Here is a 120,135-nt window from a genome sequence, read left to right as displayed (position 1 = left end):
GATGTGATGTGAGTTATAAACCTGGTATGCATTTGCCTATTGCCCTCTTCCTTGTATGCAGGAGATGTGGAGCTGGTTTAGCACGCCCACACACCCTGACATGGGAAGAAAGGCAATGGAAAACTAAAAATAAGAGTTATTGAGTAGATTTGTATGTCCTTCACCTGTTGAGCAAATGTCTCTTATCTCTGCTTCAAGCTCTTTACAGAAAGAAAGTTATTCTGTGTGTCAGCCACTGTGACAAGATGTTCATCTTGAATCTAGTTGTCAGTGTCAGTACAACAAAGACAGTCATATTCTGAAACCAAAAAAATAATGACAATCTGAGCTATGCTAACTTTGTGTTATTTAAATGAAAGAGGTTTGATAGATTTAAGCACTGTGTTGGACTAGTGCACAGTAGCTACGGTGTTCATGGTCAGATTTAGGTTATGTTAAAACAGCAGATATTAATATGAATTTCAGCTGATGATGCTTAGATGCATTTACTGAATTCCACCTTTATACAAACTTGATAGGATTTAGTGTAAAGACAGTATAAACAGTATACTGTAAATGTAGGGGATGGAAATTAGCGAAGACATGAAAATCTGCTTACATCCTGTTGAATTCAGTTGTGCAAATCCACAAAGAGCAGTAAACCTCAGAGCAGCAGTAACACAGTAGATGCTGCTATAAACTACTATAAAGATCACAGTGAGTTGTGATTCTTTTTTCCCCTGCTGATTTTTCATTTCCTCACCTCCCATATCTCACTTTAGCCCAACTGAACTCAGTTTCCTGTTTAGGTGTTGAGCCAACGTCACCCTCTAGAATGTAGGCAACGAAAAAGAAAGCGTTTTTTATAACTGATTCAAGCTGAGTTCATTCATTTGAATGAAAAAAATAGACAAAAAAAAAAGAATATACTAATTTAATCTTAAGACATTAACATAGTACAGGATTCAGCCTTGCACAGAAATAGCTGGTAGAAACGTCCTCAGACTATATTCTCCCAAGTCCACAAAAACAGATGTGTCAGTTTGGTTAACTCCTGTGCAACTTCAAGTATCCCTGAGAGGCTAAAGAGCTGGTCCAGTGTAGACTGCATAATTCCTAATTCACAAAAAAAAAAGATCATTTTATAGTATGGAAAATAACAGAAAATAAAGATTTTTTTTTCAATTCTCCGTATTTTTCACTGCTCATGTTCTACATAACTGATTCAAGCTGAGTACATTAATTAGAATAAAAAATTAGACCAAAATAAAGTTTATATATACTAATTTCATTTCATTACATTAGCATAGCACACGATTCAGCCTTGCACAGAAATAGCTGGTAGAAACTTTCTCAGACTATATTCCAATCAATCAATCAATCTTTATTTATAAAGCACTTTTCATACAAAAAAAATGTAGCACAAAGTGCTTTACATAGTTAACACTAGGAGTCCCAGGCTTCTACCTTTCTACCTATAAAACCCGCCACCAGCCAAATGGCTGGTAGGCTTTTAGCTAAGCTTTAGCTTCAGCCAAGTGGAAGCTAAATTGGCTAGTCATTCATATGTATATTAGGTAGTTAAAAAGGAATTCAGGAGGGAGGGGAGTGGGGGTGTGTGGATGAGGGGGTGGGGGAGCTGCTAAAAGCTGTGAACTTCCTTTTGTGTTTCATCTTGATGCATTCTCAATCATCCAGGGAAATAAATCTCCAAAAGTCACCAACTTGGAGTGTTTCAGTTTGCCATCTTAGGGAGAAATCAACACACATGGGTGTTTGTCCTTTGTTGCTGAGATTTATTGATAAAAACAGTACAAAAAACCAACCATTTGTATACATATTTACAAATAATAATGAGAAACAAACTTACTAATAAGCTGTTGAACTGCCGGTCAAACAGATATTTCTACTGTGTCAGAGATGATGAATGTTTCCGTGTTCCTCTTTATATTTTCCATCAGTACACACACGTCATGACATTGCTCAGTCAATCAGCTGCACAATATACACAATATAGAGTTTAAATGTAAATTAAAAATATAAAAATGTAAAAAGCATTGGTCAACAGAAAGCTTGTTTGAACAGTAAAGTTTTTAACTGCTTTTTAAAAGATTCCACAGAGTCAACCAAACGTAGTTGTAGAGGTAGACTTTTCCACAGCATTGGTGCCACAGACCCCTTTCGTCTTCAGACGTGTTCTGGGAGAAACAAACAAACTCTTAGTCTGTGAGCGGAGACGGCGAGCAGTAGTGTATTTTGTGAGAAGCTTGGATAAATAATCTGGGGCTTGGCCATTTAGTGCGCTGTACGTTAAAACAATAATTTTAAAACGAATTCTAAAATCTATTGGGAGCCAATGTAAAGAACATAAAATAGGAGTGATGTGAGCTCGCTTGCTAGAGCAAGTTAGTAGTCTGGCTGCTGCGTTTTGTATAGCTTGGAGGCGAGAAAGTGATGATTTATCCAAGCTGGTAAACAGGGAATTATAATAATCTAAACGCGATGACACAAATGCATGGACAATTTTTTCCAGTTCAGCTAAGGAGACCATATGTTGCAGTTTAGAAATATTCCTTAAATGAAAGAAACAGGAACAAGACAGAGATTTTACGTGTATATGACTAGTTAGGAGTGAGAACGTGTTGATGTAGCATGTAGTGGAGGTGGAACTCCTTTCTAAAGCTTTTCTAACATCAGCTACAATCAACAAACAACAACAAAACAAACTGGATGAGCAGGATTCCAGTGAACTTACTGTGATCATGGGTAATGCTGCAAACCTTTATCACATTTTCACAGAAAAGAAACTAAATATATATCCTCCTTTAAAAAAAACACACAATGAAACACAGACATACTTATTTATGATAAGATCCACAGAGAGAGAGCCAAGCACGTACACAACATAGCATTGATGAGAAAAGAGTAAGAATATACAATCACAGGTTTACATAAGTACACAGTTGCGACTGAGGCCCTGATCAAATGTTCAAATAAACTGATCATAAAGTCTGTGTCTCTGTTTTATTTCAGGGAGTGCTGAGGAGGGTCTAACATGAAGTCACAGTCGTGCTCTCTGGACAAGATGTGGCTCATTTTCTCACATTTGTACAGCTTTTGGGATGTCAGAGTGCTGCACTCATCAATGCATTTGACTTCATCAACTTCAACTTCATCTTCAGGTGTGTGTGAGAAACCAACTCACCATAAACTGTTGAACTGCATGCCAGTGAAACAGAGACATTTTTGTTATTTGTGTGTGTCAGAGAAGATGAATGTTTCAGCGCTTCTCTTTACATTTCCCTTAAATACACAACTTTGTGTGTGTTTGTGACACTGACTCAACTGTCATCCCCTTTTCTCCTGTACAGCTAGTGCACATCTATAAAGGAGAATCAGAAAAATAAAACTTTTTTTTCTTAATGTGTCACTTACTCTCTATGGTACAGATCTGGGTCCACTCTGCAGTCATTCGACCCTCCAGTACTAACTAGAGATGGCACGATACCATGTCCGAGACGATACTGATATCATAAATTTGGATACCGATATGAATCCGATATAGTGTTTTTTCAATCAATAAAACAGTTTATTTAAAATCTTGCTGCTTTTTGTATAAAAAAATGGTAAATGGCCTGTATTTGTATAGCGCTTTACTATGGACCACAAAGCGTTTTACACTACATTTTGTCATCCACCCATTCACACACACATTCACACACTGGTGATGGCAGCTACATTGTAGCCACAGCCACCCTGGGGCGCACTGACAAAGGCGAGGCTGCCGGACACTGGTGCCACCGGGCCCTCTGACCACCACCAGTAGGCAACGGGTGAAGTGTCTTGCCCAACGACACAACGACCGAGACTGTTGGAGCCGGGACTCGAACCAGCAACCTGCTCAATCAACGTAATCAACTTTAATTTAATGCATGTATAAAAAATTGAACCGAAATCGATTATATTCCTACAATAATTAAATAGATTCAAAATCTTTCTACAACAGAACTGCAGACTGCACAGATGGCACCTTCCCAAAGGAAAAAGTACTACAGCTTACTAGGGTATATTAGACTTAATAGTTACTATATACAGTAATGGATTTCTATACATTTTACATCAGATTAAAACTTTGGTTGTAAGATTCAGATAACTATTTATTAAAAGCTAGACATTTTAAATGAAAATAAGAAAGAAAGATATTTCTTTGTGCCCCCCTTTCCCTGTTGATGCCCCACCTGCCCCCCTGGCAAAACTTTGCTAGACAAACTTGCTTTAGTTCTTGGGATAACTTTCTGGGAGATGAAATATTGGTTTGGTAGCGAGGCTCCAAATGCTCAACCCGTCTGCCGACAGGTCTCGCACGCCACAGCTGCTCTATCACGTGAGGCATACTGCTAAGGTTATGAGCTGAGTTACGCTATGGGATATTTAATGGATCGGATTACATTTTTTATTTCTCTCCGATATCCGATCCAGTAATTTAGGTCAGTATCGAACCGATACCGATACGTAATATCGGATCGGTCCATACCTAGTATTACCACGGGAGATTCAACCTGTTCGGACTCTCTCATTGGTAAGTGTGCAGGACTGTACCAGCTGTAGTTGATGGTTTTCCTTCGAGCAATTCTTTAATGTTTCCTTTTCATCAGCAATGAAGTTTTGTTGATGGTTTTCATTTGCTTTAGCAGCTTTGCCAGAAGTTAAATCTTTATTGAAATCCAGTTTTAGGTTTTTATCTGCATTGACTTTTCTCCCCTGAAGGTTCAGTTAGTTTGATGGAGTCCATAAAAGGTTTAAAGGCACTTACTGGGATTTCTAAAATATCCAGATTTTACGAATTATAGACAAAATTTATATACAGTATAATTATGATCATTTACAGTATAATTGATTGCTTTATTTATTATTTATTCATGTATTGAAATATAAGAAGCAGAACAGTGGAGGCAATCAAAACACTCGCTCACAGAGAAAGAAGGATGAGGGCTTTTACTGGATGTGACTGAACTGTTCAAAAAAAGAAATGGATCAAGAACACAAGAAGCATGATGGAGAAATCATGTCTGCTGTGGCTGCTCATAGGAACTCTGTAATGGTCCTCTCTCTCTTGTTTCTCTATATCAAACATCCGGTTTGCGTAGGAGGTAAACAAGACAGCTGTTTCCTCCTTTCTCTGCTTGAACCCCATCAGTCTGTGTCCTGGAAGTTACTGCTTTTCTCTATTGTTTTGTTAAATGTCAAACTTTGAGGTAATCTGGATGTCGTTTCTCTTTAGCTCTGACCTGTCCTCTGTACTGGGTGCAAGCCAGCACCAGCAAGGTGTTCCTAAGTAGGGCTGGGTTTCGTCACTGATTTCTAGAATCGATTCAATTCCAATTCACAAGTTCCCGAATCGATTCAATCTAGGATTCAATTCAATTCGATTTGATTTGAATCAGGAAAATTTTGCCTCAGACAGTCAGAAATATTATAATTCAGACACATTCAGTACATTTCTATATTTTTATATCTATAAATAGAAATCTGACACTTGCAAGACTTCAGCAAAGGTGTATAAGCATCACAGCAGATGCCTTTGTGTCAAAGAGGATAAAACAGAGAAAAACATGAAGGTGATTTTCCTGGCCTGGGATTTTGTAAAAATATTCTGCAGTAGATCAAAAACGAAAGAAAACCATTAATCAACATATGAACATTACCTGATGCTGCTGAAGTGAAGCAGAGCAAAGTTACAAAGGTTTTATTAGAGACACAGCTGAGCGTTTGCAATTTTGCATAATTTTAAAAAGTTTAAATTTGTTGAGAAGCCCATTGAACAGCAGAAATGGGGCTTTTTTTGGAAGTAAGTAAAAGGAAAAAAAACAGTGTCTGACAGAGCTGTAAACAACTTGTGCGTAACAAGCAAGTGAATAATGCAGAAAACAGATTTTTAGACGGGAAACTGTTCTTGGAGTATACACAGAGAGAGAGAGAGAGAGAGAGAGAGAGAAAGCTGTGCATGAAGTGATTTTTACCGTGGTGGAAGCAAAACAGCGAAACTAAGGGAATTCATGACGATGTTTATGTGAAGTGTAGTTTGGATCTTCTTTTGCTGTTGGTTCAGTCAATATTGTTTGGAGAGAGATCAAACCTGCAGCTTCATAATCACAAGAAGAGCGTAAACACAAAGCGCGGACCCGCCGACGGATCAGAATCAGTGAGTTTTCAGCCATGACCGTGTCATCGGGTGAGAAAGACGACATCTCACTGACCCATCGGCAAACATGCAACCTCCACACAGAAAGACCCCGGCCTGATGTTGGAATTGAACTCAGGACCTTCTTGCTGTGCAGCAACAGTGCTAACCACAGTGCTGCCTTGGTTACAAAACATGTTCACTAAAATTAAAAAGCAATTGTTGAAGAGATAAAATGGTCCTTTCTCATTTTTATAAATATGATTTTTAACTTACAGTTATTATGCATTTCTTGTATAAAATAAAAAAGATAAAATGTGAGTTACTGCTAATTGTTGTATGTTTATGTAATAACAAATCCCATTCACATTTAAACACTGAATTTAGGCTTGGACATTATATTTAACACTTAGTGTGGAGTTGTCATGTTTTCCCTGACAATTCTCTCTGGACACTCCAGCTTCCTCCTACAGTCCAAAGACACACATGTTACTCCTAAAGTGGCTGCATATCTGTGTACGTGTGCTGACCCTGTAACAGACCTGTGACCTATCCAGGATGTATCCTGCTTTTCACACATCAAAGTTGGGATAGGTTGATAGGTAGCGTTGGCTGAGGAAATCCAAATCATGTGACGTCACCCTGAGATGCTTCTGAGAAACAAACTCACTAATAAGCTGTTGAACTGCATGCCAGTCAAACAGATACGTTTACTGTGTTTGTGTTTCAGAGATGATGAAAGTTTCCGCGTTCCTCTTTACATTTTCCATTAGTACACACCCATCCTGACATTCCTCCTGTCAGTCAGCTCTCTGGGTGGAAGAGAACAAAACACATAAATAAATGTTTAAGACAGGAGCTACTTAAACTGTTAATGTTCCTTTATTTGTTTTGCACACAGGTTTATCATTAAAAATCTTACCAACAATGACATAAACTACTTATCTTTATAATCTTTATAGAGAAATAAATAAAGTTGAAATTCGTATGTATTTCTTATGCCCAGCAGCAAAGCCAGACTGTGACTTTAGGCCTGTCTTCTTACAATTACTTGTGTGTGTGTGTGTGTGTGTTCTGAGTTTTCATCAGAGCCAGAGGTCAGCTACTCTTCACTGAAGTTTTCCACCAGTCCCACCACATTACACAATATGACACACATTAGCTGGTTCAGTGTTTAAATGCTGTAGGCCACAAATGATGCATTTTTCTGATTATTACAGATACAAACACTTTTTATCCCCTCCTTGAATCGCCACCTTATCGTGGTGGAGGGGTTTGTGTGTCCCAGGGATCCCAGGGGCTATGTTGTCTGGGGGCTTTTGCCCCCTGGTAGGGTCTCCCATGGCAAATTGGTCCTGGGTGAGGGACCCGACAAAGGCAAGGCAAGTTTATTTGTATAGCACAATTCAACAACAAGGTGATTCAAAGTGCTTTACAGAGACATTAGAAACAAAAACAAATAAAAAGCATGATTTAAAATTGATTAAAACAAGCAAATAAACTAACTAACTAATTAACAAACAAACAAACAAACAAAACAGTATATAAAATCAAAACAGATAAAATCAGAACAGTAGATAAAATCAGTAGTTAAATGTAAGTTTTGAAATTTAAGCTTAAAGTGTGGATTTGGTGCTTTATTCAAATGCAGCTGAGAACAGGTGAGTCTTCAACCTGGATTTAAATAAACTGAGTGTTTCAGCTGATCTGAGGCTTTCTGGGAGTTTGTTCCAGATATAAGGAGCATAAAAGCTGAATGCAGCTTCTCCGTGTCTGGTTCTGACTCTGGGAACTGATAAAAGACCGGATCCAGATGACCTGAGGGATCTGGATGGTTCATACTGGGTCAGGAGGTCATTGATGTATTTTGGTCCTAAACCATTCAGAGCTTTATAGACCAGCATCAGAACTTTAAAGTCTATCCTCTGACGGACAGGCAGCCAGTGTAAAGACCTCAGAGCTGGACTGATGTGGTCCACTTTTTTGGTCTTAGTGAGGACTCGAGCAGCAGAGTTCTGAATGAGCTATAGTTGTCTGACTGATTTTTTAGGTAGACCTGTAAAGATGCTGTTACAGTAATCAAGCCTACTAAAGATGAATGCATGGACTAGTTTTTCCAGGTCCTGTTTAGACATCAGATCTTTTATCCTTGAAATATTCTTGAGGTGATAGTAAGCTGACTTTGTTATTGTCTTAATGTGTTTTTCTAAGTTTAGGTCTGCATCCATCACTACACCCAAATTTCTCGCCTGGTTTGTGGTTTTTAGATGTATAGATTGAAGTTCTCTGGTGACCTGTAATCGTTTTTCTTTGGCGCCAAAGACTATTACCTCAGTTTGTTTTTGTTTAGCTGGAGAAAATTGTGGCACAACCAGTCATTGATTTCCTCAATGCATTTACCAAGAGCCTGCACAGGGCCTTGGTCTCCTGGTGACATTGTGATATATATTTGTGTGTCATCTGCATAGCTGTGATAGTTTATTTTGTTGTTGTTTATAATCTGTGCCAGTGGGAGCATGTAGATGTTAAACAGAAGGGGTCCCAAGATAGAACCTTGGGGAACTCCACATGTGATACTTGTCTGCTCAGATGTGAAGTTACCTATTGATACAAAGTATTTCCTGTTTTCTAAGTATGTTTTGAACCAGTTTAGTACAGTTCCTGAAAGACCTGTCCAGTTCTCCAGTCGTTTGAGTAATATGTTGTGGTCAACTGTATCAAATGCTGCACTGAGATCCAGTAAAACTAAGACTGACATTTTTCCACTGTCTGTATTCAGACATATGTCATTAAACACTTTGGTCAGAGCGGTTTCAGTGCTGTGGTTCTGTCTAAAACCTGACTGGAAGGCATCGTAGCAATTATTCTGTTTTAAGTAATTGAGCTGTTGAGAAACTGCTTTTTCAATGATCTTACTTAAAAATGGGAAATTTGAGATCGGCCTGTAGTTGTTCATTTGTGTCTTGTCAAGATTGTCCTTTTTCAGTATAGGTTTAATTACAGCAGTTTTTAGTGATTCTGGAAACACACCTGATAATAAAGAAAAGTTGACGATCTGTAACAGGTCTGACTCTAAAGTCTTTGAGACCTTTTTGAAAAAACTTGTTGGCAGGACATCTAAACAGCAGGAGGAGGAGTTCAGTTGACCTAAGATGTCCTCCAGGTCTTTGCTGTTAATAGGTTTAAACTGTTTCATGGTATTTAAACAGTTTTTTGGTGGACACAGTACATATCCTGGATCTGCTGTTGATGTACCAATAGCTTGTCTAATTTTTTGGATTTTTTCAGTGAAGAATTTGGCAAAGTCATTGCAGGCCATGGTCGAATGAAGTTCAGCTGCCACTGACACAGGGGGGTTTGTTAGCCTGTCAACTGTAGAAAATAAGACCCGAGCATTATGGCTGTTTTTAGTGATGATGTCAGAGAAGTAGGACCTCCTTGCACTCCTCAGTTGTAAATTATAATTGTGAAGTTTCTCTTTATAAATGTCATAATGAACCTGGAGGTTTGTTTTTCTCCATCTGCGCTCAGCTTTCCTACACTCTCTTTTTTCATTTTTGTGGAGGTTTGCTGTTTGTGGAGTTTCTCCATGGAGACTTTTTCCTTCCAGAGATAACCTTCACCTTAATGGGAGCAATAGTGTCCATTACATTTAACATGTTAGCATTGAAGCTATTGACGAGCTCATTGACTGACCCTCTGGACAGGTCAGGTGTTAATGGGAAGACCTGGTTAAAAATTGCACTACTGTGTTCAGTTATACACCGTTTTGTGATCACTGTTGTTGATATATTTGTGTGGGCTGAGATTTTACTTTCAAAGAAAACACAGTAATGATCAGACATGCCCACATCAGACACAGTAACCTTTGAAATGCTCAGGCCTTTGGAGATCAGTAGGTCAAGAGTGTGTCCTCTATTATGTGTGGCCTCTGTTACATGTTGAGTCAGCCCAAAGTTGCCCAGAATGTTACTCAGGTCTTTAGTCCCTTTGTCCTGAGGGTTGTCCACATGGATGTTAAAATCCCCAACAATAATTACACAGTCAACATCAACACAGATCACAGACAGCAGTTCACTGAGGTCATTAAAAAAGTCTGTGCAGTATTTGGGAGACCTGTAAACATTAAGAAACACAACAAATTCTTCACTGAAAAAATCCAAAAAATTAGACAAGCTATTGGTACATCAACAGCAGATCCAGGATATGTACTGTGTCCACCAAAAAACTGTTTAAATACCATGAAACAGTTTAAACCTATTAACAGCAAAGACCTGGAGGACATCTTAGGTCAACTGAACTCCTCCTCCTGCTGTTTAGATGTCCTGCCAACAAGTTTTTTCAAAAAGGTCTCAAAGACTTTAGAGTCAGACCTGTTACAGATCGTCAACTTTTCTTTATTATCAGGTGTGTTTCCAGAATCACTAAAAACTGCTGTAATTAAACCTATACTGAAAAAGGACAATCTTGACAAGACACAAATGAACAACTACAGGCCGATCTCAAATTTCCCATTTTTAAGTAAGATCATTGAAAAAGCAGTTTCTCAACAGCTCAATTACTTAAAACAGAATAATTGCTACGATGCCTTCCAGTCAGGTTTTAGACAGAACCACAGCACTGAAACCGCTCTGACCAAAGTGTTTAATGACATATGTCTGAATACAGACAGTGGAAAAATGTCAGTCTTAGTTTTACTGGATCTCAGTGCAGCATTTGATACAGTTGACCACAACATATTACTCAAACGACTGGAGAACTGGACAGGTCTTTCAGGAACTGTACTAAACTGGTTCAAAACATACTTAGAAAACAGGAAATACTTTGTATCAATAGGTAACTTCACATCTGAGCAGACAAGTATCACATGTGGAGTTCCCCAAGGTTCTATCTTGGGACCCCTTCTGTTTAACATCTACATGCTCCCACTGGCACAGATTATAAACAACAACAAAATAAACTATCACAGCTATGCAGATGACACACAAATATATATCACAATGTCACCAGGAGACCAAGGCCCTGTGCAGGCTCTTGGTAAATGCATTGAGGAAATCAATGACTGGTTGTGCCACAATTTTCTCCAGCTAAACAAAAACAAACTGAGGTAATAGTCTTTGGCGCCAAAGAAAAACGATTACAGGTCACCAGAGAACTTCAATCTATACATCTAAAAACCACAAACCAGGCGAGAAATTTGGGTGTAGTGATGGATGCAGACCTAAACTTAGAAAAACACATTAAGACAATAACAAAGTCAGCTTACTATCACCTCAAGAATATTTCAAGGATAAAAGATCTGATGTCTAAACAGGACCTGGAAAAACTAGTCCATGCATTCATCTTTAGTAGGCTTGATTACTGTAACAGCATCTTTACAGGTCTACCTAAAAAATCAGTCAGACAACTACAGCTCATTCAGAACTCTGCTGCTCGAGTCCTCACTAAGACCAAAAAAGTGGACCACATCAGTCCAGCTCTGAGGTCTTTACACTGGCTGCCTGTCCGTCAGAGGATAGACTTTAAAGTTCTGATGCTGGTCTATAAAGCTCTGAATGGTTTAGGACCAAAATACATCAATGACCTCCTGACCCAGTATGAACCATCCAGATCCCTCAGGTCATCTGGATCCGGTCTTTTATCAGTTCCCAGAGTCAGAACCAGACACGGAGAAGCTGCATTCAGCTTTTATGCTCCTTATATCTGGAACAAACTCCCAGAAAGCCTCAGATCAGCTGAAACACTCAGTTTATTTAAATCCAGGTTGAAGACTCACCTGTTCTCAGCTGCATTTGAATAAAGCACCAAATCCACACTTTAAGCTTAAATTTCAAAACTTACATTTAACTACTGATTTTATCTACTGTTCTGATTTTATCTGTTTTGATTTTATATACTGTTTTGTTTGTTTGTTTGTTTGTTAATTAGTTAGTTAGTTTATTTGCTTGTTTTAATCAATTTTAAATCATGCTTTTTATTTGTTTTTGTTTCTAATGTCTCTGTAAAGCACTTTGAATCACCTTGTTGTTGAATTGTGCTATACAAATAAACTTGCCTTGCCTTTGTCGGGTCCCTCACCCAGGACCAATTTGCCATGGGAGACCCTACCAGGGGGCAAAAGCCCCCAGACAACATAGCCCCTGGGATCCCTGGGACACACAAACCCCTCCACCACGATAAGGTGGCGATTCAAGGAGGGGATAAAAAGTGTTTGTATCTGTAATAATCAGAAAAATGCATCATTTGTGGCCTACAGCATTTAAACACTGAACCAGCTAATGTGTGTCATATTGTGTAATGTGGTGGGACTGGTGGAAAACTTCAGTGAAGAGTAGCTGACCTCTGGCTCTGATGAAAACTCAGAACACACACACACACACACACAAGTAATTGTAAGAAGACAGGCCTAAAGTCACAGTCTGGCTTTGCTGCTGGGCATAAGAAATACATACGAATTTCAACTTTATTTATTTCTCTATAAAGATTATAAAGATAAGTAGTTTATGTCATTGTTGGTAAGATTTTTAATGATAAACCTGTGTGCAAAACAAATAAAGGAACATTAACAGTTTAAGTAGCTCCTGTCTTAAACATTTATTTATGTGTTTTGTTCTCTTCCACCCAGAGAGCTGACTGACAGGAGGAATGTCAGGATGGGTGTGTACTAATGGAAAATGTAAAGAGGAACGCGGAAACTTTCATCATCTCTGAAACACAAACACAGTAAACGTATCTGTTTGACTGGCATGCAGTTCAACAGCTTATTAGTGAGTTTGTTTCTCAGAAGCATCTCAGGGTGACGTCACATGATTTGGATTTCCTCAGCCAACGCTACCTATCAACCTATCCCAACTTTGATGTGTGAAAAGCAGGATACATCCTGGATAGGTCACAGGTCTGTTACAGGGTCAGCACACGTACACAGATATGCAGCCACTTTAGGAGTAACATGTGTGTCTTTGGACTGTAGGAGGAAGCTGGAGTGTCCAGAGAGAATTGTCAGGGAAAACATGACAACTCCACACTAAGTGTTAAATATAATGTCCAAGCCTAAATTCAGTGTTTAAATGTGAATGGGATTTGTTATTACATAAACATACAACAATTAGCAGTAACTCACATTTTATCTTTTTTATTTTATACAAGAAATGCATAATAACTGTAAGTTAAAAATCATATTTATAAAAATGAGAAAGGACCATTTTATCTCTTCAACAATTGCTTTTTAATTTTAGTGAACATGTTTTGTAACCAAGGCAGCACTGTGGTTAGCACTGTTGCTGCACAGCAAGAAGGTCCTGAGTTCAATTCCAACATCAGGCCGGGGTCTTTCTGTGTGGAGGTTGCATGTTTGCCGATGGGTCAGTGAGATGTCGTCTTTCTCACCCGATGACACGGTCATGGCTGAAAACTCACTGATTCTGATCCGTCGGCGGGTCCGCGCTTTGTGTTTACGCTCTTCTTGTGATTATGAAGCTGCAGGTTTGATCTCTCTCCAAACAATATTGACTGAACCAACAGCAAAAGAAGATCCAAACTACACTTCACATAAACATCGTCATGAATTCCCTTAGTTTCGCTGTTTTGCTTCCACCACGGTAAAAATCACTTCATGCACAGCTTTCTCTCTCTCTCTCTCTCTCTCTCTCTCTGTGTATACTCCAAGAACAGTTTCCCGTCTAAAAATCTGTTTTCTGCATTATTCACTTGCTTGTTACGCACAAGTTGTTTACAGCTCTGTCAGACACTGTTTTTTTTCCTTTTACTTACTTCCAAAAAAAGCCCCATTTCTGCTGTTCAATGGGCTTCTCAACAAATTTAAACTTTTTAAAATTATGCAAAATTGCAAACGCTCAGCTGTGTCTCTAATAAAACCTTTGTAACTTTGCTCTGCTTCACTTCAGCAGCATCAGGTAATGTTCATATGTTGATTAATGGTTTTCTTTCGTTTTTGATCTACTGCAGAATATTTTTACAAAATCCCAGGCCAGGAAAATCACCTTCATGTTTTTCTCTGTTTTATCCTCTTTGACACAAAGGCATCTGCTGTGATGCTTATACACCTTTGCTGAAGTCTTGCAAGTGTCAGATTTCTATTTATAGATATAAAAATATAGAAATGTACTGAATGTGTCTGAATTATAATATTTCTGACTGTCTGAGGCAAAATTTTCCTGATTCAAATCAAATCGAATTGAATTGAATCCTAGATTGAATCGATTCGGGAACTTGTGAATTGGAATTGAATCGATTCTAGAAATCAGTGACGAAACCCAGCCCTACTTAGGAACACCTTGCTGGTGCTGGCTTGCACCCAGTACAGAGGACAGGTCAGAGCTAAAGAGAAACGACATCCAGATTACCTCAAAGTTTGACATTTAACAAAACAATAGAGAAAAGCAGTAACTTCCAGGACACAGACTGATGGGGTTCAAGCAGAGAAAGGAGGAAACAGCTGTCTTGTTTACCTCCTACGCAAACCGGATGTTTGATATAGAGAAACAAGAGAGAGAGGACCATTACAGAGTTCCTATGAGCAGCCACAGCAGACATGATTTCTCCATCATGCTTCTTGTGTTCTTGATCCATTTCTTTTTTTGAACAGTTCAGTCACATCCAGTAAAAGCCCTCATCCTTCTTTCTCTGTGAGCGAGTGTTTTGATTGCCTCCACTGTTCTGCTTCTTATATTTCAATACATGAATAAATAATAAATAAAGCAATCAATTATACTGTAAATGATCATAATTATACTGTATATAAATTTTGTCTATAATTCGTAAAATCTGGATATTTTAGAAATCCCAGTAAGTGCCTTTAAACCTTTTATGGACTCCATCAAACTAACTGAACCTTCAGGGGAGAAAAGTCAATGCAGATAAAAACCTAAAACTGGATTTCAATAAAGATTTAACTTCTGGCAAAGCTGCTAAAGCAAATGAAAACCATCAACAAAACTTCATTGCTGATGAAAAGGAAACATTAAAGAATTGCTCGAAGGAAAACCATCAACTACAGCTGGTACAGTCCTGCACACTTACCAATGAGAGAGTCCGAACAGGTTGAATCTCCCGTGGTAATACTAGGTATGGACCGATCCGATATTACGTATCGGTATCGGTTCGATACTGACCTAAATTACTGGATCGGATATCGGAGAGAAATAAAAAATGTAATCCGATCCATTAAATATCCCATAGCGTAACTCAGCTCATAACCTTAGCAGTATGCCTCACGTGATAGAGCAGCTGTGGCGTGCGAGACCTGTCGGCAGACGGGTTGAGCATTTGGAGCCTCGCTACCAAACCAATATTTCATCTCCCAGAAAGTTATCCCAAGAACTAAAGCAAGTTTGTCTAGCAAAGTTTTGCCAGGGGGGCAGGTGGGGCATCAACAGGGAAAGGGGGGCACAAAGAAATATCTTTCTTTCTTATTTTCATTTAAAATGTCTAGCTTTTAATAAATAGTTATCTGAATCTTACAACCAAAGTTTTAATCTGATGTAAAATGTATAGAAATCCATTACTGTATATAGTAACTATTAAGTCTAATATACCCTAGTAAGCTGTAGTACTTTTTCCTTTGGGAAGGTGCCATCTGTGCAGTCTGCAGTTCTGTTGTAGAAAGATTTTGAATCTATTTAATTATTGTAGGAATATAATCGATTTCGGTTCAATTTTTTATACATGCATTAAATTAAAGTTGATTACGTTGATTGAGCAGGTTGCTGGTTCGAGTCCCGGCTCCAACAGTCTCGGTCGTTGTGTCGTTGGGCAAGACACTTCACCCGTTGCCTACTGGTGGTGGTCAGAGGGCCCGGTGGCACCAGTGTCCGGCAGCCTCGCCTTTGTCAGTGCGCCCCAGGGTGGCTGTGGCTACAATGTAGCTGCCATCACCAGTGTGTGAATGTGTGTGTGAATGGGTGGATGACAAAATGTAGTGTAAAACGCTTTGTGGTCCATAGTAAAGCGCTATACAAATACAGGCCATTTACCATTTTTTTATACAAAAAGCAGCAAGATTTTAAATAAACTGTTTTATTGATTGAAAAAACACTATATCGGATTCATATCGGTATCCAAATTTATGATATCAGTATCGTCTCGGACATGGTATCGTGCCATCTCTAGTTAGTACTGGAGGGTCGAATGACTGCAGAGTGGACCCAGATCTGTACCATAGAGAGTAAGTGACACATTAAGAAAAAAAAGTTTTATTTTTCTGATTCTCCTTTATAGATGTGCACTAGCTGTACAGGAGAAAAGGGGATGACAGTTGAGTCAGTGTCACAAACACACACAAAGTTGTGTATTTAAGGGAAATGTAAAGAGAAGCGCTGAAACATTCATCTTCTCTGACACACACAAATAACAAAAATGTCTCTGTTTCACTGGCATGCAGTTCAACAGTTTATGGTGAGTTGGTTTCTCACACACACCTGAAGATGAAGTTGAAGTTGATGAAGTCAAATGCATTGATGAGTGCAGCACTCTGACATCCCAAAAGCTGTACAAATGTGAGAAAATGAGCCACATCTTGTCCAGAGAGCACGACTGTGACTTCATGTTAGACCCTCCTCAGCACTCCCTGAAATAAAACAGAGACACAGACTTTATGATCAGTTTATTTGAACATTTGATCAGGGCCTCAGTCGCAACTGTGTACTTATGTAAACCTGTGATTGTATATTCTTACTCTTTTCTCATCAATGCTATGTTGTGTACGTGCTTGGCTCTCTCTCTGTGGATCTTATCATAAATAAGTATGTCTGTGTTTCATTGTGTGTTTTTTTTAAAGGAGGATATATATTTAGTTTCTTTTCTGTGAAAATGTGATAAAGGTTTGCAGCATTACCCATGATCACAGTAAGTTCACTGGAATCCTGCTCATCCAGTTTGTTTTGTTGTTGTTTGTTGATTGTAGCTGATGTTAGAAAAGCTTTAGAAAGGAGTTCCACCTCCACTACATGCTACATCAACACGTTCTCACTCCTAACTAGTCATATACACGTAAAATCTCTGTCTTGTTCCTGTTTCTTTCATTTAAGGAATATTTCTAAACTGCAACATATGGTCTCCTTAGCTGAACTGGAAAAAATTGTCCATGCATTTGTGTCATCGCGTTTAGATTATTATAATTCCCTGTTTACCAGCTTGGATAAATCATCACTTTCTCGCCTCCAAGCTATACAAAACGCAGCAGCCAGACTACTAACTTGCTCTAGCAAGCGAGCTCACATCACTCCTATTTTATGTTCTTTACATTGGCTCCCAATAGATTTTAGAATTCGTTTTAAAATTATTGTTTTAACGTACAGCGCACTAAATGGCCAAGCCCCAGATTATTTATCCAAGCTTCTCACAAAATACACTACTGCTCGCCGTCTCCGCTCACAGACTAAGAGTTTGTTTGTTTCTCCCAGAACACGTCTGAAGACGAAAGGGGTCTGTGGCACCAATGCTGTGGAAAAGTCTACCTCTACAACTACGTTTGGTTGACTCTGTGGAATCTTTTAAAAAGCAGTTAAAAACTTTACTGTTCAAACAAGCTTTCTGTTGACCAATGCTTTTTACATTTTTATATTTTTAATTTACATTTAAACTCTATATTGTGTATATTGTGCAGCTGATTGACTGAGCAATGTCATGACGTGTGTGTACTGATGGAAAATATAAAGAGGAACACGGAAACATTCATCATCTCTGACACAGTAGAAATATCTGTTTGACCGGCAGTTCAACAGCTTATTAGTAAGTTTGTTTCTCATTATTATTTGTAAATATGTATACAAATGGTTGGTTTTTTGTACTGTTTTTATCAATAAATCTCAGCAACAAAGGACAAACACCCATGTGTGTTGATTTCTCCCTAAGATGGCAAACTGAAACACTCCAAGTTGGTGACTTTTGGAGATTTATTTCCCTGGATGATTGAGAATGCATCAAGATGAAACACAAAAGGAAGTTCACAGCTTTTAGCAGCTCCCCCACCCCCTCATCCACACACCCCCACTCCCCTCCCTCCTGAATTCCTTTTTAACTACCTAATATACATATGAATGACTAGCCAATTTAGCTTCCACTTGGCTGAAGCTAAAGCTTAGCTAAAAGCCTACCAGCCATTTGGCTGGTGGCGGGTTTTATAGGTAGAAAGGTAGAAGCCTGGGACTCCTAGTGTTAAAAGCAGCCCACCCCACCCTCCAACTCACTCCCCACACTCTCATTAACATAAATGATGTGAATACACACATATCCCCCCCCCCCCCCCACACACACACACACACACGCACACTTAAAGAGTAAAAATTGGGCTGGGCTCGCATGAGCCAAGTGAGGAAACACTATAACAGGGAGCCGTCTGCACCGGGAGCCGGTCACAGACTGCAGCCTCCAGGCTGGGCACACAGCAGGAGGGAGGCCAAGGAGCCCCCCAGCCAGGCTGAGAGGACCCCCAGAGACCCAGCAGCCACGGTCAATCACAGCCCCGGTGCAGAGAGCGCCCTCCGAGGAAACACTGGAGATATGACACAATAGGATATATACAGGGTAAAATGATAAAATAAATAAGAACAGGATACAATATAAATATAAATATAAATAGAGTAACAAGATTAAAAAATGAATAAGAATAAAATCAATAAATATTAGGTAAAGCCTAAATTAATAATAGAATAACAGGATAGAATAAATAAGCATAAAATAAATAAACGCTAAGTAAAAGCTAAATTAAAAAGGTGGGTCTTGAGCCTGTTCTTAAAAACATGTACGTTCTCTGCGGCCCTGAGCTCCTCCGGCAGGCTGTTCCACAGACGAGGACCATACCACTGAAAAGCTGCCTCTCCGTGAGTATGTGTCCTGACTTTAGGGACAATCAAAAGGCCAGTACCAGAGGACCTCAGGGTCCGCGAGGGTTCGTATGGTAAAAGCAGATCTGAGAGATAAGAAGGCCCAAGACCATTAAGACATTTAAAAACCAATAAAAGAACTTTAAAATCGATCCTGAAACACACGGGGAGCCAGTGCAGCGATTCTAAAACCGGTGTAATGTGGGCCCGCCCTCTGGTCTTCATCAGCACACGAGCTGCCGAGTTTTGGAAAAGTTGTAAAGTTGAAATATTCTTCTTAGGAAGACCAGAGAGCAGGGCATTACAGTAATCAATGCGACTGGTAATAAAAGCATGCATCAACATCTCCGTGTTGGCCCGAGAGAGAATAGGGCGGACTCTGGCTATATTTTTTAGATGATAAAATCCAATTTTGGTTACATGTTTAACATGTGGGATAAAACCAAGCTCAGAGTCAAAAATAACACCCAGGTTTTTCACTTGTAGCGAAGGACATGGCGAAAATGCCTCTAATTTAGACAAGAGTTTCTCTCTCTGAGCCTCAGGACCGACGATTAAAACTTCAGTCTTGTCCTGGTTAAGCTGTAAAAAGTTTTCTGCCATCCAAGATCGTATATCTAAGATACAGTTAAAAAGGGCATCCATTGGTCTGGTGTCATCAGGAGACACGGAGATGTACAGCTGAGTGTCATCAGCGTAACTGTGGAAGTTCACTCCATGCCTCCTGATGACACTGCCGAGAGGGAGCATATACAAATTAAAAAGTACAGGGCCTAGAACCGACCCTTGAGGCACACCACATGTCATTTTATGGATCTTAGAGGAGCATGTATCCATACTCACCATAAAAGATCTGTCAGAGAGATAGGAAGTGAACCAGTTATGTACAGCACCAGAGAGGCCCACCATGTGTTTCAGTCTGTTTAAAAGAATAGCGTGGTCTACTGTATCAAAGGCTGCGCTTAGATCCAGTAGCACCAGGACTGAGAGCTTTTGGGAGTCCCAGTTACATCTAAGATCATTTAAAACCTTTAGGAGAGCCGTCTCTGTGCTGTGGTTCACCCTAAATCCAGACTGGAATATCTCCAGGATCTGTCTATCATTGAGAAAATCAGTAATCTGAGTAAAAACAAGTTTTTCTAAGATTTTACTTAAAAATGGTAAGTTGGATACAGGTCTGTAGTTATTAAAATCATTACAATCCAAATTGCTCTTCTTCAGAAGGGGCCTCACCACCGCCGTTTTAAAGGCAGCAGGGAAGATACCCAACTGAAGAGAGCAATTCATCATGTATAAAAGCTCAGCCTCAAAAAATCCATAAAGTGTTTTAAAGAGTGAAGAAGGGATTGGATCTAAAAGACATGTGGTGGGTCTCACTGTGGAGAAAACCTTCTGAAGGTTCTCAGCATTAACCAGGACAAAGCTGTCCAGTGTCTCCTCAGGTACAATCGAGCCCTCAGATGTGTTTAAAATCATATCGCGATTAGATAAAATATCAGATCTGATGGCGCTGATCTTTCCCCTGAAGTGGTCTGCAAACTGCTCACAGAGCGAGTCTGTGGGGGTTCTTTGGGAGCTGTTAAAATCAGGGTTAAATAAATGATCTATGGTGGAAAAGAGGACCTTGGGATTATTTTTGTTAATACTGATTATTTTGGCGAAGTATGAATTTCTTGACTTCCTTAATGTATTATTGTACATTTTAAGTTGCTCGCAAAATATTTGATGGTTGATAGTATTTTTATTTTTCCTCCATCTCCTTTCTGCTGCCCTGCAATTTCTTTTGAGTTTTTTGACTTCTTCGTTTCTCCAGGGTGATGCATGTTTTACGTTAATCTTTTTGGTGGTGAGTGGAGCAACGGAGTCAAGGCTTTTCTTCAGTTTGCTGTTGAAATGATTAAAAATCAAATCGCAGGGTGCAGGTAAAATCACAGGGGGGCATTCGTCTAAAACCCTGGTAAAATTTGCAGCCACTTCAGAGGTTGGATAGCGCCTCCTCACAGTTCGCACCGAGGTCTCCCGCTGAATAAAACCGGTGATGTTAAAAAACACACAGTAGTGGTCAGAGACAGCCAAGTCAACAACAGAGGACACGCTGGTGGACAGCCCATGGGTGATGACCAGGTCCAGAGTGTGTCCTCTGTTGTGAGTTGGCTGCGTGACGTGCTGGGTAAAATCCAAACAGTGAAGAATGTTTAAGAATTCTTTTGCTGCAGGATCAGAAGGATTATCTATGTGCAGGTTAAAATCACCGGTTAAAATTATCATATTATAGTTTGAATGTATGTTTGTTAAAAATTCTGAGAATTCCTTGATAAAAGCAGCGCTGTCTTTAGGTGGTCTATAAATTGTGACAGATAAAACTGGAGGGCTGCTGAAAACAATAGCATGGAATTCAAAAGTGGTAAAATGATCAAATAAAATTTGTTTGGTGGTGAGTGTGTTGTTGGCTAAAGATGCAGTCCCACCACCTCTCTTACCACTTCTAATAGAAAAAGAGAAATTAAAATTTGGTGGGGAGGCCTCAGTGAGAACAACTGGTGCATCCAAACCCAGCCATGTTTCAGTTAAAAATAAACAGTCAAGTTTATTATCTAAAATTAAATCATTAATAATAAAAGACTTGTTCGACAGAGAGCGTACATTTAAAAGTGCCATACTGATTGAGACTGGTGGATTTTTGACAATAGAGTTGAATGGATGTTGATATTTTTGAAGAGGCCGGAGGTTATTAATGTTTTTGGAGTTACTGGATTTATGATAATTCTGTTGCTCTCTGTTTGTGATTATGACGGGTATTGTGTTGACTGTGGGAGAGAGAGGTCCTAGTCCAGAGTTTTGTGTATTACTGTTAAAAGTGGAACAAATATAGGAGCTGGGACCAAGGGGACATCAGTCAGTGGCAGACAAACACAAACATATGTGTCTGGTAACTATTTTTCTTTCCTCCTTTGTTTTTCATTTTTTCCACAGTAACTGGTTTCACTGTCTGTGACTGTCAGGCTGGATTGTCAGGAATTTCAGGACCGTCAGTCAAACACTGCTTCCATTCTGTGGAGGTAGGGCAGGCTGCAGAATGATGGACAGACAAGTAACGTGAGGTTGTCATGTGGTTTCTGGATCAGCTGAGAGGAGAGGTGTAGTACTATGAGGTGAGGTGGGTTATTTGCTTAGCATGCATTTGGAGTTGGTTTGACACGCTCACACACCCTGACATGGGAAGAAAGACAGTGGACAACTGAAAACAAGAGATATAGAGGAGATTTGTATGTCTTTCACCTGCTGAGTAGACGTCTCTTAACTCTACTTCAAGCTCTTCACACAAAGAACAAAGCCATTCTTATGTTAAATTCCATATTAGAGTTAAACTGTGTGTCAACCATTGAGACAAGGTGTTCATCTTGAAGTTGTCAGTGTTATCTTACTGATGATTCTCATCTTAATCCAAATACAACAAAGACAGTTTTTTGTTCTTTTTAAAGAGATTCAAGCAAACAGTCTTTTGAATCTGAACCAAATTTGAAAGGTTTACTATGTAGCGAGATGAATGTGTTAGTGATGTATGTCGAGCTTAAAGTCAGCGTTTGCCATCTTATGAAAGTGTCTCTCTTGTCATCATAGCAGCCTTTTCTGAACACATAACCTAAAATGATAAAGTATGCAGTTATTCACGCATTCCTGACTTCAACAATGCTGAATGGCGTGTGAAGAAACAAACTGAACAATGAAAATAATGAAGTATGGTACAGTAGCATTAACTTTCCTAACTGGCAGCTCTGGAATTGTGATCTGAGTGCAATGTTGTGCCAAACACATTTGTCTTTCCACAATGAGCTCTATTAATTCTTAACAGGTCTCTCATCTTCAAAACACCATTTTAAAATGGTGTTTTGAAAACTGGTTTTGGTGGTTCGCTTTAAAAACTGTGTATTCTGTCCATGACAATTTTAACATGGGTGATACTCTCAACTTCAGAGACACAGTAAACCATTACCAGCTAAAGTACAGAACTTTCCAGATGATAATTTAACAAATACTTGCACACTTGCAGTGATCTACACCAGGGGTGTCAAACATAAGGCCTGGAGGGCCAGAATCGGCCTGACAGAGATTCCATTCACAGGCCACTTATTTCTTTATGGCATAGATTCAAGTGGTGGAAACATTTCTCAGAGATTTTTGTCTATATTAACATGATAGCATCATAGACCTGCTGCACATCTATGATGTGAATCTCCCATTCCAACACATTCTAAAGGCGTACTATTGGTTTGAGATCTGCCGACTGTGGAGGCCATTTGGGTACAGTGAACTCACTATCATGTTCAATAAGCCAGTTTAAGATGATCTGAGCTTTGTGTGAGTTTCCAACAATGCCATGACTGGTAGTCAAGTTGAAGCTGACGACTTCGATCTCCAAAAAGTAGATCAAATGACAAAATTATATTTTTGTAGTTCACCTGGACATGAATAGCATTATGTGAGACTTTGACACGTGTATAACTGTATAATTAATTGCAACTGACTATGTGTGTTGTCAGCACCCACCTGCCTGGATGATGAGTTTGGCACACTCATTGCAGGGGAACAAAGTCACCATGTATGTGACTTTGTTCCCCATTGCAGGGGAACAAAGTCACAAAGTCATGTGGTTTCTTTCTTTCTCCTGTCTTTCACTGCTGTGATCACCTACTTCCCCACTCACCTACAAACAACACCCTCTATTTCTCCATATTTTCACACCACGATCACGCAAACACATCCGCTCAACGGCAGCACATTCACAACAGCCTCACAGCACGCACAGACTTGCAGGACACATAAGCAAGCCACGCTTGTTCATATTAGTGAATATTCACACATAGTCAGACTTATGGAGCCTCTCACCACACTTTTTTTTCTCTCTCTCTCTTTCTCTTTACAAACAAGGGATGTTTCCACACTCTCTCCACCTGTCTAAACGAAACACCCAGCGTACATCATTAGACATACACACACAATTATGGGCATGCTAAGGTTTGTCACATTGAATGTAAATGGAGCTGGCACCAGAGGAAAGAGGTTAAAGATATTTAACCAGCTTAAAAAACTACAGGCAGATGTTGTTTTATTACAAGAAACTCACAGACCTGTCACAGGTTTAAACGAACTTAAAACACCTGAGTTTCCTAACGTGTTTGCAGCCTGTTATAATTCTAGACAACAGGGAGTAGCAATTTTAATACATAAAAATGTTAATTTTACAGTACTCGATACAGTTATAGATCCAGAGGGTAGATTTCTAATTATTAAACTATCAATATTGAACAAAAAACTATGTATTGTAAGTATATATGGTCCAAATGTTGATGAACCCTCATTCTTCCACGGATTTTTTAGTGCACTCTCTGAACACCTCGATTGCGCACTCATTCTTGGCGGTGACCTCAACCTTGGACTAAATGAAGAAATGGATAGGCTCAACACAACAGGAACTCAGCGCAATTGGCAGTCCACAAATATAAGATAAGATAAGATAAGATAACCTTTATTAGTCCCACACGTGGGAAATTTGTTTTGTCACAGCAGGAAGTGGACAGTGCAAAAGTTATGACGCAAAAATTAGAATACAATAAGAATAAATACAGTACACAGCTGTACAGAATAGAATAAAATAATATACTATATACAGTAGAATAAAATAGAATAAAAATATACAATAAGATAAAAATAGAATACGAATGCTATATACAACTGAGTAAAAATACAACGATGCCAGAAAAGATTATTGCACTTAGTGTTATTGCACATGTGTGGATGTGTGTGTTTGTTCAGTTAAAGTCTTTGTTGTGGAGTCTGACAGCAGTGGGGAGGAAAGACCTGCGAAATCTCTCCGTCCCACACCGTGGGTGCCACAGTCTCCCACTGAAGGAGCTGCTCAGTGCTGTCACAGTCTGCTGCATGGGGTGGGAGACGTTGTCCAACAGGGATGACAGCTTAGCCGCCGTTCTCCTGTCACTCACCACCTCCACTGGGTCCAGAGGGCATCCTAGAACAGAGCTGGCCCTTCGGATCACCCTGTTCAGTCTCTTCCTGTCCCCAGCAGAGATGCTGCCGCCCCAGCAGACCACACCATAAAAGATAGCAGAAGCCACCACAGAGTCATAGAAGGTCTTCAGGAGTGGGCCCCCCACCCCAAACGACCTGAGTCTCCGCAGCAGGTACAGCCTGCTCTGCCCTTTCCTGTAGAGGGCGTCTGAGTTATGAGTCCAGTCCAGTCTATTGTTCAGATGAACACCAAGGTACCTGTAGCTGTCCACAGCCTCAATGTCCATACCCTGGATGTTCAGTGGTTGCAGTGGAGAATGCTTGTGCCTGCGGAAGTCTACCACCAGCTCCTTGGTTTTACTGGCGTTGATCTGGAGGTAGTTCAGCTGGCACCAGTCCACAAAGTCTTGAGTCAGTCCTCTGTACTCCTTGTCGTCCCCATCAGTGATGAGGCCGACTATTGCAGAGTCATCAGAGAACTTCTGCAGGAAGCACTGGGTGGAATTGTGGGAGAAGTCTGCAGTGTAGATGGTGAAGAGGAACGGAGCCAGAACCGTTCCCTGTGGGGCCCCCGTACTGCAGACGACCCTGTCCGACACACAGCCCTGAGTCCTCACATACTGTGGTCGGTCGGTGAGGTAGTCCAAAATCCAGGTAGTGAGGTGATGGTCCACTCCAGAGTTCTCCAGCTTGTCCTTCAGAACCGAGGGAAGAATGGTGTTGAAGGCACTGGAGAAATCAAAGAACATGATTCTCACAGTGCTTCCAGCGGTCTCCAGGTGAGCGAGGGAACGATGTAGGAGGTGAATGACGGCATCATCCGCTCCAATGCCAGGCTGGTAGGCAAACTGAAGTGGGTCCAGTGATGAGCTTGTTAGGCGCCGAAGCTGAGCCAGGACCAACCGCTCCAGGGTCTTCATCAGGTGGGATGTCAGAGCCACCGGCCTGTAGCTGTTGAGGTCCTTGGGGCGTGAAGTCTTTGGCACTGGTACAACACAGGAGGTTTTCCAGAGCTGTGGGACTCTTCCCAACCTCAGGCTCAGGTTGAAGAGGTGCTCCATCACCCCACACAGTTGGTCCGCGCAGGACCTGACGACCCTCGAGCTGATGCCATCTGGACCCGCTGCCTTCTTGCCATTAATCCTCCTCAGTTCCCTCCTAACCTGGGTGGTTGAGAGAGACAGGCTGGAGCCTTGTGTTGAGTGTGTATTGGATGCTGTTGTTGGGGGTGGGGGGGAGTGAGCAGGGTGAATAGAGGAGGTGTGAAGTGTCTGAGGTGGAACAGCAGCAGTGGGGGTGGGTGAGTCTGCAGCCGATGTTGCAGACTGCCTCATGGCTGAATCAAATCTGTTGAAGAAATGATTCAGTTCATTTGCCCATCTCACATCCCTCCCAGGCAGAGAGTTCTGCTGTTTGTGGCCCGAGATGGTTCTGAGGCCTCTCCAGACTTCACCAACGTTGTTTTGTTGAAGCTGGTTCTCCATCTTCTGCCTGTAGCTCTCCTTCCCATTCCTTATCAGTCCCCTCAACTCTCTCTGCACCCTTTTCAACTCCTCTTTGTCTTTGGATTTGAAGGCCCTCCTCTTCTGCTTGAGGACAGCTTTAATTTCTGGGGTAATCCAAGGTTTGTTGTTGGAGAAACACCGTACAGTCCTGGTAGGTACGGTGTTATCCACACAGAAATTAATATAGTCAGTAATGCATGTAGTAAGGCTGTCGATGTCCTCTCCATGGTCGTCACAGATCACCTCCCACACAGTCGACTCAAAACAGTCCTTAAGAGCCTCCTCGCTCTCCTCTGACCATCTCAGCACTGTGCGGGTGGCTGGTGGCACCCTGCGCACTAAGGGCTCATACACAGGGACAAGGTGCACCAGGTTGTGGTCAGATTTGCCCAGTGGAGGGAGAGGTGATGAACTGTATGCCTCTTCAGCATTGGCATACAGTAAGTCCAGTGTTTTATTGTCTCTGGTTGAGCAGGTCACATACTGGGTGAAGGTGGGCAGTGTGGAGTCCAAAGAGGCATGATTGAAGTCCCCTGATATTATGAGAAGGGCTCTCGGAGATTGTGTTTGCAGTCTGCTGACCACTGAGTGGAGAGTGTCACAGGCTGCATCCGCGTTGGCCGAGGGGGGGACATACGCTGTTATTGCGATAACGTGCGAGAATTCCCGGGGCAGGTAGTGCGGACGCATGCAAACGGCTAACAGCTCAATGTCTCTGCTGCAGAGTTGTTCTTTCACAGTGATGTGCCCAGGGTTACACCATCTGTCGTTCACAAAAACTGCCAGTCCCCCTCCTTTCCTCTTACCGCTCTCTCTCGTCCTGTCCGCTCGCAGCATCTGAAATCCCGGTAGTGTCACGCTTGTGTCCGGAGTTAGCGGTGTTAGCCACGACTCCGTTAGCATCATGATGCTACATTGCCGGTACTCCCTCTGTGACCAGGTTAGCGACGTGAGCTCATCCATCTTATTGGGCAAAGATCTTACGTTTCCAATGATTACAGAAGGAAGAGATGGTCGATAACGTCTCCTTCTCGGGCGACGGCGCTCCTTCCCAGCACGACACCCCCGTCTTTTCCTCCTCAGCTCGCTGGGAATGTCGGGTCTGTCCGCCGGCAGTACCGCTGCGGGACGCAGCGCTAACAGCTGATCCTTACTGTAAACAAAGGATCCCTGCTCTGGGTCCCCAGACACGCGTGAAAAAAGTAGAAATAAACTAAGAAAAACGACCAGAACTAGCACAAAACGGTAGAACATGGTTGCAGAGTCTAATTACTGATACGTTAGTTATAAAAAATTACGAGAAGAAAAGATAAGAAAGAAAGAAACTCAGAATGAGCAGAGCTGCTGTAACAGGCTGCCGCACACGGGGGGCGCCGGAAGTCAGGATATATATATAATATATATATAAAATATAATCAAACAGTATATGAGCGACTTTGGCCTTCGCGATGCATGGCGCTCCCTTCACCCCAACAGTAAGGAATATACTTTTTTCTCGCATGTTCATCACTCTTACTCTCGTCTGGATTATTTTCTGGTCAGCAGCTCACTGCTGAGTGACATTTCAGACACTGAGATTCATCCTATAGCTGTCAGCGATCATGCTCCTGTATCTTTAAAACTAATGCACAAGAATAATACTACGCCAAGTAAAAACTGGAGATTTAATACATCACTGCTTAAAGATGAAGACTTTATTAAATATTTTAAAAAGGAATGGACTTCATATTTAGACTTTAATGACACTCCCGGAATATCTGCTTCTGTTCTATGGGAAGCAGGGAAAGCTGTGATGAGAGGTAAAATAATTTCTTTCTCATCACACAAAAAGAAAGAAGAAAACAAAAATATTCAGGAATTAGAAAAAACCATCAAATCACTAGAAGAAGCCTACGCGTGCGACCAAGATCAGGAAACATTGAACAAAATATGCAAAACAAAACTAGAATTAAATGAAACTATTAATATAAAAACACAATTCCTTATACAAAGACTTCGCTTGCAGAATTTTGAACACAGTAACAAATCAGGTCGATTTCTAGCTAACCAGTTAAAAATAAATAAAGAAAAAACAACTATATGTGCTGCTAAAGATTTATCGGGGAACACAATATATGACCCTGGAAGAATAAACAAATTTTTAGGGATTTCTATGAAACTTTATACTCACCACAAATAAACCCATCTAAAAATGAAATTGATCTGTTTCTTGACAACGTAACTTTCCCAAAATTACTAGACAGTCAAGCAATGGAACTGGATTCGCCACTGACGCCAAGTGATTTCCAGGAAGCCCTGATAAGTATGCCCAATAATAAGGCTCCAGGTCCAGACGGCTTCCCTGCAGAATTCTACAAAGAATTCTGGACAATTCTGGCACCAGTATTCCACGGAATGTTGCAGGAAATCGAGGAAAATGGCAGACTACCACCAAATATGAATTCTGCCAACATTAGTCTCCTGCTAAAACCAGGCAAAGACCCTTTATTTCCCTCAAGCTATCGTCCAATTTCTCTTTTAAATGTAGACCTTAAAATAATCTGCAAAGCTCTCTCAAAGAGATTAGAGAAAATGACCCCCCTCTTAATTCATCCTGACCAAACTGGTTTCATAAAAGGTCGGCACTCCTCAACAAACACTCGTAGATTACTTAATTTAATAGACTACTCATACAATAAAAACATCGAAACCATAATATTATCTCTAGATGCAGAAAAAGCATTTGACAGAGTTAACTGGAAATTTTTATTCGCAACTTTACACAAATTTGGTTTCGGAAACTCTTTTATAAACTGGATAAGAATATTATACAATTCCCCAACAGCTCGTATCAGAACAAATGACCAGACATCCTCCAGCTTCTGTCTCCTGAGGGGCACCAGACAGGGATGCCCACTCTCCCCTTCACTTTTTGCAATTTTTATCGAACCTCTAGCAGCAGCATTTAGACAGGCTACAACAATTAAGGGCATAAAATGTAAGAACATAGAACATAAAATCAGTCTCTATGCGGATGATGTGTTGCTTTTTCTGCAAAACACACAAACCAACCTCTCTGAGGTAATTACTCTAATAAACTGGTTTTCAAGAGTTTCAGATTATTCAATTAACTGGCCAAAATCTACAGTGCTCCCCATTAACTGCTCCTTCCATAATTCTTCCTCTGCCCCACTGCAATCCGGAAATATTAAATATTTAGGTATTAATGTTTCTCCTAAGCTCTCAGACTTAACTAAATTAAATCACATCCCACTTCTAAAGAAAGTAGAAGGCGATCTGACTAGATGGAAATCTTTACCCATATCACTCATGGGAAGGGTCGCCACTATAAAAATGATGATCTTGCCAAAAATAAATTACTTATTTTTGATGATCCCTAACAAACCATCAGAAGACTGGTTCAGATCTTTGGATTCATATATTTCTAAATTCCTTTGGAAAGATAAACCCCCGCGTATCAGCTTAAAAAAGCTACAAAGAACCAGGGATAGAGGAGGATTAGATCTGCCTAATTTTCACCAATACTTCTTAGCCAACAGGCTTCAGTTCATCTCAGAATGGTCAAAACATACCTTCCTAGATGAGCCCTGGCTAGATGTTGAACAGGCACTATGCAAGGATCTAGAGATTTCAGACCTACCATTTATTAGCTCAAACATCAAAAGACATGAATGCTTTAAAAGTATCAACATCAGCTTCTCTCTGACAGCATGGTGGGAGTTTCTAAAAATAACGGAGTCTTCACTAATCCCATGCAAACGTACACCTATCTGGAATAACCCTGACATATTACAAAACAATAATATGATTAATTTCCCAGAATGGAGTTGTAAAGGAATTAAATACTTAGAACATATATTAGAGGGAACAGAATTTATTCCATTTGACAGACTAGTTGGACAATATGGGATCAACAAGAAAAGATTTTTAGAATATCAACAAATTAAATCCATAATAAAAAAGAAATTTAACCTCAGTCAAGTTGAATTACAAACACCACCAAGTGCGGCACATTTCCTTACTCTTAAATCCCCCAAATTATTATCTAAAATATACAGAACACTTTCTAAATTAGATGAATCAATATCCCTTCCTATTGCAAAGTGGGAAGCAGATTTATCAGTCAGTTTAGACCAAAACTTCTGGTCTCAGGTATGCTCAAAAACTTTTAAATTAATTAAAAATCCCAGTCTGCAATTAATACAATACAAAATACTTCATAGAGTGCACTATACAGGTCATCGGATGTTCAAGATGGGCTTTACATCTTCCAACAACTGCTCACACTGTCAAAGCAATACACCAGACAATTATATCCACGCTCTTTGGTTCTGTCCACCAGTGCAGAAGTTTTGGCGCGAGATATGTGAAGACTTATCAAAGTGTCTGAAATGTAACATTCCAACTTCCCCCTTAGTGTGTTTGTTGGGCAGCTTAGATAATGTCACTTCAGAAAAGAATATAGCCCATATGGTTTTCACTGACCTATGCATAGCCAAGAAAACTGTCCTCATGAACTGGAAAAATAAAAACAATCTTAATTCTAACCAATATAGAAATTATCTATTAGATTACATTAGTTTTGATACAGCCTCTGCCACCACATCAGATCAATTGCTCTAGGCTCCTTTGATCGGCTCCATCACCTAGTGGGGGTGGGGGGTCATAGTTTGGTCCCGCCTTCAATGTTGTGATTGGTGTGGGGGTAGGGACAGGCTTAGGGCGTCGGGGGGTTCCCCGGAGGCATCTTCCTTGGGGGGGCTCAACCCGGGGTAGCGGTCTTGTCCGGTTGGGGGCTCTTTTCTGACTATTTCCTCGTGGCTGCGTGCAGCGGGGCTAGGGGAGGGTCTGTGCTGATGGAAGTGGGTTACTGACCTGGTAGCCTGTCTGCCCCTGGGTGGGTCCGGGATGGGCGTGGGGGTCTGGGGGCGCTCCGTCTCTGGGCCGGGGCCCTGGCCGGGCCTCGGGGCCTTGGGTCCTGGTTTGTGTGTTGCCGGGGTTGTGGGCGGGTGGGTGCATGGGGGCCCATCCCTGGCGCGGGGTGCCGCCGGTGTGTCGAGCCGCCTGTGGGGCTCTTCAACCGGTGGGGGAGATTGTCACACCTTGCAGGAGCTTTCCTCCCCTCAGGAACTCTCTGCAGGAGGGGGAGATACAGGAGAGGTGGAGGAAGATCTCAGCCTGGGCGTCTATTGTCTCATGTAGTCTGGAAGACGAGTGGATGGTGGGGTGGGTGCAGTTTTCTCTGTGGTGGGGTTGGGTGGACTGTCCCGGGCTCTGTGGGGCCGGGGGGCGCTGCTGCGCTGGGCCCCGGTCTGGATGGGCCTGAGCCCCCTTTCCCTGGCGGGGCGCGGACTATGGGAGTGCCTACTGGGGTCAGTGGGGGAGCTGGCCCCAGGGAGGGGTCACCTGCCCCTCCCATCCTTCCCTCTCCATCTCCAGCTGCCTCCCTCTTCCCGCTCCACCACAACCACCCACACATGCAGGGCCTTGGAGTAGGGGTATGTCACCAGGGTGCAGAGGAGGCTACCCCCCCCCCCCCCCCCCCCTGTCCCCTTCTGGCTGCCTCTGCCTCAATTTTATCCCACAACTTAGACATTCACATTACTCACACTCTCATTACACATACATATAGGATCTTGGGGGTGGGCACGATACACGGAGTCCAAGTTACCATCAGGGTGTATACCTCACCCCTGGCATCGTTGCCCACCTCTCAATTTTAAATACACGTAGACATTGAGGGCTAGCAGGAGGGACTATGCGCTTACCTGCTGCTCTCTGGCAGGTAGCTCCATGCCCTCCTGGGTTTTAATTGCACCTTAGAACACACATGCATCAACACTACAATGAGCGGGTGGAGGGAGGTTTGGAGTCTTCTCTCACCCCCATTCTCTGCGGCCTGCTGGAGCGGGGGGGCTAGGAGGAGTTGGCCGTCCGGCTGCGGTCTGGGGTGTGGGGCCTCCCTGCTGCTGCGGAGTCGGGGCGGTCTGCCTCTCCCCACCGCAGGGAAAAGGGTAACACCACCTGGGTCTGGGTGCGGTTCCCCCCTCCAGGGGCAAGGGTACCTAGACCCGGTTTGTAGAGTACGCTTGGGGAGTGTGATCGTGTATACAGCGTCTCTTTATGTCTGTCTCCACGTCGGTTGAGTGTGAAGTGCACATGAGAGCATGAGGGTGGGAATGGATGTTTGTGTCTGTGTGTGCCTGTATGTCTGTGTCTATATGTCAGGTCTCTGGGGACATCTCGGGCCCTCCAAGGTTTGGAGGCCTATCTCCACCCACCACCACTTCCCCTGCCGGTGGCGGACTCCCTCAGGTGTCGGTGCGTTGGTGGTTCTTTGTATCTGGGGGTGGGCGTCCGGGTACACACCGGCTCACTCCTTGGCGGCCGCTTATTGGGGCTCGCTCAGGCCACTTCGGAGGTGGGGTGCCCCCGGCCTCTCGGCCTGGGGCTCGGTCACTCAGGCACAGCTGGCTGCCGGCGGAGCTCACAGGCGCATCACTGCAACTCCCCCTGGCTTCTGCTCCGCGGCTGCTGAATGAGCCCTCATCTGGGACTCTTAGCTCTTACTGGGACAGTGGCGCGGCTGCCCCTCTGTGGGTCTTCCTTGGTCTCTTGTGTTCTGGGGGCCTCTGGATGTCTGGAGTTTTGATCTCCTCCATACCTGCTCGATGCCATAAAGGACAGGGCTGTGGCTCCCCACACTCCCTAGCAGATCATTACATGGAGAAACCTTTGGAATGCAAGCATGCTGATCCACACAGGTATGCACACAGGTGTACACATGGGTATTCAAGACGCGGACTACAGCTTTCTTGGCTGCTGCCTCAAAGCACACTATGCGCTGTCTATCTTGCGTGCTGCACAATATCGTTTATTATTTAGTATCTACTGATATCTACTGCTAGCTAGTTTATTGTGATGGTGCTTTTTTTTTTTTTTCTTATTATGTTGCTCTTTGTTGTTTGTTGTCTCCTCTGTTTTTTTTTTCTCCATACAGGTGACCCAGGAGTTTTGTTTTTTTTGTTTGTTTGTTTTTTTTCTCTCTTCCCCCCCTTCTCGCCGTCTCTTCTCCCCTTTGGTTTTCTTTCTCTCTCTCCCTCTCTTTCTTTCATTCTTTCCCCCTGTCCTATCCCACAGTCATGTCTGTCCCGTTTGTAGCAACTGAAAATAAAATAAATTCATAATTATAATAAAGGTCAATCAAATGGACCAATATGGCAAGGCCATGACGATCCACTTGGTAAAATAAATCCGCTTGGCATCTTTCTTGGCCTCAAGACAACAATTCTGATGGCTATAGATCCAAACGGGACAAAAAAAAAAAGAAAAAAAAAAAGAATCAGTTATAAAAAACGCTTTCTTTTTCGTTGCCTACATTCTAGAGGGTGACGTTGGCTCAACACCTAAACAGGAAACTGAGTTCAGTTGGGCTAAAGTGAGATATGGGAGGTGAGGAAATGAAAAATCAGCAGGGGAAAAAAGAATCACAACTCACTGTGATCTTTATAGTAGTTTATAGCAGCATCTACTGTGTTACTGCTGCTCTGAGGTTTACTGCTCTTTGTGGATTTGCACAACTGAATTCAACAGGATGTAAGCAGATTTTCATGTCTTCGCTAATTTCCATCCCCTACATTTACAGTATACTGTTTATACTGTCTTTACACTAAATCCTATCAAGTTTGTATAAAGGTGGAATTCAGTAAATGCATCTAAGCATCATCAGCTGAAATTCATATTAATATCTGCTGTTTTAACATAACCTAAATCTGACCATGAACACCGTAGCTACTGTGCACTAGTCCAACACAGTGCTTAAATCTATCAAACCTCTTTCATTTAAATAACACAAAGTTAGCATAGCTCAGATTGTCATTATTTTTTTGGTTTCAGAATATGACTGTCTTTGTTGTACTGACACTGACAACTAGATTCAAGATGAACATCTTGTCACAGTGGTTGACACACAGAATAACTTTCTTTCTGTAAAGAGCTTGAAGCAGAGATAAGAGACACTTGCTCAACAGGTGAAGGACATACAAATCTACTCAATAACTCTTATTTTTAGTTTTCCATTGTCTTTCTTCCCATGTCAGGGTGTGTGGGCGTGCTAAACCAGCTCCACATCTCCTGCATACAAGGAAGAGGGCAATAGGCAAATGCATACCAGGTTTATAACTCACCTCACATCATAATACTCGTTGCACACTCATTGCAGGGGAACAAAGTCACATACATGGTGCAGCCTTTCACATCAGCATTCGCGCTTGCGTTCACTATGGCATTCAGCTCAGCATGGCACACTGTGGGACATGACATTGACACAATCCTCAGTGAGTGCATGAAATTCATATTTTAAGTATGAGCTTGAAGACAGGTATTAAAAACAATAAAAAAGTCTAAAACTTTGTGGACAGCAAAACATATTTGGTTTTATTTATATGCATATGTAAGATTTGAAAAGAGACTGGACAAAACTCAGTGGAATTCAGCGTTTTAATGCATTGTTCTTATCCAAGGAAAACAAAATCTTCACGTCATCGCTGTTTAGTTCACTGGAAACACTGCAGTAGAGAACGTTCACTGGATGAATATACACAGTATCATCAAAAAATTCTGGGAAATGACACTCTTTACACTTCACAATCTGTGATTGGCCATCAGCATTTTACTTAAGATGTATTTTACCACCTGAATGGTCTTCCTTAGAATTCAGCTTTAGTTTCCAGCCAACTATAAATAAATGATTTTTCAACGTGATTGTTGTCACCTGGTCGACTGTAATAGATCAACAATCAACGATAAACGAGACAACTATCGTTGTTCCAAATGAAACCAGACAATATTTTAACTGCTACCATTACTAAAGTTATTATTATGGGAGGCTGTGATGAAGCTTGGGGGGGGGGGGGGGGGGGGGGAGAGAGAGAGAGAGAGAGAGAGAGACAAACAAACCACACTCTCCGAGCGCATTCTTTTTTTGCTCGAAGTGGGCGGGGCTTAGATCAAAGGCTTCAAAGACGTCACACTTGAAGTGGGCGGGGCTTCAAAGACGTCATACAGACAAAAACCTATAAATAGCCCTCTGCAACTCTGTTTTTTCTAACGCTCGCTTTAACAAACAGAGAGAAGACATTAACAGCAAACAAATAGATATTGAAGCAAAATGGACAACAACACAGCTAGGAGCAATCCAGACAATGTCAGGAGTCATTCCACTCCTGCAAATGATGTTAGGCCACTGCTAGAGGAATTGCTAAATAATGTTACACATGAGCAGTGGCAACAGTTGCGGTCTGATTACGCCGAAAATGCCACCATAGGAAGGCTATGTAATTTTGTAGATAATGTCATTGCCCTATGCTCACTGTCAGCAGGTGCAGAACTGAGGTTTTGCCAGGACACTGCTGTCACTAGCACAACAACAGTGGCCTTAAAGCAGACACAGACAGCTCCTGAACTTGCACAGACCTCTAACACAGTTGACCGCAACACGGAAATGCCAGCTCATATTTCACAGGAAACAACAGCCAACTTGCACAGCACAGCAGAAAATTCCGCTGATGTCACATTTATCACTAATATCCAAAATACCACGGAAACAACTGAAAACTCAGAGGATTATGCATCGCTGGCAGATCAAATTAAGGCTGTGATTCTACAGAAAGCAATGGATTTGTTAAACATCCCAGAAAATAGCACAACAACAGTGGCCTTAGAGGAGACAGAAACAGCTCCTGAACTTGCACAGACCTCTAACACAGGTGACCGCATCATGGGAAATCTAATCTGTGTGCCAGTTGTTATTTTACAGAAAGCAACAGTCAACGTGAACAGCACAGCAGAAAATTCCGCTGGTGCCACACTTATCACTAATATCCAAAATACCATGGAAACACCTGAAAACTCAGAGGATAATGCATCGCTGGCAGATCACATTAAGGCTGTGATTCTACAGAAAACAAGGGATTTGATCAACATCACAGAAAACATCACAACAACAGTGGCCTCAAAGGAGACACAGACAGCTCCTGAACAACAGAAAACAACAGTCAACGTCAACAACACAGCAGAAAATGTTGCCACAAATATCATTGATACATCTGACGAGCCCAGAACTCCAATAGACAAGAAAAACCGTGACACCACGCAGGCTGTAGATAAAGCAGGAACCTCTTTGGAAAATGATGTAACCCCAAAGAAATCCTCGGCTCAACATGAAGCCAGCATGCAAAATCAATTCAAAAAACACCCTTTGGTAGCAAAGGATGAATTGTCTCAAAACAAAGAAAAATACCGATTTTTTGTGGAAACATGTATGGAAGAACTAGTTAAGCGGGTTATAAAAAAATCAGGTAAAGTCATAAGTCCAGAAAGAGTTTTAACCATCTACAAGAGGCTTAGCGAAAAAATCTGGGCTAAAATCAGGGATGAAATTGATCAAATCCCCTTAAGGAAGTTCAAAAACTTTGAGAAGGTGATTTTCAAAGCCCTGTGTAAACAGTGGCAAGAGGCAGAAGTAGTTCTGCAAAACATGGAATTAAATGAACCAACAGTCGACAATACGATTGTTAAAATTTTCATAGAAGAGGCAGCCAAACTTTCGAAGAAGCCAAGTTGCATACGTCGGTTTTTCTCATCTATAGGCCGACTGTTTTGTTTCACCAGGAGACAAAACAAGGTTGATGCATTGTAGAAAAAAATTGTGATAACCCCTTGGAACGGTCGCGGCAGATGGCTGTCCCCTCACTGAGCCTGGTTCTGCCGGAAGTTTCTCCCTCTTAAAAGGGAGTTTTTCTTCCCCACTGTCGCCAAGTGCTTGCTCAGAGGGGTTTTTCTGTTGGGGTTTTCTTTTTAATAACTTTTTAAAAAGTTAACATCAATAAAAGTTATTAAATTTTACACTGATTTCTGTTTGTTTTTTTATTGTCTGTAAGTTGAATAAATACATTTGTTATTTCTTGCTCAGTTCAAACTGTGGGTAGAAAATGCTGTGCTGTCATGTGACCTGTACACACACACACACACACACACACACACACACACACACACACACACACACACACACACACACAGAGCAGCTAGATGAGGTAAAAACATTCCTGACTTTGTCTGTGATTTTTGGACAGCTGCAGCAAACAGCAGCGCTGTGTCTGATCAGACCACCTCAGTCGAGTTCAACACAAGTCCAGATCTGGAGTCGAGTATGAAGACCGAGTGCCAGCAAAGTCAGGAGGCTGGAACACACGTTTACAGGCTTTTCATTTCAGATGTGTTACGCCCCAGTCTAGGGGTACAGGAACGTAGCATAAGGGTTAAAAAGGAAGTGACGGTTTGGGAAGAAAAAACAATTTATTAAGTGAACGGTGGTTTATTTGTCTCCACTGAAAACTTAACTCCCTGGTGAACACAGGCCAAAATAACAAACAAAAACAAGCTAAGTCAGGAGAGGAGGTGCTATCTAAAACCCTATGTGTGGGAGAAACATTTCGTCACTCATCCAAGTGACTTCTTGAAGAAATAATTCAACTCAAGGCCGGAGCTAGTTCACAGTAAGATCTTTCCTTCCATCTCTTTCAACATCTTGCAAAGTGTTGCAAACAGAAACACTTGTGTGCAACTCCATATCACAGTAGTGAGCAGAGCAGTGCTAGGCAGCTGATGTATATTTAATTGTAAATGTGTTAATAATTTCATTTTTAAATGCTTTCCTGTGGTTCTTTTCACTTTGGCTTGAAATAAAATGTCTCCCTCTGCTGTAACCACAGCTTACTGCAATTTTTGCATGCATGTATATTTCACACTTTGAAAGAGGCAAAGCATGAAATGGTCACAGTGGGCTGGCTTGTCTATAACACGCTTTACCGTGGTTGATGTGTGAGATAACACTCAAGTCATGGTAAGCTGCACTTACAGCTATTGTAAGTGGAACAATGAGTTATTGAGTATTGATATGTATCTATACATTATTAGAATTTTTTCTAATAGAAAAAGGTTTTCTATACATGGATATTTCTGCTGTTTATTTATGGGCTTAAATCCTTCCAAAATGTGCGCCTTTTTATTCTATGACATAACCAAAAAACTAAATAAACTAACTCCTTCAGCTGATGCAGAGGTAATCCAAAAGACTCTGACTGTGGTGAATTAGTGGATCCTGACAGTCGTCTGCACCACCTACTGGACATGTAGCCGAACAGTTTCTTTAACATCTGCCACTTCATACGGTAATACCCTGTGTTGGTCAAGTTACTTGAAAATAGTAATTATTTACTAATTACTGATTACTTCTCCAAGAAATTAATCCCATTACTTTACTGATTGCTTATTTTTGTAAGTAATTTGTTACTTTCTTACTTAGTTACTTTTAAAAAATATGATACACAACCTGAATACGTTATGAAGCATTAGACCTTTCAGCCCAATTCTATTTTTTCTGCATATTTCATGATATAAAATTGAATCAACTGAAAAAAAAAATTCAAAACTAGTTTCATTAGTTTTAACCTTTTAATTTTATGCACGTTGCAACAAGCAAAAAATAAAATTATATGCAGCATTCGCTGACTGGAAGAAATTTGTTGATTCTGTAGATTCTGTAGATTGCTTAGATTGCTTAGCTAGTATTCAGTAAATCAAACTTGTATCAATCAGGAACATGACTGGAGCACCTGGGTATCAAAGCTCAAAGCAAGAGTGAATAGCAGAATGTGCTGTTTGGTATTGTATTAGAAAATCTGGCAAGTTTTTAATGGGCGTAACCCACATACTCAACTCTACTGGATCGCGGATCACGGGGGCAGCAGCCCAAGCAAAGAAGCCCAGACCTCCCTCTCCCCACCCACCTCCTTCAGCTTGTTTGGGGGAACACCAAGGCACGGGGGCCTCCTCTCAGTGGGACATGCCCGGATCACCTCACCCCAGGAGGTGTTCTTCTCAGATGCCCGAACCACCTCAAGTGGCTTCTTTCCATGTGGAAAGAAGCCACTTGGCCTCCCCTCTAAGGGAGAGGCCATCCACGCTTCTGAGGAAGCTCATATTAGCCATTTGTATCTGCAGTCTTGTTCTTTCAGTCACTACCCACAGCTCGTGACCACAGGTGAGGGTAGGGACGTAGATTGACCAGTAAATTGAGAGCACCAATCTGTCTGTCGATCTCCTGCTCCCTTCTCCCATCACTCGTGAACAAGACCCTGAGATACTTAAACTCTTCCACTTGGAGGAGGAACTCATCCCTGACCTGGAGTGGGCACTCCACCCTTCTCCTCTGATCTCTTAGCGTAAACTAAGATTTACAAACGTGTACAGGTATTTGTGTGTAACAAAAGCAGTCTGACCACACTCTGTGTTACAATTTGATCATTTTCTTTTTCAAAAAGCTTAGAGTGTCTAAAAATGTCTAAAAAAAATTGTGGAATTATTTTCACTCACTTACAGAACTTGCATGACCAAGCATGAAACAAGTAAATTTACTAAAGTAAATTTTACACAACAGTGTACTTGAGCATAATCCATAATGGGCTTTTTGTGAAAGTAGTTTGCAAAAAGCAAGCAGTGTCACTTTATGTGCCCTTATTTTTTGTTTTAAATCTTTTAGCGTTTCACTGCAACAAGAACACTATGAATTAAAGGGTTTTTCCACCCTGTCTTGCACTCGGTGTGGGAGAAGTTTCAGACATGACTGCATGATCACAAGACTTTTCTGGATGTTTGTCATAATCTCTCACTCGCATATCACACAACTTCATAATGTTATGAAAAAAGTTTAAATTACATATACTTTAGTACATACTGTCACCTGTAAAAGTATGTCTCCTTGAATCTGCAGGTGTACTGAGATCAACAGGTTTTTGAGGCCTACAAACTGTGTGGCAGGGCAGCATCCCCAAACAAGATATGATCATTATGATGGAGATGTTCTGGACCTCAGGGAAATTATAAAACAAAATGTACTCAGGTGAGGATCAGTACTATGTAATCAGTATCACATCCTATATATCATTCTGTTAATTTAAAAAAAATGACTACATTTGGTATGTGATGTAAACATGGCATTGTTATAGACAAGGCTCACCAGTAGTGCTGGTGAACGGAGCTTTAGCTCTGGAAGATGTTGCTCCCACTGGCTTTGCTTTTTGGCAACAAGGTTCATCGCTAAGGTCTAATCATGCTGGAACAGTGCACAGGATGACAGTGTGCAAAAAAACATGCACTCATCCAAAGTGATGGACATGTATGAATCAGTAGTAGTTGTTGCTACATGTTGTTGACATGTATTTATAGACAATGGAGAAATATCCTTAGAGATGTTTGGCCTATGTGAAAACCAGCTGATAAAAATGAAGCCTTTCTTTTAACATTGCGCAGTGAGGACCACTGGTGTGCATCACACAGCAGCTGAATAGATAAAAATGTGAGACCATGTATCAGTGCACAAAGATTTTTTATTATTTTGACATTTGTGTAGGAAATGCAAGCAAAAACTTTAAAAGAAACTTGAGTAGAGCTTTGTAAGCATAAAAACATTAAGAATATACACATCATCTGATATACAGCAGGCCTGTTTTGTTCACTAACATTCACATCCATCCTGTACACTAAAAGCTAGTGTTTTTATTTTGACCATACATGTTTTCTTAACATGAGACACAGCAGGTAACAATAAACAGGTGCATAGCTCACCTTGGCACACAGACAGAAAATTAAAAAATATATATTCAAATATTAAATACAGAATGTTGGAGTTGTCTGCTGCTGGGAATTGTATATAGATGAGAGTCGTCGGGCGTCCTGCACCACCCATCCGATCTGGAGCATAGCGAATGACGTCACAAAGGTACTCTGTGGCAGGTCACCAAGCTGACACACTGCTAACAACTTTACAGCACCTTTGCTAATATAGCTTTATAACAGAAAGAACATTATGACATGAAAATGGTATGTTTGTGCAGATTTCGCGTTTTCTAAGAAATACATACTCTTTTCCTTCTGTCCAAGATAGCTTTAAATGTTATTTATACTTGGGAACCAAATTATGATATTTTAGACATTTCTATTGAGAAATTTTCCCCACATTTTAAATATACTATAATATACATTTTAATAGACTATAAATATCAAGCAATCTTGACTGTTTTTCCAAATTCAGCATTCAAACAATGACTAAATAAATACATTCTTACCTGAGATCGACGTGCAGTGCAGGGACGAGGACGACTACTCGGGTGGGTGCTACGGAATAGTCCAAGTGACAGCAGCTTTAGTTTCCGGCCAACTATAAATAAATGATTTTTCAACGTGATTGTTGTCACCTGGTCGACTGTAATAGATCAACAATCAACGATAAACGAAACAACTATCGTTGTTCCAAATGAAACCAGACAATATTTTAACTGCTACCATTACTAAAGTTATTATTATGGGAGGCTGTGATGAAGCTTGGGGGGGGGGGGGGGGGGGGGGGGGGGAGAGAGAGAGAGAGAGAGAGAGAGAGAGAGACAAACAAACCACACTCTCCGAGCGCATTCTTTTTTTGCTCGAAGTGGGCGGGGCTTAGATCAAAGGCTTCAAAGACGTCACACTTGAAGTGGGCGGGGCTTCAAAGACGTCATACAGACAAAAACCTATAAATAGCCCTCTGCAACTCTGTTTTTTCTAACGCTCGCTTTAACAAACAGAGAGAAGACATTAACAGCAAACAAATAGATATTGAAGCAAAATGGACAACAACACAGCTAGGAGCAATCCAGACAATGTCAGGAGTCATTCCACTCCTGCAAATGATGTTAGGCCACTGCTAGAGGAATTGCTAAATAATGTTACACATGAGCAGTGGCAACAGTTGCGGTCTGATTACGCCGAAAATGCCACCATAGGAAGGCTATGTAATTTTGTAGATAATGTCATTGCCCTATGCTCACTGTCAGCAGGTGCAGAACTGAGGTTTTGCCAGGACACTGCTGTCACTAGCACAACAACAGTGGCCTTAAAGCAGACACAGACAGCTCCTGAACTTGCACAGACCTCTAACACAGTTGACCGCAACACGGAAATGCCAGCTCATATTTCACAGGAAACAACAGCCAACTTGCACAGCACAGCAGAAAATTCCGCTGATGTCACATTTATCACTAATATCCAAAATACCACGGAAACAACTGAAAACTCAGAGGATTATGCATCGCTGGCAGATCAAATTAAGGCTGTGATTCTACAGAAAGCAATGGATTTGTTAAACATCCCAGAAAATAGCACAACAACAGTGGCCTTAGAGGAGACAGAAACAGCTCCTGAACTTGCACAGACCTCTAACACAGGTGACCGCATCATGGGAAATCTAATCTGTGTGCCAGTTGTTATTTTACAGAAAGCAACAGTCAACGTGAACAGCACAGCAGAAAATTCCGCTGGTGCCACACTTATCACTAATATCCAAAATACCATGGAAACACCTGAAAACTCAGAGGATAATGCATCGCTGGCAGATCACATTAAGGCTGTGATTCTACAGAAAACAAGGGATTTGATCAACATCACAGAAAACATCACAACAACAGTGGCCTCAAAGGAGACACAGACAGCTCCTGAACAACAGAAAACAACAGTCAACGTGAACAACACAGCAGAAAATGTTGCCACAAATATCATTGATACATCTGACGAGCCCAGAACTCCAATAGACAAGAAAAACCGTGACACCACGCAGGCTGTAGATAAAGCAGGAACCTCTTTGGAAAATGATGTAACCCCAAAGAAATCCTCGGCTCAACATGAAGCCAGCATGCAAAATCAATTCAAAAAACACCCTTTGGTAGCAAAGGATGAATTGTCTCAAAACAAAGAAAAATACAGATTTTTTGTGGAAACATGTATGGAAGAACTAGTTAAGCGGGTTATAAAAAAATCAGGTAAAGTCATAAGTCCAGAAAGAGTTTTAACCATCTACAAGAGGCTTAGCGAAAAAATCTGGGCTAAAATCAGGGATGAAATTGATCAAATCCCCTTAAGGAAGTTCAAAAACTTTGAGAAGGTGATTTTCAAAGCCCTGTGTAAACAGTGGCAAGAGGCAGAAGTAGTTCTGCAAAACATGGAATTAAATGAACCAACAGTCGACAATACGATTGTTAAAATTTTCATAGAAGAGGCAGCCAAACTTTCGAAGAAGCCAAGTTGCATACGTCGGTTTTTCTCATCTATAGGCCGACTGTTTTGTTTCACCAGGAGACAAAACAAGGTTGATGCATTGTAGAAAAAAATTGTGATAACCCCTTGGAACGGTCGCGGCAGATGGCTGTCCCCTCACTGAGCCTGGTTCTGCCGGAAGTTTCTCCCTCTTAAAAGGGAGTTTTTCTTCCCCACTGTCGCCAAGTGCTTGCTCAGAGGGGTTTTTCTGTTGGGGTTTTCTTTTTAATAACTTTTAAAAAAGTTAACATCAATAAAAGTTATTAAATTTTACACTGATTTCTGTTTGTTTTTTTATTGTCTGTAAGTTGAATAAATACATTTGTTATTTCTTGCTCAGTTCAAACTGTGGGTAGAAAATGCTGTGCTGTCATGTGACCTGTACACACACACACACACACACACACACACACACACACACACACACACACACACAGAGCAGCTAGACGAGGTAAAAACATTCCTGACTTTGTCTGTGATTTTTGGACAGCTGCAGCAAACAGCAGCGCTGTGTCTGATCAGACCACCTCAGTCGAGTTCAACACAAGTCCAGATCTGGAGTCGAGTATGAAGACCGAGTGCCAGCAAAGTCAGGAGGCTGGAACACACGTTTACAGGCTTTTCATTTCAGATGTGTTACGCCCCAGTCTAGGGGTACAGGAACGTAGCATAAGGGTTAAAAAGGAAGTGACGGTTTGGGAAGAAAAAACAATTTATTAAGTGAACGGTGGTTTATTTGTCTCCACTGAAAACTTAACTCCCTGGTGAACACAGGCCAAAATAACAAACAAAAACAAGCTAAGTCAGGAGAGGAGGTGCTATCTAAAACCCTATGTGTGGGAGAAACATTTCGTCACTCATCCAAGTGACTTCTTGAAGAAATAATTCAACTCAAGGCCGGCGCTAGTTCACAGTAAGATCTTTCCTTCCATCTCTTTCAACATCTTGCAAAGTGTTGCAAACAGAAACACTTGTGTGCAACTCCATATCACAGTAGTGAGCAGAGCAGTGCTAGGCAGCTGATGTATATTTAATTGTAAATGTGTTAATAATTTCATTTTTAAATGCTTTCCTGTGGTTCTTTTCACTTTGGCTTGAAATAAAATGTCTCCCTCTGCTGTAACCACAGCTTACTGCAATTTTTGCATGCATGTATATTTCACACTTTGAAAGAGGCAAAGCATGAAATGGTCACAGTGGGCTGGCTTGTCTATAACACGCTTTACCGTGGTTGATGTGTGAGATAACACTCAAGTCATGGTAAGCTGCACTTACAGCTATTGTAAGTGGAACAATGAGTTATTGAGTATTGATATGTATCTATACATTATTAGAATTTTTTCTAATAGAAAAAGGTTTTCTATACATGGATATTTCTGCTGTTTATTTATGGGCTTAAATCCTTCCAAAATGTGGGCCTTTTTATTCTATGACATAACCAAAAAACTAAATAAACTAACTCCTTCAGCTGATGCAGAGGTAATCCAAAAGACTCTGACTGTGGTGAATTAGTGGATCCTGACAGTCGTCTGCACCACCTACTGGACATGTAGCCGAACAGTTTCTTTAACATCTGCCACTTCATACGGTAATACCCTGTGTTGGTCAAGTTACTTGAAAATAGTAATTATTTACTAATTACTGATTACTTCTCCAAGAAATTAATCCCATTACTTTACTGATTGCTTATTTTTGTAAGTAATTTGTTACTTTCTTACTTAGTTACTTTTAAAAAATATGATACACAACCTGAATACGTTATGAAGCATTAGACCTTTCAGCCCAATTCTATTTTTTCTGCATATTTCATGATATAAAATTGAATCAAATAAAAAAAAAAATTTCAAAACTAGTTTCATTAGTTTTAACCTTTTAATTTTATGCACGTTGCAACAAGCAAAAAATAAAATTATATGCAGCATTCGCTGACTGGAAGAAATTTGTTGATTCTGTAGATTCTGTAGATTGCTTAGATTGCTTAGCTAGTATTCAGTAAATCAAACTTGTATCAATCAGGAACATGACTGGAGCACCTGGGTATCAAAGCTCAAAGCAAGAGTGAATAGCAGAATGTGCTGTTTGGTATTGTATTAGAAAATCTGGCAAGTTTTTAATGGGCGTAACCCACATACTCAACTCTACTGGATCGCGGATCACGGGGGCAGCAGCCCAAGCAAAGAAGCCCAGACCTCCCTCTCCCCACCCACCTCCTTCAGCTTGTTTGGGGGAACACCAAGGCACGGGGGCCTCCTCTCAGTGGGACATGCCCGGATCACCTCACCCCAGGAGGTGTTCTTCTCAGATGCCCGAACCACCTCAAGTGGCTTCTTTCCATGTGGAAAGAAGCCACTTGGCCTCCCCTCTAAGGGAGAGGCCATCCACGCGTCTGAGGAAGCTCATATTAGCCATTTGTATCTGCAGTCTTGTTCTTTCAGTCACTACCCACAGCTCGTGACCACAGGTGAGGGTAGGGACGTAGATTGACCAGTAAATTGAGAGCACCAATCTGTCTGTCGATCTCCTGCTCCCTTCTCCCATCACTCGTGAACAAGACCCTGAGATACTTAAACTCTTCCACTTGGAGGAGGAACTCATCCCTGACCTGGAGTGGGCACTCCACCCTTCTCCTCTGATCTCTTAGCGTAAACTAAGATTTACAAACGTGTACAGGTATTTGTGTGTAACAAAAGCAGTCTGACCACACTCTGTGTTACAATTTGATCATTTTCTTTTTCAAAAAGCTTAGAGTGTCTAAAAATGTCTAAAAAAAATTGTGGAATTATTTTCACTCACTTACAGAACTTGCATGACCAAGCATGAAACAAGTAAATTTACTAAAGTAAATTTTACACAACAGTGTACTTGAGCATAATCCATAATGGGCTTTTTGTGAAAGTAGGTTGCAAAAAGCAAGCAGTGTCACTTTATGTGCCCTTATTTTTTGTTTTAAATCTTTTAGCGTTTCACTGCAACAAGAACACTATGAATTAAAGGGTTTTTCCACCCTGTCTTGCACTCGGTGTGGGAGAAGTTTCAGACATGACTGCATGATCACAAGACTTTTCTGGATGTTTGTCATAATCTCTCACTCGCATATCACACAACTTCATAATGTTATGAAAAAAGTTTAAATTACATATACTTTAGTACATACTGTCACCTGTAAAAGTATGTCTCCTTGAATCTGCAGGTGTACTGAGATCAACAGGTTTTTGAGGCCTACAAACTGTGTGGCAGGGCAGCATCCCCAAACAAGATATGATCATTATGATGGAGATGTTCTGGACCTCAGGGAAATTATAAAACAAAATGTACTCAGGTGAGGATCAGTACTATGTAATCAGTATCACATCCTATATATCATTCTGTTAATTTAAAAAAAATGACTACATTTGGTATGTGATGTAAACATGGCATTGTTATAGACAAGGCTCACCAGTAGTGCTGGTGAACGGAGCTTTAGCTCTGGAAGATGTTGCTCCCACTGGCTTTGCTTTTTGGCAACAAGGTTCATCGCTAAGGTCTAATCATGCTGGAACAGTGCACAGGATGACAGTGTGCAAAAAAACATGCACTCATCCAAAGTGATGGACATGTATGAATCAGTAGTAGTTGTTGCTACATGTTGTTGACATGTATTTATAGACAATGGAGAAATATCCTTAGAGATGTTTGGCCTATGTGAAAACCAGCTGATAAAAATGAAGCCTTTCTTTTAACATTGCGCAGTGAGGACCACTGGTGTGCATCACACAGCAGCTGAATAGATAAAAATGTGAGACCATGTATCAGTGCACAAAGATTTTTTATTATTTTGACATTTGTGTAGGAAATGCAAGCAAAAACTTTAAAAGAAACTTGAGTAGAGCTTTGTAAGCATAAAAACATTAAGAATATACACATCATCTGATATACAGCAGGCCTGTTTTGTTCACTAACATTCACATCCATCCTGTACACTAAAAGCTAGTGTTTTTATTTTGACCATACATGTTTTCTTAACATGAGACACAGCAGGTAACAATAAACAGGTGCATAGCTCACCTTGGCACACAGACAGAAAATTAAAAAATATATATTCAAATATTAAATACAGAATGTTGGAGTTGTCTGCTGCTGGGAATTGTATATAGATGAGAGTCGTCGGGCGTCCTGCACCACCCATCCGATCTGGAGCATAGCGAATGACGTCACAAAGGTACTCTGTGGCAGGTCACCAAGCTGACACACTGCTAACAACTTTACAGCACCTTTGCTAATATAGCTTTATAACAGAAAGAACATTATGACATGAAAATGGTATGTTTGTGCAGATTTCGCGTTTTCTAAGAAATACATACTCTTTTCCTTCTGTCCAAGATAGCTTTAAATGTTATTTATACTTGGGAACCAAATTATGATATTTTAGACATTTCTATTGAGAAATTTTCCCCACATTTTAAATATACTATAATATACATTTTAATAGACTATAAATATCAAGCAATCTTGACTGTTTTTCCAAATTCAGCATTCAAACAATGACTAAATAAATACATTCTTACCTGAGATCGACGTGCAGTGCAGGGACGAGGACGACTACTCGGGTGGGTGCTACGGAATAGTCCAAGTGACAGCAGCTTTAGTTTCCGGCCAACTATAAATAAATGATTTTTCAACGTGATTGTTGTCACCTGGTCGACTGTAATAGATCAACAATCAACGATAAACGAAACAACTATCGTTGTTCCAAATGAAACCAGACAATATTTTAACTGCTACCATTACTAAAGTTATTATTATGGGAGGCTGTGATGAAGCTTGGGGGGGGGGGGGGGGGGGGGGGGAGAGAGAGAGAGAGAGAGAGAGAGAGAGACAAACAAACCACACTCTCCGAGCGCATTCTTTTTTTGCTCGAAGTGGGCGGGGCTTAGATCAAAGGCTTCAAAGACGTCACACTTGAAGTGGGCGGGGCTTCAAAGACGTCATACAGACAAAAACCTATAAATAGCCCTCTGCAACTCTGTTTTTTCTAACGCTCGCTTTAACAAACAGAGAGAAGACATTAACAGCAAACAAATAGATATTGAAGCAAAATGGACAACAACACAGCTAGGAGCAATCCAGACAATGTCAGGAGTCATTCCACTCCTGCAAATGATGTTAGGCCACTGCTAGAGGAATTGCTAAATAATGTTACACATGAGCAGTGGCAACAGTTGCGGTCTGATTACGCCGAAAATGCCACCATAGGAAGGCTATGTAATTTTGTAGATAATGTCATTGCCCTATGCTCACTGTCAGCAGGTGCAGAACTGAGGTTTTGCCAGGACACTGCTGTCACTAGCACAACAACAGTGGCCTTAAAGCAGACACAGACAGCTCCTGAACTTGCACAGACCTCTAACACAGTTGACCGCAACACGGAAATGCCAGCTCATATTTCACAGGAAACAACAGCCAACTTGCACAGCACAGCAGAAAATTCCGCTGATGTCACATTTATCACTAATATCCAAAATACCACGGAAACAACTGAAAACTCAGAGGATTATGCATCGCTGGCAGATCAAATTAAGGCTGTGATTCTACAGAAAGCAATGGATTTGTTAAACATCCCAGAAAATAGCACAACAACAGTGGCCTTAGAGGAGACAGAAACAGCTCCTGAACTTGCACAGACCTCTAACACAGGTGACCGCATCATGGGAAATCTAATCTGTGTGCCAGTTGTTATTTTACAGAAAGCAACAGTCAACGTGAACAGCACAGCAGAAAATTCCGCTGGTGCCACACTTATCACTAATATCCAAAATACCATGGAAACACCTGAAAACTCAGAGGATAATGCATCGCTGGCAGATCACATTAAGGCTGTGATTCTACAGAAAACAAGGGATTTGATCAACATCACAGAAAACATCACAACAACAGTGGCCTCAAAGGAGACACAGACAGCTCCTGAACAACAGAAAACAACAGTCAACGTGAACAACACAGCAGAAAATGTTGCCACAAATATCATTGATACATCTGACGAGCCCAGAACTCCAATAGACAAGAAAAACCGTGACACCACGCAGGCTGTAGATAAAGCAGGAACCTCTTTGGAAAATGATGTAACCCCAAAGAAATCCTCGGCTCAACATGAAGCCAGCATGCAAAATCAATTCAAAAAACACCCTTTGGTAGCAAAGGATGAATTGTCTCAAAACAAAGAAAAATACCGATTTTTTGTGGAAACATGTATGGAAGAACTAGTTAAGCGGGTTATAAAAAAATCAGGTAAAGTCATAAGTCCAGAAAGAGTTTTAACCATCTACAAGAGGCTTAGTGAAAAAATCTGGGCTAAAATCAGGGATGAAATTGATCAAATCCCCTTAAGGAAGTTCAAAAACTTTGAGAAGGTGATTTTCAAAGCCCTGTGTAAACAGTGGCAAGAGGCAGAAGTAGTTCTGCAAAACATGGAATTAAATGAACCAACAGTCGACAATACGATTGTTAAAATTTTCATAGAAGAGGCAGCCAAACTTTCGAAGAAGCCAAGTTGCATACGTCGGTTTTTCTCATCTATAGGCCGACTGTTTTGTTTCACCAGGAGACAAAACAAGGTTGATGCATTGTAGAAAAAAATTGTGATAACCCCTTGGAACGGTCGCGGCAGATGGCTGTCCCCTCACTGAGCCTGGTTCTGCCGGAAGTTTCTCCCTCTTAAAAGGGAGTTTTTCTTCCCCACTGTCGCCAAGTGCTTGCTCAGAGGGGTTTTTCTGTTGGGGTTTTCTTTTTAATAACTTTTAAAAAAGTTAACATCAATAAAAGTTATTAAATTTTACACTGATTTCTGTTTGTTTTTTTATTGTCTGTAAGTTGAATAAATACATTTGTTATTTCTTGCTCAGTTCAAACTGTGGGTAGAAAATGCTGTGCTGTCATGTGACCTGTACACACACACACACACACACACACACACACACACACACACACACACACACACACACACAGAGCAGCTAGATGAGGTAAAAACATTCCTGACTTTGTCTGTGATTTTTGGACAGCTGCAGCAAACAGCAGCGCTGTGTCTGATCAGACCACCTCAGTCGAGTTCAACACAAGTCCAGATCTGGAGTCGAGTATGAAGACCGAGTGCCAGCAAAGTCAGGAGGCTGGAACACACGTTTACAGGCTTTTCATTTCAGATGTGTTACGCCCCAGTCTAGGGGTACAGGAACGTAGCATAAGGGTTAAAAAGGAAGTGACGGTTTGGGAAGAAAAAACAATTTATTAAGTGAACGGTGGTTTATTTGTCTCCACTGAAAACTTAACTCCCTGGTGAACACAGGCCAAAATAACAAACAAAAACAAGCTAAGTCAGGAGAGGAGGTGCTATCTAAAACCCTATGTGTGGGAGAAACATTTCGTCACTCATCCAAGTGACTTCTTGAAGAAATAATTCAACTCAAGGCCGGAGCTAGTTCACAGTAAGATCTTTCCTTCCATCTCTTTCAACATCTTGCAAAGTGTTGCAAACAGAAACACTTGTGTGCAACTCCATATCACAGTAGTGAGCAGAGCAGTGCTAGGCAGCTGATGTATATTTAATTGTAAATGTGTTAATAATTTCATTTTTAAATGCTTTCCTGTGGTTCTTTTCACTTTGGCTTGAAATAAAATGTCTCCCTCTGCTGTAACCACAGCTTACTGCAATTTTTGCATGCATGTATATTTCACACTTTGAAAGAGGCAAAGCATGAAATGGTCACAGTGGGCTGGCTTGTCTATAACACGCTTTACCGTGGTTGATGTGTGAGATAACACTCAAGTCATGGTAAGCTGCACTTACAGCTATTGTAAGTGGAACAATGAGTTATTGAGTATTGATATGTATCTATACATTATTAGAATTTTTTCTAATAGAAAAAGGTTTTCTATACATGGATATTTCTGCTGTTTATTTATGGGCTTAAATCCTTCCAAAATGTGGGCCTTTTTATTCTATGACATAACCAAAAAACTAAATAAACTAACTCCTTCAGCTGATGCAGAGGTAATCCAAAAGACTCTGACTGTGGTGAATTAGTGGATCCTGACAGTCGTCTGCACCACCTACTGGACATGTAGCCGAACAGTTTCTTTAACATCTGCCACTTCATACGGTAATACCCTGTGTTGGTCAAGTTACTTGAAAATAGTAATTATTTACTAATTACTGATTACTTCTCCAAGAAATTAATCCCATTACTTTACTGATTGCTTATTTTTGTAAGTAATTTGTTACTTTCTTACTTAGTTACTTTTAAAAAATATGATACACAACCTGAATACGTTATGAAGCATTAGACCTTTCAGCCCAATTCTATTTTTTCTGCATATTTCATGATATAAAATTGAATCAACTGCAAAAAAAAATTCAAAACTAGTTTCATTAGTTTTAACCTTTTAATTTTATGCACGTTGCAACAAGCAAAAAATAAAATTATATGCAGCATTCGCTGACTGGAAGAAATTTGTTGATTCTGTAGATTCTGTAGATTGCTTAGATTGCTTAGCTAGTATTCAGTAAATCAAACTTGTATCAATCAGGAACATGACTGGAGCACCTGGGTATCAAAGCTCAAAGCAAGAGTGAATAGCAGAATGTGCTGTTTGGTATTGTATTAGAAAATCTGGCAAGTTTTTAATGGGCGTAACCCACATACTCAACTCTACTGGATCGCGGATCACGGGGGCAGCAGCCCAAGCAAAGAAGCCCAGACCTCCCTCTCCCCACCCACCTCCTTCAGCTTGTTTGGGGGAACACCAAGGCACGGGGGCCTCCTCTCAGTGGGACATGCCCGGATCACCTCACCCCAGGAGGTGTTCTTCTCAGATGCCCGAACCACCTCAAGTGGCTTCTTTCCATGTGGAAAGAAGCCACTTGGCCTCCCCTCTAAGGGAGAGGCCATCCACGCGTCTGAGGAAGCTCATATTAGCCATTTGTATCTGCAGTCTTGTTCTTTCAGTCACTACCCACAGCTCGTGACCACAGGTGAGGGTAGGGACCTAGATTGACCAGTAAATTGAGAGCACCAATCTGTCTGTCGATCTCCTGCTCCCTTCTCCCATCACTCGTGAACAAGACCCTGAGATACTTAAACTCTTCCACTTGGAGGAGGAACTCATCCCTGACCTGGAGTGGGCACTCCACCCTTCTCCTCTGATCTCTTAGCGTAAACTAAGATTTACAAACGTGTACAGGTATTTGTGTGTAACAAAAGCAGTCTGACCACACTCTGTGTTACAATTTGATCATTTTCTTTTTCAAAAAGCTTAGAGTGTCTAAAAATGTCTAAAAAAAATTGTGGAATTATTTTCACTCACTTACAGAACTTGCATGACCAAGCATGAAACAAGTAAATTTACTAAAGTAAATTTTACACAACAGTGTACTTGAGCATAATCCATAATGGGCTTTTTGTGAAAGTAGTTTGCAAAAAGCAAGCAGTGTCACTTTATGTGCCCTTATTTTTTGTTTTAAATCTTTTAGCGTTTCACTGCAACAAGAACACTATGAATTAAAGGGTTTTTCCACCCTGTCTTGCACTCGGTGTGGGAGAAGTTTCAGACATGACTGCATGATCACAAGACTTTTCTGGATGTTTGTCATAATCTCTCACTCGCATATCACACAACTTCATAATGTTATGAAAAAAGTTTAAATTACATATACTTTAGTACATACTGTCACCTGTAAAAGTATGTCTCCTTGAATCTGCAGGTGTACTGAGATCAACAGGTTTTTGAGGCCTACAAACTGTGTGGCAGGGCAGCATCCCCAAACAAGATATGATCATTATGATGGAGATGTTCTGGACCTCAGGGAAATTATAAAACAAAATGTACTCAGGTGAGGATCAGTACTATGTAATCAGTATCACATCCTATATATCATTCTGTTAATTTAAAAAAAATGACTACATTTGGTATGTGATGTAAACATGGCATTGTTATAGACAAGGCTCACCAGTAGTGCTGGTGAACGGAGCTTTAGCTCTGGAAGATGTTGCTCCCACTGGCTTTGCTTTTTGGCAACAAGGTTCATTGCTAAGGTCTAATCATGCTGGGACAGTGCACAGGATGACAGTGTGCAAAAAAACATGCAACCATCCAAAGTGATGGACATGTATGAATCAGTAGTAGTTGTTGCTACATGTTGTTGACATGTATTTATAGACAATGGAGAAATATCCTTAGAGATGTTTGGCCTATGTGAAAACCAGCTGATAAAAATGAAGCCTTTCTTTTAACATTGCGCAGTGAGGACCACTGGTGTGCATCACACAGCAGCTGAATAGATAAAAATGTGAGACCATGTATCAGTGCACAAAGATTTTTTATTATTTTGACATTTGTGTAGGAAATGCAAGCAAAAACTTTAAAAGAAACTTGAGTAGAGTTTTGTAAGCATAAAAACATTAAGAATATACACATCATCTGATATACAGCAGGCCTGTTTTGTTCACTAACATTCACATCCATCCTGTACACTAAAAGCTAGTGTTTTTATTTTGACCATACATGTTTTCTTAACATGAGACACAGCAGGTAACAATAAACAGGTGCATAGCTCACCTTGGCACACAGACAGAAAATTAAAAAATATATATTCAAATATTAAATACAGAATGTTGGAGTTGTCTGCTGCTGGGAATTGTATATAGATGAGAGTCGTCGGGCGTCCTGCACCACCCATCCGATCTGGAGCATAGCGAATGACGTCACAAAGGTACTCTGTGGCAGGTCACCAAGCTGACACACTGCTAACAACTTTACAGCACCTTTGCTAATATAGCTTTATAACAGAAAGAACATTATGACATGAAAATGGTATGTTTGTGCAGATTTCGCGTTTTCTAAGAAATACATACTCTTTTCCTTCTGTCCAAGATAGCTTTAAATGTTATTTATACTTGGGAACCAAATTATGATATTTTAGACATTTCTATTGAGAAATTTTCCCCACATTTTAAATATACTATAATATACATTTTAATAGACTATAAATATCAAGCAATCTTGACTGTTTTTCCAAATTCAGCATTCAAACAATGACTAAATAAATACATTCTTACCTGAGATCGACGTGCAGTGCAGGGACGAGGACGACTACTCGGGTGGGTGCTACGGAATAGTCCAAGTGACAGCAGCTTTAGTTTCCGGCCAACTATAAATAAATGATTTTTCAACGTGATTGTTGTCACCTGGTCGACTGTAATAGATCAACAATCAACGATAAACGAGACAACTATCGTTGTTCCAAATGAAACCAGACAATATTTTAACTGCTACCATTACTAAAGTTAAAGTTATTATTATGGGAGGCTGTGATGAAGCTTGGGGGGGGGGGGGGGGGGGGGGGGAGAGAGAGAGAGAGAGAGAGAGAGACAAACAAACCACACTCTCCGAGCGCATTCTTTTTTTGCTCGAAGTGGGCGGGGCTTAGATCAAAGGCTTCAAAGACGTCACACTTGAAGTGGGCGGGGCTTCAAAGACGTCATACAGACAAAAACCTATAAATAGCCCTCTGCAACTCTGTTTTTTCTAACGCTCGCTTTAACAAACAGAGAGAAGACATTAACAGCAAACAAATAGATATTGAAGCAAAATGGACAACAACACAGCTAGGAGCAATCCAGACAATGTCAGGAGTCATTCCACTCCTGCAAATGATGTTAGGCCACTGCTAGAGGAATTGCTAAATAATGTTACACATGAGCAGTGGCAACAGTTGCGGTCTGATTACGCCGAAAATGCCACCATAGGAAGGCTATGTAATTTTGTAGATAATGTCATTGCCCTATGCTCACTGTCAGCAGGTGCAGAACTGAGGTTTTGCCAGGACACTGCTGTCACTAGCACAACAACAGTGGCCTTAAAGCAGACACAGACAGCTCCTGAACTTGCACAGACCTCTAACACAGTTGACCGCAACACGGAAATGCCAGCTCATATTTCACAGGAAACAACAGCCAACTTGCACAGCACAGCAGAAAATTCCGCTGATGTCACATTTATCACTAATATCCAAAATACCACGGAAACAACTGAAAACTCAGAGGATTATGCATCGCTGGCAGATCAAATTAAGGCTGTGATTCTACAGAAAGCAATGGATTTGTTAAACATCCCAGAAAATAGCACAACAACAGTGGCCTTAGAGGAGACAGAAACAGCTCCTGAACTTGCACAGACCTCTAACACAGGTGACCGCATCATGGGAAATCTAATCTGTGTGCCAGTTGTTATTTTACAGAAAGCAACAGTCAACGTGAACAGCACAGCAGAAAATTCCGCTGGTGCCACACTTATCACTAATATCCAAAATACCATGGAAACACCTGAAAACTCAGAGGATAATGCATCGCTGGCAGATCACATTAAGGCTGTGATTCTACAGAAAACAAGGGATTTGATCAACATCACAGAAAACATCACAACAACAGTGGCCTCAAAGGAGACACAGACAGCTCCTGAACAACAGAAAACAACAGTCAACGTGAACAACACAGCAGAAAATGTTGCCACAAATATCATTGATACATCTGACGAGCCCAGAACTCCAATAGACAAGAAAAACCGTGACACCACGCAGGCTGTAGATAAAGCAGGAACCTCTTTGGAAAATGATGTAACCCCAAAGAAATCCTCGGCTCAACATGAAGCCAGCATGCAAAATCAATTCAAAAAACACCCTTTGGTAGCAAAGGATGAATTGTCTCAAAACAAAGAAAAATACAGATTTTTTGTGGAAACATGTATGGAAGAACTAGTTAAGCGGGTTATAAAAAAATCAGGTAAAGTCATAAGTCCAGAAAGAGTTTTAACCATCTACAAGAGGCTTAGCGAAAAAATCTGGGCTAAAATCAGGGATGAAATTGATCAAATCCCCTTAAGGAAGTTCAAAAACTTTGAGAAGGTGATTTTCAAAGCCCTGTGTAAACAGTGGCAAGAGGCAGAAGTAGTTCTGCAAAACATGGAATTAAATGAACCAACAGTCGACAATACGATTGTTAAAATTTTCATAGAAGAGGCAGCCAAACTTTCGAAGAAGCCAAGTTGCATACGTCGGTTTTTCTCATCTATAGGCCGACTGTTTTGTTTCACCAGGAGACAAAACAAGGTTGATGCATTGTAGAAAAAAATTGTGATAACCCCTTGGAACGGTCGCGGCAGATGGCTGTCCCCTCACTGAGCCTGGTTCTGCCGGAAGTTTCTCCCTCTTAAAAGGGAGTTTTTCTTCCCCACTGTCGCCAAGTGCTTGCTCAGAGGGGTTTTTCTGTTGGGGTTTTCTTTTTAATAACTTTTTAAAAAGTTAACATCAATAAAAGTTATTAAATTTTACACTGATTTCTGTTTGTTTTTTTATTGTCTGTAAGTTGAATAAATACATTTGTTATTTCTTGCTCAGTTCAAACTGTGGGTAGAAAATGCTGTGCTGTCATGTGACCTGTACACACACACACACACACACACACACACACACACACACACACACAGAGCAGCTAGACGAGGTAAAAACATTCCTGACTTTGTCTGTGATTTTTGGACAGCTGCAGCAAACAGCAGCGCTGTGTCTGATCAGACCACCTCAGTCGAGTTCAACACAAGTCCAGATCTGGAGTCGAGTATGAAGACCGAGTGCCAGCAAAGTCAGGAGGCTGGAACACACGTTTACAGGCTTTTCATTTCAGATGTGTTACGCCCCAGTCTAGGGGTACAGGAACGTAGCATAAGGGTTAAAAAGGAAGTGACGGTTTGGGAAGAAAAAACAATTTATTAAGTGAACGGTGGTTTATTTGTCTCCACTGAAAACTTAACTCCCTGGTGAACACAGGCCAAAATAACAAACAAAAACAAGCTAAGTCAGGAGAGGAGGTGCTATCTAAAACCCTATGTGTGGGAGAAACATTTCGTCACTCATCCAAGTGACTTCTTGAAGAAATAATTCAACTCAAGGCCGGAGCTAGTTTACAGTAAGATCTTTCCTTCCATCTCTTTCAACATCTTGCAAAGTGTTGCAAACAGAAACACTTGTGTGCAACTCCATATCACAGTAGTGAGCAGAGCAGTGCTAGGCAGCTGATGTATATTTAATTGTAAATGTGTTAATAATTTCATTTTTAAATGCTTTCCTGTGGTTCTTTTCACTTTGGCTTGAAATAAAATGTCTCCCTCTGCTGTAACCACAGCTTACTGCAATTTTTGCATGCATGTATATTTCACACTTTGAAAGAGGCAAAGCATGAAATGGTCACAGTGGGCTGGCTTGTCTATAACACGCTTTACCGTGGTTGATGTGTGAGATAACACTCAAGTCATGGTAAGCTGCACTTACAGCTATTGTAAGTGGAACAATGAGTTATTGAGTATTGATATGTATCTATACATTATTAGAATTTTTTCTAATAGAAAAAGGTTTTCTATACATGGATATTTCTGCTGTTTATTTATGGGCTTAAATCCTTCCAAAATGTGGGCCTTTTTATTCTATGACATAACCAAAAAACTAAATAAACTAACTCCTTCAGCTGATGCAGAGGTAATCCAAAAGACTCTGACTGTGGTGAATTAGTGGATCCTGACAGTCGTCTGCACCACCTACTGGACATGTAGCCGAACAGTTTCTTTAACATCTGCCACTTCATACGGTAATACCCTGTGTTGGTCAAGTTACTTGAAAATAGTAATTATTTACTAATTACTGATTACTTCTCCAAGAAATTAATCCCATTACTTTACTGATTGCTTATTTTTGTAAGTAATTTGTTACTTTCTTACTTAGTTACTTTTAAAAAATATGATACACAACCTGAATACGTTATGAAGCATTAGACCTTTCAGCCCAATTCTATTTTTTCTGCATATTTCATGATATAAAATTGAATCAACTGCAAAAAAAAATTCAAAACTAGTTTCATTAGTTTTAACCTTTTAATTTTATGCACGTTGCAACAAGCAAAAAATAAAATTATATGCAGCATTCGCTGACTGGAAGAAATTTGTTGATTCTGTAGATTCTGTAGATTGCTTAGATTGCTTAGCTAGTATTCAGTAAATCAAACTTGTATCAATCAGGAACATGACTGGAGCACCTGGGTATCAAAGCTCAAAGCAAGAGTGAATAGCAGAATGTGCTGTTTGGTATTGTATTAGAAAATCTGGCAAGTTTTTAATGGGCGTAACCCACATACTCAACTCTACTGGATCGCGGATCACGGGGGCAGCAGCCCAAGCAAAGAAGCCCAGACCTCCCTCTCCCCACCCACCTCCTTCAGCTTGTTTGGGGGAACACCAAGGCACGGGGGCCTCCTCTCAGTGGGACATGCCCGGATCACCTCACCCCAGGAGGTGTTCTTCTCAGATGCCCGAACCACCTCAAGTGGCTTCTTTCCATGTGGAAAGAAGCCACTTGGCCTCCCCTCTAAGGGAGAGGCCATCCACGCTTCTGAGGAAGCTCATATTAGCCATTTGTATCTGCAGTCTTGTTCTTTCAGTCACTACCCACAGCTCGTGACCACAGGTGAGGGTAGGGACGTAGATTGACCAGTAAATTGAGAGCACCAATCTGTCTGTCGATCTCCTGCTCCCTTCTCCCATCACTCGTGAACAAGACCCTGAGATACTTAAACTCTTCCACTTGGAGGAGGAACTCATCCCTGACCTGGAGTGGGCACTCCACCCTTCTCCTCTGATCTCTTAGCGTAAACTAAGATTTACAAACGTGTACAGGTATTTGTGTGTAACAAAAGCAGTCTGACCACACTCTGTGTTACAATTTGATCATTTTCTTTTTCAAAAAGCTTAGAGTGTCTAAAAATGTCTAAAAAAAATTGTGGAATTATTTTCACTCACTTACAGAACTTGCATGACCAAGCATGAAACAAGTAAATTTACTAAAGTAAATTTTACACAACAGTGTACTTGAGCATAATCCATAATGGGCTTTTTGTGAAAGTAGTTTGCAAAAAGCAAGCAGTGTCACTTTATGTGCCCTTATTTTTTGTTTTAAATCTTTTAGCGTTTCACTGCAACAAGAACACTATGAATTAAAGGGTTTTTCCACCCTGTCTTGCACTCGGTGTGGGAGAAGTTTCAGACATGACTGCATGATCACAAGACTTTTCTGGATGTTTGTCATAATCTCTCACTCGCATATCACACAACTTCATAATGTTATGAAAAAAGTTTAAATTACATATACTTTAGTACATACTGTCACCTGTAAAAGTATGTCTCCTTGAATCTGCAGGTGTACTGAGATCAACAGGTTTTTGAGGCCTACAAACTGTGTGGCAGGGCAGCATCCCCAAACAAGATATGATCATTATGATGGAGATGTTCTGGACCTCAGGGAAATTATAAAACAAAATGTACTCAGGTGAGGATCAGTACTATGTAATCAGTATCACATCCTATATATCATTCTGTTAATTTAAAAAAAAAATGACTACATTTGGTATGTGATGTAAACATGGCATTGTTATAGACAAGGCTCACCAGTAGTGCTGGTGAACGGAGCTTTAGCTCTGGAAGATGTTGCTCCCACTGGCTTTGCTTTTTGGCAACAAGGTTCATCGCTAAGGTCTAATCATGCTGGGACAGTGCACAGGATGACAGTGTGCAAAAAAACATGCACTCATCCAAAGTGATGGACATGTATGAATCAGTAGTAGTTGTTGCTACATGTTGTTGACATGTATTTATAGACAATGGAGAAATATCCTTAGAGATGTTTGGCCTATGTGAAAACCAGCTGATAAAAATGAAGCCTTTCTTTTAACATTGCGCAGTGAGGACCACTGGTGTGCATCACACAGCAGCTGAATAGATAAAAATGTGAGACCATGTATCAGTGCACAAAGATTTTTTATTATTTTGACATTTGTGTAGGAAATGCAAGCAAAAACTTTAAAAGAAACTTGAGTAGAGTTTTGTAAGCATAAAAACATTAAGAATATACACATCATCTGATATACAGCAGGCCTGTTTTGTTCACTAACATTCACATCCATCCTGTACACTAAAAGCTAGTGTTTTTATTTTGACCATACATGTTTTCTTAACATGAGACACAGCAGGTAACAATAAACAGGTGCATAGCTCACCTTGGCACACAGACAGAAAATTAAAAAATATATATTCAAATATTAAATACAGAATGTTGGAGTTGTCTGCTGCTGGGAATTGTATATAGATGAGAGTCGTCGGGCGTCCTGCACCACCCATCCGATCTGGAGCATAGCGAATGACGTCACAAAGGTACTCTGTGGCAGGTCACCAAGCTGACACACTGCTAACAACTTTACAGCACCTTTGCTAATATAGCTTTATAACAGAAAGAACATTATGACATGAAAATGGTATGTTTGTGCAGATTTCGCGTTTTCTAAGAAATACATACTCTTTTCCTTCTGTCCAAGATAGCTTTAAATGTTATTTATACTTGGGAACCAAATTATGATATTTTAGACATTTCTATTGAGAAATTTTCCCCACATTTTAAATATACTATAATATACATTTTAATAGACTATAAATATCAAGCAATCTTGACTGTTTTTCCAAATTCAGCATTCAAACAATGACTAAATAAATACATTCTTACCTGAGATCGACGTGCAGTGCAGGGACGAGGACGACTACTCGGGTGGGTGCTACGGAATAGTCCAAGTGACAGCAGCTTTAGTTTCCGGCCAACTATAAATAAATGATTTTTCAACGTGATTGTTGTCACCTGGTCGACTGTAATAGATCAACAATCAACGATAAACGAAACAACTATCGTTGTTCCAAATGAAACCAGACAATATTTTAACTGCTACCATTACTAAAGTTATTATTATGGGAGGCTGTGATGAAGCTTGGGGGGGGGGGGGGGGGAGAGAGAGAGAGAGAGAGAGAGACAAACAAACCACACTCTCCGAGCGCATTCTTTTTTTGCTCGAAGTGGGCGGGGCTTAGATCAAAGGCTTCAAAGACGTCACACTTGAAGTGGGCGGGGCTTCAAAGACGTCATACAGACAAAAACCTATAAATAGCCCTCTGCAACTCTGTTTTTTCTAACGCTCGCTTTAACAAACAGAGAGAAGACATTAACAGCAAACAAATAGATATTGAAGCAAAATGGACAACAACACAGCTAGGAGCAATCCAGACAATGTCAGGAGTCATTCCACTCCTGCAAATGATGTTAGGCCACTGCTAGAGGAATTGCTAAATAATGTTACACATGAGCAGTGGCAACAGTTGCGGTCTGATTACGCCGAAAATGCCACCATAGGAAGGCTATGTAATTTTGTAGATAATGTCATTGCCCTATGCTCACTGTCAGCAGGTGCAGAACTGAGGTTTTGCCAGGACACTGCTGTCACTAGCACAACAACAGTGGCCTTAAAGCAGACACAGACAGCTCCTGAACTTGCACAGACCTCTAACACAGTTGACCGCAACACGGAAATGCCAGCTCATATTTCACAGGAAACAACAGCCAACTTGCACAGCACAGCAGAAAATTCCGCTGATGTCACATTTATCACTAATATCCAAAATACCACGGAAACAACTGAAAACTCAGAGGATTATGCATCGCTGGCAGATCAAATTAAGGCTGTGATTCTACAGAAAGCAATGGATTTGTTAAACATCCCAGAAAATAGCACAACAACAGTGGCCTTAGAGGAGACAGAAACAGCTCCTGAACTTGCACAGACCTCTAACACAGGTGACCGCATCATGGGAAATCTAATCTGTGTGCCAGTTGTTATTTTACAGAAAGCAACAGTCAACGTGAACAGCACAGCAGAAAATTCCGCTGGTGCCACACTTATCACTAATATCCAAAATACCATGGAAACACCTGAAAACTCAGAGGATAATGCATCGCTGGCAGATCACATTAAGGCTGTGATTCTACAGAAAACAAGGGATTTGATCAACATCACAGAAAACATCACAACAACAGTGGCCTCAAAGGAGACACAGACAGCTCCTGAACAACAGAAAACAACAGTCAACGTGAACAACACAGCAGAAAATGTTGCCACAAATATCATTGATACATCTGACGAGCCCAGAACTCCAATAGACAAGAAAAACCGTGACACCACGCAGGCTGTAGATAAAGCAGGAACCTCTTTGGAAAATGATGTAACCCCAAAGAAATCCTCGGCTCAACATGAAGCCAGCATGCAAAATCAATTCAAAAAACACCCTTTGGTAGCAAAGGATGAATTGTCTCAAAACAAAGAAAAATACCGATTTTTTGTGGAAACATGTATGGAAGAACTAGTTAAGCGGGTTATAAAAAAATCAGGTAAAGTCATAAGTCCAGAAAGAGTTTTAACCATCTACAAGAGGCTTAGCGAAAAAATCTGGGCTAAAATCAGGGATGAAATTGATCAAATCCCCTTAAGGAAGTTCAAAAACTTTGAGAAGGTGATTTTCAAAGCCCTGTGTAAACAGTGGCAAGAGGCAGAAGTAGTTCTGCAAAACATGGAATTAAATGAACCAACAGTCGACAATACGATTGTTAAAATTTTCATAGAAGAGGCAGCCAAACTTTCGAAGAAGCCAAGTTGCATACGTCGGTTTTTCTCATCTATAGGCCGACTGTTTTGTTTCACCAGGAGACAAAACAAGGTTGATGCATTGTAGAAAAAAATTGTGATAACCCCTTGGAACGGTCGCGGCAGATGGCTGTCCCCTCACTGAGCCTGGTTCTGCCGGAAGTTTCTCCCTCTTAAAAGGGAGTTTTTCTTCCCCACTGTCGCCAAGTGCTTGCTCAGAGGGGTTTTTCTGTTGGGGTTTTCTTTTTAATAACTTTTTAAAAAGTTAACATCAATAAAAGTTATTAAATTTTACACTGATTCCTGTTTGTTTTTTTATTGTCTGTAAGTTGAATAAATACATTTGTTATTTCTTGCTCAGTTCAAACTGTGGGTAGAAAATGCTGTGCTGTCATGTGACCTGTACACACACACACACACACACACACACACACACACACACACACACACACACACACAGAGCAGCTAGACGAGGTAAAAACATTCCTGACTTTGTCTGTGATTTTTGGACAGCTGCAGCAAACAGCAGCGCTGTGTCTGATCAGACCACCTCAGTCGAGTTCAACACAAGTCCAGATCTGGAGTCGAGTATGAAGACCGAGTGCCAGCAAAGTCAGGAGGCTGGAACACACGTTTACAGGCTTTTCATTTCAGATGTGTTACGCCCCAGTCTAGGGGTACAGGAACGTAGCATAAGGGTTAAAAAGGAAGTGACGGTTTGGGAAGAAAAAACAATTTATTAAGTGAACGGTGGTTTATTTGTCTCCACTGAAAACTTAACTCCCTGGTGAACACAGGCCAAAATAACAAACAAAAACAAGCTAAGTCAGGAGAGGAGGTGCTATCTAAAACCCTATGTGTGGGAGAAACATTTCGTCACTCATCCAAGTGACTTCTTGAAGAAATAATTCAACTCAAGGCCGGAGCTAGTTTACAGTAAGATCTTTCCTTCCATCTCTTTCAACATCTTGCAAAGTGTTGCAAACAGAAACACTTGTGTGCAACTCCATATCACAGTAGTGAGCAGAGCAGTGCTAGGCAGCTGATGTATATTTAATTGTAAATGTGTTAATAATTTCATTTTTAAATGCTTTCCTGTGGTTCTTTTCACTTTGGCTTGAAATAAAATGTCTCCCTCTGCTGTAACCACAGCTTACTGCAATTTTTGCATGCATGTATATTTCACACTTTGAAAGAGGCAAAGCATGAAATGGTCACAGTGGGCTGGCTTGTCTATAACACGCTTTACCGTGGTTGATGTGTGAGATAACACTCAAGTCATGGTAAGCTGCACTTACAGCTATTGTAAGTGGAACAATGAGTTATTGAGTATTGATATGTATCTATACATTATTAGAATTTTTTCTAATAGAAAAAGGTTTTCTATACATGGATATTTCTGCTGTTTATTTATGGGCTTAAATCCTTCCAAAATGTGGGCCTTTTTATTCTATGACATAACCAAAAAACTAAATAAACTAACTCCTTCAGCTGATGCAGAGGTAATCCAAAAGACTCTGACTGTGGTGAATTAGTGGATCCTGACAGTCGTCTGCACCACCTACTGGACATGTAGCCGAACAGTTTCTTTAACATCTGCCACTTCATACGGTAATACCCTGTGTTGGTCAAGTTACTTGAAAATAGTAATTATTTACTAATTACTGATTACTTCTCCAAGAAATTAATCCCATTACTTTACTGATTGCTTATTTTTGTAAGTAATTTGTTACTTTCTTACTTAGTTACTTTTAAAAAATATGATACACAACCTGAATACGTTATGAAGCATTAGACCTTTCAGCCCAATTCTATTTTTTCTGCATATTTCATGATATAAAATTGAATCAAATAAAAAAAAAAATTCAAAACTAGTTTCATTAGTTTTAACCTTTTAATTTTATGCACGTTGCAACAAGCAAAAAATAAAATTATATGCAGCATTCGCTGACTGGAAGAAATTTGTTGATTCTGTAGATTCTGTAGATTGCTTAGATTGCTTAGCTAGTATTCAGTAAATCAAACTTGTATCAATCAGGAACATGACTGGAGCACCTGGGTATCAAAGCTCAAAGCAAGAGTGAATAGCAGAATGTGCTGTTTGGTATTGTATTAGAAAATCTGGCAAGTTTTTAATGGGCGTAACCCACATACTCAACTCTACTGGATCGCGGATCACGGGGGCAGCAGCCCAAGCAAAGAAGCCCAGACCTCCCTCTCCCCACCCACCTCCTTCAGCTTGTTTGGGGGAACACCAAGGCACGGGGGCCTCCTCTCAGTGGGACATGCCCGGATCACCTCACCCCAGGAGGTGTTCTTCTCAGATGCCCGAACCACCTCAAGTGGCTTCTTTCCATGTGGAAAGAAGCCACTTGGCCTCCCCTCTAAGGGAGAGGCCATCGACGCGTCTGAGGAAGCTCATATTAGCCATTTGTATCTGCAGTCTTGTTCTTTCAGTCACTACCCACAGCTCGTGACCACAGGTGAGGGTAGGGACGTAGATTGACCAGTAAATTGAGAGCACCAATCTGTCTGTCGATCTCCTGCTCCCTTCTCCCATCACTCGTGAACAAGACCCTGAGATACTTAAACTCTTCCACTTGGAGGAGGAACTCATCCCTGACCTGGAGTGGGCACTCCACCCTTCTCCTCTGATCTCTTAGCGTAAACTAAGATTTACAAACGTGTACAGGTATTTGTGTGTAACAAAAGCAGTCTGACCACACTCTGTGTTACAATTTGATCATTTTCTTTTTCAAAAAGCTTAGAGTGTCTAAAAATGTCTAAAAAAAATTGTGGAATTATTTTCACTCACTTACAGAACTTGCATGACCAAGCATGAAACAAGTAAATTTACTAAAGTAAATTTTACACAACAGTGTACTTGAGCATAATCCATAATGGGCTTTTTGTGAAAGTAGTTTGCAAAAAGCAAGCAGTGTCACTTTATGTGCCCTTATTTTTTGTTTTAAATCTTTTAGCGTTTCACTGCAACAAGAACACTATGAATTAAAGGGTTTTTCCACCCTGTCTTGCACTCGGTGTGGGAGAAGTTTCAGACATGACTGCATGATCACAAGACTTTTCTGGATGTTTGTCATAATCTCTCACTCGCATATCACACAACTTCATAATGTTATGAAAAAAGTTTAAATTACATATACTTTAGTACATACTGTCACCTGTAAAAGTATGTCTCCTTGAATCTGCAGGTGTACTGAGATCAACAGGTTTTTGAGGCCTACAAACTGTGTGGCAGGGCAGCATCCCCAAACAAGATATGATCATTATGATGGAGATGTTCTGGACCTCAGGGAAATTATAAAACAAAATGTACTCAGGTGAGGATCAGTACTATGTAATCAGTATCACATCCTATATATCATTCTGTTAATTTAAAAAAAATGACTACATTTGGTATGTGATGTAAACATGGCATTGTTATAGACAAGGCTCACCAGTAGTGCTGGTGAACGGAGCTTTAGCTCTGGAAGATGTTGCTCCCACTGGCTTTGCTTTTTGGCAACAAGGTTCATCGCTAAGGTCTAATCATGCTGGGACAGTGCACAGGATGACAGTGTGCAAAAAAACATGCACTCATCCAAAGTGATGGACATGTATGAATCAGTAGTAGTTGTTGCTACATGTTGTTGACATGTATTTATAGACAATGGAGAAATATCCTTAGAGATGTTTGGCCTATGTGAAAACCAGCTGATAAAAATGAAGCCTTTCTTTTAACATTGCGCAGTGAGGACCACTGGTGTGCATCACACAGCAGCTGAATAGATAAAAATGTGAGACCATGTATCAGTGCACAAAGATTTTTTATTATTTTGACATTTGTGTAGGAAATGCAAGCAAAAACTTTAAAAGAAACTTGAGTAGAGTTTTGTAAGCATAAAAACATTAAGAATATACACATCATCTGATATACAGCAGGCCTGTTTTGTTCACTAACATTCACATCCATCCTGTACACTAAAAGCTAGTGTTTTTATTTTGACCATACATGTTTTCTTAACATGAGACACAGCAGGTAACAATAAACAGGTGCATAGCTCACCTTGGCACACAGACAGAAAATTAAAAAATATATATTCAAATATTAAATACAGAATGTTGGAGTTGTCTGCTGCTGGGAATTGTATATAGATGAGAGTCGTCGGGCGTCCTGCACCACCCATCCGATCTGGAGCATAGCGAATGACGTCACAAAGGTACTCTGTGGCAGGTCACCAAGCTGACACACTGCTAACAACTTTACAGCACCTTTGCTAATATAGCTTTATAACAGAAAGAACATTATGACATGAAAATGGTATGTTTGTGCAGATTTCGCGTTTTCTAAGAAATACATACTCTTTTCCTTCTGTCCAAGATAGCTTTAAATGTTATTTATACTTGGGAACCAAATTATGATATTTTAGACATTTCTATTGAGAAATTTTCCCCACATTTTAAATATACTATAATATACATTTTAATAGACTATAAATATCAAGCAATCTTGACTGTTTTTCCAAATTCAGCATTCAAACAATGACTAAATAAATACATTCTTACCTGAGATCGACGTGCAGTGCAGGGACGAGGACGACTACTCGGGTGGGTGCTACGGAATAGTCCAAGTGACAGCAGCTTTAGTTTCCGGCCAACTATAAATAAATGATTTTTCAACGTGATTGTTGTCACCTGGTCGACTGTAATAGATCAACAATCAACGATAAACGAAACAACTATCGTTGTTCCAAATGAAACCAGACAATATTTTAACTGCTACCATTACTAAAGTTATTATTATGGGAGGCTGTGATGAAGCTTGGGGGGGGGGGGGGGGGGGGGGGGGGAGAGAGAGAGAGAGAGAGAGAGAGACAAACAAACCACACTCTCCGAGCGCATTCTTTTTTTGCTCGAAGTGGGCGGGGCTTAGATCAAAGGCTTCAAAGACGTCACACTTGAAGTGGGCGGGGCTTCAAAGACGTCATACAGACAAAAACCTATAAATAGCCCTCTGCAACTCTGTTTTTTCTAACGCTCGCTTTAACAAACAGAGAGAAGACATTAACAGCAAACAAATAGATATTGAAGCAAAATGGACAACAACACAGCTAGGAGCAATCCAGACAATGTCAGGAGTCATTCCACTCCTGCAAATGATGTTAGGCCACTGCTAGAGGAATTGCTAAATAATGTTACACATGAGCAGTGGCAACAGTTGCGGTCTGATTACGCCGAAAATGCCACCATAGGAAGGCTATGTAATTTTGTAGATAATGTCATTGCCCTATGCTCACTGTCAGCAGGTGCAGAACTGAGGTTTTGCCAGGACACTGCTGTCACTAGCACAACAACAGTGGCCTTAAAGCAGACACAGACAGCTCCTGAACTTGCACAGACCTCTAACACAGTTGACCGCAACACGGAAATGCCAGCTCATATTTCACAGGAAACAACAGCCAACTTGCACAGCACAGCAGAAAATTCCGCTGATGTCACATTTATCACTAATATCCAAAATACCACGGAAACAACTGAAAACTCAGAGGATTATGCATCGCTGGCAGATCAAATTAAGGCTGTGATTCTACAGAAAGCAATGGATTTGTTAAACATCCCAGAAAATAGCACAACAACAGTGGCCTTAGAGGAGACAGAAACAGCTCCTGAACTTGCACAGACCTCTAACACAGGTGACCGCATCATGGGAAATCTAATCTGTGTGCCAGTTGTTATTTTACAGAAAGCAACAGTCAACGTGAACAGCACAGCAGAAAATTCCGCTGGTGCCACACTTATCACTAATATCCAAAATACCATGGAAACACCTGAAAACTCAGAGGATAATGCATCGCTGGCAGATCACATTAAGGCTGTGATTCTACAGAAAACAAGGGATTTGATCAACATCACAGAAAACATCACAACAACAGTGGCCTCAAAGGAGACACAGACAGCTCCTGAACAACAGAAAACAACAGTCAACGTGAACAACACAGCAGAAAATGTTGCCACAAATATCATTGATACATCTGACGAGCCCAGAACTCCAATAGACAAGAAAAACCGTGACACCACGCAGGCTGTAGATAAAGCAGGAACCTCTTTGGAAAATGATGTAACCCCAAAGAAATCCTCGGCTCAACATGAAGCCAGCATGCAAAATCAATTCAAAAAACACCCTTTGGTAGCAAAGGATGAATTGTCTCAAAACAAAGAAAAATACCGATTTTTTGTGGAAACATGTATGGAAGAACTAGTTAAGCGGGTTATAAAAAAATCAGGTAAAGTCATAAGTCCAGAAAGAGTTTTAACCATCTACAAGAGGCTTAGCGAAAAAATCTGGGCTAAAATCAGGGATGAAATTGATCAAATCCCCTTAAGGAAGTTCAAAAACTTTGAGAAGGTGATTTTCAAAGCCCTGTGTAAACAGTGGCAAGAGGCAGAAGTAGTTCTGCAAAACATGGAATTAAATGAACCAACAGTCGACAATACGATTGTTAAAATTTTCATAGAAGAGGCAGCCAAACTTTCGAAGAAGCCAAGTTGCATACGTCGGTTTTTCTCATCTATAGGCCGACTGTTTTGTTTCACCAGGAGACAAAACAAGGTTGATGCGTTGTAGAAAAAAATTGTGATAACCCCTTGGAACGGTCGCGGCAGATGGCTGTCCCCTCACTGAGCCTGGTTCTGCCGGAAGTTTCTCCCTCTTAAAAGGGAGTTTTTCTTCCCCACTGTCGCCAAGTGCTTGCTCAGAGGGGTTTTTCTGTTGGGGTTTTCTTTTTAATAACTTTTTAAAAAGTTAACATCAATAAAAGTTATTAAATTTTACACTGATTTCTGTTTGTTTTTTTATTGTCTGTAAGTTGAATAAATACATTTGTTATTTCTTGCTCAGTTCAAACTGTGGGTAGAAAATGCTGTGCTGTCATGTGACCTGTACACACACACACACACACACACACACACACACACACACACACACACACACAGACAGAGCAGCTAGACGAGGTAAAAACATTCCTGACTTTGTCTGTGATTTTTGGACAGCTGCAGCAAACAGCAGCGCTGTGTCTGATCAGACCACCTCAGTCGAGTTCAACACAAGTCCAGATCTGGAGTCGAGTATGAAGACCGAGTGCCAGCAAAGTCAGGAGGCTGGAACACACGTTTACAGGCTTTTCATTTCAGATGTGTTACGCCCCAGTCTAGGGGTACAGGAACGTAGCATAAGGGTTAAAAAGGAAGTGACGGTTTGGGAAGAAAAAACAATTTATTAAGTGAACGGTGGTTTATTTGTCTCCACTGAAAACTTAACTCCCTGGTGAACACAGGCCAAAATAACAAACAAAAACAAGCTAAGTCAGGAGAGGAGGTGCTATCTAAAACCCTATGTGTGGGAGAAACATTTCGTCACTCATCCAAGTGACTTCTTGAAGAAATAATTCAACTCAAGGCCGGAGCTAGTTCACAGTAAGATCTTTCCTTCCATCTCTTTCAACATCTTGCAAAGTGTTGCAAACAGAAACACTTGTGTGCAACTCCATATCACAGTAGTGAGCAGAGCAGTGCTAGGCAGCTGATGTATATTTAATTGTAAATGTGTTAATAATTTCATTTTTAAATGCTTTCCTGTGGTTCTTTTCACTTTGGCTTGAAATAAAATGTCTCCCTCTGCTGTAACCACAGCTTACTGCAATTTTTGCATGCATGTATATTTCACACTTTGAAAGAGGCAAAGCATGAAATGGTCACAGTGGGCTGGCTTGTCTATAACACGCTTTACCGTGGTTGATGTGTGAGATAACACTCAAGTCATGGTAAGCTGCACTTACAGCTATTGTAAGTGGAACAATGAGTTATTGAGTATTGATATGTATCTATACATTATTAGAATTTTTTCTAATAGAAAAAGGTTTTCTATACATGGATATTTCTGCTGTTTATTTATGGGCTTAAATCCTTCCAAAATGTGGGCCTTTTTATTCTATGACATAACCAAAAAACTAAATAAACTAACTCCTTCAGCTGATGCAGAGGTAATCCAAAAGACTCTGACTGTGGTGAATTAGTGGATCCTGACAGTCGTCTGCACCACCTACTGGACATGTAGCCGAACAGTTTCTTTAACATCTGCCACTTCATATGGTAATACCCTGTGTTGGTCAAGTTACTTGAAAATAGTAATTATTTACTAATTACTGATTACTTCTCCAAGAAATTAATCCCATTACTTTACTGATTGCTTATTTTTGTAAGTAATTTGTTACTTTCTTACTTAGTTACTTTTAAAAAATATGATACACAACCTGAATACGTTATGAAGCATTAGACCTTTCAGCCCAATTCTATTTTTTCTGCATATTTCATGATATAAAATTGAATCAACTGAAAAAAAAAATTCAAAACTAGTTTCATTAGTTTTAACCTTTTAATTTTATGCACGTTGCAACAAGCAAAAAATAAAATTATATGCAGCATTCGCTGACGGGAAGAAATTTGTAGATTCTGTAGATTGCTTAGATTGCTTAGCTAGTATTCAGTAAATCAAACTTGTATCAATCAGGAACATGACTGGAGCACCTGGGTATCAAAGCTCAAAGCAAGAGTGAATAGCAGAATGTGCTGTTTGGTATTGTATTAGAAAATCTGGCAAGTTTTTAATGGGCGTAACCCACATACTCAACTCTACTGGATCGCGGATCACGGGGGCAGCAGCCCAAGCAAAGAAGCCCAGACCTCCCTCTCCCCACCCACCTCCTCCAGCTTGTTTGGGGGAACACCAAGGCATGGGGGCCTCCTCTCAGTGGGACATGCCCGGATCACCTCACCCCAGGAGGTGTTCTTCTCAGATGCCCGAACCACCTCAAGTGGCTTCTTTCCATGTGGAAAGAAGCCACTTGGCCTCCCCTCTAAGGGAGAGGCCATCCACGCTTCTGAGGAAGCTCATATTAGCCATTTGTATCTGCAGTCTTGTTCTTTCAGTCACTACCCACAGCTCGTGACCACAGGTGAGGGTAGGGACGTAGATTGACCAGTAAATTGAGAGCACCAATCTGTCTGTCGATCTCCTGCTCCCTTCTCCCATCACTCGTGAACAAGACCCTGAGATACTTAAACTCTTCCACTTGGAGGAGGAACTCATCCCTGACCTGGAGTGGGCACTCCACCCTTCTCCTCTGATCTCTTAGCGTAAACTAAGATTTACAAACGTGTACAGGTATTTGTGTGTAACAAAAGCAGTCTGACCACACTCTGTGTTACAATTTGATCATTTTCTTTTTCAAAAAGCTTAGAGTGTCTAAAAATGTCTAAAAAAAATTGTGGAATTATTTTCACTCACTTACAGAACTTGCATGACCAAGCATGAAACAAGTAAATTTACTAAAGTAAATTTTACACAACAGTGTACTTGAGCATAATCCATAATGGGCTTTTTGTGAAAGTAGTTTGCAAAAAGCAAGCAGTGTCACTTTATGTGCCCTTATTTTTTGTTTTAAATCTTTTAGCGTTTCACTGCAACAAGAACACTATGAATTAAAGGGTTTTTCCACCCTGTCTTGCACTCGGTGTGGGAGAAGTTTCAGACATGACTGCATGATCACAAGACTTTTCTGGATGTTTGTCATAATCTCTCACTCGCATATCACACAACTTCATAATGTTATGAAAAAAGTTTAAATTACATATACTTTAGTACATACTGTCACCTGTAAAAGTATGTCTCCTTGAATCTGCAGGTGTACTGAGATCAACAGGTTTTTGAGGCCTACAAACTGTGTGGCAGGGCAGCATCCCCAAACAAGATATGATCATTATGATGGAGATGTTCTGGACCTCAGGGAAATTATAAAACAAAATGTACTCAGGTGAGGATCAGTACTATGTAATCAGTATCACATCCTATATATCATTCTGTTAATTTTAAAAAAATGACTACATTTGGTATGTGATGTAAACATGGCATTGTTATAGACAAGGCTCACCAGTAGTGCTGGTGAACGGAGCTTTAGCTCTGGAAGATGTTGCTCCCACTGGCTTTGCTTTTTGGCAACAAGGTTCATCGCTAAGGTCTAATCATGCTGGAACAGTGCACAGGATGACAGTGTGCAAAAAAACATGCACTCATCCAAAGTGATGGACATGTATGAATCAGTAGTAGTTGTTGCTACATGTTGTTGACATGTATTTATAGACAATGGAGAAATATCCTTAGAGATGTTTGGCCTATGTGAAAACCAGCTGATAAAAATGAAGCCTTTCTTTTAACATTGCGCAGTGAGGACCACTGGTGTGCATCACACAGCAGCTGAATAGATAAAAATGTGAGACCATGTATCAGTGCACAAAGATTTTTTATTATTTTGACATTTGTGTAGGAAATGCAAGCAAAAACTTTAAAAGAAACTTGAGTAGAGCTTTGTAAGCATAAAAACATTAAGAATATACACATCATCTGATATACAGCAGGCCTGTTTTGTTCACTAACATTCACATCCATCCTGTACACTAAAAGCTAGTGTTTTTATTTTGACCATACATGTTTTCTTAACATGAGACACAGCAGGTAACAATAAACAGGTGCATAGCTCACCTTGGCACACAGACAGAAAATTAAAAAATATATATTCAAATATTAAATACAGAATGTTGGAGTTGTCTGCTGCTGGGAATTGTATATAGATGAGAGTCGTCGGGCGTCCTGCACCACCCATCCGATCTGGAGCATAGCGAATGACGTCACAAAGGTACTCTGTGGCAGGTCACCAAGCTGACACACTGCTAACAACTTTACAGCACCTTTGCTAATATAGCTTTATAACAGAAAGAACATTATGACATGAAAATGGTATGTTTGTGCAGATTTCGCGTTTTCTAAGAAATACATACTCTTTTCCTTCTGTCCAAGATAGCTTTAAATGTTATTTATACTTGGGAACCAAATTATGATATTTTAGACATTTCTATTGAGAAATTTTCCCCACATTTTAAATATACTATAATATACATTTTAATAGACTATAAATATCAAGCAATCTTGACTGTTTTTCCAAATTCAGCATTCAAACAATGACTAAATAAATACATTCTTACCTGAGATCGACGTGCAGTGCAGGGACGAGGACGACTACTCGGGTGGGTGCTACGGAATAGTCCAAGTGACAGCAGCTTTAGTTTCCGGCCAACTATAAATAAATGATTTTTCAACGTGATTGTTGTCACCTGGTCGACTGTAATAGATCAACAATCAACGATAAACGAAACAACTATCGTTGTTCCAAATGAAACCAGACAATATTTTAACTGCTACCATTACTAAAGTTATTATTATGGGAGGCTGTGATGAAGCTTGGGGGGGGGGGGAGAGAGAGAGAGAGAGAGAGAGAGAGACAAACAAACCACACTCTCCGAGCGCATTCTTTTTTTGCTCGAAGTGGGCGGGGCTTAGATCAAAGGCTTCAAAGACGTCACACTTGAAGTGGGCGGGGCTTCAAAGACGTCATACAGACAAAAACCTATAAATAGCCCTCTGCAACTCTGTTTTTTCTAACGCTCGCTTTAACAAACAGAGAGAAGACATTAACAGCAAACAAATAGATATTGAAGCAAAATGGACAACAACACAGCTAGGAGCAATCCAGACAATGTCAGGAGTCATTCCACTCCTGCAAATGATGTTAGGCCACTGCTAGAGGAATTGCTAAATAATGTTACACATGAGCAGTGGCAACAGTTGCGGTCTGATTACGCCGAAAATGCCACCATAGGAAGGCTATGTAATTTTGTAGATAATGTCATTGCCCTATGCTCACTGTCAGCAGGTGCAGAACTGAGGTTTTGCCAGGACACTGCTGTCACTAGCACAACAACAGTGGCCTTAAAGCAGACACAGACAGCTCCTGAACTTGCACAGACCTCTAACACAGTTGACCGCAACACGGAAATGCCAGCTCATATTTCACAGGAAACAACAGCCAACTTGCACAGCACAGCAGAAAATTCCGCTGATGTCACATTTATCACTAATATCCAAAATACCACGGAAACAACTGAAAACTCAGAGGATTATGCATCGCTGGCAGATCAAATTAAGGCTGTGATTCTACAGCAAGCAATGGATTTGTTAAACATCCCAGAAAATAGCACAACAACAGTGGCCTTAGAGGAGACAGAAACAGCTCCTGAACTTGCACAGACCTCTAACACAGGTGACCGCATCATGGGAAATCTAATCTGTGTGCCAGTTGTTATTTTACAGAAAGCAACAGTCAACGTGAACAGCACAGCAGAAAATTCCGCTGGTGCCACACTTATCACTAATATCCAAAATACCATGGAAACACCTGAAAACTCAGAGGATAATGCATCGCTGGCAGATCACATTAAGGCTGTGATTCTACAGAAAACAAGGGATTTGATCAACATCACAGAAAACATCACAACAACAGTGGCCTCAAAGGAGACACAGACAGCTCCTGAACAACAGAAAACAACAGTCAACGTGAACAACACAGCAGAAAATGTTGCCACAAATATCATTGATACATCTGACGAGCCCAGAACTCCAATAGACAAGAAAAACCGTGACACCACGCAGGCTGTAGATAAAGCAGGAACCTCTTTGGAAAATGATGTAACCCCAAAGAAATCCTCGGCTCAACATGAAGCCAGCATGCAAAATCAATTCAAAAAACACCCTTTGGTAGCAAAGGATGAATTGTCTCAAAACAAAGAAAAATACCGATTTTTTGTGGAAACATGTATGGAAGAACTAGTTAAGCGGGTTATAAAAAAATCAGGTAAAGTCATAAGTCCAGAAAGAGTTTTAACCATCTACAAGAGGCTTAGTGAAAAAATCTGGGCTAAAATCAGGGATGAAATTGATCAAATCCCCTTAAGGAAGTTCAAAAACTTTGAGAAGGTGATTTTCAAAGCCCTGTGTAAACAGTGGCAAGAGGCAGAAGTAGTTCTGCAAAACATGGAATTAAATGAACCAACAGTCGACAATACGATTGTTAAAATTTTCATAGAAGAGGCAGCCAAACTTTCGAAGAAGCCAAGTTGCATACGTCGGTTTTTCTCATCTATAGGCCGACTGTTTTGTTTCACCAGGAGACAAAACAAGGTTGATGCATTGTAGAAAAAAATTGTGATAACCCCTTGGAACGGTCGCGGCAGATGGCTGTCCCCTCACTGAGCCTGGTTCTGCCGGAAGTTTCTCCCTCTTAAAAGGGAGTTTTTCTTCCCCACTGTCGCCAAGTGCTTGCTCAGAGGGGTTTTTCTGTTGGGGTTTTCTTTTTAATAACTTTTTAAAAAGTTAACATCAATAAAAGTTATTAAATTTTACACTGATTTCTGTTTGTTTTTTTATTGTCTGTAAGTTGAATAAATACATTTGTTATTTCTTGCTCAGTTCAAACTGTGGGTAGAAAATGCTGTGCTGTCATGTGACCTGTACACACACACACACACACACACACACACAGAGCAGCTAGACGAGGTAAAAACATTCCTGACTTTGTCTGTGATTTTTGGACAGCTGCAGCAAACAGCAGCGCTGTGTCTGATCAGACCACCTCAGTCGAGTTCAACACAAGTCCAGATCTGGAGTCGAGTATGAAGACCGAGTGCCAGCAAAGTCAGGAGGCTGGAACACACGTTTACAGGCTTTTCATTTCAGATGTGTTACGCCCCAGTCTAGGGGTACAGGAACGTAGCATAAGGGTTAAAAAGGAAGTGACGGTTTGGGAAGAAAAAACAATTTATTAAGTGAACGGTGGTTTATTTGTCTCCACTGAAAACTTAACTCCCTGGTGAACACAGGCCAAAATAACAAACAAAAACAAGCTAAGTCAGGAGAGGAGGTGCTATCTAAAACCCTATGTGTGGGAGAAACATTTCGTCACTCATCCAAGTGACTTCTTGAAGAAATAATTCAACTCAAGGCCGGAGCTAGTTCACAGTAAGATCTTTCCTTCCATCTCTTTCAACATCTTGCAAAGTGTTGCAAACAGAAACACTTGTGTGCAACTCCATATCACAGTAGTGAGCAGAGCAGTGCTAGGCAGCTGATGTATATTTAATTGTAAATGTGTTAATAATTTCATTTTTAAATGCTTTCCTGTGGTTCTTTTCACTTTGGCTTGAAATAAAATGTCTCCCTCTGCTGTAACCACAGCTTACTGCAATTTTTGCATGCATGTATATTTCACACTTTGAAAGAGGCAAAGCATGAAATGGTCACAGTGGGCTGGCTTGTCTATAACACGCTTTACCGTGGTTGATGTGTGAGATAACACTCAAGTCATGGTAAGCTGCACTTACAGCTATTGTAAGTGGAACAATGAGTTATTGAGTATTGATATGTATCTATACATTATTAGAATTTTTTCTAATAGAAAAAGGTTTTCTATACATGGATATTTCTGCTGTTTATTTATGGGCTTAAATCCTTCCAAAATGTGGGCCTTTTTATTCTATGACATAACCAAAAAACTAAATAAACTAACTCCTTCAGCTGATGCAGAGGTAATCCAAAAGACTCTGACTGTGGTGAATTAGTGGATCCTGACAGTCGTCTGCACCACCTACTGGATATGTAGCCGAACAGTTTCTTTAACATCTGCCACTTCATACGGTAATACCCTGTGTTGGTCAAGTTACTTGAAAATAGTAATTATTTACTAATTACTGATTACTTCTCCAAGAAATTAATCCCATTACTTTACTGATTGCTTATTTTTGTAAGTAATTTGTTACTTTCTTACTTAGTTACTTTTAAAAAATATGATACACAACCTGAATACGTTATGAAGCATTAGACCTTTCAGCCCAATTCTATTTTTTCTGCATATTTCATGATATAAAATTGAATCAACTGAAAAAAAAAATTCAAAACTAGTTTCATTAGTTTTAACCTTTTAATTTTATGCACGTTGCAACAAGCAAAAAATAAAATTATATGCAGCATTCGCTGACTGGAAGAAATTTGTTGATTCTGTAGATTCTGTAGATTGCTTAGATTGCTTAGCTAGTATTCAGTAAATCAAACTTGTATCAATCAGGAACATGACTGGAGCACCTGGGTATCAAAGCTCAAAGCAAGAGTGAATAGCAGAATGTGCTGTTTGGTATTGTATTAGAAAATCTGGCAAGTTTTTAATGGGCGTAACCCACATACTCAACTCTACTGGATCGCGGATCACGGGGGCAGCAGCCCAAGCAAAGAAGCCCAGACCTCCCTCTCCCCACCCACCTCCTTCAGCTTGTTTGGGGGAACACCAAGGCACGGGGGCCTCCTCTCAGTGGGACATGCCCGGATCACCTCACCCCAGGAGGTGTTCTTCTCAGATGCCCGAACCACCTCAAGTGGCTTCTTTCCATGTGGAAAGAAGCCACTTGGCCTCCCCTCTAAGGGAGAGGCCATCCACGCGTCTGAGGAAGCTCATATTAGCCATTTGTATCTGCAGTCTTGTTCTTTCAGTCACTACCCACAGCTCGTGACCACAGGTGAGGGTAGGGACCTAGATTGACCAGTAAATTGAGAGCACCAATCTGTCTGTCGATCTCCTGCTCCCTTCTCCCATCACTCGTGAACAAGACCCTGAGATACTTAAACTCTTCCACTTGGAGGAGGAACTCATCCCTGACCTGGAGTGGGCACTCCACCCTTCTCCTCTGATCTCTTAGCGTAAACTAAGATTTACAAACGTGTACAGGTATTTGTGTGTAACAAAAGCAGTCTGACCACACTCTGTGTTACAATTTGATCATTTTCTTTTTCAAAAAGCTTAGAGTGTCTAATAATGTCTAAAAGAAATTGTGGAATTATTTTCACTCACTTACAGAACTTGCATGACCAAGCATGAAACAAGTAAATTTACTAAAGTAAATTTTACACAACAGTGTACTTGAGCATAATCCATAATGGGCTTTTTGTGAAAGTAGTTTGCAAAAAGCAAGCAGTGTCACTTTATGTGCCCTTATTTTTTGTTTTAAATCTTTTAGCGTTTCACTGCAACAAGAACACTATGAATTAAAGGGTTTTTCCACCCTGTCTTGCACTCGGTGTGGGAGAAGTTTCAGACATGACTGCATGATCACAAGACTTTTCTGGATGTTTGTCATAATCTCTCACTCGCATATCACACAACTTCATAATGTTATGAAAAAAGTTTAAATTACATATACTTTAGTACATACTGTCACCTGTAAAAGTATGTCTCCTTGAATCTGCAGGTGTACTGAGATCAACAGGTTTTTGAGGCCTACAAACTGTGTGGCAGGGCAGCATCCCCAAACAAGATATGATCATTATGATGGAGATGTTCTGGACCTCAGGGAAATTATAAAACAAAATGTACTCAGGTGAGGATCAGTACTATGTAATCAGTATCACATCCTATATATCATTCTGTTAATTTAAAAAAAAAATGACTACATTTGGTATGTGATGTAAACATGGCATTGTTATAGACAAGGCTCACCAGTAGTGCTGGTGAACGGAGCTTTAGCTCTGGAAGATGTTGCTCCCACTGGCTTTGCTTTTTGGCAACAAGGTTCATCGCTAAGGTCTAATCATGCTGGAACAGTGCACAGGATGACAGTGTGCAAAAAAACATGCACTCATCCAAAGTGATGGACATGTATGAATCAGTAGTAGTTGTTGCTACATGTTGTTGACATGTATTTATAGACAATGGAGAAATATCCTTAGAGATGTTTGGCCTATGTGAAAACCAGCTGATAAAAATGAAGCCTTTCTTTTAACATTGCGCAGTGAGGACCACTGGTGTGCATCACACAGCAGCTGAATAGATAAAAATGTGAGACCATGTATCAGTGCACAAAGATTTTTTATTATTTTGACATTTGTGTAGGAAATGCAAGCAAAAACTTTAAAAGAAACTTGAGTAGAGTTTTGTAAGCATAAAAACATTAAGAATATACACATCATCTGATATACAGCAGGCCTGTTTTGTTCACTAACATTCACATCCATCCTGTACACTAAAAGCTAGTGTTTTTATTTTGACCATACATGTTTTCTTAACATGAGACACAGCAGGTAACAATAAACAGGTGCATAGCTCACCTTGGCACACAGACAGAAAATTAAAAAATATATATTCAAATATTAAATACAGAATGTTGGAGTTGTCTGCTGCTGGGAATTGTATATAGATGAGAGTCGTCGGGCGTCCTGCACCACCCATCCGATCTGGAGCATAGCGAATGACGTCACAAAGGTACTCTGTGGCAGGTCACCAAGCTGACACACTGCTAACAACTTTACAGCACCTTTGCTAATATAGCTTTATAACAGAAAGAACATTATGACATGAAAATGGTATGTTTGTGCAGATTTCGCGTTTTCTAAGAAATACATACTCTTTTCCTTCTGTCCAAGATAGCTTTAAATGTTATTTATACTTGGGAACCAAATTATGATATTTTAGACATTTCTATTGAGAAATTTTCCCCACATTTTAAATATACTATAATATACATTTTAATAGACTATAAATATCAAGCAATCTTGACTGTTTTTCCAAATTCAGCATTCAAACAATGACTAAATAAATACATTCTTACCTGAGATCGACGTGCAGTGCAGGGACGAGGACGACTACTCGGGTGGGTGCTACGGAATAGTCCAAGTGACAGCAGCTTTAGTTTCCGGCCAACTATAAATAAATGATTTTTCAACGTGATTGTTGTCACCTGGTCGACTGTAATAGATCAACAATCAACGATAAACGAAACAACTATCGTTGTTCCAAATGAAACCAGACAATATTTTAACTGCTACCATTACTAAAGTTATTATTATGGGAGGCTGTGATGAAGCTTGGGGGGGGGGGGAGAGAGAGAGAGAGAGACAAACAAACCACACTCTCCGAGCGCATTCTTTTTTTGCTCGAAGTGGGCGGGGCTTAGATCAAAGGCTTCAAAGACGTCACACTTGAAGTGGGCGGGGCTTCAAAGACGTCATACAGACAAAAACCTATAAATAGCCCTCTGCAACTCTGTTTTTTCTAACGCTCGCTTTAACAAACAGAGAGAAGACATTAACAGCAAACAAATAGATATTGAAGCAAAATGGACAACAACACAGCTAGGAGCAATCCAGACAATGTCAGGAGTCATTCCACTCCTGCAAATGATGTTAGGCCACTGCTAGAGGAATTGCTAAATAATGTTACACATGAGCAGTGGCAACAGTTGCGGTCTGATTACGCCGAAAATGCCACCATAGGAAGGCTATGTAATTTTGTAGATAATGTCATTGCCCTATGCTCACTGTCAGCAGGTGCAGAACTGAGGTTTTGCCAGGACACTGCTGTCACTAGCACAACAACAGTGGCCTTAAAGCAGACACAGACAGCTCCTGAACTTGCACAGACCTCTAACACAGTTGACCGCAACACGGAAATGCCAGCTCATATTTCACAGGAAACAACAGCCAACTTGCACAGCACAGCAGAAAATTCCGCTGATGTCACATTTATCACTAATATCCAAAATACCACGGAAACAACTGAAAACTCAGAGGATTATGCATCGCTGGCAGATCAAATTAAGGCTGTGATTCTACAGAAAGCAATGGATTTGTTAAACATCCCAGAAAATAGCACAACAACAGTGGCCTTAGAGGAGACAGAAACAGCTCCTGAACTTGCACAGACCTCTAACACAGGTGACCGCATCATGGGAAATCTAATCTGTGTGCCAGTTGTTATTTTACAGAAAGCAACAGTCAACGTGAACAGCACAGCAGAAAATTCCGCTGGTGCCACACTTATCACTAATATCCAAAATACCATGGAAACACCTGAAAACTCAGAGGATAATGCATCGCTGGCAGATCACATTAAGGCTGTGATTCTACAGAAAACAAGGGATTTGATCAACATCACAGAAAACATCACAACAACAGTGGCCTCAAAGGAGACACAGACAGCTCCTGAACAACAGAAAACAACAGTCAACGTGAACAACACAGCAGAAAATGTTGCCACAAATATCATTGATACATCTGACGAGCCCAGAACTCCAATAGACAAGAAAAACCGTGACACCACGCAGGCTGTAGATAAAGCAGGAACCTCTTTGGAAAATGATGTAACCCCAAAGAAATCCTCGGCTCAACATGAAGCCAGCATGCAAAATCAATTCAAAAAACACCCTTTGGTAGCAAAGGATGAATTGTCTCAAAACAAAGAAAAATACCGATTTTTTGTGGAAACATGTATGGAAGAACTAGTTAAGCGGGTTATAAAAAAATCAGGTAAAGTCATAAGTCCAGAAAGAGTTTTAACCATCTACAAGAGGCTTAGCGAAAAAATCTGGGCTAAAATCAGGGATGAAATTGATCAAATCCCCTTAAGGAAGTTCAAAAACTTTGAGAAGGTGATTTTCAAAGCCCTGTGTAAACAGTGGCAAGAGGCAGAAGTAGTTCTGCAAAACATGGAATTAAATGAACCAACAGTCGACAATACGATTGTTAAAATTTTCATAGAAGAGGCAGCCAAACTTTCGAAGAAGCCAAGTTGCATACGTCGGTTTTTCTCATCTATAGGCCGACTGTTTTGTTTCACCAGGAGACAAAACAAGGTTGATGCATTGTAGAAAAAAATTGTGATAACCCCTTGGAACGGTCGCGGCAGATGGCTGTCCCCTCACTGAGCCTGGTTCTGCCGGAAGTTTCTCCCTCTTAAAAGGGAGTTTTTCTTCCCCACTGTCGCCAAGTGCTTGCTCAGAGGGGTTTTTCTGTTGGGGTTTTCTTTTTAATAACTTTTTAAAAAGTTAACATCAATAAAAGTTATTAAATTTTACACTGATTCCTGTTTGTTTTTTTATTGTCTGTAAGTTGAATAAATACATTTGTTATTTCTTGCTCAGTTCAAACTGTGGGTAGAAAATGCTGTGCTGTCATGTGACCTGTACACACACACACACACACACACACACAGAGCAGCTAGACGAGGTAAAAACATTCCTGACTTTGTCTGTGATTTTTGGACAGCTGCAGCAAACAGCAGCGCTGTGTCTGATCAGACCACCTCAGTCGAGTTCAACACAAGTCCAGATCTGGAGTCGAGTATGAAGACCGAGTGCCAGCAAAGTCAGGAGGCTGGAACACACGTTTACAGGCTTTTCATTTCAGATGTGTTACGCCCCAGTCTAGGGGTACAGGAACGTAGCATAAGGGTTAAAAAGGAAGTGACGGTTTGGGAAGAAAAAACTATTTATTAAGTGAACGGTGGTTTATTTGTCTCCACTGAAAACTTAACTCCCTGGTGAACACAGGCCAAAATAACAAACAAAAACAAGCTAAGTCAGGAGAGGAGGTGCTATCTAAAACCCTATGTGTGGGAGAAACATTTCGTCACTCATCCAAGTGACTTCTTGAAGAAATAATTCAACTCAAGGCCGGAGCTAGTTCACAGTAAGATCTTTCCTTCCATCTCTTTCAACATCTTGCAAAGTGTTGCAAACAGAAACACTTGTGTGCAACTCCATATCACAGTAGTGAGCAGAGCAGTGCTAGGCAGCTGATGTATATTTAATTGTAAATGTGTTAATAATTTCATTTTTAAATGCTTTCCTGTGGTTCTTTTCACTTTGGCTTGAAATAAAATGTCTCCCTCTGCTGTAACCACAGCTTACTGCAATTTTTGCATGCATGTATATTTCACACTTTGAAAGAGGCAAAGCATGAAATGGTCACAGTGGGCTGGCTTGTCTATAACACGCTTTACCGTGGTTGATGTGTGAGATAACACTCAAGTCATGGTAAGCTGCACTTACAGCTATTGTAAGTGGAACAATGAGTTATTGAGTATTGATATGTATCTATACATTATTAGAATTTTTTCTAATAGAAAAAGGTTTTCTATACATGGATATTTCTGCTGTTTATTTATGGGCTTAAATCCTTCCAAAATGTGGGCCTTTTTATTCTATGACATAACCAAAAAACTAAATAAACTAACTCCTTCAGCTGATGCAGAGGTAATCCAAAAGACTCTGACTGTGGTGAATTAGTGGATCCTGACAGTCGTCTGCACCACCTACTGGACATGTAGCCGAACAGTTTCTTTAACATCTGCCACTTCATACGGTAATACCCTGTGTTGGTCAAGTTACTTGAAAATAGTAATTATTTACTAATTACTGATTACTTCTCCAAGAAATTAATCCCATTACTTTACTGATTGCTTATTTTTGTAAGTAATTTGTTACTTTCTTACTTAGTTACTTTTAAAAAATATGATACACAACCTGAATACGTTATGAAGCATTAGACCTTTCAGCCCAATTCTATTTTTTCTGCATATTTCATGATATAAAATTGAATCAAATAAAAAAAAAATTTTCAAAACTAGTTTCATTAGTTTTAACCTTTTAATTTTATGCACGTTGCAACAAGCAAAAAATAAAATTATATGCAGCATTCGCTGACTGGAAGAAATTTGTTGATTCTGTAGATTCTGTAGATTGCTTAGATTGCTTAGCTAGTATTCAGTAAATCAAACTTGTATCAATCAGGAACATGACTGGAGCACCTGGGTATCAAAGCTCAAAGCAAGAGTGAATAGCAGAATGTGCTGTTTGGTATTGTATTAGAAAATCTGGCAAGTTTTTAATGGGCGTAACCCACATACTCAACTCTACTGGATCGCGGATCACGGGGGCAGCAGCCCAAGCAAAGAAGCCCAGACCTCCCTCTCCCCACCCACCTCCTTCAGCTTGTTTGGGGGAACACCAAGGCACGGGGGCCTCCTCTCAGTGGGACATGCCCGGATCACCTCACCCCAGGAGGTGTTCTTCTCAGATGCCCGAACCACCTCAAGTGGCTTCTTTCCATGTGGAAAGAAGCCACTTGGCCTCCCCTCTAAGGGAGAGGCCATCCACGCTTCTGAGGAAGCTCATATTAGCCATTTGTATCTGCAGTCTTGTTCTTTCAGTCACTACCCACAGCTCGTGACCACAGGTGAGGGTAGGGACCTAGATTGACCAGTAAATTGAGAGCACCAATCTGTCTGTCGATCTCCTGCTCCCTTCTCCCATCACTCGTGAACAAGACCCTGAGATACTTAAACTCTTCCACTTGGAGGAGGAACTCATCCCTGACCTGGAGTGGGCACTCCACCCTTCTCCTCTGATCTCTTAGCGTAAACTAAGATTTACAAACGTGTACAGGTATTTGTGTGTAACAAAAGCAGTCTGACCACACTCTGTGTTACAATTTGATAATTTTCTTTTTCAAAAAGCTTAGAGTGTCTAAAAATGTCTAAAAAAAAATTGTGGAATTATTTTCACTCACTTACAGAACTTGCATGACCAAGCATGAAACAAGTAAATTTACTAAAGTAAATTTTACACAACAGTGTACTTGAGCATAATCCATAATGGGCTTTTTGTGAAAGTAGTTTGCAAAAAGCAAGCAGTGTCACTTTATGTGCCCTTATTTTTTGTTTTAAATCTTTTAGCGTTTCACTGCAACAAGAACACTATGAATTAAAGGGTTTTTCCACCCTGTCTTGCACTCGGTGTGGGAGAAGTTTCAGACATGACTGCATGATCACAAGACTTTTCTGGATGTTTGTCATAATCTCTCACTCGCATATCACACAACTTCATAATGTTATGAAAAAAGTTTAAATTACATATACTTTAGTACATACTGTCACCTGTAAAAGTATGTCTCCTTGAATCTGCAGGTGTACTGAGATCAACAGGTTTTTGAGGCCTACAAACTGTGTGGCAGGGCAGCATCCCCAAACAAGATATGATCATTATGATGGAGATGTTCTGGACCTCAGGGAAATTATAAAACAAAATGTACTCAGGTGAGGATCAGTACTATGTAATCAGTATCACATCCTATATATCATTCTGTTAATTTAAAAAAAATGACTACATTTGGTATGTGATGTAAACATGGCATTGTTATAGACAAGGCTCACCAGTAGTGCTGGTGAACGGAGCTTTAGCTCTGGAAGATGTTGCTCCCACTGGCTTTGCTTTTTGGCAACAAGGTTCATCGCTAAGGTCTAATCATGCTGGGACAGTGCACAGGATGACAGTGTGCAAAAAAACATGCACTCATCCAAAGTGATGGACATGTATGAATCAGTAGTAGTTGTTGCTACATGTTGTTGACATGTATTTATAGACAATGGAGAAATATCCTTAGAGATGTTTGGCCTATGTGAAAACCAGCTGATAAAAATGAAGCCTTTCTTTTAACATTGCGCAGTGAGGACCACTGGTGTGCATCACACAGCAGCTGAATAGATAAAAATGTGAGACCATGTATCAGTGCACAAAGATTTTTTATTATTTTGACATTTGTGTAGGAAATGCAAGCAAAAACTTTAAAAGAAACTTGAGTAGAGTTTTGTAAGCATAAAAACATTAAGAATATACACATCATCTGATATACAGCAGGCCTGTTTTGTTCACTAACATTCACATCCATCCTGTACACTAAAAGCTAGTGTTTTTATTTTGACCATACATGTTTTCTTAACATGAGACACAGCAGGTAACAATAAACAGGTGCATAGCTCACCTTGGCACACAGACAGAAAATTAAAAAATATATATTCAAATATTAAATACAGAATGTTGGAGTTGTCTGCTGCTGGGAATTGTATATAGATGAGAGTCACCGTGGGATAGTTGGTCACAAAATCCAAAAAAGCACCATATTGTTTTCTACAGGTTCAAACATCACAATACTGAAGCTTTAGCAAAGCTGATATTACTTCTCCCCACTTTAAGCTCCACCTACCAAATAACACAATAATGCTACTTACACAGTACCTCAAAGAAACAGCTGATGAGACAGAATGTGTAAGCATGTAAACTTCAATTCTCCAGTGATGTTAAAATACTTCTAGACCAACTCCTCCTTTATGTGTTGTTTGCACTTCCAGTAAATGTTTCCTTCACTGAAAAATAGTTACACTTACAACATTAATATAGAGAATTCTGCATCGTACTGCTAAGGTTTGTTCTGCTTCTAGGCGCTGTTTGGAGCAAGAAATGTTACGGTTACTTACCATATAACACATAATAAACCTACGAATAAGTATTTGTGTAATCATTTTCAATCTGCAGGGATTACAGTTAAATATTTAATATAATCTCTTTTTGTTCCTGACCAATATTTGCATTGTCAGAAAAACATTTAGCCATTAGCTTAAACAAAATGAACATTGTTTAAAGAACTGGCAGGTTTATTTCCACAGACACTCAAAAGCTTCAAATGGCCATGGAAATAGATACCTTAGTGAAAAAGGCACAAAAACATGAACTTATTTGGATTTAGTGTTAGAGGGCTTTGAGACTTCCTGTGTTGTATTTGTTCAGTGACTCAATCTAATTTCATGTGACTGAATAAACACTTTTAGAGCACTAAGATCTGAGAAAGATATGTTACGCTTTAACACCGGTTGCAATAAGAAAGAAAAGCATATGATGCTGCACATTTGTTCGTGTTCCCTAAAAAAAACAAAACAAATATCAGGACGCTTGTGCAAACGCACTTGTTTTTTGTTTTTCCTCTCTCAGCACTCCGTCTCTTTAGTATCAATGCGTTCCTGCCTCTTAAGGCGCCGTCGGTCCTTGGCTGGTAGGTTCTGTTCGGTCAGATCCTCGAAGGAGGATTTCGTAGCCGACGAGCAGGCTCCTGCGGTTGTGAAATCTTCCAGCAGGCCCTCCTCTCCCAGGTGAGAGCCGCTGCTGGTGTCCTCCTGGATGGTGGCCATCCGCAGCCCCCCTGCGCTGTCCGGGGTGGGGCCGGAGTTCAGATCGGGGGCCGGGGTACTGGTGTTGGTTGCGAGTGTGGCCCGGACCTGGCTCTGCGGCTGAGGCTGTTGTTGATGGATGAAGGGCACGGTCCGGCCGCCGGAGGAGGAGGGAGGCTGAAGAGGCTTGACGATGCGCACGGATGCTGACTCGAGGTTGCTCAGCACGTCTTGATTCTGAAGAGGGAGAACAGCATGTGAGGACGGAGGCAAGTCACAGCTGTGTGTGACTGAGGTGGCACCCATTCCCTTTTTACTACATTCTGTTTAATTCAGAGCATCACATGTATCCCAGAACTTTACAGTTTAACTCCCCAACATATGTTTTATAATAATAACCTCATGTTGCTGATTGCGCTACCTTTAAGTAGCTCCTATCTACTCTTATCTACACTCTTAAAACACACCCAATAGCTTAAGGTGGGAATGAGTAAAAACAAAAACCTTTCTGCCTTTGACCATTTTGAAGTGTCAGGCAAATGTGATTTATTAATTATGACTGCAATCCATTTAGGGTTACCAGCACCCTGATATTAAACACATTGGTTCAGCTGCAGGATTTAAAAGCAAACCTAAATGGAACTAAGCCATCATTAATTTGATCATTTGTGCGAGCGCTTAAAAATGCTCTAACAAGTCAAAATGTCTGCAAGAAAGGTCTTAAGAGGAATGTACCCCCCAGTCTTTTTCTTCTCCCTCCAATCAAACCCAAAGAAGGACCTCACACAGTGCACACAGCCACTAAACAAAAAATAAAAACAGTCACCTAAACGCTTCTTGTTTTGGCTTTGAAGAGCAACTAAAAACTGAAAAATGTCGACACACACTGCATCCAATTTCACGAACGACAACAATGTGAAACCCGTTTGGTCGTCTCGATGTTTGAATACTCCAAAAGTGCAATCTTGCTTACTTGAGGCAATTCCTGATCTGCTGCTCCACAGCTGTTCAGTCACATGAAGCTGTGCGAGCCTCCCTCACTTTATTTGTCAGATGAAGACGAGTTCGAGGGGCTGCAAATGTGCAGCTGGATCAGTGATTACCATCAAGCAGTAAGTGACTGCAAGAGTATCCCAAACGTGGGCCACTGACCATGCACCGTCATGGACTCAATGGCAACGCATTGCAACACCAAGCCGTCGCACACACACTCACCTATGGCGGGAGCTCTACTACAAATTTCCACCATCTGCTGCAGTTCCAAGGCAAAGAGTGATGGACAGGTCATTCAGAAAACCCAGCAGTGACAGTGAGGCCATTGCTTGTGGATTATCTGACCACTGGTTTATACAATTTAAAGAGAGTCTTCTGATTCTCATTCTTACCCTTTTATTTTTCCAGGTCTGGGCTGGTTTACCACTAGCCTTTTCCAACATCAAATAATGATATTAAAGGTAAAACCACAATTTCCCAGCTCAGCAACAAAAACCATAACTGTTAGCAAATTTTAAAGTTGGCCTATTTTGATTTTTCTCATCTTTTGTCACACATATACCGTTTCAATGTGGGAAGCACATATAAAACATGGCCAGGCTCCCTATGAACTAAAAGCTCAGGCTTAAGATGCTCTAAATGCTAATTTCATCATGTTTCCTTTTACTCTTGGTGCTGCAGGATGATCAGAGAAGGAAAATCAGCAGCAGACACACAAGACTTTTGGTTAAACCTTCTGTTTAAAAGGCTCAGCCAATCTGAGGAAAGTCAGCTGGAAAGAAGAGGAGCTAAAAACAGATCTTGTTTTCTGGCAATGAGGGGGTTGCCGTATGCTCCAGCATAAGATATAAGCAATACTTTGAACTTTAAATGTTACACTGCAGTTTTGAATTTATGTCTTAATTTCTCATTTGCAATGAAAAAAGGCCAATCCCTGATCCTCAGTTACAGTCCTTCCTGTTTCTTCTCCCTGCTTGATTAAAGAGGTCAGTTTTTAAGAAGCAATATGGAACTGGATTAGTTTGGTTAGTCTGGTGCAAGAGAGCAACGGTGGTGCACAGGATCAGCGTGTGTGAGCACTGGAAAGTTGAAGAACTTACATTTGGAGGATAATAAAATGACTTTGTGTTCTCCTCATACTGCTGGTCGAGTCGCTTGTCCTAAAGATAGAGGTAACAGAAAAGGACAGCATAAGCATAGTGCTAATGATGCAAATATCAGCTGCTCATTGTACACTGAAGACAATGGGGATCAGTGCAAATGGATATTCAGCAGCTTCTTACCACACAGTGAACCAGGATACTGAGAGGAATCCAGAAGATGAGGGAAAACACCACGACTGAGCCCACTATGTTATCAGCCAAGAACTTCCCTGATGTGGTGATGAGGTGGAGGATAGTGATAAACACACAAAAGAGGAGAAGAAGAAGAAAAACTTTGAATTTGACTAAGCTAAGCTACTACAGTCATAAACATTAAAACAATATCACAATTATTCAGAGTTTTATTGTATCTGGAAGCATTTTCACACACTTTTTAACGCCGACTTACCAAATGTGTTTATGTCCAGCTTGTCAATAAAGTCCCACAGCCTCTCAATCACATCCTGTACCTGCTTCATGCACTTTCCCTTTATGACCGAAAACAAAGTTGACATTGAAATAAAAATAATATCTCCAAAATGTTGTAACGCTGACACAGTTTTGTCAGCACTACTGTAGTTCAGAAATACAGAAATATGATAGGATCAGCAGGTTTCTTGATTGCAGAGCAGAGAAGTATAAAGGTTTGGTAACTCACGCCTTCATCACAGAAGCCCACGGTGCAGGGTTTTCCTTTGCGAAGGAATAGAAAGTTGCCACCTTTAGAGTAGGGAGAGCAGGTGCCATTTTTACTCCTGCAGCACACTTTACAGGAGTGCTCAGTATCTGGAAGCAGAAGAGACGATCAACACAAGAAGCATTTAAAAAAATATTGAGAACATTTATATCCTGGATATATTGAAAGAATATCCAAGCTTATTCAAACAGTCCCTTTTATTCTTAATATGTTACTTCCAGCTGTAAATCCAAAAAAGAAAAATTCATCTGTGATCTTGTCATTTCTTTCCAAACTCATTGATTTTTGCTTGTCTAGATACTCCTCCATCTGATTACCTCTATAATCAGTGAGAGTCTCCAGGCTTATTCAGCAAATCTCAGACATTTTCAAATGTTGTTGAAAGAAATAAAAATCACCATTGCAAGCGCAAGGCTGAAGGTTCAGCTCAGCCTCACAGAAGGGCACACACTCTCCATTGCGACACAGGCCTTTGTCAACACACACTGTTTTGTCAGCAGCATTTTCAGGAGGTGGGCATTCACTGCTGTTACCTGTTATGTGAAGAAAAGGGTTAATTTATCTAGTTTTTTAATAGGCAGGCTTGAATAACTGCTGCAGTTCTCGTGTTACACCAGCAGGAGGCGATCACCTGTGCAGACTGATTTGCCTTTACAGGTAGCATTGATGGGCTCCTGGCACACTGTTCCTCTCTTTGCATAAGTGCAGTTCTTGCAGCAAGGGCTGTTTCTGTCACTGTAAAGAAATCAATTAATCCAACATTTAATTCGATTGTTGTTTTTCAAAAAAATTCCTTATAGATCCATCTTTTGGATTTCATACCTGCACTTTGCATGACTTTTGAACTTGCAATTGGAGGTGCAGCAGGGGTCATCATTGAGGTGGAGAAGCCCAGGGTCACAATCTTCCCCATTCTCCACTCTGGAGTTTCCACAGACTTTGCTGTTCCTCTCTTTGAAGCACAGCGGTGCCTTGTGACTTAATGTCTTCTCTACAGAAGCCTTGCTGCAGTTGGAGAAATGCTTGAGGAAAAACAAGAAGATAAGAATTAATCTGTAACAGGTTAAAGAGGACTAAATTTTTACTGTTATTTTGTGTGTGTGATTAAAGGTGATGTGACAAAGAATAGTCATGAATCTTTAACGCTGAAATAATGACATACGCAAATCACTTGCCTCTAAATTTTCCAAACCTGAATCTCAAAAGGTTTAACAGTTTATGCAATTATCTTGTTTTATGCTTCTCCTCAAACACCTAACGTGGTTGATGTGAAGCTGCAGAAATCATAAGGCCAATGATGGAGGAAGCGCATAAGATTTTGCGTGTGTTGTTAATTTCACAGGAACAACTGTGACTCAGTTATCCCACCTTCTGCACAACCAGAAGCTGCCATCCATTCTGCCCATCACATTCTGTATCATCTCAGCTCATCTTGCAGACATATATCCTGGTATGCAGCAGTCTATTCAAACTAAACGGCATCATAGCCTATTTAAAAAAAATAAATAAACAATGCTACCTGCTGTAAATTTGATTGATCTGCCCCCTCAAGTACAACTTGTTGGCAAGGTTATTATGGTTAACTAAAACAAAATGTGACATTTTAGCTAACTAAAATAAAAACTAGACTTTCGAAAATAATTAAAACTGGTCAGATTTTTATTTGTTTGGCTGTAACAAAAGGGGACTTTAAGTCGACTGCTTTCTACAAGTTCTGTGTTTAAAATGTAAAGCTGAAACTGATTTTCCTAAACCTTGCCTCTGGCATAATCCATCGATACAATAATAACATTACAGACTAAAACTGAAACAAATAAAAACTAAATGGAAACAAAACGAAAGGCCATGGTTCTCAGCCGGAAAAGGGTGGAGTGCCCACTCCGGGTCGGGGATGAGTTCCTGCCCCAAGTGGAGGAGTTCAAGTATCTCGGGGTCTTGTTCGCGAGTGATGGGAGAAGGGAGCCGGAGATCGACAGACGGATTGGGGCTGCGGCTGCAGTAATGCGGACGCTGCACCGGTCCGTCGTGGTGAAGAGGGAGCTGAGTGTAAAAGCGAAGCTCTCAATTTACCGGTCGATCTACGTCCCTACCCTCACCTATGGCCACGAGCTGTGGGTAGTGACCGAAAGAACGAGATCGCGGATACAAGCGGCGGAAATGAGCTTCCTCCGAAGGGTGGCTGGCCTCTCCCTTAGAGATAGGGTGAGAGGTTCGGCCATCCGGGAGGGGCTCAGAGTAGAGCAGCTGCTGCTCCACATCGAAAGGAGCCAGCTGAGGTGGTTCGGGCATCTGACAAGGATGCCCCCTGGGCGCCTCCTGGGTGAGGTGTTCCAGGCGTGTCCCACCGGGAGGAGGCCCCGGGGCAGACCCAGGACACGCTGGAGAGATTATATCTCTCGGCTGGCCTGGGAACGCCTTGGTGTTCCCCCGGATGAGCTGGAGGAGGTGGCTGGGGAGAGGGAGGTCTGGGCCTCTTTGCTTAGGCTGCTGCCCCCGCGACCTGGCTCCGGATAAAGCGGATGAAGATGGATGGATGGATGGAAACGAAACATTTTCAACGATAACTGAAACGAGCAAACTCACTCTGGAAACTTACTGAAACTTAACCAAATGAAAAACAAAAAGTCCAAATGAAAGTAATCAAAACGATAATAATTCTGTTTCTGTTGTGGACTTGCTGTTCTGACCTCTCACACTGTACACCGTTTGATTTCACCACAGAGTTGCACAAAAAGATGATGCCAATCACTTATAACCAATAGTTTGTCCATTCCCACAACTTTTTGATCAAAGCAAATCAAGTAGTAGCTGAACTACGAGCACAGCTGAAGTATTGTTGGGTCTGCCCCCCCCCTTGTCTAGTTATGACATGCCAGCCCTGTCTCCAGGACCAAGTATCTACTGTGCTTATCATGGTTGTTTTCTTTTTGTTGTCTTTTCTTTAATCCTGCCAAAAATAATCACCTATCTGGCCTTTTATCAGCACTACTCCTGTGCCGCACATATTTAAACTAAATCCAGAACTCACTGTGTACACTGCAGCCTGTGAGCTCAACATAAGAAGGACCAAGATTTAATTAAGCTTAGGATCAGGTCTTATTCATAGTGAGTAATACTAATTCACACAGCTATGTATTAATGACTAACATTGTGGGTCATCGCAGACGTTCTCTCTTCCTGGCATGTGACTGTATTTGTCTCTGTGTCAACATGGACTTTCACGAAGAACAGTTTAACCCTCCTCTTTCATCTTCCTGGTGTTTAGGTCTCAACTTTATTTCAAGTAGCGCAATTTCACTAATCCTCCAAAGGTCACTGACATTTAGTTTTTTATGTTTAGTGTGCAAAGATGTACAGTGTAGTTTTGTTTTTTCTCTCTTTAATCATAACATGGCAACTCCTCTTTAGGTGGAAACTAGCTAACTAGCTTCTCGATCATTTCTAAGGCTGCTTTTTCATGGATACCTGGATGTTAAACTTTATTGTAACACCTTGGACGACAGACACATTGATCATGATACTGTAGCTGAAAGAACCTGGACTATTTAACTCTCAGTGTTGCTTCACTGTGTTTACTTTGGGAAGTGAAGAAGCATCTGAACCCTGGAAATAGCTAATGATGTCAGGCTTACCAAGCATATATGTTTTTATATTACATGAATGGATAGTTACCTTGTTGTTGACATGATCTCCACTCACAGCAATAGGGTACATGACAAACTTCCCCCCCTGGTCATCACTGGGGGCACAGTACGGTATATTATCAGGATCATGCTCTGCTCCAAAGTTATGGCCCAGCTCATGAGTAGTTACCAAATCCGCCTCCTGATGAGACAAAAACAACATTAATTTTTAATGCTTAATTTTTAAGCTACCTAAGAATAAATCTAGAATCTAAAATCCATTCTGTTTAAAATAAAGGTAAAAGTTATAATTACATAGTTAAGTTTTGCACATTATATTTATAACAGTAAGCGTTTTGCAGATGAGCGTGGAGCATAACGCTACTTGGGGTGTCAAAATGCAGCCTGACTTGACATCGATACTCATCACACCCACACAAAAAGGTGTGTCTGCTCTACCTAGAACCTCAGCTTGGCAGACTGACATGTTGCGTAACATCTTGGCTGAACTGCACCCAGCAACTCGTTTTATTCTGAAATTATGACTAAAGAAATGAGACGAAACAGACCTTTGTGAGGATGGTTTTGCCGTAGTTCTTGGTGCTTGTCAGGCCTGTGTTGAGATAACTCGGCTTCTTTGAAGAATGAGATGGATAGTAAGCTAGAAAATTACAAAGGAAAGTGTCAGTACCTTTTTTTGTTTGTTCTAAAAAAAGCCTCCAACACATGGCTTTTTGTTTGGTTTCTTTTCAATATTATGGCTCGTTTTTCTTTTTGTTTTTAGCTTCACAGAGTAGAAATCATAGTTTGTCCATCTGGTCAAGAGCTGTGCCAGTGCAGTAAATTTTAATGGAACTAATTGTCCTAACAGGGAAACGCTAAAAGTTAGGCTTTCAAAATGACATTAGAAAAATCCTCCATGCAAATAATCAAAAAGTGATCTTACGTTTTGGGCAGAGTCCACCTAGAGCCTGAGGTTTGGAGGGGGCCACATACGCCAGACCCAGTGTCCCCTCATCAAAGTCCTGGTATGTAAACAGGTGGGCCAGACACACACTAGAGGCATTGTCAGCAATGTCCGAGCTGAATTGCTGCAGGACAAGAGGATTCTTATTTGTCACCATTTCTGTAAATCCTAATTATTTTTCAATGGCAATACAAAAATATTGGACATTCAGAAACTGAGCTCTGTGTAAAACTCTTTGATTTGGAACAATATTTATCTTATACCAGGACATTTTACATGATGCACTCAACTTATTTACCATATTACCTCAAACAAACCTGTGCTCAGCTACTTGAACTCACTATTTTTATGCATTTGTGTAAATGGATTAAACAACCTGATTGAGTTGAACTGAATGATTTCCAAAACTAATCTTGGAAATATGAATCCAGTCAGTTTTGCCTGAAAAGGCCCCTTTGAACTTTGTGTATCTATACACTTTGGTTTTCTTGCTTTTGTACCTCCAGAAGTCTCTTCACGTCCCAGACCTCCTTTCCTTTTACAGGGCTGTCCTCCATGTTGTAATGGACCCAGTTGGGCTGGTTAGGGGGAGGCTTTGTAGGCTCCTTGTTAATAATGATCTGCGAATAGTAACCAAAGACACAATTTCAGTAAGTGTCATTTCTGAGTAATACAAAATTTAAATTAAAGCCATGCCCCTAAGTGTAATGCTAATAATAAGTGCTACGTGGAACATTTTATTTGAAAAGCTATTAAAGTAATAAGAGCAATGTGTTGGGCGTTCCCTTTCAGACCCTTACTGGGGGTTAAATGTGACACAGTTCAAGTTCCTCTTGACATTTATTGTGAAGAAAATTAGTCATTAAGCAGCTAAATGAATGCATATCTTTTCAGTGAGAACGCACTGAGTTCATAGTGTGACAAACAGTGTTTCTATTCATTCCCAAAGCCAGTGGAACAAATTAAATTACCCAACGAGGAATGCACAAAAGCTTCCAGTTTCTCCTAAAAATGCACTTCTCAAAGCCACTGAGGGGGCAGCGTTATTCTCAGCCTCATTTCCGGAGTGACGCAATATAAAACATCAGCCATCGTGAGGCTGGGAGCAGCACCGACTGACACTAAATCGCCACAAGTGGATCAAAATGTCAATATTTGACAGTACTGTAATGTTATGACACACAGCCACGTACACACCTGATGGATCTGGACCCCATAGTTTTTAAATTCCTTACTCCATGTTGTGTTTCTATAAATATCGTCAACTCGATCAATTAGCTCAATCTGGGATAGGAAAAGAAAATAATCAGACATACAAATAAAGCATTTTGACACACCTGAATATGCAAACAACAAAATTCCTGCTGGCTTTATTTACAATTACTCTTTCAACGGGAAACAAAATGTGACAAAAGTTATTCTGCTGAAATATACATGTATAATAACACATTAGAAAATCAGACCAGGTAGTTCAGAGTAATGCTCTCTTCTTTGCGGCCCATGTGTCTGTAGAAGCGGTAGTCTGCAACCAGCAACAGGGGACAGGTATTCTTCTTGTGATCGTGAACTTGTCTCTTCTCTCTGTGGTGGTATTCTGCCAGGACGAAGCAACAGAAGCAGAGAGAAAGAATAAGTACAAGCAAAAGATTCAGAAAAGTAGAATCTTTTTTTGTAGCATTGCCTCACCAGATAAGTCTCAGGTAAGACAGATTAAGTACAAAGTACATAAAGATGCTGGACAATGAGGCCACGCTCCAATATCCCATTGTTAATTGTCCTCATTTTCAGATATAGTAACATGACTTCTCTTTTTTTGCTTGGCTGTGATCTGATTAAGCTCTACCTCTGTTCAGGCCAGATTTAAATAGCAGATTTAGCCTTATTATAGAGGTTTAACAGCACAATAAATGTGGATGAGGTGTACTTTACAGGGAGGAACAAAGCCACTGTAAACACAAGGTAATTTAATGCGCAGATCATACAGTGTTGGGCTCCATCACCTACCTTAAGCGTAGGTATTCATGATATACTCAGTTATTTATTTTTAGTCCGCTTAAGTTGCTTTGTTCTTCCTTTATTAAAAGTCTAGCATTAATCCATCTACCCACTCACTTTTCCAATTTAAGGTCGCAACCTAGCCATCACGAGGTACACCCCTGACAGGTTGGCGGTTTACAACAACATTAACACAGACACACAAACAACCATTCGCGCTCACACTCACAACTACGGACAATTTAGAATCAACAGCTAAACTAATATGCATGTTTTTGGACTGTGTGAAGAAGACAGACGACCCACACGGGCACAGAACCAGAACCTTCATGCTGTGAGGTAACAGTGCTAACCGCTGCACCAGTCTGCTGCCCCTGCATTCATTGTCAATATTCAATTAATCATGTTCCTCAGCAGGGTCCTTCAAATATAAGCCAAATATGTGTTTAGACACGAAGGAAACAAAGTTCTCTTGCTGCAAGGATTTTCAAACTAAACAGAAGATGGCTTTATTTTATTCATTTATTTATTTTATTTTTTGGGTTATTTTTAAGGGTTTTGGGGGTTATTTTAAGGGGCTCTTTGCACAATTCCTCCTATTGTGCAAAGAGCCCTACATCACCCAGCTTTAAAAAAAACTCTTCTATAAAAGGTGGAGGGCCATGAGTGCAAAAATAAATTAAACAATCACATCATTAAACATCCAAAAGTTGGTTCTGTTCACCTGGACGTAGCGCTTTCAGTGGAACGAACGTTTTGTCACTTTGATAAGATCCAGATGAATAAAACGAACTTTTGGGGATTTCCTCATCTGGATGACTAAGTTGGCAACAACACACATCATTAGATAATTAATTAAATATGAGTCAATATTTAATTAAAATTTAAAATAAATACATAAACAATCTTTTACATTTTTTAAATAAAATAATATTTAATTACTTACACATTAAATGTTACAATTCATATTAATATATAATTTATTTAACTCATTTTGGCTCTTGCAGCCCTCCATATAAACTAAGGCGATCCTTCATTATAAATCTGTGCTTTTAATAGACTAAAAATCTACAACCTACTACCCAAGATAAAATCAACAGCAAATCCTTTAGGAAAGAATGACGATTAATACAATTTAAAAATAAATAAATAAATTATTCGAATGCATGTGCAAAGTCATTTTACCGTGTAACGGTCACAGTATGTTCGTCATAAAAATCTGAATATTCTACCTAGAAATGTTTAAGTGAGACTCACACACCATAAATAATGCATTACAGAAAAGGAAAACAGGAAGACATCCTTTGGGGCATTACATCACACAGTACACTCGACACTATTCAAAAGTGTGGGTGTGCGCTTCACTGTCCTCCACAACAAGCAGTGGGAGACCAGTGACGACTCAGAGTCCGCTCATTGGGCAGAGGAGCATCCATGAATTTTAATGCCTCCTCCTCCATACGAACCTTCACCTCAGCTCATTTCCCCAAAGAGCATTTTCAACCAGGAACCAGTGAGAGCTGTTGCATACATTTCCTCTGGCACATCGCGCTGTTATATTCTTTACATTTCCAAAGCAGCACAAAAGAATGAAGAGGCATTTGGTTTTTACATAATGCCTACTTGTGATCAGTGTGTATGTGCATAACACAGGATGGAGATAGAAAGGCTTGTATTAAAGTGACTGAATCCAACACCCACCTCCTTTGTCTCACTACAGGCTCCTCTTTCTTTCTCTCCACCTTAAACATTTGCTATCCTCCTACTCTTTTTCACCTACTCCTATAATCCACACCAGCACAGAGCCCACGCTGTAACAGCACAAATATCTGCACAGATTTGCGAGATTCACCACTTCAAGAGAGTTAAAAAGCACAGCTCACCCTCTTCCTGGTCCACCCTCTCCTGCCCTTCCCAGTCCCCTCTGGTATTCTGTGGCAAAAGGGGCTCAGCGTTGACGTAGCCACACACTTTTGGAGAAGCAATGCGGCTCAGATTCTTGACATCTTCTGAGCGATAAACCAGCAACCTCCCATCAGTTGGGGAATCGGTAAATCTCCACAGGGGCTGCATTTTTATAAATTTTTTAAAGAGAGAAAGAAAGAGCTGGTATTAGAGAGAAAAAAATCACAGAGCTTGATGAAACGTGAGTATTGATAGCTGGAGAAAAAAAGACAGTAAGGGTAGTGGTGTGGTGGGAATGGACTGGCAGGTGTGTCAGATTTACACAATATGAAAAATGCACTGTATCGTTTACTTCTGTGTAGTTTCACATGTTAGTTGTGAATAATTAGAACAGATATTGGGCATTTTTAATCACACAAAATAAGCTCATTTCTACAAGGCATCGATTATTTAGCTGCCTCACTTTCTACTAATCTAGCATCTTTTTCAACTGACACTATAGGTAAGCTCTATACTGGTAATATTTTATGATATCTCAGCAAGCAAGCCCAGCACGTTGTACTCAGTTGTTGTATACATATAGATTTTGGGGTTTTGTATTGGTTTTGTTATTGCTGCCGTTACATGCTTCAGGAGTGCGGGCTTGATGATGTGAAACAGCTAAGGTTAAGCGTCTTACAAAGAAAAATACTGAATTTAAATTCTCCCTCTATTTTGGCACGGAGACAGCAGGTATACAGATGCATACCTCTACATTGTACTCTGCTTCATCAGTCAGAATGTGAGCAGAAAACTCATCTCCGTCTATGTGTGCCTGCACACGCGAATTCTCCTCCCCTGCGAACATAAAACAAATTATTAGTAACATTTAATAAATATGGATTTACTTCAGATATATAAAAATTTGCTTGATTTCCACATATAAACTGTAACTCTTCTAAAATGAAAGACTGGAAAAATTATATTCTGAAAATATGTTTTTTTTCATTCACTCACCAACAACATGGCCAGTGAAATAGTTTTGGAGGTGAACATCATAATTTTCCTTCATCCCGTGTTTGTCAACAAACACAGCTTGGAAGTTGTCCGTGAAAAGGTCTGTGTTTGTGGTCAAGTAAAGTTTGAAATGTCTGGATTTGGAAAAGAAGATAACATATTTTACTTAACCAATAAATGGCTGTTTGGTCCTGTGTGAGACATCAAACTGGGTTTAGCAGACATAGTATTTACTACGGGTGCAACGATACACAAAATTCACGGTTCGGTTCGATACTTTGGTGTCACGGTGTGTATGTGTCTGTATCTCCTCCTAGATTGGAACACTGTAGAACATCCAGTGTGAGGGCCAACATCTATATAGCATATACAAATATTCTATAAAAATCCCACAATTGTATATATTTGTACATTTGACAGTTCAATTGAGCACCAAACACCTCGCACAGGAGTTTGCTAGTAAATATAAATTGCAATTATTAAATAGAGCAGGCAAAAAAATAGTCTTTGGGCACATTTCGATTTTACAGTTTGTGTAAATTTAGAATTGTCATCTCAATTATTTTTGACGTGAGAGGATTTAACAAAACTAACAAAACTGAAACCTTTCTTGTTCCCCTTTCAAGACAAAGGGAACTAGGCACGAACTCACCGCTTCAACTGAGCCTTTTCTTTTTACAAATAACACTTCTTACAAAACAGTCTATAACAGCCACAACAGTCTATTAGGTTTGTACTGAGCCATGGCTGTGTGGATTTTTAACAGTTTCTAAAAGGTAGAACGCAAAACATTTAGCTTTTTCCAAGACTTACACAGTTTCTGCCATTACTGCTATTTGGCAATGATGGCAGTAATGCACATGTAGGATTCACCAATAAAAGAAAAGGTTCTGAGTGCTTCGGGCAAAAAAGCAGCCCAGTTAAGACTAAACGAAAAAAAAACAAAGCATGCTTTGAGAAAATCAGGAAAGAATTATCAGGAAAGTGCAAGAAAAATGGCTTAAAGAAAACAAAGCTCCTATGAGATTAATTTTTACCCTCTCTGTAACACTTGGAGACCTGATTGTGCCACTGATTGTGATCATTATTATTATTAGAATATAGTGACTAGTGAGACAACAGCAGATCAGTGTTATAATCTCTGAGCCACAAACACAAATTTGTGTTTCTAAAGAGACTGATAAAAAAACAAAAAAAAAACATGTCAAACACGTTAGAGATGTTTTACCAGGTCCTCATTACTCCAAAACCAATGTATAATATCACAGTGGAAATCTGCTCATAGATTTGATCAAGATTTTTACCTCATGTGCACAGCTATAGGGGTCTTTGTTTTAACACAAACCTAAAGGAAAAGTGAAGCGACTCAACAACATCGCTTAAAAGAGCTCATTGTTGTACCTGTGCAGGGCTCTGAAGCTCACCAGACGCTCAAGGTGGGACTGGGTGTGGACGTCCCTCTTCCTCAGAGAGTGCAACTGGAGGCCTGACAAAGGCAGCACCTCATAATCTGACAGGACTGAGTTCAGAGAATCTGGAATATGAAGGGGAAAACTGTCACATAAGACCGAGGACATACTGAGTTCGTTCATTTACAAAAGTCTGCACATGTGAAAACGCCACTGCGGTCAAGTGAGCCCTCACTTACGAAGTCACAGTCAAGCTAGCCACCCCGCCAGCCGCACCGAAAATGTGGTTGCACTACTCTTACGTATATTACGGTATGGGTGAAGACCGGCTTAGAAACGCAGTGTTTTGTGTCCTGACACTATTTTACTTCACAATCCACTCCCATTTTTAGTGTATCTCCACTTTCCCCCCTGTGATCCACAGCCCAAATTACTGTATGATTCAGAGAAAATTAACAATAAAATTTACCCAATTTACTCAACTATACTTTTAATGTCCTCATCTTTGACCTCAGATTACAGGAAAACTATAAGAGGTGACGCAGATATTTCACTGGATTCTGACTCTAGGCCATCTCCACTCTTCACCCTGTGATCCACAGCCAAAATTACTGTATGGATTTTGAGAAAATTCATATCAAAATCTTCCCATTATGCTTTACTGTACTCAACATATTGACATCTTTGAGCTCTGATTACAGGAAAACTGTAAGAGGTGACACAGATATTTCACTGGATTCTGACTCTGGGGGACCCCCACTCTGCACCCTGTGATCCACAGCAAAAATTACTGTATGGATTTTGAGAAAATTCATAGCAAAATCTTCCCATTTTGCTTTACTGTACTTTATACATTGACATCTTTGAGCTCCGATTACAGGAAAACTGTAAGAGGTGACGCAGATATTTCACTGGATTATGAATCTAGGCTGTCGCCACTCTGCACCCTGTCATCCACAGCCAAAATTACTGTACAGTTTTTGAGAAAATTGATAGTAAACTTTGCACAATTTACTCTACTGTACTCTATATATTCTCATCTTTGAGCTCAGATTACAGGGAAACTGTAAGAGGTGACGCAGATATCTCACTGGATTCTGACTCTAGGCTGTCGCCACTCTTCACCCTGTGATCCACAGCCAAAATTACTGTACGGTTTTTGAGAAAATTGATAGTAAACTTTGCACAATTTACTCTACTGTACTTTTAATATCCTCGTCTTTAACCTCAGATTACAGGAAAACTGTAAGAGGTGACGCAGATATTTCACTGGATTATGACTCTGGGTGACCCCCACTCTGCACCCTGTGATCCACAGCAAAAATTACTGTACGGATTTTGAGAAAATTGATAGTAAACTTTGCACAATTTACTGTACTATACTCTATATATTCTCATTTTTGAGCTCAGATTACAGGAAAACCATAAGAGGTGACGCAGATATTTCACTGGATTATGAATCTAGGCTGTCGCCACTCTGCACCCTGTGATCCACAGCAAAAATTACTGTATGGATTTTGAGAAAATTCATAGCAAAATCTTCCCATTTTGCTTTACTGTACTCTACATATTGACATCTTTGGCCTCAGATTACAGGAAAACTATAAGAGGTGACGCAGATATTTCACTGGATTCTGAATCTAGGCTGTCGCCACTCTTCACCCTGTCATCCACAGCCAAAATTACTGTACAGTTTTTGAGAAAATTCATGGTAAAATCTTCCCATTTTGCTTTACTGTACTCTACATATTGACATCTTTGATCTCCGATTACAGGAAAACTGTAAGAGGTGACGCAGATATTTCACTGGATTATGAATCTAGGCTGTCTCCACTCTTCACCCTGTGATCCACAGCCAAAATTACTGTACGGTTTTTGAGAAAATTGATAGTAAACTTTGCACAATTTACTCTACTGTACTCTATATATTCTCATCTTTGAGCTTAGATTACAGGAAAACTGTAAGAGGTGACGCAGATATCTCACTGGATTATGACTCTGGGTGACCCCCACTCTGCACCCTGTGATCCACAGCAAAAATTACTGTATGGATTTTGAGAAAATTCATAGCAAAATCTTCCCATTTTGCTTTACTGTACTCTACATATTGACATCTTTGGCCTCAGATTACAGGAAAACTATAAGAGGTGACGCAGATATTTCACTGTATTCTGACTCTAGGCTGTCGCCACTCTTCACCCTGTGATCCACAGCCAAAATTACTGTACGGTTTTTGAGAAAATTGATAGTAAACTTTGCACAATTTACTCTACTGTACTTTTAATATCCTCGTCTTTAACCTCAGATTACAGGAAAACTGTAAGAGGTGACGCAGATATTTCACTGGATTATGACTCTGGGTGACCCCCACTCTTCACCCTGTTATCCACAGCCCAAATTACTGTACAGTTTTTGAGAAAATTGATAGTAAACTTTGCACAATTTACTCTACTGTACTCTATATATTCTCATCTTTGAGCTCAGATTACAGGAAAACTATAAGAGGTGACACAGATATCTCACTGGATTATGACTCTGGGTGACCCCCACTCTTCACCCTGTTATCCACAGCCCAAATTACTGTACGGATTTTTAGAAAATTGATAGTAAACTTTGCACAATTTACTGTACTATACTCTATATATTCTCATCTTTGAGCTCAGATTACAGGAAAACTGTAAGAGGTGACGCAGATATTTCACTGGATTATGAATCTAGGCTGTCGCCACTCTGCACCCTGTCATCCACAGCCAAAATTACTGTACGGTTTTTGAGAAAATTGATAGTAAAATCTTCCCATTTTGCTTTACTGTACTCTACATATTGACATCTTTGAGCTCAGATTACAGGAAAACTATAAGAGGTGACACAGATATTTCACTGGATTCTGACTCTAGGCTGTCTCCACTCTGCACCCTGTGATCCACAGCCAAAATTACTGTACGGATTTTGAGAAAATTGATAGTAAACTTTGCACAATTTACTGTACTGTACTTTATATATTGACATCTTTGAGCTCAGATTACAGGAAAACTGTAAGAGGTGACGCAGATATCTCACTGGATTATGACTCTAGGCTGTCGCCACTCTTCACCCTGTGATCCACAGAAAAAATTACTGTACGGTTTTTGAGAAAATTGATAGTAAACTTTGCACAATTTACTGTACTGTACTTTTAATATTCTCATCTTTGACCTCAGATTACAGGAAAACTGTAAGAGGTGACGCAGATATTTCACTGGATTATGACTCTGGGTGACCCCCACTCTGCACCCTGTGATCCACAGCCAAAATTACTGTACGGATTTCTGATAAAATTAAATCCTATTCCATTACCAAACAAAATGAGTTCATTGAAGTATTTGCTTAACTACAAGAAATGTCTTTCCACACACAATTTAAATTTTTCAAAATGTCATTCACACACCACCTCAAGTATCAACTTCAGTTTTAGACATTATTTATTCAGTGCTTAATCACAACAATAGTCAACTTAAGGCACTTACATAATAAGTTAAACCTTACAATAATACATACAGAGAAAAACCCAACAATCATATGACCCCCTATGAGCAACAGTGGGAAGGAAAAACTCCCTTTTAACAGGAAGAAACCTCCGGCAGAACCAGGCTCAGGGAGGGGCGGCCATCTGCCTCAACCGGTCAGGGTGAGAAATTACATTTCTCAGATTACTGATTTCTCATATTACTACTACACAGTTTAGATACACTCAACAAAAATATAAACGCAACACCTTTGTTACTGCTCCCATTCCCCATGGGATGGACGTAGAGACCGAAAATTCATTCCAGATACACAATATAACCATCCCTCCCAAACAGTGGTCACAAATCAGTCCAAATGTGTGGTAGTGGGCACATCTGCCATATTGAGATAATCCATCCCACCTCACAGGTGTGCCACATCAGGATGCTGATCTGACATCATGAGTAGTGCACAGGTGTACCTCAGACTGCCCACAACAAAAGGCCACCCTGGAAGGGTGAGGTTAAAGACGAGGATATTAAAAGTACAGTAGAGTAAATTGTGCAAAGTTTACTATCAATTTTCTCAAAAACCGTACAGTAATTTTGGCTGTGGATCACAGGGTGAAGAGTGGCGACAGCCTAGAGTCAGAATACAGTGAGATATCTGCGTCACCTCTTATAGTTTTCCTGTAATCTGAGGCCAAAGATGTCAATTTGTAGAGTACAGTAAAGCAAAATGGGAAGATTTTGCTATGAATTTTCTCAAAATCCATACAGTAATTTTTGCTGTGGATCACAGGGTGCAGAGTGGGGGTCACCCAGAGTCATAATCCAGTGAGATATCTGCGTCACCTCTTACAGTTTTCCTGTAATCTAAGCTCAAAGATGAGAATATATAGAGTACAGTAGAGTAAATTGTGCAAAGTTTACTATCAATTTTCTCAAAATCCATACAGTAATTTTGGCTGTGGATCACAGGGTGAAGAGTGGAGATGGCCTAGATTCATAATCCAGTGAAATATCTGCGTCACCTCTTACAGTTTTCCTGTAATCGGAGCTCAAAGATGTCAATATGTAGAGTACAGTAAAGCAAAATGGGAAGATTTTACCATGAATTTTCTCAAAAACTGTACAGTAATTTTGGCTGTGGATGACAGGGTGAAGAGTGGCGACAGCCTAGATTCAGAATCCAGTGAAATATCTGCGTCACCTCTTATAGTTTTCCTGTAATCTGAGCTCAAAGATGTCAATATGTAGAGTACAGTAAAGCAAAATGGGAAGATTTTACCATGAATTTTCTCAAAAACTGTACAGTAATTTTGGCTGTGGATGACAGGGTGCAGAGTGGCGACAGCCTAGATTCATAATCCAGTGAAATATCTGCGTCACCTCTTACAGTTTTCCTGTAATCTGAGCTCAAAGATGTCAATATGTAGAGTACAGTAAAGCAAAATGGGAAGATTTTACCATGAATTTTCTCAAAAACTGTACAGTAATTTTGGCTGTGGATGACAGGGTGCAGAGTGGCGACAGCCTAGATTCAGAATCCAGTGAAATATCTGCGTCACCTCTTATAGTTTTCCTGTAATCGGAGCTCAAAGATGTCAATATGTAGAGTACAGTAAAGCAAAATGGGAAGATTTTACTATCAATTTTCTCAAAAACTGTACAGTAATTTTGGCTGTGGATGACAGGGTGAAGAGTGGCGACAGCCTAGATTCAGAATCCAGTGAAATATCTGCGTCACCTCTTATAGTTTTCCTGTAATCGGAGCTCAAAGATGTCAATATGTAGAGTACAGTAAAGCAAAATGGGAAGATTTTACCATGAATTTTCTCAAAAACTGTACAGTAATTTTGGCTGTGGATGACAGGGTGAAGAGTGGCGACAGCCTAGATTCAGAATCCAGTGAAATATCTGCGTCACCTCTTATAGTTTTCCTGTAATCTGAGCTCAAAGATGTCAATATGTAGAGTACAGTAAAGCAAAATGGGAAGATTTTACTATCAATTTTCTCAAAAACTGTACAGTAATTTGGGCTGTGGATCACAGGGTGAAGAGTGGAGATGGCCTAGATTCATAATCCAGTGAAATATCTGCGTCACCTCTTACAGTTTTCCTGTAATCTAAGCTCAAAGATGAGAATATATAGAGTACAGTAGAGTAAATTGTGCAAAGTTTACTATCAATTTTCTCAAAAACTGTACAGTAATTTTGGCTGTGGATCACAGCATGCAGAGTGGGGGTCACCCAGAGTCAGAATCCAGTGAGATATCTGCGTCACCTCTTTCAGTTTTCCTGTAATCTGAGCTCAAAGATGAGGACATTAAAAGTATAGTTGAGTAAATTGGGTAAATTTTATTGTTAATTTTCTCTGAATCATACAGTAATTTGGGCTGTGGATCACAGGGGTGAAAGTGGAGATTAACCAAAACTGGGAGTGGATTGTGAAGTAAAATAGTGTCAGGACAGAAAACACTGCGTTTCTAAGCCAGTCGGCACCTTTACCGTAATATACGTAAGAGTAGTGCAACCACATTTTAGGTGCGGCTGGCGGGGCGGCTAGCTTGACTGCGACTTCGTAAGTGAGGGCTCACTTGACCGCAGTAAAACGCCCCTGTGCTCGCAATTAACAACTGTTCGGGATTTCGTGAGTTAATAAGTTATAACATATCTAAGATCGAGAAAATATAAGTGGCATTGCTTTAAAGTATTTATTATTTACCAAAATTATCCAGAAGATAGCTTTAATGTTACCGTAAACTAACTTCTGCTTAGGCTGAATTGCTAAATTAGCTTCTTACCAAACTCGGGGTGGTCTTCGTGGTCCCCATCGGTAGCAGTCATTGGCTTAATTGCAGCGTTTACCCAGCAAGGAGCCAGAAGGGTAAATAAAAGTATGCTCTCCATTTTAAGCAGAGCTCTCTATACATGTGCTGTCATTGTCGGGGGTAAATAATCCGTTTGTTTCGACAGCTAGCTAAGCTACCCGGAAGTCCACCGAATGGAAAACATCCGCTAAAAGCTAATGTGCCGTTGGAAAGGAGTGACGAATGACGTCAGACACATGAAGAGCAAAACTGATGTACGACATTAGATAAAACGCTTGATTTTGATATATATATATATATATATATACATATATATATATATATATATATACATATATATAATCTGTAGTTTATAAATAAACCTATAGAAATAATGTAAATGCCATTTTGCATTTAAAATTTTAAATACACAGAAAATCTCAATTCCGTAAACATAAGCATGAGGAGTTGTTGATATATGACTGAGATCGTCTTATCATACTCCTCAGTGTGTATTTATACCACTTGAGTAAAGTACATCTTGCATCCGAGAAAAAGAAATCCTCTCCGTGACTGAAAACTAAAACCAATAGTGAAACTATAACCAAAATAAAACTGAACACACCAAATTACAAGCCCAGGTCATCCCGAGTTTACCTTCAAATCGGAGTATGAACAAATGTACATACTGCTGCTCCCCCCTTTAGGGGTCGCCACAGAAAATTATCTGCCTCCATCTCACTCCCTAGCATCCTCTTCTGACATGCCAACCCTCTCTGCATGTCCTCCATTACATCCACTATTCTAAGTTTCTCACACATCGAAAACATCTCAGGTTTTCCCTCTATGCCAATATGTTGTCATGTATTGCAGTTAACTCACTGGGACAAAACATTTTCATTTCAAATATATTCATGTTTCATCTGTATTTTCCACCAGTGTTTGTTAAAGCATTTTACCTCAAGCTGTGCTAATGCGGAGATCAATATTGCTAGCTTAAGTTTTATTGCAGTAAAGGTAAACATTTAACCCATATCAAATGTGGAAAATGTCAATTGTAAATGCAAATTTAATGTCATAATTCACTGTTTGAGTCATCTCAAGTTCGCTTTTTATTGATTTAATCCTACAGGGAGTTTTAAGTACAGTTAAAAATTCCTCATTTTTCCTTTTGTTTATAAGCACCAAGTTAAAAAAAAATAAAAAAAAAAGAAAGAAAAAGGCAAAGGCAAAGGCTGAACTTGGTTTATAAAAGGTTTTATTTATGTTAACATAGCCGATACATACAGATTCAACAGACTGTTCAACAAGGCTTCTGGGGGGGGGGGGGGGGGGGGGGGGGTGTCTACAACTGAATGAATAGCAAAATAGTGGTCCAAATCTCTAGTGACAATCACTGGATAGACTAACATTTCACCCCTTCTAGGATGTGTACAAACTTGCATTGGAAATGGATAAACTTGACATTTGGACAGGTTTGTGTTACAGCAGTTTCCCATGTCAGTCTGAAGATGCACAAGACCCAGAAAATCAAGGTGGCCTCTCTGCTGGAGGATGAGGAGGACTGACATTATAAATAAATCAGAATATAACAGACTGGAGTGTGAACATCTACTTCAACATCCACATCTCAGTCTGGTTTTCCTTCTGTGACGTGAAATTTACAACGAGAGAAAATAAACAAAGTCCAACTAGTTCCCAGTGGACATCAAGTATCAAGACAGTGATGCATTAAGGACATTACAGGAAACTTCAAGTCTCATCACGGTGTATGAGTGATGAAAAGACAAGTTCACTGAAATTCAACCAGCTGTCCATCGGGGTCTAGTGCATGGACATCAGAGTCCTCGACATCCACAAGCTGGCTGCCTCTGAGCGCTGTTCTCGAACTCGCCACACCAGAGAGGTTTAAAGGAAGTGATGCGCATTAACAACTTATTATATTTAGGAAGTGTATCAACACCACAAGGTTTAAGAGACAAGCATGTCCCTGAATTTGATCACACGAGGCCCACTATTACCCACCAAGTATAAATGCTTCATCAGACCCAGGACAAAGTGAGGGAAGTTAAACCTGTTGCTGGGCGCCGGTTTAGCTCAGTGTGTCGAGCAGGCGACCACATGCCATAAGTCTGAGAGCGGCCGGCCCGGGTTCGAATCTGACCCACAACCCTTTGACGCATGTCTTCCCCTCTCTCTGCCCCCGCTTTCCTGTCCTTTCTTCACTGGGTGTATCAAAATAAAAAGGCCAAAAAAATTAAAACTGCTATGTAGCAACAGGTGTACTACAGTAAGATATACAAGGAAATTAGTATGTGTGTAATATTTGTTATTGGAACAAAATACAACCATTTTATGAAGTTTAGCTTTCCAGTTGTTTTGCCTCTAATTGAGGTAGGGAATCTGATATCATGTTGAGCTAGCATTCACGGTAAACTGCACACAAAGGGGATGGCTGAGACCACAAAGTACAGGAATGGAGGGTTCTCTCTTGTGTCCAAATCAAGTGTGTGTTTTTGTCGTTTCTCCCCCCCATATTAATACACAACCGTTTTCAGCAATGTTTTCATGGTAGAATGTTTAAGTGGAGCATTTTAAGGAATGAAGGATGTATAAAAAGTTGTTGTTTTTTTTCCTTTTATTTTTTGGAGTCAACCCCAGCAGCATGGGCTTGGGCTTCTTAGTTCGATGGCTTGGAGCCCTCTTCTCCCTCTCCCTCTTCAGTGGCGCTGTCTGATGTCCATAACTATGGGAGGGGGAGAGAGAGACAGAGAGATTTAAGACAGGCAAATATCCAGATTCATTCACAGATTATGATCAATTTAATGAAAATTTACTGTATTGTACACACTAAAAAACAGGGACACTGTTAAAAGGCATTTTTAATTGATTGGGTGGGGTCCAACACTTATCCGAACACGCAACCTGACAGTCTCAGCCATTTTATCATGAAGGGATACGGTTTTGAAGAATGACATGTTTCTTTTAAGCCAATTAAAAGTAATCGTGACTTTATAACCTCAATGTCACACAACATGCATAAGCCAAAGACAAGTCATGCTCTGGCCTTTGCTACACTGACTTGTCAAGTGACAGAAAGCCTTCTTCCCCTCAGCACACAGACTGGCTGGATAACCACAGGAAGTCTGTGCATGTGCAGAAATAGCCGATTCATGCTTATGCTTGCATCTTTCATCAAAAAGGATCTGTACACTGCAGATTTGTCACTTGGGATAAAGAGTAATGGTATTTAAATGTTTGTGGCTAAGTATTGATTGTTTTTTCCAAACAAACCTTAAAAAAAAAAAAAAAAATTAAATTACAACACTCCTTGTCATACATTGGGGTGGGACACTGGAAAAAAAATAAAATAAAAATAAGGCAGCTGCCCAAGCAAAGTTGTTTTATGGGCATCTCGATGCAAATTAACAGTCTGGGTTATCACTGAAACTGCAAACTGAGGGACAGCACTGCTTTAAGACATCCTTACTAGTTGTGATCATACTTTGTCAATTTTCTTTAAAGGAAAAGTTTACATTTCTAATTTTTGCAGGTTGTGTGTCTTTTCCCCAGATGTTTGTAACTCTTTGTAAGAGTCAGTGCACACGATTCAATGGCAATATATGATATACATCTTTAAGCAACATATAAGATGTCTCCTGTACAGGGAAGGAGGAAGAAAAAAATAAAAAAATAAAAAATAAAAAAAATAAAAAAAACTTACTACTGTAGGAGTAATAGGAGCTTAACCAGCGCTAACATATTACCTTGCCTTGGTGCGACTTAGTGTTTAACACATCAGTTTTGTGGTTTAAAAAGCACCAAAGTCACAAAACCAACAACCACAGTGATACACACAAAAAATAAAAATAAAAATAAATTCCCCTTCTTCTTGCTTGAAACTTGAATTAGAAATTAAAAATACTGCCCAGCAATATTTTAGGTGTGGCTGAACATCAGGTTCATGACACTGAAACAACTATGATACATTCGGTTCAGTGAAAACTGTTTTATGTCAAAAGAGTAAAGCACTCACTGTCAGGTTATCTCTGAGGAGCTGCATGATAAGAGTGCTGTCTTTGTAGGACTCCTCTTGTAGATTGTCGAGCTCTGCAATAGCATCATCAAATGCCTGCAAGTGCAAAGATAAACAGCAACACTTAGAACTGATCCATTTCCAGCTGTTTACAACTTAAGACCTCAATTAGTTGTCAGATTACTATTAAAGTCTGTACCTGTTTGGCCAATTCACAGGCTTTTTCTGGGGAGTTCAGGATCTCATAGAAGAAGACCGAGAAGTTAAGTGCCAAGCCCAAACGAATGGGATGTGTGGGTTCCATTTCAGCCTTGCTGATGTTAAATGCTTCCTGGTATGCTTGCTGTGAGCTTTCAATGGTATCTAAAGGAAAAAATAAATCATTTGTGTAATTATCAAAGTTCCCAAACAAATCCATTGAACAGAAATTGTTCAACTTAAAGACTACACTCCACTTTCAGCAGGAGGCAAAACTGTAAACTTAAATAAATGAAAACTTACAAATGCTAGTGTGAGAATAAAATAACCGTAGTACTGATGTTAACTCACTTGTTTTGTTTTCTCCACTGGCAACTTCAGCAAGGTATCTATAGTAGTCACCCTTCATCTTTAGATAGAAGACTTTGCTCTCCGAATTTGAAGCATTTTTAATTAGATGGTCCTCCAGCAGTTTCTGTGAAAATAAATGTGAGATTAATTTCAAGTTTACAGACCAAATACTGAACAGCAAAACTTCAGTATGAATATTATTTATTGAGCCCCAAGTTAAAAGATATGAGGACTGCAACATTCAACACCACTGGATGAGCAATGGTTCATCCAAGTGTCATGCTGGCCTACATCCATTAGAAAGCTCTCCTGCCTTTGCTCTTTACGAGTACATTCTGTATCCATCAGGAGTCAAGTGCATATGCTCACACTGTCATTTTGAAGGATCATTTTACTTTGTGGTAATTTCAGCTGAAGTTGCTCCAAATTGCACAGAACCAGGCCAGGCCTCTGGTGTGTCCCCAGCTGTCTTCTGCCCCAGATACTTGCATTTTGTGCAAGGACTGTGCAGCATGGTTTCACATCTTATTGCTGACACTGCCGTTATTGCCATTTTGAAACAGCAATGGCATTGCTTATAGGCTAGAGATTTTCTCAGATATTTTATAAGGTACTATGTTTTTACAATACTCCCATTACAATGGTCCATTTGCACCCCCCCCCCCCCCATTTTACCACATGCAGTAAAGACTAACAATGAGCATCTTGGCACAGATAACAAAGAAAACTAAGAAAACTAATTAAATCCACCTCATCTGAATTTGAACAGTTTAGATGATAACTACATCTGATATAGTTATGGTAAGATATACAATCAGGTGCCCAAAGTTTATTTCTTTCAATAAAAATAAAAAGCTACATACAACCCACATTAACATAAGTTAACCATTTGTGTGGGCTATACATAACATACTGGGGTAACAGCAGAAACTACAAGCTGATCATTTCTCCACCTGCATGTTATGCCTAAACAAACTCCATCCCGACTAGTGCTGAGAGGTATACGGTAATGGTTTAACGGTATAAAATTTTTGATTTTTTTCCCCATATACCACAATCCCCACAGAAATTCCATGAGCAAAGTCTAGGGAAACAGAAGCTCTGGCTGCAATGGATCATTCCCATAATTACTACTTGAAACCACAAAGTTCAGAAAAGACCCATACTTGCTCCATGTGCATACTGCATACTCATTTAAATTTAAAAAAACAAAAAAAAAAAGGAGAAAGAAAGAAAATGCTGTCCATCTCTAGCTGGCAAATTCAGAATCTGCCTGAAATTGAATCAAGTTTGCGAGAGAAGGAAACGCGAGCCCTGATGCTCAGTGGCTAGTTTACAGCTACCTTCTCCTTTCTAATTTCGTATGGGGTTTTTTTATAAATAAAGCCAAAGTTCTTTAACTTACTACTTGCCTAGAGCAATAAGCTTTGGTTGTAAAACCATCTTAAGCTTTAAAAACTGTACTTGCAAACTACTTTTTGCAGTTTTGAGTAAATAACTAGTTACTTAAGACATAAATGACTCCTTTTTACCATCCATCTGCAACAAAGACCAATGTAGAAAGTCTTACCAACCACATCTAGCCATTTTGCTTACATTTTACTTAAAACTTTATTTTTAGCTTTTTAAACTGTTAGTTTTAAATTTGTATTTGCGTATTTTTCCATTTACCAATTGCCTTGTGCAAATATTGCATTTAGCTACTAGATTCTATTTCCAAGTTAAATTACTATCAACTGTTACGTTTCGGTCACCTAACAGTATTTTCCCCAACTTCGTGATGATTAAGCTAGGCTAAGTCATTCATCTTTGAGTGGATATGTATAGAGGATTACTTTGGCTAATCTGTCAGTGAAACTCACATGGCTTAACCGATTGAAAGTGCAGATTAACTGTTTGACTAAATGAAAAGCTTGATACTCTGCAGACAAACATCAATTTTACCTACAACTTCCGTTTTACAAATTTAAACCGTTTTCAAACAAAAAGGTCCATACCCGCCATTTCCAAACACGCTCAGCTGAAACACACAAGTGCTAAGCGTTCCTCTTTCATTGCATATTCTACACAATAAACAAGAAGAGGAGTGCATTTCCCTTCAGAGCTTTCACACAAAGCTCTGATTTCAGTCACCAGTGCTCACACACACACACAGCATGGTGTTGTTACATTTAATCCCAACTGTGCAAGTGTCTTCACATTTTTAATGTGAATTGATGTGCTTTCAGAGTATGGGCGGATCCCTTATCATTTCACTATTAGCTGCAGGGTGTTTCCTTTACTTTTTACATAGCAAAGGTTAATCAGGCAGAATAACGCAATGTGTCTGTGTCCTCCCTTTAGAATATCAAAGATGCCTACGCTGGAAATTAAGAGTTTTGCTGAAGGCTTTAATTTTTTTAGACTGTGTACAATTTAGGGTTTAAAACTTTTCAATAGCCTGCATCTGCTCAGCTGACAAGCCTATAGTTGTGTTTTAAAGCTCTAAATGCACATGCGTGAAAACCGGAGCAAAGCATCTCCACACCTCTGCTGTCTGCACAGTGAAAAGTCTAGCACTTGTCACTGTGCAGGAAATCAAATAAGGCGGCACATAAGCAGCTTACTCGTCTATTGCCGTCTTTGCTCTTCTTTGTGGGTGCATTACCAACTTGTAAGGCTTCAGCAGACAAGTTAAGGCATGAGCACTGACACGCCCTTCTCTGCTGACAGACCCTCAGTCAAGACTCAGTAGGGAGAAAGCTGAAAGCTGAGTCACTGCCATGCAAGCGCACATCCTCATGAACACGCATGGAAGATGGTGGAAAATGAATGCTTTCTACGTCTTTGCAACACATTTGAAAAAGGCATCAGCTCAGAAAAATTATTTCAATCTTATAACTAAGGTTTCACTTTGATCCCCTCTAATCCATTATCAAGGCCAGCTAGAAACAATGTAAAGAACCAATCTGTGATGTAGCATTGGGTTAAGTAGTAAAGCATACTCCAGCAACTTTGTAATGATAAGCCTTGAAATGCAGCAAGCAAAGTCTGAGAAGGTATTTAATTGGACTGGTTTTAATAGGTGGATCTGCACAACAAAGGATGACTTTTTTTTTTTTAAACCAATCAAGCTGAACTTGAGGAAGAGTGAGGCATTTCTGCATGTATAAATGGCACCAATAATATTATAGACTACACTGACTATCATCTACAGCATACATGCAGTGCATTTCCTAGGTTAAGCCTTTACCCATTTAGACACACCTTTTTGGTGCAGCTAATCTGACCTTTCCTCAGTTACAGCACACCCTCACAAGTTTAAGCCCATTGTTTGAAATCCAGATTCCCAAAAGACAGGAACAGTGGGAGGACAACAGAATACTTCCTTGTCCCCACTGGTTTTAGAGTCCATATTTACAGGACAACTTACAGGAAAGAGCATTGAATTCAATTTAAAAAAAAAAAAAAAAAATTTTAAAATGCAAAATTAAAATGTGTGTGCGTATCATATTTAGATCTCAGGTAAAAAGTATATTTGCTTAATTAAGTGCATTCTTAAAAGAAAAAAAAATCTTGTGGAAATCTCTCCTTACAACAAAACACATCAAGCATTTGCCACTCCCCTCAAGAGCAAACGTAGATTCTAAAAAAAGAAACGCTGCAGTTTTAGTCACCACTAACTAAAGTTGGTTACAATAATTATAATTTAGTCAACAATAAGACATTACAGCTTAGCTTCCAGAGTACATATTCCAAGACTGTGGTCTCCATCTCACATATAAGCAACATGCGCTATGCTGCGCGATTTAAAGAAAAAAAAAAATAAGTACAATTAAAAATATATATACACTTTACCAAAACACATCTGCAGATTTCATCCAGTTCTGATTCCACTTTCTCGCGATATTCTTTGACCATCTGCTGCTTCTTTTCGCAACCCTCGGTCTTCAGTCCGATGCTGGATATCACCCTCCATGAGGACCGCCTCGCCCCAACCACGTTTTTGTAGGCGACGGACAGCAGGTTCCTCTCTTCGTTTGACAGCTCCTCTCCCATCTCTGTAACAGCCTTCATACATTCTGCCATGTCGTCGTAGCGCTCAGCCTGCTCTGCCAGCTTGGCTTTCTGGATAAGATCCGTTTTAGCCATAGTTTATATATTTATTGAAGCGAGAAATGAGAAATCCCGGGAAGGTGAGTGACAGTCGAGGACTGTTACGCTTTAGAATGGCCGTAGGATGGGATGGACTGTGGCAATCCCCACAAGCTGCGGAAAGACGTTAACAATTAGTACGATGGGACATATCAATATACAACTGGAGGACAAGATATCCCAACGATAATCGTAACGGGGCGTAAAAACGGGTTTAAAATAGCACAATTTTTCCAAACTGAACGCGTTAAATCGCTTTAGCGTACAGAAATTTCCGATCCCAAACATAAGTAACCTGTAGTGTTAACAGTAAAGACACTTGATCTCGCTATACGGTTCTTTTAAAGCTGCGGTTTGCTGCGAGCATCGGAAGTAGGAGATCTACTGGCAAGCCCGTCTCACAATTGAACCCGCCACAAAGCTGTCTGCTGCACCTAGCTAGCGAGTTAGCAAAAGAACTAGCTGGCTACAACGGCCACTCCTTTCATTATGAAAAAAAGTCACTAGTTCCAGAAAAGCCTAAACGTACCCACAACGTGTCACTAAAGCAATCCACCACTAACCGTATATTTTCCAGGAAAAAAATAAATACTCACTGTTGCTGACCTAATGAAGTCTAAATTTTCTCCCCAAAATGCTCCGTTATGAGATAGTGACTAGAAAGGAGAAGAACGGCGGTGGCAGCAGAAAAAAACCCAACTGAACTGCTAAAATAAAGGGGGGTGTGGGGGGGGAAAGTCATCTGAGTGTTGACTCTCCAATCATAAGTCCGTCTCGCATTTGATTGACAGGAATAGTAAGCTCTGTAAACCTGTAGCTGTTTAGCGCGGGGGAAAAAGGCGGGCTTATGGTGGTAGTTTGGTTGAGCGGAACGCTGCAGAGACTGAGGCCCACGGGGTTTCCTCCAATGAGACCAAGGGATGAAGACGTCATCGCATTGCCATGGTGATGCTTATCCAATCACGCCCTTGCCTTCCACAAGCTGTGGGCACTGTAGGCGGGTGTGGTTCTGGCTTTTTTTCATGACTAGAAATTTGCCTTTTTAAGTGTTTTGGATAATATTTCATTGGTTCTTTCTTATTTTAAAGAAATCACTTGAGAACTTGAGTCGATATCTGCACATTTTAATTACTGTGGCTAATTTCTGTGTTGAAATCTATCCAGCTTTAAATCCAGTAGGCTTTAAATCCAGGCATAAGTATGTCAGTTAATCAAATAGCAATGCTGAATCCACTTTCACATATGAAGACAAGTCAGCAGCCTTGTTTATTTTGATTTTCATTCTGCTTTTTTGCCTGGATTTAAGCTACTTCAACTGTCACCAGGATTGATTTAAATGATTTAAATATCATCTTTAAAACTCCCAGTAATGCCCTCTAACAATGGAAGAGATTATTCTGCAGCAACTAAATAAAGTTGTTGCTTTCACATGGTAAAAGAAAGTGATCAGCTTTTGACTGAAGTAAATGGGATTACACTTTTATGACCGCATTAATTATTATACAATAATACAAAGATACAGTGCAAAGGTGTCTTTGCTTTTGATGTCGAGGACAATACAGAATAGGCTGAGTGGGCTTACGTAATGTGTTGAAAACCTTGTGAGGCTGCTCTCATCTAAAACCTGTATGACAGCTGATAACAACAGATAACAGCTCGCTCTCTCTCTCTCAGTTTCCCTGACACTTAAAAAATGACTATGATCTGTAGTTTACCTGATACTTCTAATTTTGTATCTGGGCTGGGCTTGCAGTGCAAATTGTCTGTCAAAAATGACTTTCCTTACTTACCTTGTATTAGTTGATTTGATTTCTTGTATGTTTGACAAGCAGTAACATGTCAAAACTTCAGTTTCCCGATTGACCACTTAAGACCAGCTCCAAATTATAGTGAAAATCTCATGAACCTCCATTTTACAATGCCGAACTAAACAGCAAAATTAAAGGTGTTTAAAGCCTTCAACAAAAGACGTTTCTTTTTTTTTTTTTTTGTTCTTTTTTTAAACTAATTTCCAGCTTCTAGATAACTGAGCTTTTAAGCCAGGGTGAACTGTATGTCAGCAGTAACCCTTGTCCCGTCTCCCTCCCCCCACCCCCAACTGGCTGAGGCAGATGACTGCCCCTCCCTGATCCTGGTTCTGCCAGAGGTTTCTTTCTGTAAAATGGGAGTTTTTCCTACTCACTGTAACCAAGTGGGGGTCTGGTTGTTGAGGTTTTATCTGTATTATTGAAGGGCCTTTACCTTTTAATATAATGTGCCTTGCAGTGCCTCCTGTTGTGATTTGGCACTATAGGAAGAAAAAAAAATTGGTAACCTGTTGCATCGCCCACAGGGGCTTCAAGAAACAGTGTACTGCTTTGCATTTCCTTCATCACTTTCATGTCAAACTATAACATAGAAGCTTATCATATTTGATACATACAGTTTTTTAGACTTCTACATCATCAGTGTGATCTCTTTTTTTTAAATGCCAGATATAACAAACATGATATAATTAAGTCATATATGTATATTAAAATTGAATTCATTTTTTAAAACAAATTTGTCAGATGGTTCAATAAACTCCCCATTTTCAAATATTTCTAGCAATTATTTCATATTTCAGGTTTTAACGGGTAAATTTCAGACCAAACCCAATTCTGGCAATTGCTGGTGTCAAGAATTGCTACCTCACTTTAACTACAGACTACTACAAAACTACATGACAGCTTAGTTTAATGTGTCCGAGTGACACATTACAAACACTTATGTGTGCATTTTTTTTCCATTGTTAAGCAATTGTGTGTTTTGAATGAAAGTCTGGTAACATTGTTTTTTTGTTCTGCTAAAAGACACTAATTAAATCCCCTCTATTGGCCAAATATTTGGGATTTTCCTCGCCACACCTACTGCACTGATGCACCTTAATCATCAAGATAGTTATGTAACCCTGCACAGGTCTACCCTTTCATCCAAATATGGTCACATCCCGATTTAAAAATCTTTTACATATAGTCTGTGTACCTTAGTCATATATATGAGTGGGTTAGTGTAGATGCATTAGTTACCACTCCTAACAGACCTAAAGCAAGCTAACGGGGCCTTTTAATCCAAGACATAAATGGAAAAGGTCAGAACAACAATTGAGCAATAGACACTTTGTTTCAGAATCTTAGCTTTTAGAGGTCTTGTTTTTAGAGGTCTTGTTTATAGAGTCACAGGCGATTAAAGGAAGATTTAAGATCACGATTTATCATTTATAAAAACATAATGCACTTTCTGGAATGTGTCACAAATAGCTGAATCTCTGAGTATTTCAGTGCTAGATGTTATTACAGCTAATGTAAAAT

General features: G+C 40.2%; 2 protein-coding genes and 7 long non-coding RNA genes across 11 annotated transcripts; all 9 read right to left on the bottom strand.

The window, feature by feature from the left end:
• Window positions 1–40,961: 40,961 nt before the first annotated feature.
• On the bottom strand, window positions 40,962–41,962 carry LOC143413989 (uncharacterized). The gene is made up of 2 exons (XR_013094553.1): window positions 41,720–41,962; window positions 40,962–41,439 (listed from the first exon to the last, which is right to left on the bottom strand). It is a non-coding gene; the product is annotated as an uncharacterized LOC143413989 (long non-coding RNA).
• Window positions 41,963–47,504: 5,542 nt separating this feature from the next.
• On the bottom strand, window positions 47,505–48,505 carry LOC143413988 (uncharacterized). The gene is made up of 2 exons (XR_013094552.1): window positions 48,263–48,505; window positions 47,505–47,982 (listed from the first exon to the last, which is right to left on the bottom strand). It is a non-coding gene; the product is annotated as an uncharacterized LOC143413988 (long non-coding RNA).
• Window positions 48,506–54,047: 5,542 nt separating this feature from the next.
• On the bottom strand, window positions 54,048–54,970 carry LOC112436608 (uncharacterized). The gene is made up of 2 exons (XR_003025165.2): window positions 54,806–54,970; window positions 54,048–54,525 (listed from the first exon to the last, which is right to left on the bottom strand). It is a non-coding gene; the product is annotated as an uncharacterized LOC112436608 (long non-coding RNA).
• Window positions 54,971–60,580: 5,610 nt separating this feature from the next.
• LOC143414000 (uncharacterized) lies at window positions 60,581–61,581 on the bottom strand. The gene is made up of 2 exons (XR_013094559.1): window positions 61,339–61,581; window positions 60,581–61,058 (listed from the first exon to the last, which is right to left on the bottom strand). It is a non-coding gene; the product is annotated as an uncharacterized LOC143414000 (long non-coding RNA).
• A 5,525-nt stretch (window positions 61,582–67,106) lies between these two features.
• Window positions 67,107–68,107, bottom strand: LOC143413999 (uncharacterized). The gene is made up of 2 exons (XR_013094558.1): window positions 67,865–68,107; window positions 67,107–67,584 (listed from the first exon to the last, which is right to left on the bottom strand). It is a non-coding gene; the product is annotated as an uncharacterized LOC143413999 (long non-coding RNA).
• A 5,527-nt stretch (window positions 68,108–73,634) lies between these two features.
• Window positions 73,635–74,653, bottom strand: LOC143413984 (uncharacterized). Its single transcript, XR_013094550.1, has 2 exons — window positions 74,393–74,653; window positions 73,635–74,112 (listed from the first exon to the last, which is right to left on the bottom strand). It is a non-coding gene; the product is annotated as an uncharacterized LOC143413984 (long non-coding RNA).
• A 5,482-nt stretch (window positions 74,654–80,135) lies between these two features.
• LOC143414001 (uncharacterized) lies at window positions 80,136–81,136 on the bottom strand. Its single transcript, XR_013094560.1, has 2 exons — window positions 80,894–81,136; window positions 80,136–80,613 (listed from the first exon to the last, which is right to left on the bottom strand). It is a non-coding gene; the product is annotated as an uncharacterized LOC143414001 (long non-coding RNA).
• Window positions 81,137–86,624: 5,488 nt separating this feature from the next.
• On the bottom strand, window positions 86,625–108,314 carry adam17a (ADAM metallopeptidase domain 17a). Of its 2 annotated transcripts, XM_004540515.5 has the most exons (20): window positions 108,082–108,314; window positions 101,782–101,914; window positions 100,381–100,514; window positions 100,133–100,221; window positions 99,363–99,546; window positions 96,948–97,078; window positions 96,682–96,768; window positions 95,985–96,104; window positions 95,464–95,608; window positions 95,087–95,178; window positions 94,567–94,719; window positions 91,717–91,916; window positions 91,526–91,629; window positions 91,293–91,427; window positions 90,856–90,983; window positions 90,607–90,685; window positions 90,339–90,427; window positions 90,156–90,215; window positions 89,278–89,314; window positions 86,625–88,299 (listed from the first exon to the last, which is right to left on the bottom strand). In XM_004540515.5, exons 1-20 carry the CDS (start codon window positions 108,185–108,187, stop codon window positions 87,923–87,925), a joined length of 2,583 nt encoding a protein of 860 aa, XP_004540572.3. In that variant the 5' UTR covers window positions 108,188–108,314; the 3' UTR covers window positions 86,625–87,922. The 2 variants fall into 2 exon arrangements, with proteins under 2 accessions (XP_004540572.3, XP_004540571.3); XM_004540514.5 differs by lacking the exon at window positions 89,278–89,314 and having other exon boundaries at window positions 108,082–108,313.
• Window positions 108,315–109,328: 1,014 nt separating this feature from the next.
• On the bottom strand, window positions 109,329–117,565 carry LOC101473746 (14-3-3 protein zeta). Of its 2 annotated transcripts, none has more exons than XM_012922821.4 (6): window positions 117,413–117,565; window positions 116,510–116,920; window positions 112,673–112,796; window positions 112,323–112,486; window positions 112,124–112,219; window positions 109,329–110,833 (listed from the first exon to the last, which is right to left on the bottom strand). In XM_012922821.4, exons 2-6 carry the CDS (start codon window positions 116,801–116,803, stop codon window positions 110,768–110,770), a joined length of 744 nt encoding a protein of 247 aa, XP_012778275.1. In that variant the 5' UTR covers window positions 116,804–116,920; window positions 117,413–117,565; the 3' UTR covers window positions 109,329–110,767. The 2 variants fall into 2 exon arrangements, with proteins under 2 accessions (XP_012778275.1, XP_004540570.1); XM_004540513.5 differs by having other exon boundaries at window positions 117,403–117,561.
• Between the last annotated feature and the right edge of the window lie 2,570 nt (window positions 117,566–120,135).

Source organism: Maylandia zebra, linkage group LG19 (assembly GCF_041146795.1).
Source record: "Maylandia zebra isolate NMK-2024a linkage group LG19, Mzebra_GT3a, whole genome shotgun sequence".
NCBI lineage: Eukaryota > Metazoa > Chordata > Actinopteri > Cichliformes > Cichlidae > Maylandia > Maylandia zebra.
Note: the sequence above shows the minus strand (reverse complement) of the source record. Positions and strands in the feature narration are given on the sequence as shown.

Excerpts from the sequence above, each read along its gene's own strand:
- adam17a (XM_004540514.5), bottom strand. The coding sequence starts at position 108,187 with ATGGAGAGCATACTTTTATTTACCCTTCTGGCTCCTTGCTGGGTAAAC. Across the intron at positions 100,222-100,380 it reads TTTCACTGGCCATGTTGTTG|GGGAGGAGAATTCGCGTGTG; the intron begins GTGAGTGAATGA and ends TTATGTTCGCAG. Across the intron at positions 90,428-90,606 it reads GCTGGACATAAACACATTTG|GGAAGTTCTTGGCTGATAAC; the intron begins GTAAGTCGGCGT and ends TCACCACATCAG.
- LOC101473746 (XM_012922821.4), bottom strand. The coding sequence starts at position 116,803 with ATGGCTAAAACGGATCTTATCCAGAAAGCCAAGCTGGCAGAGCAGGCT. Across the intron at positions 112,487-112,672 it reads CAGTGGAGAAAACAAAACAA|ATACCATTGAAAGCTCACAG; the intron begins GTGAGTTAACAT and ends TTTTTCCTTTAG. Across the intron at positions 112,220-112,322 it reads CCTGTGAATTGGCCAAACAG|GCATTTGATGATGCTATTGC; the intron begins GTACAGACTTTA and ends TTGCACTTGCAG.